The sequence below is a fragment of the Alligator mississippiensis genome, chromosome 8, assembly GCF_030867095.1.
Source record: "Alligator mississippiensis isolate rAllMis1 chromosome 8, rAllMis1, whole genome shotgun sequence".
NCBI lineage: Eukaryota > Metazoa > Chordata > Crocodylia > Alligatoridae > Alligator > Alligator mississippiensis.
In genome coordinates this window covers 81,240,903-81,345,667 of record NC_081831.1, presented here as the reverse complement: position 1 = coordinate 81,345,667, position 104,765 = coordinate 81,240,903, and the positions used below count along the sequence as shown (strand labels likewise).

The window sequence follows — 104,765 nt, the reverse complement described above, 5'->3', positions numbered from 1 at the left end:
GCAGCTGCCAGGCCTGCTCCGGCTCCTCTGTTTGTTGGGTAACCATGTCGGTGGCACTGTATTATTCACTTCCCCTTGGCAAAAGCTGCTGGGACAGCCTGGTCCTTCCCCATTTTCATCCCTGCTGTCTCCATTTGATTTTGGCTGCAACGAGGCGCAGGGCTGCTCATCGTCCTGGCATCGCACAGGGCATGAATTCACCTCTGCGGGTGCTGGCGGGGAGGGAGACGCCCGGAGACCTCGGGGCAGGGCTGTGCCACGGAGGCAGTCCCTGCACACTCCAGCCATCAGGCTCTGCAGGCTCCGGAGAAGCAACCATCGCGGCCCATCTGCCGAAGCCACCTTGGCCACACGGTCCCTTCTCTGTGTCCCCAGAGCTAGGCTGCAAACTAGCTCTTCAGGGCAAATGGTCAACACCCGAGCCGCCCCTCTTGGCACTGGATTTACGACCCAGTCCTCATACCCTGTCCCAGGCTCTTTGCAGGCACCTCTGTTAAAAAGAGGGGCAGTTTTTAGGCAGGGGGAACGACTCCCTGCGCTGGGATCCAACCAGGACATGGGTGCTCATGTCCCACCTTGGTGCCAGGAGCCCCAACTCCTGCACTACCCATCACAGGGGCTCGGCTTGCTGGGCCCTGGCACCGTGAGCCAGAAGGGAGAGCGGCACCGCTCCCTGCAGCTCTGGTGCAATGCTCCACGGTCTCCCATAGCTCATTGCAGATCTACGCAGGCTCAGCTGATGAGCGCCACAGGGATAGCAGCACGCAGGTGGGCACCTGCCTGCCAGCAGCGTGCATTGCCAATGCCCGTCGTTCCCACTTTGACCAGCGAAGCCTTCTCCTTGTGCACATCCTCGGCTGCCTTTCCGGTCCCTCCTTGCCCCGTCCCTCTGCAGCCCCCCCATCACGTCTGCAACAAAACGGGGCCTCTGCTCCGGTAGCGCTCCCATGTCCGTCCTGACACGCCCATGCTTGCCAGAGGATGCTGGGGTGAGCTGCTCCGAGCAAAGCACGCCTGGTTTGTGAGGCTGCAAAGATTGGGACACTGGGGCTGGCCGAAAGCTCCCTGAGTGCCCAGTGCACAGCCAGGGGGATGAGCAGCCCGTGGGCTGCTCTAAGTTAGACCTGCTTAGTGCGGCCGCTGGCCACAGGTGAGCTTCCCCCAGACCAGGCCCTGTCTTGGCTGTCGTGCCCTCCCTTTGCATCACAGCGTGGATTGAAGGGAGTGCGTGCGCCCCTAGAGCAGTGCTTCTCAACCTTATCAGACCAGGGTTTCATGCTCGTTTTACCGACCGATTAAAAAAAAAAAAAAGTTTTTCCATTGCAAAGAAAGACCACGGCTACTGATCCCTATGGAAAACCTCTGGGTTTCTCTTGTGAATCATGTTTGCAGACCTGACAGGGCTAACACAGCGCGGCACCCCTGAAAGGGTCTCAAGGCCCCCCAGGGTGCTGTGCCCCCCAGTCTCCACCCTCGAGTCTGCAGAAGGGAGCCTTCCTGACTACTGAGGGCATCTCTGAGCCCAGGACACGCTGCTCAGTGCCGCGGGCCAGTCACTTGGGTAGCACAGTGCAAAGCAAAGCAGGTCGGGCCCCGGGGGCACATCCGGACCCTGGGCCTCCTGCAGCTCTGGCTGCCTTGTGCCTCCCTCCTGGCCCCGCTTGGACCACAGCAGCTGTCTGTGCTTTCACGCTGTGCAGCGGCCCTGATTTACCCCCCTGTCTCCCAGGCATGAGTGCATGCCCAAAGCATCGCGAGCCCTGGCTCTGGGTCTTGCTCTCCCTAGCCCTGGTGCATGAGACTCTGCCACCAGCCCGTGGACCGGGGAACTGCACTGCGCCCACATTTTGCAAAGTGGACGCCAGCAGGAGGTCATTTCAGCCCAGGTCCCCCAAGACATCTCAGAGGAGGCACAAGCTAAATGAATCCTGCACTTAAAAAGGAAACTTGATGATGCACCGTGGCCTCTCTGGGCTGATCCCTGCAGGCTGCTAGAGCCAGCGTTTGATGGGGCTGAGGGAGGTGGGTGGTAGCTCACGGCCCGGCTCTTGCGGTCCTTTCCATTAACCAGCTCCAGTGCTTGCAGAGCTCCTGCAGACTCCCAAGAAAAGGAAACTCTGTGTAGGAAAGAGGACAGCAAGGGGGTTGGTACTGAGGGTACATTTATACGGCGCTTTCCCCCTTCCAATAACAGCTGTGCTGACAGATCCCTTCAGCAAGAGCAGAGAGGAGCTGGACACTGGCCACAGCAAACAGCAGAGGAAGTCTCAGGCTGCTGCAAGGGAAGCTGAGGTTCGAGATTAGGCAAAACTTTCTCCCTAGGAGGGTAGTAAAACACTGGAGCAGGTGACCCAGAGAGGTGGTGGACTCTCCACCCTTGGAGGTTGTTAAGACCCGGGTAGACAAAGCTTCGTCTGGGATGATGCAGTTGGGGCTGGTCCTGCTTTGAGCAAGGGTTGGACTAGATGTGACCTCCTGAGCTCCCTTCCAACCCAGATTTTCTATGATTGACGTCCCCTTCCCAAGGTCCCAGTGCTTGGCCCCAGACAGATTGACCCAGAGGCAGCAGCAGGGATGAGGCCAGGAGGGCGTGCGTGCACGGTGAGCTCCGGGGTCACTGCTTGCTGGGCTCCACATGAGCTGTTGGGAAGAGGGGACTGAATGCAAGAGGCTCCGTCCAGACCCTGCAAGGCCTAACTAAAGCGGGGTGCAAATGCACTGCTACAACCCCTCTGCATGTGCCCTGCTCAGAGGGGTCCAGGCCCCCTGAGAGCTGTAGGCCATCTCTGCATTGCCCCCCAGCAGCCTTGGGGTCCCCCCTATCCTCTCTGCAAAAGGGGAGCCCCCACGGCTGCTCTCCCGTGCACCCCAGAGCAGTGGCTGGGGCATCCCTAGGACGGCTTCATCCCCCGCTGACAGTAGCATGCAGAGCGGGGGCAGGAAGGCAGGGCAGGCATTGATACGGGGCGCAGGGTGGGCTGGCCATGCAACCCCCAGGCTCCCTGGAGAAGAAAGCAGACTGGGTTCGCCCTCAGCATCCCATGGGAAGAGCAAAAAGGCAGGAGCAAAACTCCCCCCGCGTCCTGCAGCTTGGGAGAGGGAGCGAGGTGCTGCTGGGGACGTGCCCAGCCCAGGTCCCGCGGCACACATGGCAGCAGCTGGACGAGGGAGGGGAGAGGGTGCTGGTAGGAGCGACCCAAGGACTGGGCTGCGATGCAGTGGCTCACCTCTCCAGGGCCAGAGCTCTGGACCAGACCCACCTTGGCAGCTTCAAGGGGGCAGAGGAACAGGTTTCAGCAGGGCTGTCGCTGTCCAAACAACGCTTCCTTGGTCAGGAGGGTCCCAGGAGGCCTGGAAAACAGAGATCCCAGGCCAGGTGCCAGGAAAAATGATCAGGAAACAAAGCTTTAGGAGACAGCTTGTGGCCAGCCAGCCTAGAGCGGGACATCCCAGGGCATTCTTAGGGGTTGTGGGGCAGGTAAGGACTCCCGTCCGAGGCTTTAAACATCCTCCCAGGAGCCTGCAATTGGACACAGCCCACCCCGCAGCATGGCTGGGGAGCAAACGGCATCCTCGAGCCAATCTCTGCTCCAAGCCAGGGCTCTGCCCTTGATACTCAGCCCGAGCCTGGCATCATGCCTCCGTGCTGGTGCCGAACCCTGCTAAGCGAGAGCAAGGTGGATGATGAAGCCGGGCTCTGGGGATGGCACCGGCTATGGGAAAGGCAGCAGATAATATTGAGGAGCTGATGATTTACATGCTCAGTGGAGCAAGGCAGAGACACCTCTGCAGAGCCTCGAGACCGCTGCATGCAGCACGGAGCCCAGCAGCCAAGGCAATGGTCTCCTCAGCCCCCAGCTACCACGGGCATTACTGGCAAGGCAGGATGTTGGGCTAGATGTGTGGGAAGAGAAAAAGTGGCCTATTTACCCAGCACGCAGGCTGCAGCAAATGGGCTCCTGGACTGCAGAGGCCTGTTCACACGTGGAGCAAGCCTTGGAAAATAGAGCTCTCTTGGACTTCCCAGCAAAGCTTCACCTGGCCTGATGGATGCTAAGATGTCTGAACCACGGGTGTGGGAGACCCAGGGCGGTGTCTTTGCTCCTGCTCTTTTCCTTTGGAGTCCAGGGCAGATGTGCATCAGCTAGGACCTTTCCAGCCAGGTTCGTTTGCAATTGCCCTCCTGCTTCCAAAAAATGCTTCTTCCAGCTCCACCTCACCGACAAGCGTGGCCTCTGTATCAGGTGCATTAAGAAAGGCGCGGCAGGCTAGCTTTTCTCCCCACGCCCAGCAAACAGGCTGGCCTCGCTCCCCGCCTCCGAGCCATGGGCCTGCCCTGCTGTCCACGTGGGGTCAAAACCTTTGCGTCGGGGCAGAGATCCGTGGGAGGATTTTGCCAATTAAAACACGGGCCCTGCGTTCACTCCCGCGGCGCTACCTGCCCTCTCAGAGAGGCTGTGGCTGCGGCTGTTCCAGCTAGCACATACCAGGTCCCTTGACTTCTGGCTTGGGAAACGCGAGAGATTTTTAGTTCTGTCACCAGATTAGTCGAGAGTCATTTATAGCCCAACTCATAAGTGGCCTGACACACAAAGGGAGCCAATTAACCTCCAGGAGTCAGCTGGTAAGAGGCCGAGGTAGAGAGAAAGTTATGCGATTTCTCTTGTGCCTAGCTGCCGCTGTTTGTGCAGGCGGTGGCTCATTAGCTGAGAGATGAAAGAGGAATGGGAACATGTTTCCCTTGGCATGGGGGTAGCGCTCCCTTTGCTGCTGGTGTGCTTGAGCAGCTGCCCTCGTGGCTAACTGCAAGCCGGCCGGCGCCAGGGGCTCATCTACGTGGGCTCTGAGCAGCCATTGCTCCTGCATCCAGTGCAGCAAAGCAACAAGGAGGCAGGGGAGCTGCACATGCATTTTGGGGCATCTCTTACCACGTGTCTGCCACCCATTACCCAACAGGACTCTCGACACCAGCCAGATGCGTCCCCCGTGCCCCCGCCACTGAGGGCATCTCTCTCGTCCCCTATCCTATATATGCCAAGGGGCATTTTCCTCCGTGCCCCTTCTCCAGGGGCTGAGCTGGGATGCGGGCCAGCCTGCTGCATCCTGCATGGGTGCCTATGCAGTGCAGATGCACCATATCCCAGCAATCGGCCTGGCTGGCAACACGCTCAGCTGCATAAGCATCAAGTGCAGGAGTGCTGGCTATCTCCTGCCGCCTGCGGCATTGCAGGACTCGTGAAACCCACTGGTGACAGCCCCTCAGCTGGGTTGAATGGGCATGAAGTCAACCGTCCAGTGGTGGATCCGGCCCTGGGAGAGCAGAGCAAATCCCTGTGGGCGTTTCACCCAAGCAGTGCTACTCACTTATTGAGGTGACACGACTCCCCGGCTGCGGCTCCCTTCCCTCGGTGCTAAGATGCCCCTTGCTGGGAGGTCAACAGGAAATGGGATGTATTGTTCCCAGCGGCAGGTTTAAGGATACTCCTTGCCCCTCTCCCTTCTGGCTGATATCGAGTCTCATCCCACTTGAAGCCTGTGGCTCGTTGGTGGAGGGTTATCAAGCTGACCAAAGCCGATCACTGCTCATGGCAAGACGATTTCTGCAGGGTCCAGCTCATGGGTGTGAAGCTGCTGAGATGCTTTTCATCCCAGCAAGATCTAAAGGGATGTGGGGGAAGCTCGAGGTTGGCAGGATCCGTCCTCATCCAGGTCCCCAGCTGGGCTGGGCTTGGTTTGCATAGCAGCATTGATTATCATCGGCAGTCCCTCACAGTCCAGGATGATTGTCTCCCGTGATTGTCTTATCTGGAGATGGCTGATGAGGCTGATCCGGGATCGACAGACTGCTGCAGCTCGGGCACGTGTTTCCACGCGGGGTGCGCAGCTCTGGGTTTTTGACCTGGTCTGTGGCTCCTGCTTTTCTGTTGTCATAGTGAGGTTTCAAAGCACTTTCACTCCATTTGAGGCAGTCCCAGATGACAGTCACATTGCATTTTTTTCCAGTTGGCCTTGAGGACATCCTGGAAGTGCTTTCTCTGCCCTCTTGTGCGTGCGCCTTGACTGAGCTGGGAGACTAAAACATGCTTTGGGAGTCCGGAGCCAGACATCTGCATGATGTGGCCGGCCCAGCGAAGTTGATGGTGGATGATCATCGCCTTGCTGCTTGTGGCGTTTGCTTGCAAGAGGACGCTACCCTCGGTGCAGCATTGACATCGGCTGTTCCAACAGTGCAGGCAATAGGGGAAACGGGATGCTGAGGTTTCCGCCAGGGAGGGGAAAGCCATTTGCACAGTCACATTTGTCACACTTCCCGACTGTGCCAAGCTAAGACTTTCCTGAGCTGACAGCAGTGTTGCTGCTCAGCTCCCATTTCAGCCCCGATGCTAGCAGCAGGGAAGAGCCCCAGGGCTTGTCTGCTGTTAAAACTACCTAACACATGTGCACAAGGGGTTGCAGTAAGGCAGGGGGAAGGAGCTAAAAGTTCACAAGTTTCTGTGGCTCCCTTGCTACCAGTCCAGATCCACATCAGTCTGGATAAAAGGTGTGGGAAACATCTCGGAGCAGCTGAAAAATCTCCCTCCCTCCTGAAGACAGGGGCAGGACAAGTGCTAACCCTCAGCCTGCCTTGTCCAAAATGTGCCTGGGGCTCATTCCAGCCCCCCCAGTTGATGTGCAACTTAGACATGTACAGCTTGGTACTCCGTCTCCCTTAAACCAGGAGCTTCGACGGAGGGTTCAGGTGCATGGAGTGAGATCTGATTTGCACTTTTTTCCCGACCTCCGGGGCTGAATCCATCTCAGCACCTCTCCCTGGAGTCCAAGGGTCTTCCTAGGACGGAAGCGGTGGTCTCCATCCAGCTGTGGACAGGTGTTCAGATCACGACAGCCACCCCAACCGTTACACCCCCCGCCACCCCTCCATTTTCACTTTGCATCCAAGCAGCCAACAAGGGTTGAATGAGCATTGGCGCTGAGCAACTTTCTCACTCTTTAAGATTAGCAGCAGCGACTTCAGGGGCACTGGCAAGAAATCCCCAGATGGAGATGGCTGGGCAAGGCCGGAGGTTAAGGGAGTGGGTCGCTGCCCGAGCGTCACCTGTGTTTTGGAGAGCAAGAGAAGTTCAGCAGCATCCATCCAGACCATGCGCTAGTTCAAGGACAATTCTGGACGACACAGAAAAGGCCTGTGTTACTACCCCGCGCCATTCACGGGCTAAGGGATAAATTAATACACACATTCTTGTGCTACAAAAGGTGCAGTCATTTGAATCAAAATCAATTTATTCTTCATGGTTATCTTCCAATGCATAGTACTGATCGTCTCCCCAGTTACATCAGAAATTGGGTCAGAAAGAAACCAAGAAAAAAAAAATACAAAACCAAACATAATACACTATGTGTCTCAGAAGGTCTAAGGCACAAGAGAATCCAGCAGGCAGCGTCTGGAAAGCTTTAATTTTATTTGTCTAAAATACAAATGTCCTTCTCGTGTTAGTAACTTCAATATGATAGGCCTGATGCACCCAAGAAAAAGGATGCAATAGCTACAGAATTCAAAATACTGAAGGTATTTTTCTGGAAAGAAATTTATTCTCTTGTTCTACGCATTAGATATAACATTGAATCAAATTTCAGTTCATCGTAATTTCTTTACATCAGAGCCTTTAAAGATTGGGACTAATAAACTGGTACTTGAAAAGTCTTTAAAGGACACTCCTATTAATGTGTAGATAGGGTCCATAAAAAACATAACCAAGAATTTTATACACTTTATTAAAAGATCAAAAAATAAACAATAACAATATAGAAGTAACATACTAAAATGAGTAGCATTATGCACAGGTCTAAAGCACATACAAGCACTACAGCAATATAATGTGGCAAAAAGAAAAATAAATTCAAAGCGTACACCCTGTTGGTAGCAGTTGAGGGAATGAACTCTTGTGTTTTGGAGCTAAATTTTGCATTCGCCTAAGTCTGCCTGGATCTGTCGATGATATTGTAATTTGTTACAACTCCACAGGGTTAACGGTGTTGTTGGTTTTTGACATCTAAAACTACGTCATGAAATTAAGTTGATATCTGTCTAGTATTTCCCTTATTTTATGTTTTACCAGAAATGTCTATGAAAATAAGAATGTGCTTCCAATATCTACTTTACACAGTATAGTAATATTAATGTTTTATTTATTTAAATTAAAAATTGTCAATTGACGAGAACATTCTCTTCTCGATTTTAGTGATTGCCTAAAATACATTTCTCTATTTATTACAAAACTGGTGATCTATTGTCAGGCGGTATAAAGAATGGTTTGGGGGGGCGGGGGGGGGGGGAAGGTTGCTTGTTCTGTTTTCATGATTTAAAATGACGTTAAAAAAAAAAAAGCTAATTCAAAACAAAAAAAAATCCCATCATCCAATCAAAGAATGGTCTTGTCATCCCCTCATCTGCTAGGATACAAAAGCCATGGCAACAAAATCATTTGGCTTCCACCACTATCAAATAGCATCTGTGTACAGTAATAAAGAACTGGAACCTTGTAATTCTGTGTCAGGTAATTCTCTCTGTTGTGTGTTTGGAAAAAATAACTCAGTTTTATTTAATAGTTGCGTTATTTTTGCATGTTTAAGTATCTCATTGGAGAGGCGTATACAGTTTCTTTTTTGATGATGGAGAGTGTGACAGTAAAGATCACTAGCAAAGATTTCAGCGGTGTTGGTCGTGACGCCGGGGCCTGCTCTCATCCTAATGGAAAAGAGTTTCCCCGGCTGCGATTCACTTCAGATAGTGCAAAATATCTTCCTTTAACCATCCCACAAATGAGAAGGAGCTCAGTCGTACAAACACCAAGCAGAGCCCCCAGGGGCATGCACTTCTGCAATGGAGAGCATGTCCCAGGCGATGACCATGCCCACCAAAGAGCCAGTCTCTCCCAAATGTTTTATCCCGGTGGGATAAATTCAGCCCTTAGTTATATCCATGCCAGCCTAGCACGGCTCTGAGCCCCGAGCCCGCCAAACCACGGGGGCACCTCACCTGCTTAGGGCTGGGCAGGTGCACGAGTCGCTTGGTGCACGGGGGTTGCACGAGGGCACCAGCTGGCACGGTGACTCTCCGGCAGCAATGAGAGCCTTGAAGGCTGATGTGGCATTTCTTAGTCAGGTGAAGACCCCATCACTGCACCCCCAGGAGGGAAGGTGCTTGTGGGGCAGAGGTGGAGAGAGGCGGAGAGATATAAAAACTAATCAAGCATTGCCATGTGGCAGCACTGACCGGAGACGTTCGGGCTCAACGGGACCCAGCCATCTCATTTTGTGATTGGTGCTGCTCCTTGAAATGCTTTTTGGGGGGTTGATTTAGTCAGGTCTAATTAAAAACAGATGCTCTCCCACTGACACAATGGGCAGAGGTCTCTCAGCAAGGAGAGGCCGAAGCATGTGCATTCGGGTACTGTGCCCAGCCCCGAGAAGGGAACAAGCAGGACGATGCTAGGGAGAGGCACCAAGACATTCCCCTCTGCTGGGGCCAGCCACCGATGGCAGAAAAAAGACATGTCCAAGCAGAAGCCTTCTACTGACAACTGACTGCTGGACCTGGAAAACGATGCATTTGCCGTTTGCCCAGGTGGTGCGAGGCTTTGCTTTGAGCTCTTACCAGCCGGCTGAGCTGGGAGTGGGGTCCCGTTATGCTGACAGCCCGCTCCCCACCCCGGAGACATCAAGGGGAGCTTCGGTGCAGGGTCCCATTCAGCGATACCTGCCGAGCCATCAGATTTCTGCACGCTCGGCCTCGATTAATAGTAATAGGGATGGAAAATAGCAACCCAATCGGCAGGCAGTTGGCAACCTCTGCCCAGCCTCTTGGACACTGCCCCTTGCGGCTGCTGCCCTGCTGTTCTGCAAGCACAGGTGAAGAGAGGAGTGGGAGTGCACTCCTTCAAGGGACAAGACTCCCTGGCATGTAGCCATGCCCAGCTGTACTGGGTTTTGATGGTGGCAATGACCAAAAGAGATTGGGGAGGAGAGATGGGGCGGGTGGTTTGGCACACCAAAGAACCCGTGCGCATGCAAGTGCGAGTGGAGAAGAGTGGGATATAGAAAAGCCTCGTTCCCAGGACCCCCCTCGCCCGCCTCTATGAGAGTGCATCGCTCGTGCTCATCTGGACCCTGCACAGACGGAAACCCACACCGAGCCCCGAGGGGTCGGTCCCGCCGGGAGCCTGCTGCAGCGGCTGGGCTCTGAAGTGATTCGAGATTTCCTGTGCGCCCTCCAACTACCTTTCCCCCACGGAGGCAGCTGAGAAGATGATGCTGAGCTGCCGTCCATGAGGACAGCACAGGGCATCGGCTCAGCCAAGGACCAGGGGGACATTTTGCAGGAGCAGAGCTGCCCTGGGCTCAGGAGCACGTTTGGGGACTTCCCCAGCCTCTCCTTGAAGCCCTGTCAAAAGGCAATGGGCCAACAGCAGGGCAGCAGCCAGCATCCGTGGTCCTGCATTCAAACCCGGCAGGCAAACGGTGACCCGTCCACCCCCGAGCTGGCCTAGCCGGACTCCCGTCAGCACAACAGGACCCTTCCCGCGATCAGCGTCTCCTGCTCGTTAGCACAAACGCCAAGGCAGTTCCAGCAGCAGAAGGCGAATGACCCGGCGCCGTCTCACCGCTCGCCTTGCCGTGACCCACCGGCTCTCTCCCATTTCACACACCACGTGGATAAAAGCACAGCAACTGGCTGCCCTTCCGTTTCCCACTCATTAAAACACTCCCCGGGATCCTACCCGCCTACGGCAGCTAAAAACTGCATGGGCCAGAAACGGGACTAAGTGCTAGCAGCAACATACGGCCGCGGCCGCTTCGGAGAGGACGCGCGCGCTTATCAAAGGCATGATCTGGAGCGCGTTTGAGAACGTAAGCTGATACCAAAGCAATTAAAATCTTTGCTAGTGACCTTACTCATTAATTAAGTACTGTTTCCCATTTTCTGTGCTGCAGGTTGAAGCTGACCTGTTATCAGTCTGCTGTATAGTAAGCTATGGCAAACTACAAAGCTTTTACAACAGCAAAGCAACATCATGCTTTCAGATAAGTTTTATAGCAAAAAACTCCTCCTTTTTCAAAGCCTTAGTAATACCTATCTCTTTTACAAACTTTTCCTGTATTATTACAGACTTTTTATATTCAAAATAAGTTCCAAGGATTTCTTTCGTGGACTATGTACATAAGTGCAAAAAAGGTGTGTCTCACACATTCGTACACTAACTGAATCAGTTTAACTGCAGCATATTTGTATCTTCAACACTGTTACGGGGTCATTCCACAATATTTTTCTTATGTACAGTTTTTGCTAATATAAATTAGTATTAAAATATCCATACGTTATTATTTAGCCCTGATTTTAACATAATCATGTGAGCATTCGATTTCAGGAAAAAATAAAAAATTGCAGGCAGAGCTACAGTACTTAACCCGGTTAATTTTGAATATACACAATGCTAATAACCATGAAATGAAATAAAGACCAGTTAATATATTGTAAATGCAGGCTGTTTTGTTTCAAAAGCTAAAATACTGTGGAATAACCCTAGCCACACAACAATTTCTACAAGCTATAAAACCTGACTCTAAATCCATGTGTTGTAAACTTCTTGACTGAAAAAGTGACATAAAGACACAAATTCAGCTTTCACATGGGACTTTGGGATTTTAAAAATATTCAATCATATCTTTATCTGACAGTATCGAACTGTACCTTTAACAAGCTCATACTGTTACACATCACTTTTAATTTACATGTGAAAATTTCACAAATAATGTATACAAAGGTAGCCATGTTGTAGTTTTGTTGCCATAGCAACAACAACTTAATATAATTAGTTAACAATGAATCTATCATTGTAGGAGTTACATACAAAGTTAATTTTGTTCTTAAACTGTAAACTATACAAACTAGTTATGGACTGTATTCTATACCTTATCATGCTTCAGTGTTGGTTTAGAATATAACTAAATGGGTTGAATACATGTATTAAAAATCTTAATCTTTCTCTAACTCTCCTTCAAAATTAAATTCATTAGTTACTAAAGATATCAAAAAAAGCAATAATGAAAACCTTAAAAACTAATGGTAAAGAAATGAAAATCGATGACATGAATTAACGCGTTGATGCCTTTTGAACAATGTGTCGGAACTATATTTACATTTGCATCAGGCTATCAACTCGTTTGTTTTTTAAAGTTATTACAGTCTTTAACATACAGTATATACTCTAAGGCCTTCACCAGGCACGTGGTAAAATCAGGTCAATAGCAAACTAAATCCATTCAACAGGAATGGGAAATTAGATTTTCCTCATAAATTTCACCTCTTTTTTTTTTTTGTCTTTTTTTTTTCCTCAATTTTCGTGTGTGTGAAATGTACAAGGGATAAAAAAACATGAGGACTCCAGTTTCTCAATCATTCTGTGTACTCGCACGTCCTACAGCCTGCGCTACTGCGGCGCGGAGGAATACGGGAGGGGGGCACCGCGCTCGCCGCCTCCGTCTGACCGGGTGCAACCGGCAACAGTCACGTATTCCCGGGCGTTGCTCTGTTAACGTTTGTGCAGTGGAAGTCATTTTCACTGGACTCTACCTGGCGTCCTTGCAGCGGGCCGTCTGTCGAGAGCACCCCGCTACGGGAAGGGAGGGCGTCCCGCCAGCCACCGACGGAGCGCGAAGTTCCCGTTTCTGCGGAGCGCCGACTCGGCCAGGCCACGCCGTCCGTTCGTGAACACCCCGAGCGCAGCGCGACACGACACTTATGGCAAAGAGAAAAGTGCTTCAGAGCGTTCAGGAAGGGAGCGGAGCCGGCGGCTGGGAGGTAACGATTTCTATCGCGTCTATCGCCGATGCAAAAATACAAAGTCAAAAATCATCAGCTAGAAATCTCCAACTCAAAAACATGGTTGATTGTGAAATCATGTTTCCAATTACTAAAAACACTATACTTAACAAAAATAATCTTAATAGTTTTATGAATCCATTTTATTTTAAATCCCTCTTTTATTGTCTGCTTATGTTACAGTTTAGTAGTAGTATTTTTTTTTCTTCTTATTGAAACTACTAACAACCTTTTTTTTTTCTTTTTTTTTTGAAAATGATCCATCTCAGCTTTCATTTTCCCTCTGCATGACCCGTTTTATCCAAGTTTCAGCATTTCTTGCATATTGTTTGCATAAGGCTGAGAGAAATGGACAAAGAGAAATAACTTTGGATAAATAAAAAATATAGGTTCATGGAAAGTGGGAAGCTTATAAAAATGTCACTAAAATAATATTGATTTAAACAAACTTACATACATCTCTTGTCAAATAAAGGATGAAATCCATGCTTTCATGACATTTATTTAGAGTCACTAACGAGCTTGGTGACTTTGTAATAGAATGCATCTATTTAGGAAATTTATAGTCTGGCGACTGGTTTTCTTTCTTGAACAAAGAAAATTAGATCAAGTCATTGCACAACTAGTTTAAATAGTGCTACCTCAAAATGGCATTTTTGCCGAGATTGTTTTGAATTTGGTGAAGTTTTAGTGCTTCAAGCTTTTCTTTCCTTAAACTCATTTACAAATGAACTCTAAATTTGCCAGCAATATAAAAACTGTTGTGGCACCTAATATAACTACCCTGAACATCCCTCATTGGACCTCTTTACTAAAAAATAATCCTTAAATGTTTTTTTTTTTTCTTTTCAGTGCTTTAAATGTGACGTGAAAACAGCTGTATTCTAGGTTTACATTCTATGTACATCTATGCCAGATGTTTAAGTAGTTAAATAAAATAGGAGGTTACATCAAAGTGTCAAGATATACAAAAATCCATTTAGCACTGAAAAAGTTCCAACCTCCTTTAACTCATAAAGCCATTCAAGCTTGAACGCATCCTTCCTGGCTTCAGAAGATCAGGTCTGTTCTTTGTTGAGGCACTGGCACATGTTGTGCAAAACCCATTTTGATACACAAATAATTTCAAACAGGAAGTACTCAAATCCACTTTTTCCACTAACAATGTTATGATTCTGGGAAACAGAAACTCGGTGGTTAAAAAGAACAGGTACGCCGTGGCCAAAAGACACAGGAGTGCCTTATTTCAGGCAATATTGTGTATGCTTCGAATGCTTCAATACATACGGACACGAGCAAATGTCAACACATGAGGTTTAGCGGCTACCGTCCTCTGTCCCTCGAACCCCCCGATCCCGAACCCGGTGCTGCACGTGGGGAGCTGCCGTGGACTCGGGACCCGACCGCTGGGCTCTGCACAGCCCTGGGGTGATAAGGAGCCCGTCAGGCTCCCCATGTCCCAGCTGGAAGGCCACGCAGATGGTGGCCTGCACAGAGGCACGTCAGCTGTCCCTAACACGCACCTGCACCGGGCCTCCTTTCTCGTTCACATTTGCAAACGTCTACCAAGGGGACAGGGACGGGGCGGGGGAAAGTCCACGACACGGATGGCAGGTGTCAAGACGAGGATACAAGGCAGCTGTCAGCTCCTATAATGCTCTTGGACTGCCAGGGGAGCGCAGGGGGGACGGTCCGCAGGCTCAGGATGGTGAAAGCCCGATCCTGGGATCTCTCAGCTCTGCTCCCCTCGGTGGAGCATGCCGGGGTGACTTTCTGCCCAGCCGTTACCCTCCCAAAATAAGGGCAGGCTGCATCGTCCTCCAAGGGGAAGCCCGAGCTCTGGCCTGCAGCATCCAACATCTTAGAAAGCCAACTCACAACTCTCATCCTAAGCTCGGCATGGTCACAGCAAGGCTATCACTGTCCTGGGACCTCCCTCATCTCATCTCATCTCACTGTCAAGGATCACCCGTTCTTTCTACTCGCCTCTCCTGGCCTTCCCTTAACCATTCTCCTCTCTGTCCTTGCTGCTTCCATGTTTCAGCTGATTCAGGCCAAGTCCATCTCTGGTGTCCCTCCACCGAGGTTGGTGAAGCTGTGCTAGAGATGAATTCAGCTCTCGTCTCCCCCGTAGCCAAGCCACCACCTTTTCCTAGCAGTACGGGGAGTCGGCAACTCAGCAGCACGACGGCCCGTGCGGTGCAGAGGGTGGGGTAGGAAATCAGTAATTTTGCTCAGTTCAATGGGGAACGGAGGTATTGGCAATTAGCCCTTGCTGTGTGACCACTGTCGGTCTTGATCAAGCAGAGTGGTCATCTGCTGATCCAGGGAAGGATATATTTTGTGGGGGGAGGGAGGGGGTTGGAAAATCTGGGCATAGCGAGCTGATAGGTTTGCATTTTCCTTTTTTTTCTTCTTCGTTGAAGGTCTGTTTTAACGGTCCAGAGCTCTTGGGAAACATCCCTGCCTCAAGGACACGTTACCGGCACATGCCGATGGAAAGCTGTGGAAAAACTGCACAAAATTCAGGGTGGGGATTTTGCAGTGCAGTTTTGCACGTTGCCGTTTGTGGTCTCGCCTTCCATGGGCAGAGCTGGGGGCTTTTAATTTGCACATCAGAAAATGGACATTTGCCGTGGCCAGCCTAGGCTCGCTGCGACTGGGGGGGTCTGTGGGTGACTCAGGTGTTTGGTCCTTTTGGCTGGGAATGCAACTTCGCGTTTGTCCCGCCGTCTCCCACGTTTGCCCGGGTTTTTGACTGCACCACTGAAGTCGGGAGGAAGATTGTGCGGCACTTGCAGCTGCGGATGGCACTTGGCTGAGCAACAAAACTTCAGGCTTCCTTACTGTCCACAATCTGAGTCCACCTCCCCCCCCGTAGCTGATACCTAACCGCTATATTGAACGTGTTTTTCTTCCTTTTCTGACCATCAAAGTTTCCTCTTCAGGAAACCAGAATCAGCTCGCTTGACCGGACCCCTGACCTGAGCTAAACTGACAGCTGTCCCTCCATAGCGCTGGAACAGAAAATTTTGGGGACTCTTTCCAAAGGCAAATTTTCACTTGTAAAAGGAGCCGTTTAAAATGAGCCACTTCGGTTGATTTAAAAGCAGCCAAAATATGGAAAAGATCCGAACATTCGTGTGTTGTGTTTTTCAAGCACGTTATTCCTGTTTCCCACTATAACATTTTTAGTTTAAAAAAACCCCATAAAACCTACAGTATATGAAAACTTAAGACATAACAATAATGAAAAAAATGGTATTGAGTATACTTGATAATGATGTACACTTTAAAACAAATCAATAGACTATGATGTAAACAAAACAGTAAGATAACACTTTAAAAACGAGACAAACATTTATCCATCGATAGTATACAGTAAACCAACAGTCCACTGTGCAGATGCACTTATCATGATGGTAGTCATAAAATGATTAAATGTGTTAAAGTAATGTGTTATAAAAGTCTATTATAATTTTCTACTTGTATATCTCATATAACAGAGCGCTGTTTGTTAATTGTTTCTATAGTGCTTTTTTTTTCTTTTTTTTTTTTGACATTCCCATTGATCAGTTTTTGGTTAACATGTAGGCTGCAACAGGCTTACTGTAGAGGTGGTAGAGGACGAAAGGAGGGAAGAGGGGATATATACAGAAAGGCCATGTGCAGTTCCCCACTGAGAAGTCCTAGTACTCCGTAATTTTACTGTTCACAATTTCAACGTGGTCGGCTGGAGGAGGAACAAAAACAAGGAGTGAGAAACTGGAAATCAAAACACGTCATGCTTTTCTGTTCTCTTTATAACTTCCACTGAGCTACGAAGACACGGTGCACACGCGCTTTCTGCCAGCGTGGGGGGGAAGACGCAATGTTTTGTTCGCTCGATGCTCTGATTGCAAGTGAAACGGCTAATACTTTGGGCTTTGTGCTTTCAACGGGCTCCATAAACGCTGACAAAATGATCTGCAGCTGAAGCCTGTGAAAGAGCGAGGGGGCTGACACGAGTCTTGTTTCAGAGATGAGGCGGTCGTGGGCGGGGGCTCCATTGTGCAAGCCGTGCTAGTCTCCTACCGAATTTAATGAGTGCTGCGGATGCTTGGCAAATCTGGTTACAAGGGACATACCACAAGCCACGGAGGGAAGTGCGATGGGAGACAACATTAGTCAGGCCTGCTTTGAAAACCCCTCCTGGAAAGCTTTGGCCCTACAGCCTTGCAGTGCCTGCCTGACCCGGAGCGTGGGCATATGTCCACCTCGGGAGGAGAAGCCTGTTTAGGTGCATTGGGTGCTTGGGTGAACTATCCTTCACATCCACCTGCACTTCAGGGCAGTGTCACCTCCTTTGCAATGCTGGTGAATCCTACTTATCCAGCCATGCACAGAGCTGCAAGCATTTCAGTGATCCCCTGCACTGCTCTGCTTGTGCACGCTTGGGAGAGAGAGCCTTGCTTATTTGGTATCCAGGTGGTAGCTGCATTGGTCTAGAGGCAAAGGGAATCAAAATTTGTGGATGAGATGATCTCTTTTATTAGACCACTAGACATTTGCAAACAGATTCTTGTATTTCTTTACAAATATCTAGTTGGTCTAATAAAAGATATCGCCTCTTCCGCGAGTTTTGATGCCTTTTGTTTATGCTTTCCGAGCAGACCAGGAGGCCTTTTTGCTCCCCTCGAGCTGTGAGATGCGGGGAGAGCTTTCCTGAGCAAGGATGGATCAAGAACCTGCTTCAGCCCTTCCCTCAGTACTGCTCAGTACTGATGGCACAAGTCTGGGAACACTGAAAAATGAGCAAAAGGAAGCAAATTTAAAAAAAAAAAAAGGCATACTGAAAAAAAAAAGAAGAACATTCAAGTTAATGCTGAGGATTTTTGAGAAGGAAGTGCAGTTCTCGCACCAGGTGGGGCTTGCCATATTGCACAAGTGACTGTGTCAGGCATTTCAAAACTGCAACGTGCAACATCGTCACCAAGGCGGAGATCGTGGCCACGAGGCAGGCGCTAACAGGGACGTGCAGACCTGATTAGCGCGCCATCCACATCTAGAGCAGTTTACTTAAATGAGCAGAAATAAGGGGCATGAGTTCACGCCAGCTCTTTAAGAACGGCTTTCCAAATTCATTTCTAGCGCTTAGACAGAAGCATTTCCTTTCATATTTGACCTCAGCAAATAATAATAAAAAAAGAATCACATATCGGCACATGAAATAACTTCCATCAGCCCAGTCTGTTGACCCCTTTCCTTTTTAATTAACTGAGCTGTTCTTTAAGTCTCTCGGTGTTATAAGTACAGTGAGGAACTGAAAACCCATTGGGATTTTCACCCATAAATATCTGCCGGTACACACAAGTTGCAGAAAGTGAGAACAGGAGCTCTGGCTGTGAAGCTATATCACGCAAATCCAGACAAAGGCCAGCGTCCTTCGGTACTGCCCGCAGCTTTCAGGCCAAACTTTATAGCGAACAAGAAGATTTATATAACCCCAAGACGGGCCAAGTCCTGGGCTGGGGCAAATCTGCCCAGCTGCACTGAAACCAGGAGAGCAAGGCTGGCTGACAGCACCTGATGATGCACGGTCCTGCTTACCCAAGTAAAGGAATTACGCTCCTAGCAGCAACCCAACACTTACTTACACTTTTTATCTGGCTCCTGCTGGCAAAACACTCTCTCCTGAACAGCACAGACCCCAGAGCATAATTTTGGGGCCGTACTCTGGAATTTGCTAGGTTGTTGGGAACAGTCCAGTCCGAGAGCGGCAGCGGGGAGCGTGGGGGTTTCACACCGGAAAGCAGGTGTTTTACACGGTGCACAAACAGCCGTTTGCCATGAACCCTAGGCGCAGACCTTCCCCTTGCCCCTCGGCCGGCGAAGGAGCAGGTCGAAGCCGCCCATTGAGAAGACAAAGTGCCTTGCTACAAAGACATCAACAGCAGATATCAAAATGGAAAAAAAACTTACTGTTCTATTGGAAACTTCTACATCTGTGAGACAAACATGCTGCTGCTCAGTTCATCTACTGATAACTGGGATATCTATGGCAAAGAAAACAGATCCCATTAAAACGTTTCCCTGGGAACATTCCAGTCATTCTCTCCTCGGCGCTTGTTTAAGGTTAGTCAACGCACATAATCCCCGGGAAAGCAGGATTTTAGAGGGCGCGGACCATTCCCAGGATCTCTCTCTTTTTACAGGCATAAATAGCAATGCAGTCACATCGTTATTGATGCCCGGCGGCGTACATGGTGATTGTACTTGGGAGTCCAACTCCATAGACTGTAAGGCAGAGAAATGCCCTGTAAATTGCCAGTTGGGAAGAAGGGGTATCCCTTTTGCAAGCCACGCGTAGCCATACAGTAACGCAGCCCCGCAGTGAGTGCTTCATGGTGACCGGTCCATTATTAGCAGGCCCATTGCACCTGAAACTACAAAAAAGGCTGAGAAGAAGCACAGCAATACCAACTGCAGGTAGCAAAGCATTTGCAACAGGCCAATTTGATCCCAGTCCTCCTTTAGGCAAAATTCCCATTGCTTCCCTTAAAACCCGTCTCCGCCTGAAGGGTGAAGACTCCAGGACTCGCCCTCTGAAATGATCAGGGTACTGTATGGCCATCGGTGTGCTGTGGAGCAAAGTGATACCCGCTTTTCCTGGGGGTGGCTCTGAACTCGAGCCCAGTGAGGCACTACATAAAAATGCCGACATTATAATTGGAAAAAGACCCCAGAACATTGCCCAAATCTCTACTCTGGCCTAATACGGAGAAGTTTGTGGTTTGTGAAATATCAGGAAGCATTCCTAGAATCCAGATTGTGCGTATACAGTTCAGGACTGGTGTGGAAGCAGCAATCACGGTTTAATACCTTGCGAGCAATGTTTTGGATGGGATCGTACCTAGGCAAACATGCATGAAATCCTTTCAATTCATGGCACTGGCAAAACAGCATCGTCTATATGAACTACAGACACCGAGTACCGGAGGGATGGATGATGCGCTCCTGGTTCAAAGAGGCCTGAACTCTGCTCCCCTTTCCATTAGGATCCAGTCTTGGTTTTTCCCTTCCGCTTTCCAGGACGTGCCAAAATACCGTGGGAAAGCGCGGTATTTCTGGCCGGGACGGAAAGCAGAACGGCCACCAATCTGGTACATCTTTCTGCGCGAGTTTTGCAGCCCCATTTTGGACGTGAACTCGAACTCCGGATCACCCATCCCCGGGTGACTCGAGCGCCGCCCGGCGCGACGAGCCGATGCCCCCGCACCAATCCCAAAAGTATACATGCTGCCTTGCTGGCGGCCCGATCCCGGGCAGGGTGGAGCGCCTTGCGGGAGACGCCGAGCGCCCTCCGCCCCTCGAGAAGACGGAGGGAGGCGGAGGGGCTCGGGACCCGGCGCGAGGTGCTCCGCGCCCCGCAGGATCCGGCCGGCGTACCGTTTTTCTAGCTCTGCACACGTGAAAGAAAGCTATTGAAAGGGCAAACCTGATTGGCCGTAGCTGTTGCAGCGAAGGGGACGCTGGTGGCAGGTGTTGTTGCTGCAGACACAGTGGTGGGCGTAGCACCGTGCATCATGGGCACTTTCAGTAGGGAACCATGGAAGCGACATACGGGAGGGTGGAGCGTTTATGTAACCATGGCAACATGTGGTGGATTTTTGGGGGCGTGGCAGGTATCACAGCAACAAGCCATGTGACATCGTCATGAAGGAGACACCGGGGCACAGCATGCAATCACAGTGCAAAGCAAGACAGCGTTGGAAAAAAACAAAAAAAGAAAAAAAAGAAAAAAAAAAAAGAAAAGAAAAATAAAAAAAAAAAAAGAAAAACAAGAGAGAAGGGGAGAAGCCAATTACAATTGTAATTAAGGAAAAAACTAAAACATTCTCAACACTTAGTACATTTATAAGCAGAACAATGATGTATTAGACTCCGAGGGCCAAATTTCCAAAGGGGGGTGGGGTGGGGTGGGGAGAGGGCAGGGTTTGCTAGCAAAAGCCCACATCAGCGTGCCCCCGTGGGGAGTTAAGACACACAGCCAAGTGCACGGTCTTGGGTGGACCCACGTTGGCAAGCGCACCCGCCCCCCCGGCTTTGAAAGTTTGCCCCCCAACTCATGACTTCAAAGTACATGGTGCACGTCGGAGCAAATCGCCCGACAAGACATAGCCGTCATGGCATGGCATTACAGCTACGACCCCCACTGGGTAACGTGGCTAGCAGCGGCAACATCCCCCCCCGGGAAATGCCTTCTCTCGCCTCCTGACAACAAGGGCCTTCTCCTCAGTACAGTACAGAGTTGCTGGCACTGGGCATGCGTAACGGGTCGCCTGACGTACAAATTCACCATGTTTTCTTTTCTGTGCAATGCTAGAGGATTTTGCAAAAACTCCCTCTGGGGTCAGGGAGGCGGGGGGCGGGGGTGCTGGGAATAATAATAGTAATAATCAATTCCAAACGGTGACAACGCAACTAAACAGAACGAGTGCCAGAAACGATCTACGGACAACCGTGACACACAGCAGAGATCTGTCGTCTTCCCGGCAGACTAGAGACGCTTGGCTTGGATACAAGGCAGCGGTTAGAAAAGGAAGCACTACCAACACATGCACTTGCATGCCAGGGGACAGCGCTCTGGGAGGGGAAGGGAGGCGCCCTGCTCCTGGGGGCTTTACAAGGAGCATCCCTTGCAAGTGCCTGGGATGAGGAGAAGAGCGCGGGAGTCTTCTCCCCCCTCCAGATGCATTAGCATCAGCAGGAGTTCGAGGGGTTGCAGAACAGAGCCCTCTGCCCCAGCCCTAGCCTGGCCTGGGGATGCTCTGGGGGGCCCGAAGTCCACTCAGAGAAGCATGCAGGAATTAATCTCGAGAGCCACGAGGTCCTGATCCTGATCCTAGCTGTTGGCAGCCCCTCTATTCACAAGCAGCGAGCAGGCTCGTGTATAGGACTCGGTGTCATAACCTAGCAGCGTGCCAGTCTCCATCCATTTTAGGATTCCAGCTTTCCGCTTCCCAGTTGCAACTGGTACAGGAGAACTGGAATGCACTGGTCTAGCTTCCTCCCAGAAAGGAACCCGCCTTTAACCTGCCCCGCTCTGCCCACCTCCTGCAAATGGGGACAGTGGGAACTCGGTCAGGGGTTTCCAGAGCAGTGGCTGCCCCTGCCTAGGGCCTGGCACTCGGGATGTGTGCGGTTACCCACTGTTTTTGTACGCGTGTCCTGAGCCCCTCTTTTCTGCATGGGGTCCAGGCCGGCTGTGCTGCAACCACGGCACGGCTCTTGTTGCCTACATAGCAGGCAGCTCATTTCCTCCGCAGCAAAGCCAGGTTTTCAGCTGGTGCAACGCAGCCTGGCTCGGTGGCCTGCCGACTCACACCAGCTGAGGGGATGACCCTAAGGATCTCTCATGGTAGGAAAATATGCCTGAAAAGGAGATTAGCCTTTTAAAGGATAAATGATCCTCAGAAGCATGACTAACATCCAGCTTGCAACACGCTGCATGCCTGACATAAAAGAGCCAGGAAGCCTCCCACTGCTCTTCCCTTGTTCTGCGCGACTGAATTGGGTTGCAAAGATCCTCGCGTGCAAGATCTCTGCCTCTGCAACAGAACGGACGGGGTGGGCACTTCTGGCTGGGGCTTGCTCTTGTTAGTCACATAAATCACTGCACTGCACAGAAATTAAAAGGACACAACCATTTGAGCCTTCAAGACACAGCGGATCATCAGTCACACCACTCAGCCACCCGAGTTCTCACGGACGCGCAGCAACTCGCTGTCTCTTTCAAGTTAGGAAAAGTTGAGAAGTTTGTGTAGAAAAACCTACCAACGCTTGCAGTGGGTGTCATGCACAGTACTGACCCTGCACACCATGCAGTGAAGCGTGGAAAGATGAACAAAAGGGATATTTCATTAGTGAAGCTTTAGTGTTAGAAATAACTTTAACTCAAAGCAGGTACTTTCTTTGCAGCATTCATTACCTTGCACATGCAAAACAGATCCTGCATATTCATACATCATTATTTTTAAACTGAGATCTAAGGTCACAGCAAACCAAAATAATTCTTGGCTTCTTGGGCAGAGAATATATGTTTCCCTCTCTACCCCCCACCAGCAGCTAATGAGGGGCTCCACTATAAGGAACAGAGCCGGGTTGGATAATTTGGTATCAAGCAGGCCGATTTCTCTGCGTGGGAGGGGATCTCAGCTCGAGACACGCAAACCGATGGCGTCTGAGGCTGCGGTGTCACGACCGCAAGACCTGCGGGTCTGCTTGCCTTCGAACAAACTTTTCAAAAGGAATTTACTCAGGCAGCCGGTGTTGTGGTTTCCAAGTCTCTACTTGAAGCTGAAAGAGGCAGTTTGGTCTTGAAATAGTCCCAGTCGTGATACGACCTCAGACGGAAGCAGCGGCCTTCCCCAAAGGAGACAACCGTGCGACCGACCTGGGAAAAACTCCTTCTGAAGCAAACATTTCTCTGGCCTGCCCCTGTCCTGAAGGGTGGAGAAGGGTCTTTGCAGCCCCGAGGGAACCTGCATTTCCCAGCCTCACCTTTGGGGCAGAAGAAAACCGTCCCGTTTATTTGGGGGTGGGCGGTTAGGTCTGAAGCAAGTGAAGCAGTGCTACAAACACGGGATTTGAGGGTGTGGAGTGGACAAAAGCTGGATTGACAGCTAGTCTGCATCAGATTTTGGTTAGTGCGTCCTCTGCAGAACAGGCATAAGCAGCCAGGCACAGCAAATGGGTTTCGGGATCCTCGGTCCTGGCTGAGGAGAGACGTCTTTAGGGTCCGACCACGCTGACCCCCCAGGAGGGGAAGCGCGTCCTTTGGCATCTACCAGAGCCATGCACGCGCCTTCGCTCTGCCGGCGGGACACGAGCAGCGGCCGAATGGGAAGAACATGCCTCGGCGTGCACGGGATAGCTATGCCCTCCTTTGCCAACACCTGTGGGGATGCGCGAGGCAGGGGCTGGGCTCCTGAATGACGGGTTTTAGGCTCAACTGTCCTGCAGAAAAGATCTGGCTGCCAGGGTCTCTCTTGCCTCTGGCCACGGACATGATCGGGCCCGCTCTGCCTCAACTGAAAAGGTGCTGACTCAGGGCAGGATTTCTGCTTATATTCCCAGCAAATCTCATTTAACAAGCAAACGAGGCGTCCAACATTTAAAAAAAAAAAAAAAAAAAAAAAATTAGAAACCAGGCAGCGATTTCTAAGTGATGCTTCAGCAAGGGAATAATGACATCGCCGGGAGTCTGCAGACTCCAGAAAATTCCTCAATCAGCCATCGATAATACCTACGATGCCGAGCAGATTTCCGGTTTTCATTTGACTGCCCTGAATACATGTTAATTGGCTAGTTAGCAATCCTCCCCCCGAGTCAATAGTCCTATTTGTGTCTGAATTACTGAACTGCATCTTTCAATTTTGTTCTGAGACCTGAAAGGCACAAGAAAAGCCTGGGAGTGAAATTGCTTTTAAAAAGCTTGGGCTATCACACCGGCAAGAGAGAAGCATATGTCTTTAAGGATGGGTGCAATTTGTATTTTATTAAAAACCAGCCGTTTCGTCTCTCGACGTCGCGGTGGCTGGAGCGTCCGGGTCACAGAGACGCCGTCACGAGGACCGGGCACCTGCTGCTTTAAAGAGGACGGGCTCCTTTGCCGTGGCGGGGCGTTAAATATGTCAAAGCACGTGCACGACAGCGCTACCCAAGAGGCAAGGAATTAATTTGGGATTAACCAATTGAACCGTAACGAGGAGAAACAGGAAGCATGAATTTGAGAAACAGGTGGGCTATTTCCTAGTCTGATTACCCAAAGGGGGCGGGAAGCTCGAGAAGGTCTCTCTAAAAGCAAGCAGCTTTGAATAGTTGCTGGTGACAAACATTAAGCGGTGACGTGTCTACAGGAGCAGACCGCGCCGCTGCTTTGGACGTGTCCTGCGACCGGCTCTTACAGGTCTGCTCCGTAACTCTTATCTCCGTATCGGAAAAGACCCGAGAAGCAACAGGGAAACGCACCGAGAGACTTACCTGTCGGGATAAACGTAGGCTGTTGCAACTGCATGTTGGCTAGAGCCTGTTGGTAGTGGAAAACGCTCGGGTTAAAGACTGTGGTGGCACCATTGTTTTTTTCAAGTGCTGGCCTCTTTGGTAAAGGTTGAAGTGCACCAGGTGGCAGGGCCTGCGGACGAGGGAGTCGTTAAAGGCGAGTAGCAAAACCAAGGAAACCCAAGTTAGACAAAGCATGCAATAAATAATATGGAGTCAGGCCTGCCAATCACCTGCAACTGGGTCAACTTAGCAAGACAGGAAAGAGCAGCTAATCACAGTGAAAGAGTAGGTGAAGTCACAGGGTCACTAGATAAGCAGTTAGTAAAGACGGAAAGAGAGAGAGAAAGTCCAAAAAACAGGAGCGCTAGGAATGCTACGGAAGCTTTTCAATAGCACCGATTTATGCGTGTCGGAAAAGGAAGGGGTTTCACCTGGGCCGGGCCTGACAAAAAAAGCGGTGGCAGGCAACAAGCATTTTAAAAGCATCCGCTCGCAGCAGCAGAGTCGACTCTTTCAAATGAGAAGATCAGCAAAAGCAACGAATGCAACAGAAAAAAAAACCCCCACGAGGTGCTTGCTAACGTGGCTCGTTTAAAGACCTGCCTGCCTGCCTGGGCATCAGTGTGCTGGTACGTGCGGTGACTAAATGGGACCTGCTCTCAGCTACAGGCGTGAGATTACACACTTTTCTTCCTAGAGACACTGAGCCGTATAGCCAAGAACGGGCCCAACTCTCCTCTGGCCTACAACAGCGTTACACGGCGTAACCCCGGACTTCCTCCTGCTTTGCAAGAAGCCAGGAGTATTTCCCAATTGCTTGCTCTTCGCTTCCAGGAGCAAATCTGGTCTCTGCAGGGGTGGATCTTCCTACCCAGCAAACCTCCTCCTTTTGTTCGGTCACACTGCCGGCGCCCCTAGACAGTCAAACCTGTTTCTTGATCAGCGGTGGGAGCAAGCTTTAACTGGGCTCAGGAACTTTTCTCGGGACGTTACTCATCCTTTGTAAAGCATGTCTCAACAGCCAAGCAGTCCGTCGAGCTCGAGGAGCGCTGCGACTGATTTGCAGCTCTCTGCCGTACCCAGATGGAGATGGCATTCGCTCTTTTTTTTTTTTTTAATATGGTGAACAAGAAAAGATCCCTTTTAATTATGTTTTGCAATCCCCTCGCACGTAAGCGCCCCATGGACTGCAGTAGGATTTATACCCACGAAGGGCATGCAGGATCATGGCTGCCTCGCTGTATAGTGGGTCAGATAGCAAAGCAACGGCTGAGAAGTCGGGTTATCTGCTTCAACCACTCCTCTGCCTTCAAATGAATGCCAGCAAAAGTTAGGCCACACAAGGAGCTTTAACTAATGAAGGGTTCAGGCTACACACAGATTACCCTTAGGGAAGTACACACAGAAAGTAGCTTATAAAATGTCATGGATGGAAATGCACAATAGAGCGCCATTCAAAACTTGTAATAGTTGGTCACTGTCAAGAAACAGGTTTCACTTCAGTTTTAAGCTGCTCTAGGAGACTGCTCATCTCAGAAATGTTAAGCGAGTTTCCTCCGGGCTGAATGCTACTGTATTGCATTTTGGTTTTGATATCATCAATTGGAAAGAAGCACTTCCACGTGCAAAACCTGCCCGCCGATGCGCATGGCTCCCAGAGACGCTAGCACGTGCTGGGGTCAGACCTGCTCAGCTCCAGACGGCGCCTGCTCCGGTTGAGAGACCGGCAGCAATTGTGCTTCGACCGGACTTGTCAAACGTGGGTCCTGACACTTCGGTGCCTAAATCCAAATGCGGAGAACCTAATGCAGCAGCCCAATTTCCAGAGACGCTGCTGCCAATGGCTTCACGTTTTCACTAGTGGCTCTATCACAAGACAGCTTTCTCCCTGGAGCCTCACTGCAACGTCCAGCGTATCACGCAGCATCTCTCTCACCCTTTCTTTGTAGACAAGTCACTTTTTGTGTCTGTGCAAGGGGCCATGCACACCAGTGTGCTCGGCTGGTGTAGCTCTCCTCCTTTCAGAGGTGCTGCACCAGCGTGTGTTACTCATGCACATCCACACACAGATCTCACTACAATTTCACTGGTACTTCCAACCCCCAGAAGAGGAAATAACTAGAGTGAATCACAGCAAATGAGGGTTGGGAGGGGCCTCTGGAAGTCACATCTATCTAACCCCCTGCTCCAAGCAGGACCAGCCCCAGCTACATCATCCCAGCCGAGGCTTTGTCTACCTGGGTCTTCAACACCTCCAAGGATGGAGACTGCACCACCTCTCTGGGTAACCTGTTCCAGTGCTTCACCACCCTCCTAGTGAGAACGTTTTTCCAAATATCCAACCTCAACTTCCCTTGCTGCAGCTTGCGCCCATTGTTCCTTCTGTCATCTCCCTCCACCGAGACAAGCCCAGCTCCATCCTCTTTGCAGCCCCCCTGCAGGGAGGTGAAGGCTGCTAATCAATCCCCCTCGGTCTTCTCTTCTGCAGACTAAATCAGCCCCGTTCCCTCAGCCTCTCCTCATAAAGCAAAGCTTGCTGCGTGCAGGCACGGCACGTGGGGCACTATTGCTGTCCCGTTGGCAGCTGGTGGCTGTCAGGAGCAGGGAGGGCATCCCTGCTGCACTGCTTATAGCTAGGCTGGATCCAAGCAGCACAGCAGAGGCAAGCAGAGGGGGTGGGATAAGGGCTACGAGACCTCCTGTTGCAATGCCGGGCTCTTGACAAAGAGCAGGCCACATCCCAAGCAGCGCAGCGAGGAGCATTTCAGCATCCAGCGGCCACACCGGTGCAATGCGAGAGTGAGAGCCCTGCCAGCTGTGTGTGGTCGGTGTCTCCCCCCCGACCGTGGGACACTTGCACCTGCATTAGGTCTCCAGGGGAAGGGGAGCACGGGCAGGAGAAGCCCGGATCCCTGTCTCTTAGGTGCTAGGGGACCAGGAATCCCTGTCGCTAAAAGCTCTGAACTGGAGCAGGTAAAGGAAAACCCCAGACCACAAACACTGCAGGCTCATTTGGCTGACTCCCCTTGGGGAGCTGCTTGTTAACTCAAATCTCCAGGAGATGGAGGTGGGAGCTGCTGCTGTCCTGGCCCTCCCTGGCTTGCAGGTGGGAAAGAGAGCCTCCCTGCTGTCCCAGAGGTCCCTCTCCTGAGCACCCCGGAGGGCTGTCGGGCTGAGCAGGGACCGTGACTTTGCTCCGAGGACAGCTGAGAATTTGAGCGGACCCATCAGCACATCCTGGCATGCATGACACTGACCCCAGCCCCAGGATTCAACCCTCCACGGGGAATCTTTCACCCAGGCCTGAAATGCAGCCACTTCTGGGGTGAGACGTTGCTTTACCGGCACGTAGCAAGGCAGCAACAGCGCACAGGCGAGTTTAACAGGCCAGAGTTAAGAGACGCGCTGACCAAACTGGAGCTCAGATGGACAAGTCGCTCAGGACTGGGTCTCATGAGAAGTGGGACCAGGTCTTTAAAGTCTCAAGGGCTCCCGACCTGGGTTTCCAATGATCGCTGCGAGGGGTTGCTTCTACCAGAACCCCTTCTCCCGGCCTCCAGTGCCGATGCAGAGAGGACAGCATCGCCTCCGCGTCACGGCAGAGCTCGAGAGCCTCTGGGCACCTCCAGTGCCGATCCCGGCTGCAGGACATGCTGCTTTGCACAGGCACCGGTGCTGTCGTGCCGATAGGGAAAGTCAAGCCTGATGCTGCCTGTCCTGTACTGCTGCTCGGGGTCCATGCCATGGCCCCGATACCGCGCCTGTGTGCCCCTGACAGCTGCGCTAAGGGAGCTCCTTTAAACCCAAACTCCAAGTCTTTCAAAGCCCCTGAAAGGACTTTGCCCCCTAAAATTACACAACCGCTGCTGGAGGACTCACTGCAGAGAGGGTTTAAATAAACAGGCTCACATGCCAGCTACTAGAAAGGCTGAACAAACAGCTTTCGAGGGCAGTGACCTCAATACCTGCCCCCCACTGGGAAAGGGACTATGAGACTGGAGGTGATGAACAACACACAGGAGGAAGAGGAGGACCAGCGCATGCTGCGAAGGGCCAGGGAGGCGCCTCCTGCCAGGGGGACTGAGTGGAGTGGCCCCCGTTGCAACAGGTTGAATGCATGCCCCGCGTGTCGAGCCCTGGACTCTCTGTGCCCGTCCTGCCCTCTTTCCTTGCAGCAGCTGGGTTTCTGGGACGCTGCGGGTCTCGCCCATGGCCTGTTCTGGGAGATCTGGATGGAGCTTTTCTATTTGAGCCCCAAAAATGCAGAGGCTGGGTGAGTCTTTCTGCTGTCCTTGCAGCATTGTGGAAACACCATTAGGGAGACCTGAGCATGCAGCAGGCCTGGGGGTCTCCTGCTGCATCCTGAGCCTTGAGGTCACTGGAGATGGTGGGTCCCCTCTGCCCACCCCCAGGGTCGGTTTGAGGAGATTTGCTCCGAGTTGTGGCTCATACAGTGGGAGCCCCACATAAACCCCCAACACGTCCCGCTGCTTAAGTGCATCTCTGTGCCTATGCGCCGTCATCACGTGCGCGCGCAGTTTGAAATCTGAGCTCTGTTGATCTGGACGGGATCCCCTCTTCCCGAGGGAAAGAGCAGTGGTCTGTGGGTTTCCTGTTTGCTTTGCCGGCCAGCTAGCACGGTCCTAGCCCAGCTCCAAAGGAGCGGTGCCTTTTACACTTGCCGCAGCACTGGTGGCCATCACAGTGCCCCAGTGCGGGTGGCTGGCCGCTGCAAGTTTTTGGAAATTCAAAACATGGCTGAAGTGATTTAAAAAAAACAAACCCAACCAACCTACCCCTCTTCCTCACTGAATCATAGAAAATGAGGGTTGAAGGGACCTCAGGAGTCGCATCTAGTCCAACCCTGCTCCAAACAGGACCAGCCCCAACTGCATCATCCCAGCCAAGGCTTTGTCTACCTGGGTCTTCAACACCTGCAAGGATGGAGACTGCACCTCTCTGGGGAGCCTGTTCCAGTGCTTCACCACCATCCTAGTAAGAAAGTTTTTCCTAATGTCCAACCTCAACTTCCCTTGCTGCAGCCTGAGCCCATTGCTCCTTGTCCTGTATCTGCCCCCACTGAGACCAGCCCAGCTCCATCCTCTTTGCAACCCCACGCAGGGAGGTGAAGACTGCTATTCAATCCCCCTCGGTCTTCTCTTCTGCAGACTAAATAAGCCTCTCCTCATCAGTCATGTGCCCCAGCCCTCCCCACATTTATGCCAAAATTATCATCTTGCCGTACAACCTGTGCACAGAACAGAAGTGCCAAGGGGAAGCCATTGGCAATGCCCAGACAAGCCTCAGCTATTAGGGCTTCTAATGGAAAAGCAGCCGGACCCTGGACAACCGTGGTGCAAGCAGCGTCCCTGTCTTGTACTACGAGACTCCTCCGACACTTCGGGCGCGTTTCAGGCCTGAGGTGTGAAAGGCATCCAGCTAAGGCACCGCCGTCCACCGTGCCCCAGCTGCTGGTGTTTGAAAACAGGCTGATTAAAAACAGGGTGATAATTAAACAGCTCCCAACCGCATCTGGGCTTCCTGAAGAAAAGCTCAGCTCGTTAACAGTTTCCAAATGCCTGTGCAGGGAGATGTATCGCTTTGGCATGGAGCGGCACGTCGGAAAGCATGGCGTAACATTTCCGATCGTGATGGGCAGTCTCCTGATGCGTCAACACAAAACAACAAATGAGAAAAGCGTTCAGGCAGTCTAAGATGGTTACGTGCAAAGCAAGAAGGTGAAAGGTCCAAGTACCAGGTCAAAGGTTGCCTCGAGGGGTCGCTTCAGTGATCTGACAGCTGGCTGAGTCTTAATTAGCAGGCAGCGAGCACATGATGGCAATGGGCCAAAGGGGGATTTCAAGCATAACAACAAAAAACAGCAAGCAAAAGGTGCGTCAAAAGGAGAGCAACATTGTGGAGAGGTGAAGAGAAAAAAAAAAAATGAATGCATTATACAACATATTAAAAAGACCAGGCATGCACAACACGGGGCGGTCGCTAGCATGAATCGGACTAGCTCTATTAGTCAGCTGGTTTATCTCAGGAAGCTTCGAGGCAAAAGAAATACCCTTGTGGATGGTGGATTTAGCGTTTGATCTAAAATAATGGCACTGTGACTCACCACCCATCAGGCTATAAATACTTGAAGAACTAGCAGGTTTAGCAGGGGTTTTGCTATACAAAAAACATAGTACTGGAATGCATTATTCAAGTATAAGGACCGGCTGGCTGGACCTCAGGCTGATTTCTGCATCTGCTTAACACACACGAGTCCACAGCAAGGGAAGCATCCCTAATCCCACACCTGTCCCCGTCTGGAGACCAATAACCCGATTACACTCCCTTGATTTGAACGGGAAACTTTCTGTGCGGTCGGACCAGGCCCTGGGTGGGGTAAGCGTCTGCAAACTCAGGCCTGCCAGAGATCCCTCCCTGCCCTACTTAGTCTCGAGTGGATCCCAAATCTATGCGCCAAGGGATTATTCAGCTGACTTGTGTCGCGCACGATTCCTGATGGAAGCTCAGACCCCGTTCTTCCCTTCTCAAAGCGTTCGCCTCAACAGATACAATAAATGCATCAAACCTTGAGACGTTAATGAATAATATAAACTGTTTTGGTAGCCAGGGTGTTGCAACATGCAATCAATAAATATTTTAAAGGTTCCAGTTAGCGGCACACCAACAGGGTTAATTACGGTTTTGACAGAAGCCAGCAGCATGAATAAAACACGTGCTGGCTTCAGCTAAGTATCAGCATCCCAGGGAATTCGGGGAAAGTAAAACTTCATGTGTCATGAACATGGGGGCTCTCCTTTCAGGAGGGTTCCCAAGACTTAGACTGAAGTAAAGCTGTTTCTTCCAACAACAGAAATAACACGAAGGAGCTGCTACTCCCTTCTCTTGCTGCAGATAAACTGTGCAGGCCGGAGAAACCCCATAGCATCAATCAGTTCCTCATAAGCCTTTCCAGGTATGACTGATCCTACCAGAAGGATAGCTGTCTTATTTTTACAACTACGGGCACAGCGTGAACATTGCTTGATGCCTGAAAGATTACTGCGCCCAGTTTTTGTTTCATCTTGGATGGAAAACACCCGTCCTGCTTTCTGCAGGGAAAGTGATTCAGTAAAACCCCATCAGCCTTATATCCTGAGAATTTCTGAACTGGCACGAGTCCAGCGCCTTTTGAAATATTCATTTTCCACAGGGGAATTTACAACAGCAACAACTGTCCCAGCCCCCAGTCAGCTCCTCCCCGCAGCTAGGACTTGGCTGCCTTTTTAAATGCACTGAGGAAGGTGATGCCAACAGATGCAGCTCCACTAAGTCAATGGGGCTACGTGCATTTATTTGCACAAGCTGGCAATGATGGGAATCCCTTGACCTGCCTTCTGGCCTCTACCTGCCGCTGTGCTGGTTTGGGGAGCGGTAACTGAAGTTCAAATGCACCCAGCGCCTGGGAGGTGGCATGGTACAGCTATCACCTGGGCTGGAGGTGCTCCTCGCTTCACAGGTCCGACCCCCAGAAAAGGCATGGGCTGCTTGATTTTTCTAGGCTCAGCAGGAGACATCTCATCCCCACTGAAGTCGCTGGGCCATGATTTTACTCCTTGCATTAGACTGGGTTGATTGCTAGCTATTTGGGATGATTGTAATTCATTCTTCCTGACGCTGCGTTAATCTCCGCTGCGTTTCACCCCAGAACATCCTGGCGGAAGAGCACGTGCTTTGCCATCTCGCCCCTGAACAATGAGATGTGATGCATCATTCAGTGCATCATGCCACAATGATTACAATGAAGGGGTGGAGAGATGGTATTCATACCGCACACACTCTCAGCTCATCATTAAGCCTCTTCCAAATGCTTTGCACTGCTTTTCAACTTATTGCACAAATAAAACCTTTTAGCAATGGCTCTACGGTTCGATACGGTCAGTCATGCCCTTACCATTGCAGCTGCAGCTGTCTGGTTCACCTGGTGTTGAGCTGCTTTGATTTTGGCTTGCAGGTGTGCAGGGGGGTGAAAGTACTTGCATTTCTCCCTAGAGCATCGCCCTTTGATGTAATCCATGCAAACTGTAACAGTATTTTCATTTGTGTCTATCATTGCAATATCTATCGGGTGAGCGTAACGGCAATCGTTCTCACCACGTGTGCAATTTCCACGCTGAAACTCTCGGCAAACCTTAAAAGAAAGTCACATCATTGAGTACAACGGTTAGTTACCCTTCGCTCAGCATCTTTGTCGAAGGGCGTCAAGAAAGTGGGACACGTGACAGTCATCGGAGGCTGGGTCCTGATCCTACTCAACCTTGCTCACATTCAGGAGCACTGAGGGTGGGCGACTCGTGAGCAGGGGCTACTCCAAATCAGTCCCAACGCAAGGTAGCTAAGAGTGCTAATGAATGCAATGGGAAGTATGGAGCAGTGCATGTGCACAATATAAAGCTTCCTGGGTGACACCTTAGCCCAGCAAAGCCACTGGCTGCAAGCTGCCAGTACTTCATCCCTCCCTGTGTGCTATGCTTTATATTAAGCCTTTGCCATTTTAACCTATTGAGGTCACACGGTTTAAAACTCTGGGTTAAAAGAAGCACAGTCTCAAGCAACACGCTGAATGTGCCAAAAGCAAGCTTTTGCAGGAGGAAGGCACTCTTGAGGGCAGGGGGAAGGCTCTCTCCTGGGAACGGGCTGAACTCTGACCCGTGCGGTGCCTGATCCTAGCTCATCCTGACTGGACGACGCGCTCTTTAAGCTGTTGCCAGAATCACCGGCTCGGTGACCTACTGACAAGGCCTTAAGCTCAACAGCCGACAGCAACGTTTCCATCCGAAGGCCCTGGCAGGTGGCCTGAACTGAAAAGCATCGCGCGGGGATGCGCCAGGCAGAAATCCAGCTGCCCTGTGGGCGGGTGGGATAAATCAGACCGGCAGAGTGTGGTGCAGGTTACATGCTCAGCGAGCAGAAGGCATGTAGCAGGCTGGAAAAGCAACCAACGGGGCAGTATACAGGTCAAAGCGAGGGCTTTGAAGTTACAGCAGCTTACGCTGGCGTCCTGAGTGACGTCTCCCCATCCCTGACGGCGTGCCTGGATCAGCCCGGATCCACCCTGGTTTCCTATGCCCTATTTCAGTCTACTCTCTAGGTCTCAAACAGTCACAGTGCATCTGCTAGGACTGCAGATGAAAGCTCCCCAACATTGCTCGCCTAGATAAGGACCGTTTTTTTTTTTGCCTTTCTAATTAGGAAAAGATGCTTTTCCACTCAACGTGTTTACTTCATGTTATACATCCCCACCATTCCCATCACCAGCCGGCCACCCCTCGCCTCCTGCTTCCCACAACCCGGACCGAGACCTCCGGCAGTGTCTTTCCAGGGGTCTCCAGGGGGCCAGGACGGGGTCCTGCTCGAGTTCAGGATAGTGCCCTCACTTCCTCCCTGGCCACACTGTTACGGTGACACACGTCCAGCCTAACTCACTGCAAGGGAAGTTCTGCCTTGGGCTGCGTCACCCATTTGGGTTGCAGGCTGGCACGGCTAATGTCTGCTGGTGTCTGTCCCCCTCCCCGCCATCAAACAGCATTAGATCTGATAGTCCAAATACCTCCAGTTTATCCGTACGCATCAGTTTCTGACCAGCAGAGCCTCCTGGCACTGTAACAGTAGGATTTCCGGACACCAGGACAGGCGTATTTGGTAAAAGCTCTGCAGGGACCAAGCCCATCCCAGGAGAAACATGACTTAGGTAGGGACTAAAAGCCATGGTGGGACTTGTTGCAAGCGATGGAGTCACAGGAAACGTAGTCTGTAGGTAAGAAAAAAAAACACAAAAAAGGAGATGAGTGTTACCATGGTGCCCAGTGTTAGTTTTGGCCGGTGGAAGGCTAGTGCGTAACACCAAACGTGCCTTCAGACAGCGTGATGAGCAACACCGAGACGTTCTGCTCTGCACTTAATTCATTTATGGCCATTTTGCAGGGATCCATTCATTCCTACTGACTCACAGCCACGTGACTCACTCTGACCACAAGGCATCTTGACTCGTAAGAACGTGTACCCATGACCTTTCTAAGTTTAATGGCCTAATTAAGAACCCACACTGGCAAAGAAAGCAAGGCCACGTTAACCAGGCATCACACCCCAGTGAATTCATCCTCTTTGGTGCATCCATCCTACACACTCAGGGGAGGACATGAGGAAACGGGTTCGTTGCCATGACTAGACTGCTTCTGAACCCCAATCTAGCTCGTTTAAATCTAGCAAGGGCATCTCTACCCCATGCTGCATTGCCTCGCTGACCGCGGGTGGCACTTCTTCCCCCAAGCCGGGACGAAGGCAGTGCGTCAGAAGGCCGGCTGCAAGAGGCGATGGTTTTCTGCGTGAGATATGAAACAAAGGTCTTGGCTGCACTTGGCCATGAAACCCCCACAGCAGTTTCTAGTCAGGGAAACAGGGTTGTCATCAAAAGTACCCAGGCCAGTTTCCATCTTGGGTATTTCTATTCTGCCTACTTGGATGCCTGCAGCAATACCCGCGAGGATACCTCTCATTGCCTTCTTTATGCACACATCTAACGAGGGTGTAAAGCAGTGGCTTGCTGAATAGTTTGACCAAATTCAGTGGGATGATTTGCTTGCTTGCAGTTAAGCACTACCGTATTTTGCCCCAGAAACAGCTTCATTTCAGTAACAGGTGAGGCTATTTTTTGTCCGGTTCCTACACGGTGGTACCCCGCCCTCTAGGGCACACTGGGGCAATGTTTCTGGGCTGAACCGCGGCACTGCCATCCACCCTCCTGCTGCCTCAGCACTCAACACGGCTCCCGCAGCACGTGGAAATTTCCTGCCATTACGTGTGAATCATTTGGCCACAACCGCGGGTCGTTACTAGCATGGATGCACTATGCACTTGTGCAGCCTTAAAACTCTCCCAGGACCATGCCAGCCCTTTCCTCCATGCATAAAATAAAACAATCAATATCAAAAGAATCTGCACTCAAACTGGGCCCTCAGCTGGCCGCGGCCTTGGATTAGGGCCAGCGCGATGGCAGCGTGTAGCTTGTCATTGCCATCATTGGCATTATCCTTCTCCGTGTCCGTCTCCAGCGTAAAGTCGGGGTTGCAACAAAAGCCCTCTTTGCACAGTCGGAAATTTGCATTCCACTTCAGGCGGCTCGAATTCCCCGTTCAGCCGCAGAGAGCGAGCCCGCTTGCAAAAGGATGCCAGAAATCACAGGGGTGCCTCCATCAGCAGATGTCTCCAGATTTATTTTTACGCTCGCTCTCTCAGTCATGAAGGGGTCTGAAAAGAAGCCGCATGTGTACGTTGTGTGACTTGCCAGCTCCTCCTATCGCCACTCTCCCGGGCTAGGAAACACCTAGATGGTTTGAACTGGAATAAATTATCTCCTCTCCTGCGCCCAGCCACGCGGCGCCTATATTCTCAACCCAGCAGTCCCCGGAAAGATTGCAGCTCCCCATGGTGGGCGAGCATCTTCTCTGGGATGAAGAAGGGGTCGAGCGCTCATTCCCAAGCGTGCCCCCCGCTTCTCTCAAAAGCGACCAAGTGAGGGAAGCATCCCCCTTCGATCTGGCAGCACTGAATAATCCTCTCTCACCGAGAGGCGCTCCCAATTTTCTCCCTGCGGGCCTCAGCAGTGCTGGTGCCTGACCCAGGACCCGGTGCGTCGATGGAAGAGGGGAGTTGTTAAAAGCTCGAGCACGCAGCCCTTTATGAAATCACTCGCTTTCCCCGAGCACTTCCCTGGGGCTCCCAAGCACCATTACACCCTTTGTTGCTGGAAAAGCTCTTTAAAGTCTTAACATACTCAGCTTCCCCCACCCAAAGAGCTGTGCAGGTCAGCAGGAAGTCGGCAAGCATTGCAGCCTGCTCCTCGAGGCAAGCGCTAGCAATTAGACTGGCGTCTGCTGAACGGCTGTCATCATTTGCGTGGTCAAGGCTATTTTCAGAGGCTCAGAGCCCGGCCGGTTCTCACCACATCGGGCGGGCACCTGCCACGAGCTGTCCGAGCTCGCCCGATGCACCCACTCCTGCACGGTGGCCCAAACTTCCCCGTCTGCCTGTGCGGTAGGATTCGGCTGCGCTCCAGGAGGTCCAGGGCTGGCCGAGCCGGCTCTACATCGTGGCCATGTCTTCATCCCCTCCCAATCAGCCTGGGGCCGCTGCCAAGAAGCAAGCGCTGCCCACTTGTTCCTGCTCTGCTTGGCAGCTGGCATTTAGGCAGAGGAGCTTGCCTCGAGGGTCCTGAGCACCAGCTCTCCCAAGGCAGAGAGTGGCACTGGGGCATGATCCCCTCCAGTCACCTCCTTTGTCTACTTGCTGACCCTTAGCGGGGACATGATACCAGACATGCCCGCTGCCCTTCCCAGAGCCCCGGGGATTCCCAGCATCAGGGGAGTAGAGACGTGGTGTCACGCCACCATGCATACATCCAGGATTTTAATAAGGGGAGGTGCAGAGGGTGAGATGCATCATCGCGCATAAAACAACACCTATTTTTCTCTGGTTAAAAATAAACTAGAAGCTTTACTAATGTGCTAGCAGTCTAGGGCTGTATTAATCAGTTTGATTGAAGCAAAAACAAGCAGAGCTTCATAGGAATGAGTTCAAAACAGCCGGCAGGGCTGTGAAATAGGAGCTCCGCAACCAGGAGCAGCCAACAGACATCAGGCTGGCAGAACCAAGGTGAGCTTGATTGGTTGAGCATCAACACCAGTAAAACGATGAGAGGGTCGTTCAGATGAGCGGAACGAAGAGGTAGATGACAATGAGCCGTGATGTCAACGGTCATTGCTGCCTGAATACCAATGCCCCCGCTCCTGCCAGCTGGTGTTAAGCTTTGGGTGGAGTAGGAAGCGAAGGGAGGTACAACTGCACCCTCCTGGATCCTGCCCTGCCCAGCGGAGCTCATCTGCCCGGGAGCAACCCCCAAACACATGCACGTAGGAGGGAGGCTGCAGCATACGTGCCGGCTTGGCTCAGCCCTGCCGGTCTCAAGGTTTTGCAGCCGTCTCCTCTGCCTGTGCCAGTTTGACGCCCCGGTGCCACTTACTAAATGCGGCTGCTCTCCCCTGCCCTGCCCTGGGGCGCAGATTGAACCTTGGGAGCTCCACGCTTGCTTTTGCTCCTGCTGCTCGCCTGGTGCCAGCCCTCCTCCAGCTGCTGGGAGCGAGCCACAGCCTCGGCTTCCAGCACAAATCCCAGCCACAGCCTCTCCTTCTCTGCAGCCCTCTGTGAGGCCTCTCTGTGGGCTGGCGACCAGAGCAGCTGCTGACACTGCCAAGCCCACAGGGTTTGCAATGCAAATAAGAAGGGGGGGCCTCAAAAATCAGCGGGAGATCAATGCAGGAACACGCCATCAGGGCCGACGGTGGTTTTTCTGGTTGCCGAGCCCGTCTCCCTGCCTTGCACTGGGAACCCCCACCGGGTTTGCTCTGTGCCGGGGGCTGCTCCTTGCTGCGACACTTGGGCCCACTTTGGGATCCAGCCCCAGAGGCATGCCGGCGACTTCCCTGTATGCTGGCGACGCCTGATGGGAACTGCTACTTCGGTGGTACTAAACCCCAGATCCGTACTCTCCTCCCTGACCCCATCATCCAGGCACTGTCTTCATCCTCTACAAAGCAGGGCAGGCCATGAGGCTGTGTCCACGGTCCATTTTACCTACGTGCTATATCCTCTTATGTTCCTTCGTCATGCAGGCAGCTAGCCCCCAGTAAAACCTGCTGCCCTCAGACCTAGGAGAGGGCAATTTCAGTGCAGGACATGGGGACAAAGCTCAGACTTTCCCAGTAACACTAGTGGCAGCAGCATTGAATGCACTCCCCTATAGGTCTGGTCCAAACCCTTAAGCTTGGTTTAAAGCACAGGAAAAATCCTAACTTGCTCCTCAACTGGGTCCACTGATCAAGGTGGCTTATAAAAAGGCTTGTGAGCACTCTGAGTGTGCAAGACAATACAATTTGTTTGCAAGGGCTTTTGAGTTGAGGCTAAATGGGCTTCAGATCAAGTATATCCCCATAACAGCTCTGATACATCACTGATGTTTCCAACAGCCTGCCGGGGTATGGGACACGCAGGGCTCTGGGCCTGGGAGATTCAGGACCTGAAGGACTCCAAAATGCAAAGGAAACCTGGGGAGTTCTTCAGATGACAGCAACCCAAACCAAAGGATGCCGAGACGATGCTGGAAGTAGACACGTGTCTTTCAAGGGAGCTCATTCCCTGCAGAGCCCCTGGCACGTTCTGCAGCAACGCAGCTCGAGCCACAGCCCCGGCCTCCACAGATCTCTTTCTTTCTGCACACTGGGTCTGCGATCATTCAAGTTTGGGGCTGTCTGTAACAAAAGCAGCAGGTGCAGCCAGTAAGAGAAAGGCTAAAAATCTAAGGGAAACAGGTTACAGGCTGGTGGCAGGGCATTAGTGGCTGGCCGCAGTCAGCAAGATCAGGTCATTGATAATAAAAGCAATTACAGGAAAGGGATGGAGGAAAAAAAAAAAAAAGAGGATCTGAAACAGCTGAAGAGGATGCAGCTAGGACAAGGTAGAGGCAGCACCCAGCTTCTTCACAACTGCTCAGCAAGGCAGAGAAAGGGGAGAGTGGCTGGGATTAGCAGCTAAGCGAACACGGCAATGGAGGGGACCACCTAAACTTCCTCAGTCTCTGGGCGAACACAAAATCCAGGCAGCACAAGAGCAGGGCAAAATGAAAGAGGCATTGGGCCATGCGTGACGGCAGGGTGGGCAAGGTGGCTGGAAAGACCGGCAGCCCTGGAGCACTGGATGAACCGAGGAGCTGTGTTTTACCCAGAAGGATTGAGAAGGGAAGCGGGGGGTACGACTGGGACCAGAACAGCAGGACACAGATGCGGGGGATCGAGTGTAGCAGGTAGCGGGGTGCCTGGATGGAAAAGCAGCAGAAATGCACCTCCACCGAGATGCAAGTCCAGCTTGCAGGGCACCGCGGGCTCCGTCCTCAGCAGCGGGGATCGGGCCCATTCGAGATCAGGCGCTCCTTGCACGTCTCTCCGCTTCGTGGAGCAAGTGGCCTGCTGCTACGGGACCCTCCCACGGCTACGCGTGGGCACGGAAGCGTGGCAAACAGACGGCAAAGCCGATCGTCCCGGGGCTGAGCGTCTCTGCTCTGCCGGCTGCGCTTGGCCGGGGACTTTGATCTGTGCCGCGGCAAGGGCTGATTTTCTTAACAAATTGGGAGCTGTTTTGAATTTGCCTAATTAAAAACGTGCTCAGGCTGGCAAATCAATGCTGAACGGGGGGGGGGAGGGGAGGGATGGGGAGGGGAAGGCAGGAGGTCATGATGAATGCAGCCCCAACGCCAGCTCCACCCGGGCCAAAAATGCTTGTTACTGCATTGCCTCTGGTCCTTATAAGGGAAGACCTTGAAAATAAATGGGAACCCCAGTATGAAATGCAGACACACCTTTTGGTAGTGCTCAGACATGATGGTGCCAGGGCCTCTGCAAGACAGAGGACCTGAAGGCAAATGGGTTGGGCTAGAAGGGGAACAGAGGCACCAAGAGGTGAGCTGCCTCACCCAAGGCCATGCAGCACATCAGTGGCAGGGCATGGACAGGCACTGAAGCCAAGCGCCTGGACAGATCCCATGCTCTATCTCCTGGCCTCTCCCTTTACCAAAGCTAGCGGGGCCAGAGCTCAGAGAAGCACAGCTCTGCTTCTCCAGCCGATCCGGAGAGCCCCAGACACCCACAATGTATTGCCAGGATGGTGCAAGCCAGGCTACGCAGGCTTTGACAACACGCGAAGGCAAGCAGAAAGGATGGGACTGATAAGAAACAGGTGACAGTGTTAATTGGACCTGTCTGTCATATTGATCAGAGGCTTGCCCCCATCTCCGCCAGACACACACCTCCATTTATAACAGAGATATCAATGTAGCCCCCACGCCGCCGCCAAATGAAAACATATTGCAGCTACACGCCTTCCTTCTCGGCCTCCCTCAAAGCCAGCAATTAAGGCTTGGTTCCAGTTTCCCAAACTTGCCTTTGGTATCACGCACCACGTAAAACAGCCGAGCGGTAAGACTTTTTAAATACTGTGGGATCTGCTTAATTGGCACCTGCCTGATCTCTTTGGGGCGAGATAGCCAGCGGCTGAGATACGTACGCTGTGCTGGGTAAACTCACCGCTTCGTGTCAGGACTCGAAGGGCTGGAAAAGCAAGTTCGGTAGAAGGCCCAGCTTGAAACGAGATTAAATGAACCAAAAGCATTCACGTGCCTCAGCCTTGCTGCAGAGCGACCAAGGGACTTCAATGCAGGGAGTTTCAATAAGCAAGAGCCCATCCACACCCGCTCACTGTTGTGTCCAGGTTTGCAGGCTGCGCTCAGAGATGGCAACACAGGGCTTCCTCTCTATTGATGCTGCAGGAAAATGACCTCTGAGATGTCCGAAATGGGTGCAGACTGGTGTAGGTGCCAGTCCACAGTCAGGACGCATTCAGCGCTGGTCCAGGTACCATGGTTCAAGCCCGAGGTCTCTGGCGCCCCGTCTACGTGGCTGCCTCAGAGTGGAACCACACTTCAAAATGTCGAGGCGTGCAGTTCACATGGACCTCTCTTTCTAAACCATCCCAAGCCTGCCCTGAAGCTGGTGCTAAGAAAACTTCTCCGCGGTGAGACCAGTGAAGCAGTGCAAGAGATGCCTAGAGAAGCTGTGGGCTCTCCATCACTGGAGGGGGCAAGACGAGGCTGGTCGGCCACGGGGTGGGGAGGATCTAGACGTAGCGATGCCCGTGTTCGTTCTTCCATGGGTATTTCCCCTGCTTCTGGGCTTTGCTGGTCGCTCCCACCCATCTTCCCCCATCCCTTTTTCTGCTATGGGCCACTTCTTTAGGACTTCAATGATTTCTAGGATCATGGATTTGTCTGGGATGGTTTGGAGGGGGTTGATCGTGGCCTGTGCAGATCCCTGCCAGCCCTGCTTGTCGATGACCACGTGGGGCAGCAGGAATTCGAACCAGCTCCAATAGCCCTTTGGTGGACGTGGCAGGGAAAAGGGAAGTCGGGAGGTTTCACTTCAGGCCTTTCCTTGGAAGCCACAAGTGAACAAACCACAACCTCTTTTCACTTCTACATTCAAGGTGCTTTTCTCTCCCACGGCATCACCGAGGATGCTCCGCACTGGCTACGGTTACTTCTGCAATGAAGCCATGGAGGAACCCAGGCAGCTTCAGAGACCCCAGAGAGTTTGCACTAGGTATGAATTGGGCCCCTGGGTTTTAAGCAGGGCAAGATGTGACCTTTCCAGAAGGGAAAATTGAAAGGTGTTTTCACAAGCTGAGCCATAAAATACAATACAAAATCCCCGTCGAGGAAAACCCAGCTGGGGACACGCCAGCCTCCGAGAGGCTCCAGGAAACCATCCCTATTGCTCTCTGGGAATTCAGGCCTTTCTTCTCTAGCACCTTTATTGAGCTGCTAGCTCTTCCCTTCTCTTCGGAGGTGCCTCTGAACAAACTTCTCCCCCCTGCACCCTGGGGAAAGGGTCTTCACCTCAGGAACAGCAGCCTGTTTGGTACCCGGCCTTCTCTGAGGATATAATACCAGGGTTAGCCAAACAACCCTCATGGACCTTATGGGGCCAACACTCAGGACATCGGGGTTCAGTTCCCCAGCTCTGCCATAGCTCGGGGCATCTCTCTCTGCATCCCTCAATCCCCTGCTCAAGGGGGGAACAAGGAGCAGGGCGCTGGGAGGAGACGTCTGTTCAGAGGCAGCTCGGTTCTGCATTTTTACTTGGTGACTTTAGCCCAGTTGTACGGCATCACCACCACACCGGTCGGTCATGCCGGGGGAACAGCCTTCTTATTCCAGATAACGTGTTCAGCCACCGTTATCCTTCTGAGCAGGGAGCACGTGCCACCCGCGATCAGCGCTTACACGGATTCTCAACGCCCGTCACAATCAAATCACAGCTCAACGGGACAGACCGGGGATATTTCGAAGGGCGGCTATTTCACAGATGTCATCCCTGCCAAAGAACGACACCCAGCCCACAACGGCTGTCTGGGCTTGGAGCGCATTTTTATGGCAATAACCGGTCCTGACGTCAAGCCTGGGAATGACGGAGGATTCCCCACTTCCCCGAGCCAGTGCTTAATCACCCTCTCTCTATAAAACCCAGGTCTGATCTTCATTTCTAAAAGTCGCTCGGGTACTTCTTGCTTTCTTTTGAAATGCATGCATAATAATAGGTATAAACCATCCACCCAACCCCACCGTACTCCAGAGATAACCACAGGCCCCCCAGCCACAGAGCCAGCTTGCCACAGGGCAGTCCTGTGCCATCCTGAGCGAGTGGAGGGAACGCATGGGCATGAAGCAAGAGTTTCTCTGAAACCAGATCCCAAACACACACGTCCTGGTTTTCCCTCCCCTACGTGCAGAGAGGCTAATCTCTTGCCATTGCACCTGCTAGCAGTGGCAATACTTGGGAGGAGGATTTAATTAGTGCAGGCCAGCTGGGCCTCTACAGGGAGGCACCTAAAGAAAATATACTGATCCGTGCACCTAAAGTCAAATCTCTCTCTTCCTCCAGCTGCGGGCCACATGAGGAAGGGCTGCCTTTGGGTGGCAAGCAGGACCAGCACCCAGGAGAATGGGCTCTGGCTCTTCTAGGCACTACCACAACATCAGCAAGGAGCACACAGTCATACAGAAGCCAGCGTGGAGACACGTACAGACCCCACATGCATGTGTGCGGGTCAGAGACTCGGGGAGTCATGGCTTTCGAGTGCATGCTGTTGCAGCAAGGAGATCTTTTTAGATACCGTATTTGCAACAACCAAAGGTAGCCACAGCCTGCATCCATCAGGGACCAGGACCTTCCTTCTCTTAGCTTGCTGGACCGCACGCTCCTAAATAACACCAGCCGCTGCAACAGCAGGAGCAGGGGAGTGCCGGCCGCGAGGAACACGCGAGCTCGCAGACTGCTGCAGGTGGGGTCTGCATTGCATTCATCTTGTCTGGTCTCAGCCCACACCTTGGGAAGCAAGGGGTTCACAAGCCAAGGGATGGCAGGACGGAGACTAAACAGCTTCAGAAAGCTGCACGGGGACGTCGGGAGAGCCCAATTTCCAACTCGGTTTTCACACAGACCTTTCTCCATGCTACACCCAAGGGGCACCGTGTCAACCAAGATGGTTTAAGGACATCCACGTGTACTGTGGACTCTGCAAGGTCTCCCAGGGGACTTGGGGCTGGTGATAATCTGTTCTCAACGCTTCCAGCCTACAGCAGGAGCCGTGCAGCTGGTGCCCGATGCCCGGCAGGGATGCCAACGAGGCATCGTGCGGGCACAGGGGCTCTCTCGCCCGAGCCTGAGCGCGGGATAAATGGGGAGGGAACCTGCAGAGAGAGGACCGGGCCGTCGCACGACTTACAATTGGCTGTAGCTGGGCACCCGGGAGCATGAACTGCATTTGCTGTGCAAACATGGCTGCCGCGGTCTTCTGCTGGATCAGGTTGTTGCGTCCATTGATTTCGAGCTGTGTTTTTAAGTGTGGGGGAGGGTGGAGATATTTGCAGTTCTCTCGAGTACACCGGCCCTGGAAGGGAAAGGAGACAGCATGTCAGCGAAGGCAGCGCTCGGGGGCCAGGGAGACGACGCGCTCGCTAAGCCTCTAACGAACGCCAGCACCTACATGGAAGCGTTCACCTGCCTCCTCTCCCCTCCCTTTGCTTTTTTAAAAGCACCTGTGCAATTTTTATGGCAGCATCTTGCTCACGTGAAAAAGCCTCCAACAAAGCCCCCGGAGGTTTTGTTCAAGGGAGCTGATCAGATGAAAGGTAGACTTGGAAAATAAGCAAAAGACTACTGCAAATAGAAATGCTGTTGCGGTGGCTGTTGTGAATGAACAGCACCGCCACACCAGCGAGAGACACCCATTTCCTTGATTAGTTTTAACCACTGCTCTGCGGGTCCGTGGACCCAACGAGCCCAGTGCCAGACTGCTGGAGAGCAGCTGGAAAGCGAAGTGAACTAAAAACAAAGCACTGAGGCTGGCTGCCCCCCTTCCTTCACCCCCACTTCCCTTTCAGACCCGAACCCATTATAGGAGGTAATGTGACAGCAACAGAAATGCATCTGATTTGCAAAAGTCATGCATCCTGCTTTGCTGAAGGTAGCATGAGAACTGCAGGGGTGGGTTTAAAACAACCATGCTTTCTCCATCACAGTATTACCTTACGTGAAACAATACAGCTTCCCTGCCACTACAGCCACTAGGTCCCTTGCATCCTTTGCAGTGACCATGCCCATTTCCCACCTGCCTGGATGAACACTGAAGAGGAGGAGGAAGGAGGGTGTTGCCCTAGCTCCTGTTACTCTGGACGGCAGAGAAAAGCATCACTAATATCCCCGATCTGGGGAAAAAAGCATTGCTCCAAATATCTAAACAGCACTGTTGAAAGCACAGGGCCTCCCCGCCAGGCCACTTCATGCTCCGTGCTTAGAGACATCACGATCCCAATAGATGGTGAGCTTTTTGGGGCAAAGACCACCTCCTTGGCTATGAGCAGACATGGCCTGGCTTCACATGCAATCACCCTGCCACTGGGGCTGCTAGTTGCACAGCATTCCCTTCATTATGCTGCTCAGCAATACTATTGATAACGAGGACAACATTTCCAGGGCGGGCGTCCTCCTCTTCGAGAACCTGGCTTTGGAAACCGAGTTCCCAGCTGCATCTTAAATACTGGCTTTAAGGAAGGGAAAACATGACCACGTGATTCAAGGCCCTGCCAAACTGGACACGGGACTCCAGACGTGTCCTCCCCAGTGCAGACTAAAGGGGAAGAATCACTGCCCTGCATCTGCTGGCACCACTTCTACTGATGCAGCCCAGGATGCCCTTAACAAGGGCACACTGCCGGCTCCATGCCACGCAGGCAAAGGAAGCTCAGAGCCACCTCTGTCCTCGCTGCGGAGGTTGGCCCAGCCCGTGGTGCAAGCTAGGGCTGCTCTCACTTATGCCGGCAATCAGTCACAGCTTCCCCGCAGGTGAGGACTGCTCTGATCCCTCCTAGCCCTTGCATCTCCAGGCCCGGTGAGGCTGGAAGACAGAGGAGCCGGCTCTGTACCTGCCGCACACCCTTGGGGACCACGCTCGGCAAGTCTCAAGCCTCACGGCCCTGCAAGGCATCGGGCTGGCCCTGCGATGCAGAGGTGTGAGGCTGCTGCAGCCTGCTCTGCTCAGAGGGTGGGGAAGGAGGAGCTGGGGATTTGTTTTCTAACCACTCGCTCTCCTTGCTCCCACCCCAACTCAATTCGAGCTGCAGCGACACCTCCCGCCCTCTGCATTAAATATGCACGCCGATAAATATTTAATCACTGGATGAAGAACGAGGCAAGGCGTTTGGTAGCTGACTGCTACAAAACCTGCATTTAAAAGCCTGCTCCTGCAGGGAGATTGGCCTGGCTCATCTCTCTCCAGGAGGGGCACGGGGCTTGGCACCACCAGAGCCAGCCCTTGGCCGGGGCAGGACCGCGGCGGTGCCACCAGGTTGTTTTTCCTTCTGCAGCTGCCTGGCAAGGCCCTGGCCCAGGAGAGGAGCAATGCCCGGGCCATGCCTCGGACACTGCTTGCAGGACAGGGTAGCAGGAGAAGCCAGCACTCTCCTCCCTGCTCCGAGAGGCAGACAGGGATAAAGCTAACTCCCCAGGTCCCTGCGTTACTAAACCCATGTCATCCACAGCCCCCAAAGTCTCCCCTGGCAGGTGAGAGCGGGGTGTGGGGCTGCCTTTAACCACAGGAAACCTTTTGAAACAACTGGCTCAGCTCCTGCGCCAACCAGGTGGCCAGGGAGATGCATCCCCAGCCAGAAGCGGCTTGCATCAGTGCAAAGCAAGGGGCCGAGGGCACCCTTTGGATGGGGAGAGCCTTTGCCCCATGCTGCGATGGGCCAAAGGGTTGCAACGGAGAGCTCACCCCGGCACCCACAATCACCCGTCTTGACACTTCCCAAGGGCAGCTGTTCATCTCGCCCGTCAGACGACTGCCACGCAGGACTGGGACCTGCACTGGCACGAGGGCAGGCAGCTGGGAAGCCAGGCAGCTGCTCTTTGACAAGCTAATATTTACAAAGGTGCCCTATCAGCCCTAAAAATTCCTCTCGGCCAAAAGCTGGCAGGCAGGCCTTGGACTGGGGAGACGTTCATTCCTACCAAATTTGGAATACATTTGCGTAGATGTTTTTTTTTAATATATTACAGGAATGGAGGAGGGGGGGGGTGTGCTACTGGGTTTGTAAACAACATTCAGTGCCCTATTTTAACTTGAAAATGGGCTTCTTGTTCCAACAGAGACGTCTCGGATCATTGATCTGTCATGTAGAGCACCCTGGCTAGGGCTGGAGCGCTTTATTTTAAGGGTGGGAGCTACTTTAATTACAAATGGGGGGTTGTGCTCTTTGGTGCCAATAAATTAGCATCAAGCCTTAGGCCCTGATGCTGAGATTGGACCTGGGTGGGCAGGAACTGGCACCCACGCAGAGCCTTGGGGGTCTCCGTGGACTCCACACCTGTGCTGGGGGCTGTCCACGCTGATCTGAGGGCCACAGCATCGATGACCGGTGCCCTGACCATTCCCACTCCCTCGGGGCATACCTGCAAAGCCTAATTTGGAAGCATCACAGCACAAACATCCAAAACCAGACCCCTCCTGAGGCTCGTATTTGGATCAGAGGTACCGCTGAGTCTCCCTGCCATGGATGCATGTGAAGAGCTCACCAAAGTCAGGGTGGGTTTTTGCATCTCCTCTATCAAATGCTGGGGACTGACAAGAACGGGACCTGGATTACAGGGACTGAACGTCACAAAGCACATGCCCATGATTGTTTAAAATATCCCTAATAAGGATATTTGAAAACATCCCTTAGGCTCTATAGCAACATATCCGGGGCATTCAGAACAGAATCTGAAATCCCACATTTCCACAACGGTTCTGTCCTTTTAAAGCTTTCAGCAAGGTACGAAATATCACGACCATTCGCAAGGGAACAGCTCAGCCTATTGTGATCAATTTTGAAGGCTGATTTCAGCCTTAGTGGAAAGGGTTGGGACATTATTTGGCCTTTAATTATTAACCTGTTCCATCAGCAAATTATCCATAGGCACAGGAGGTGTTGAGGGACCAGGCGTGAGGCAGGGCCACCTTTGCCAGATGTGGGGGCAGATGCAGCTTACAGAGCAGCTGGCGGGACTGGGCTGGCCCGGGAAGGCGGGGGGCTACAAGGTGCCATGCAGGACTCGGAGGGCATGGGGGGCAGCGCAGGGCTGGGCCGAGCCTCCTGCCCACGACCTACAGGAGTCTGCAGGCTTGCAATGTGTTTTTAATGAAATCCACTCGTTTCTCACCTTCCCAGACACCTTGCAAATATTGACTCCGAGGCAACACGTGCACTCGCTCCCTGGCCCGGGGCCGGACACGAGCAGGACGAGAGGAAACCCTTGGCTTGCAGCAGATGCTGCTGCTGGCCTCAGAAACGAGCTCCCTGCAACGATCGCTTCCAGCTCCTCACAAAATGGAAGCAGCTTGTGATGGCTGGCAGCGAACGCTTCCAAGGGCCGGAGGGCACGTGGGCAGCGCAGGCCTTTAAAAATATACCACTGACAAGCCATATATATATGTATGTATATATATACATACATATATATATGGCTTGTCAGTGGTATATATATGTGCACACATATAAAGACTCTCCTCACCCCTCTTCCCACATGCTCCCCACCCCGGAGGCTGCTGGCTTGTGATGCGCGGTGTGCTGCCAGCTCCAGTCACGCTGCTCTGCTCTGTACTGTAAGCAGTTGGCATCGGAGGCTGGCGACAGGGTGCGGAGGTGGCTGGACAAGCTGCCTCGCGCTCCCTGAATCAGGCCAGATGCTTCTGCAGCAGCCGCGGCAGGCAATTCCTAGCTCCCACGGCACACGGGCTGACCCCTGTCCTTCCCACCCAAGGAACAATGTGCATCCAGTGGGTTTGCAAAGGAGGTCCTTCTCTTTTGGCTATGCCCCCAGGCCGGACTGGGTCATAACAGCACCCTGAGGACCCCCCTGCCTGGGCAGCTGGAGGAGTGGCTGCAAGAGGCGGTGCAGCCTGTCTCCGGGCTGCTGGCCATCAGCACACGGGAGCTGTCGGCATCACTGCTGTGCATGGTTCAGTGATCCCTGCCGCCTCCGAGGAGGCTCTACACGCTGGCCCTGATCCTTGCCTGGGTTGTGCCTCCTTCCCTGAAGGCCTCTTGGTCTCCACTAGTGACCCGATACAACAGGCGGGTGAGACGCGAGCAAGTCGAGAAGGGGAAACGCTCAGGTTTGTATGAGCACAGCTTCTCCCTGCAGATTTGCTGGGCTCCTAGACAAGCTACAGAGCTGCGGGCCCCTTCTCTTGAAGCTGACACTTGCTGGAAACCTGAGCAGAGAGAAGGGACCTGTCCCCTTTCCAGGACAGCCAGCACATGCGCAAAGAGGGCTTCATGCTACAGCACTGGTGAACTCCACGCCGAGCCTGAAGCTCTGAATTGCATGGACAGGCCAAAAGCAACCCAAGGCAAGGACTGGAACAGTGCCCGGCACGCAGGGGCCGGACCCATGACCACAGTCCCATGGCACAGTGGCAGGGCGAAGCACCCGCAGCAGCCTGCTTGGTTTGAGAGGCGCCGGGGCAGGGCAGCGAAGACATATTGGTGTGGTTCGACAAGCCGGAGGTCAAGCTGGCCCTGGTGACTATGGAGGCAAAATGACGGCCACATCCCTTCCTTGCACCCCAAACTGGCCTGCCTTAGCTACGCTTGCTGCCGGACATGGAAAGACTCTAACCTGCATGTTTTCACAGGCACCGTGCTGCTGTTTCCTCCAAAACGCCCCAAAATAAAACTGCAAGCATGGAGAGACACCGTGCCACCTGGGAACCAAACTGCCTCCAGCTGGGGCCACGGACCCCACGTGCCACCATGCTGACAAACGACGTGTGTGACCCGGGAGGACCCCACCTGATTTCTTTTGGGGGTCATGCTCCAATGTTCATCTAACCAAACTTCCAGGCTTTGCAGTTGAAGCCCAGGCACCGCATTGCTCCAACCTGCCATCCTGTCCTGCAGCCGGATGCAATCCCAGAGCTACGCTCTGCCCGCACCTTGGGGAGCAGCAAAACCTTGTGATTGCATGCTCTGCTACCAGCACAGCAAGACTGGCTCTCCTACCTCTCCTAGGGGCTTCAAGGGCCTCTGTCACCGCACTCTGGGGACCTTGCAACCTGCCCTCTCCCACCCAGCCAATGCATTTCTTCTCATAGCGTCTCAGCAAGGCAGGGCAGTGTCATTACTTCCAACCCACAGACAGGGAACTTGGGCGCTGAAAGATTAAGTGACATGCTTAAGGTGACTCAGGAAGGCTGTAGCAGAGGAGGGTTTTGAACCTAGATCTCCAAAACCCTGCCTCTCCTCGAATGAATTGGTCTCAACCCCTTTCTAGTCTCACGCCTGCTTGCTCCTTTTTCCAGGCCCTTGCTACAGGACCCTATTTACCATAGCCAAGTGGCTCAACCCATACGACTGCTTTCCCATCTGGCATGCACTCGCACGTGGGGCTGGAACAAAGTTGCTGGTGGGAACAATCAAAACACAGCTCCATAATGCAAGCAGAGCTATCTCCCAGCTTTTTCAGCAGAGGATAAAACACCTCCCCTTATCCCATCCTGAATGCCATCACGATTTGGATTCTGCCAGGCGACAGACAGCGTCAGAAAAGGAAAAGCATTTGGTCTTTTCTCTTCAGCACGGCCAGATGGTGATTGGAGCTGCAGGGAGGAGAATCAGCATGGATTACCAAACACGCTGAGGTTTGGATCCACGGAGAGCGAGATGCAGCAGAGTTCAGGTTTGTTTATCAAATAACGGGACGAGGACGAGTCCCGCGCGGCCTGGCCGGGACGCAGGTAGTGGTGCCGTGCACAAGACAACCCCTGAAAAATGCCCTTTTGAGCAAATATGAAGTGGAATGTAATGGAAAGCACATGCCGTGTGGATTTTGCAATATCTGGGTGGAAGGCTGCTGCAAGCCTTCACTTCTGAAAAACTTCCCACCCTCTCGGCTCCGAAAATATGTCCCTCTGAGGCTGACAGGGCAGGCTAGAGAAGCTGACTACCTCTGCAATGGGGACTTCCAACAGCCACTCAGTGCTAGCTCCTGCGGTGACATGGGTGGGGGAGCCAGACACATCCCTGCATACTTCCTTGCCCTATTTTTGGGTTTGGCTCTATTATAGGGAAGTCCTGCTTTGCAACCATGGCTGGGCTTTGCAAACTGAAGTTTTAATTGTGCTCAATTAGTGGCAGAAGCGGCTTGCTGATTCAAGCGTGCTGGTGTTTCGATGCAGTGTGCCGATTCATTCCCTGGCAGCGACATTTTCACCTGGCCCCATCTTGCAGAAGAAGAAGAAATGCACGGTCACACCTTGCCTGTGATTTGGAAAGCGAGGAGCTGCGACTACCCAGCGGCTCCCGGCGGCCGTGCACGATTTCAGTGGCAAAACCTGCCTGCCTCGCACACCCCTGCAGGGTGACACGCTCTGCCTCCGCGTGCCTCAAACAGGCTTCGCACCAAGGGATTGAATTTCCACTGGCTTCAAGGGGTTTGGGGTCAGGGCCTCCCTGAGCAAGCCTGGGGTCGATTTGCAGAGAGAATGACTGAACTCTGCCATGAGCTCACGTGAAAGCGGATGAGACCGAGCAGTGGGAATGGAGATTTGGGCTCCTTTGAACGGGGGCGGCTCAGAGAGCCGCTCGGGGAGGTGTGCGCGTGCATTGACGGGAACCGGGAAACTCCCCTGAAACAAGACTAAGGGGGATCTGGGCATGAGCCTCTCCCAGCTGAATCTGCAGCACTCAAGCAGGCAGCCTGTTCTTCCTTCTAGGCACTGCGAGCTGAACGCTAGGAGCCTGCCAAGGAGACAAATGATGAATTGGAAGGGTTTGATTAAAACTTATCCTGCCTTTAATTTCCACCTAGCTCTGGGGAAGTCAGGGAAATAAGATCTTTGCAGCCCAGGGAGGTGTTCTACCACGTTCAGTAAGTCAGGAAAATGCAAAAAGCCAGGAAGGAGCAGACAACACACAGGTCCCTGCACACTCATTAGCTCCTGCACGCTCGTTAGCCTTCCTTTCTCACCCAGCACCATCTGACTTGGGTATCTGTGCCTCAAAGGGACACGAGACACTCAGAGGAAGAATAATACCAATATCATCTTTGCAAACGTATCCGAATGAAATCTGAAAGCTGCCAATAACCGACTGGAAGCCGCTCAGTAAAACACCACCACAAAAATACCAGTAACCCTCTACTTGTTCTGTCTTTCTACTGCTTATGCCTACAGATAACACTACAGATAACACAGCAAATCAGCACCGCTTACATGCACCAAGCACCTAGGAGTAATGAGATCGTACAGCGCCTCTGCAGCGCGCTCGCATCTTTAGCTCAGTGCACGTCCTTATGGAAATCCAAGGCCTAGACCTCAGTAGAGATGGGTGCCTGCCACCAGTTTGATGAGAAAAACCAAACACAAGTAGGAGGAAGCTGAAGCCTGGCTCTTAGTAGCTGCATTTTCTAGCCCACAGTGAGCTCAGCACTGTATAAAGTGATGCTCTGTTTGGAGAGGTGCATCCTGCCACCATTTGCTCATCTAACCGAACCCAATGACCGCAGCAGAACTGCTGCAATCTTACAGCGGTGTGCGAGAGAGGAAAGCAGCCCCTGAATTAAATGGGGCCGAGAGACCGGGAGTCCCATTCAACAGAAATAAAACTAAGAAACCAAGGGGAAACCCCCATGTGACTTGTTCAACAGTGAAGCCATTTCCTTACTGACAGCGTAAGGGCACTTCTTGAGGCGGGACGTGTGTCAAGTGTTGACACTTGGCCATACAGTGCCCAGAGCAAGGGCACCCCAGACTGGGGCACCAGGTTTTTTGCAAACTCCATCTCTTTTGGACAGTGCAGGCAAAAACATTAAGCACCAAGTTAGAGGGTTTGGTAGGAAATGGACTCGTGCTGTGAGGATGTCAACACACTTATCTACCACTATATAAGGTCTTTATCCCTGAAATATCTGCCTTGCTCACATGCGTTGCATAGCATCCTGCATCTCACTGCAGAGAGGCAGCGGCAGCACAATGCAACCTGCTTTTCATGCACTTCGAGCGTTTATGGTGCCACCTTTTCTTCCCCAGACCCTCCTTTTTACAGCAGAGAGCCGCTTCAAGCCGTTAAGCTACGGCGTCGAAGCAGCAAACTCTTCCGATCAGACTTGTTCGGCGCAGCCCAGACTGCTCATCACCATCAGGCGTAAGTATATACACCGCTAACACCTGCCCGAGCCAATGTTTTCTACAAGCAAGGGCGGCAGGGGTTTTCTGCATTCCCGCAGTGGTTCAGGCTCTCAACGAACGCAAGGGATGGGACAACTTAACACCCCAAGTCCGAATTCACCTTGCAATTTGGAAAGCTGAGCGCTCCTTCCAGGGCATTTACTTCTGCCAAATACAACGGTGCTCTGCTGCAAATCTCCAGGGCTCGGCAAATGGGCAACAGCTGCCCTGCTGCACTCAGATGCACCATTTTCATCCAAGCTGCTGGTTATACTTGCAGATCCTTACAAATTCATAGTGCTTATTCTGCAGGGGAAAGGCCGGTAGTCCCAACACGACATGTATACAACCGGCAACTCTTTCCAGCCCTGCTTCCTTGCCAACCTCTCTTCATATGCACCCTTGATAAAACCTGTCTACAGTCAATTAAAAAACACGCACTGAATTTAACCTATCGAGTCTGTGCAATGTGCGTTCTTGCTTTGAGCAACGGGCAGTGTTCACCAGATCCAGGGAATATCCTTCGACAGAAGTGGATTTTTCTTTTTTGGGAGGGGGGGGCAAGGAGGAGATGAATTTGAGAGTCCAAGATCTGGAAAACATGCAGCCGGATTACCACTTGGAACAAGTTGAGCTCCATGAAAGGAGGTGAATGAAACGTTTGTCCAAGTCTTCTTTTTAATTCAGCACTATTACACGCTGATCGTGTGGGATTTTGTGACACAAGTCAACAGAATAAAAATATCTTTGAACTGAGGACACAACAAGCGCACGGGGATTTTTGTGAACAGAACATGCAAAAGGCTTGGAACTATTTTAGTCAACGTTTCTTCCTTTCAAGTACTACTCCACTACGCGCCTAGCATCTGGGAAGCTGAAAACACAACTAAAATAGCTTTTGTGAATACGACACCAAACACGACTCGCCTCCAAGCAGATCCTTCCATCAAACCCTCCTTGTCACAATATTGCTGGAGTGCCTGGTCAGTAATCATTAGGAACGGCTGCAAGGGCATCACGCAAAGGCCCGGTCCCCGCTCTGTGACCACAAAATGCATTTGGGGCAGATAGGAAGCATGTCCTTTTGCAGCATTAATATTCCCAAAGGGTGTGCACGTCCCTGGATGGCTACTGCCAGCCCTAAAAGTACGGAAGGCAGTTTTAGGAGGAAATCCTGGAATTTCACCGTCATCGAGTCTGATAACTGTGCCAATCCCCAGAGCGGCATCGCGCTGGCTTATGTATACAAAACTTGTAATTTCTTTCAGTCCCCTTTGTCTCCTGCCGTATTGTTCCTCCAGACTGCTATTATTCAGGCTGGCTTTTCAAATACCAAACACAGTTTTCTCTTGTCCCTTGAACCACTTTTTCATTGCAAAGCCCATAATCCAATTCTACAACTTTCACTGGCTGATTGAATCTCCCCCCAAGGTCATACGGGAAGTTGATGCTTCTGACCTTCCTCTATCTACAGTGTCTGCTGAATATTACAATTGAAGCCGGCAACTCCACGTAGACAGAAGCAAGCAAAGTACATTAAAGCCCAGGAGAATAAATGTTACGGCATTATGTTCATGAATACAAATGCAGGACGTGTGGCAGCGAAGGCTGCCTCGCTCCTTGGGGGCGCGCGGAGGAAAAGATAAATGGAGAAGAGCGCGGCTGGGAACGGCCCGGACCCCAGGACTCAGCTCCTGCATGAAGCGGGTCCCAACGGCGAGGGGATTCCCGCTATGGCGCCACGTTGGGGGAGGTTAAAAAGAAAGAGGAGTTGCGTTTTATTTAGAGCTTGGCAACCCACCGCCGCCCGCCATCTGAGAACCAGCCCCATTTCTCTCTGTGTTGCTGCTCAGCTCAGAAAACAGCAGCTTAATGGGTATAAACAATGCCTCGGTTTTTTTTAATTAATTTTTTTTACAAAAAAAACCACAATCCCATCTGGGCTGACAGCTCACGAGGAGCCTGGGAAAGTCCCTCGCGGCTTGTGACTGGGTGCACCGGGCACATCACCCACTGATACCCAGGTGCTCTCGCCAGGTGGGCGAGTGCGGCCCAAAGGCACCAAGGGAGGAAGGAGCCTCTCCCAGGCCACACACACTATTTGGAGCAGCACCTAGAAGGCCAAGTCCGAGGCCCATGCACCGTGGGATGTGCCAATGCCGTGGCAGAGCTCCACCACTTTGGCCGTCCACCCAGCCCTGCCGCGGTTTGCACTTTGCAGAAACCCACTCGCGCTGCAGCGCTGTGCATGGGTGAATGCAGAGACCTAGCTGGGTGCATCTACCGAGGACTTTCTAGTTCTCCTCGCCCAGCCCGGTAACCCTCGGACCCCCCTTGCAGAGAGCCAGGAGGGCACTGGGAAGCATCTCTCCTCTCCCCTCTCAGGACTTCTGACACCAGTGGTGAGCAACAGCCTCCAACAAAGCAAGAGCCAAAAAATACCCCAACCCAAACTCGCGCGGAGCAAAATCCCACCTGGGTTTGCTTCTAAAACCTGTGCTATTTGCTGGCCTGCCTTATCGCCAGCCACCTAAGCAGTCTAACGCATAATTAGTGGAGTTGCATAGGGCTCGCGGCTGCCTTTTCTTCCCCCCTTCTCCCCGGTCCCTCTTCCACGTGCTCTTTAAATAGAGCTTGGCAGCGGAAAGCAGCGGGGCGGCCAATCTTTGTTATAATCTGCAAGGAAAGGCAGGAGCGGGCCGTGTAAATATTTGCCATAGTTCCTTCCATGGAACAGGACATGCTGTAGCGTCCGGGGCAGAGGGCTAGCGGAGCGCACGGGCGCCAGCAAGAGGGCGACGGCTCCGAGAAACACGGTGCTGCGGCAGAGGGCGAGGGAAGGCAACCCTGCGCGCCGGCGGCACGTCGAAGCCCCGTGCACGAGTAGATCCGGGCCCTAAGTGAGGTCAACGGGGCACATCCATGTTTTTAACCAGACCCCGTAAGTGCCATCCCATCCGGCACATGACGCGCTGAATTCTGCCGTGCATGGATTTCAAGCCCTGCTGCTCTTCTGTGTTGCACCCCCCCACACGTGCAGCGCGAGCACAACCTCTAACGATCTGGCCTCGTTACAGAATTCCTGACATTCCCCAAATTCTCCAAGCTCTCACTGGAGAAGCCCTGCTCTCCCTATTCAACCGAGCAAACCCGTCCTGTTGGTCTCAAAGGAACACAGTGCAATACAAATCCTTCCCGCTGCCCAAGCTGGCACGAAGGCTTCAAGGCATGTAATGAGGAAGCCTCATGTCTGCTTGACCCATGGCTCAGGCTGACCCACAGGCCTAGAAAGAGAAAGGAGCTGCACTCGCAGGGCCCCCGTCTAAAAAACCATGTTTGAGTTGCTCTGCGTGGTGCCAGGAACGAGGATTAGCGGCTAATGCCGTTCGTAGAAACCGGCACTTCAGATGCTGAGAGGTTAATTCCATGCACCCGCTGCCTAAAATCTGTTCCCAAGACTCTCCCATAAAGAAAGAGGCAGGATGCAATCCCGCAGAGTTTGCCGGGTGTTGTTTTGGAAGGATGCTGGCTTTCTTGCCCATGGCACGGTGCCCTCTGTGCCCTGCTCTCTGATGCAGATCACAGGAGCAATGCTGGAGGGTTGGACTGATCCTGAATTTGCAGCTGAGAGATGAGCCCCAAGTTCACTGGCAGCAAGCGGGCACTTTGCTAAGGCTCTTGGCACCCTCCGGAGTTGCATGATTGTTTACAGGAGGAAGAAAAGAGGAGGCCCCAAAGGCCCAGGCAGAGGGAAGCCCTCAAGCCTACAAACCCGCCAGCTCCTTAGCTAAGGGTTGATCAGCCGTGCACAGCACAGCTGCTACAGCCCTATGCAGCATCCTGGATCCCTTCCCCTTGTTTGGGATTGCATCGTGTGTGCCAAGGCCCGAGGGCAACCGAACAGGCTAGCTGGAGCCCTATATTGCACAAAGCACGAGGATAAACGCACAGGTTGGAAACCACCGCTGCGGTCAGCTCAGAAATTCTCCTTCCTTGGACGAGCCTGCGGGCATCGGACCCCTCGCGGGGTCGCTTTTGGCTGCGGGCATCTCTGGGGCTGTACTTACACATGCAGCAAAACCCCTACGGTCCCTTCCTCCTTTCAGCCGGCGGAGATGGATCTGCCTACGCCTGGATCAGGTGCGCGCAGCCTGGAGGCTACCAGCAATTTGCATATGTGCCAAGAGCAGCTGCTCTGGTGAGGATGGCTTTTTCTGCTGGGCTGCGCTGGCCTTTCCTGAGGACATCTGCGGCATCAGCAGAGGAGCTTCCACGTTGCTCGCCCAGCTGGGATGCAGGATGCCTGGTGCTGGTGCCTGCGTGGGGAGCACGCACCTGCCTGCTGGAGCAGATGGACCAGTTCTTGCTAGAAAGCCCCATCGTGTGCCTCTGCCTCTGATATCTCTTTTCCTCCTGGGACTGGCCCCACAAAAGGTAGCTTCAATTATGCATTCCTCCTGGCACCCACCTGCTTTCAGGGGCTTTCCTGCACTGACCAATATGCAACCTCCCCGTGGACAAAGCCCTTCCAGGGCAACACACAACACAAGAGAGCGAGGAAAAGGAAGCAGAGGTGAAGGGAGTTGACTAAAGCCACACAGCACATCAGTGTCAGAGATGAGAACAGAGCCCAGGTCCCAGCTGGGACCCGCCTGCTCCTATGCTGCTCTCCTTCCAAGAGACCGGCTCCCCAGTGCCAAACTCCTAGCAAACGTGTCATGACAAGGAGACACGTGGCACGAGAGACCCCGCTGCGATCTGCAGTGCCAGCTGTGAATGACATCCCTCGGGCCTCACGTGCTGCAAGGCCCGAGTTTTAATCCCTCGGTTCGATGCAGGGATAAGGCAGGGGATGGTTTCTCTCCCTCTCCCCTGCAACTCCCGGTGCCAGCTGGTATCGCGGCAAGCCGCAGCGTGAAGAGGAAGCACGTGACAGGCTCACGATGTCTGGCCTCTTTTTTAAACCGCTCGTGTGCAGCTGTGATTCTGCAAAGGGCTCATCTCTGTGCACCTGCTCCAGGGTAGTATGTGCTCAGCAAACCATAGTCCACGATGAGCGATGCTCTCAGGTAGGCTGCCCACAGCGCCAAGCTGTCCATGCTGCTGCCAGAGCCCCAGTCCCTGAGACCGGGCTCGCAATACAGCATCATGCTAGGAAGAAGTCCATCCATTCTGCTCGCAGCATCCTACGGCAGAGGAGACAGGGAGCTAGGCAGTGTGAAGGGGTTTCCAAGCATGAAGCTGCAGTGTTTAGGCCACGTGAAAGCCCCTCAAGTGTGCAAAGTGGCCAAGGGACAGCTGGTACCCGCCGCTGCCCGCCCGGGGCTCTGGATGCACTGGGTATTTCTGACAACGTGGAAGCCGTTCTCCAGGGGTTGCCCTTGAAGTTAGCAAATGAAAAAGGCTTCGTGTCATATGAGAAACAGAAAGGCCAGGGCAAGGCACGGTCGCTCTCTCCCTGCTCCACGGCCACGATCCCAGGCTGGGCACCGTCATTGAGACGGGGGCCCCATCCTGGTCCCTCGCTGTCTGCAACAGAGTTCCCCTCCTGGAGGGTCTCTCCCTCTGGGCCTACGTCAGGGCTGTGGAGCTGCAGCAGCAACGTGGCTTTCCCGGGAGGACAGCTTGGGAATTTGGCATGTGCCCCAGGCCGGCAGAACCACGCACCGACGGTGCCCAGACAGCAAAGAGGATGCAGGCATGAAGCCTGGGCACTCTCAGCAGCCTGCCGCTGCTCCTGCCCTGGTTCTGGAGACCAGCTTTGGCTTTGATCTCCCTCCGGCTTTGCAGTAGGCAATGCTTTAGGGCTCCGGATACACGGTCTGCTGTCCCCGGGTCATGCCTCTCCGCCGCACTGGAGCAGGGCGCGGGGAAGACGTGGCGTCACAGAGCGAGGGGCACACAAATCGCTGTGCTGGATCACCAGCCACGCGTCCGGGACTCGCATCAAGGCTGCGTGGCTGACGTCAGGGGATTGATGCCGGCTCAGGCCCTGACCCCTCTCTCTTCTCGGTGATGCTGCAGTCCTCAGCGGGGCTGGCTGGCCCCCGCAAAAGGTCCCAGTGCCATCCCAGCTACAGACACGCAAGGCCAGGCTGCCTCTGGTGGAAAATGTGCAGCCGCGTGATGATGGGGAACGAGGTCGCGGCGTCAACTTGGATGCCGGGCGGTTGCAAAGCAAAATCCCTCTCCCTTGGCGCACAGGCTGTCACCTTTCAAACCGGGTTCAGCCACTGACCTTCTCTTCCACTGTCAGTGACCTTATTAGCACTAATCGTGTTTCTAATAATAGCGTGCGTTGCCAGCAGACCATCTGCTGCACCGTTTGCCTGCGAATCGTTAGAAAAGGCAAATGGGTTCATTTTGAATTTTTTCTTTTTTTTTTTGGTTCCCAGCAAACAACGTTTCCTTTCAGGAATAATAAACATCTCAGGGCCCAGCTCCCAGCTGAAGCCACGTGTGCGGAGTGACAGCACGACCACGCTCCGGCTCTGCGTCGGAGCTCCACCTCCAGCCCCCTCCAAACCCGGGACCTCACGGAGTAAGCAGATACCGGGGGCAGGACTGGGAGATGTCAGAGGTGATCGACAGCCGGAGATTTCACTGCGCACGGAGACCCAAAGTCCCGAGATGCCCTGGTGGCAGCATATCACAGACTCATGGAAAATTAGGGTTGAAAGGGAGCTCAGGAGGTCACATCTAGTCCATCCTCCTGCTCAAAGCAGGACCAGCCCCTAACTACATCATCCCAGACAAGGCTTGGTCTAGCCGGGTCAAAGATGGAGAGTCCACAACCTCTCTGGGGAGCCTGTTCCAGTTTTTAACTATATCAACCTCTTCTCACATTATATATTTCCTGCTTTATGGCTGAAAGTATCCTGCTATGCCATAGCATGAAATAACCATTCTTTAATAGCATTGCAATTGAACCCAGGGAGATTTTGCCTACGTGCTCCATACCGTCTTTCAAACACGACTTTTAAAGGACCAAAGCCCATGCACGCAGAAGCAGCTCTCCAGATGTGAATATGCTGACCCGCAGTGACTTCCAGGGCACTGCCACCCACTGCACTTTACACAGTGCCCATTACTGTAGCGTCGGGGCACTTGACAACCTTTATTGCACCGGTCTTGGCAATACCTCTGCGAGGCGGAGAACGGTACCACAGGGCTGTCTTTATATGAGGTAAGAGGTGCCAGCAGCTGTTTTATGTGCAACAGCAAAACAATACTAATACACAGCAGTAAAACTCTGCCTGGATGGGGCAAGACTCTCCAAGCACGAATTTAATAGCGAGGCAGGTTTTTAACCAGGCTTGGCTCCTCCGCAGAGTCCTCTCAAAGCTCTGGCCAATAAAAGCTAGATGCTGACACGGGCGAGGTCAGGAAACAGGCTCTTTTGCGAACGTGGCCTGTTCTCCTTGCAGGTACTTATAAGCATCCAAGCAGGCTGATGGCACAGGCACACATGATTAAATACGTGCACCCTTTCAGAGGGGCAGGCTACGCACCAGGACATTACAGCCCGCAGGGACCAGGTCGCATGGGCAGAGATCGCTGTGCCCATGGAGTTGCCTCAGCTCGTGTTGCTGACCCACTGCCATTACTCTTGCTCGCATGGCACTATCCCTGGACCAGTGGAGGATGCCTTCATCCGCGCAGATGCAGGAGGCACTCGCACAGGATCTAGCGACCTGCTCTTAGGTGCAATTTATGCACCTACCTTTTACAGGAGCTGGGGAGGGAACAGGACCCTGAGCAACTGTGCGTGCAAAGAAGACCGAGCCTGTAATGCAGGGAGCACAGGTGAGGGAAAACCATGCCACCAAATACACCTGGTGCTTGGGAGGAGGCAAAGGGCAAGGCTTTACTCATGCACCCGCGACACTGAACCCCGACTCAACAACGAGGTATCCATCTAAGCGCTTGGCTCGTGTCGACGGGGAGCTTCAGCTTGCCGGGCAGGGGCCACGGCATGCTACCTGCAACATTACAATATGCCCATAAAAGGTCTCAAAATGCATCAGTTCAAAAGCAGATGCAAGAACCCAGGAGGGTTCAGACTCGCATCCCAAAAGAATTTTCTCTGCTGCTTTTTTAGGCAACTACGAACAGCCGTTAGCACTTCGCCATCCTCCAGCCAACCAGAAAACCGAGGTTACTCTTGGCTTTCGTGAATAAGGGAAATGCTGCTGGCTCCGTCCCCTTGGGACATGGCTGGCTCATGGCTCAGCAGCCAGAGCTGGGCACCTCTAAGCACATGCCAGGGCTCGCTGGCTAGGGGAGGAGATGCCGGCAGGGTGGAAAACCCCGCTCCTGGACGGTCCTGCTGAGAGGCCATCCTCAGAAAGACAAGTTTGTGGCGAGCCAGCCAAATTCCAGGGGGTTTAGGTGGAAATGTGCACACAGACCCGAAGGCTGAACTAGGTGTGGTGGCTGGAAGGGAAACGCCACTTGAAAAACCACGGGTTGGCCGAGAGGACGGCAGCGCCACGAACCTCCTGCCCACGCTACATGCAAACCGGGCGAATGAAACGACTGCTCTGCTGATTGCTGCTTTTCACCCCAACCCGGCAGCATCACCGGCTCCGTGCGGCGCCTACACCTCCCCGCAGCAACGCACCCAGCCAGGCTCCAACCAGAGCAGACTGGGCCCAGCACAGTTACAAGGAGGTCCCCGGTGAGGACAGACATAACCAAGGGTACGCCTGGTTGGAAGAGCTACATGACACTGCCCAGCACGGACACTCGGGAAGTCCAGGCTCGAACCCACCGGGGCTGTTAAAAACCCATTTCCACCCCAAGACAAACTCCTTTTCTCTGGCAGTACGAGAACTAGGGGTCACAACATGAAACTAGTAGTCAGTCAGTTTAACACCAGCCCAAGGAAAGTCTTTTTTATGCCGTGCATCACGAAAGCGTGGCACTCATGGCCACCAAGTGCGATGGAGGCTGAGCGCTTAGCTCGATTTGCAAAAGGACTGGACCTGTGCTGGGAGGAAAGGGGCATCCATTGCTAATAAGCACAGGAGTGAGGGGCACAGACTCTGCATCACAACTTCCTAGCCCTTAAATCCTGGAGGTTGCAAGCAATATGCCATGTCACAGGCCCGGGGTTTATGGAGGTCACCAGAGTCTGCTCCTCTTCTCTTCACCAGTGGAGGGGTCGCAAAAGGCTGTGGCCGCTGGGTTATTTCCCATGGGCCAAAAGGGGATGAAAACATCAAGCCTCAGGAAGGAGATCGGCAACCCCTGAAGCAGCCAGGCAAGAAGCACATCGGAGAGGGACACGCCCAAGAGATGGCCTGGACTTTGACCAATACAAGCAGCAAAATGCAAAGTGCTTCACCCACCCCAAGCAGCTGGGAGGGGAGCCCAGGACCTCAGGAAGAAGCAAAGGCCTGAACTATGCTATTTTGGCATGGTCCCACCCTGGCAGCAATGTTGCAGGGGGTCAGGGAGGGATGGCGACTCCGGGGATTGCAGCTGTGCCCCCATCCGTGCCAGCTGTGGATGCAGTCTCTCGCTGCCTCGGCTCCAGGCTGCCTTCTCCCTCCGACCACATCACAAATCCTGAGGTCCTTCCTCCGGCCAGAGGCCCCTCTGCTGCCCCACGGTGAGTCCTGGGAGCAGATAGGGCCAAACTGCCCTGCTGCATCCCAAGGAGGAAGCTGGAGCCCAAGGAGAGCCGGCAGCTGCCTCGGGCTGTCCCCGAGGTCCGCGCGCCCACTGTTCTGTGCCTGCCAGGCCCAGCCAGCTCTCTGCCATCAGGATTAGATGGGCTAACAGGCACTGAGCACCTCACTTGATTCTGGCAAGATGGTCAGTCCCGTAGTGCAACCCTCGAGCCAGATCCTAGTGTATCCGTGAGAGCCTTTTCCACCCGGCGCAGCAAAACAGGGCATCCACAACCTTTCTCTCTGCAAACAGTCACGGCCCGGAGAAGCGCACAACACCCCTGGGAAGTGGGTCTCCTCGCAGGTCCCTTCTGCTCACATCATTGCACCGGGCCGTTCCTTGCTGCTTAGACAATGCCTGGTCCCACCACCCCATGTCCTTGGGAAATGTTAATAGGAAACCTTAGGGACAGAAGATGCCCAGCTATGGAGAGAGCTTGGGACAAAGCCTGCCCCTCTCCCAAATGCTCTGCTAAAGGCAACAAAGACCAGGCATTTCCAAAACACTTGCATTTATATACAGGGAGATACCCAGCAGTAGCAAAGGGCAGAATGGCTTGATCCATGCTAAATAAACCCAAGTCACTGCATACAGTGCTTTGATGGGACAAAAATGGGCATATGAAGCTGTTTAAAACAACCATATGGTTTTTTTTTCTTGGCACAATGTTCAACATACCTATATAGCGTCTATTCTGTGTTCCAACATCTTGCACCATTATAGAAATAACTTGCATGGCTACAGGCAAGCGTATGGGTGCAACGTGTTAGGTATTCATTCACAGGACTGTCGGAGCAAGCCAGTGCCGAAACACTGGAGCCAATAATAGGGGCTTCTTCACAAGCAGTTTCATTCCCTTAATTGCAAAAGAATAGCCCTGGGGATGTCACCCTGGAGACACGGCATCCCAAAAGGAGCCTGAGCCCTGAGGTCCATCAGGCCCTTTGCAGGAGCGCTTGGTTTGATGGATGGCAGCTGCTGGGTCAGAGCTATCCTGAAGCCTGGCCTACCTCACACTGCAAAGACCAGGCACGGTACATGTGTGCTGGCACGATTATTAAGTTACCAAGCACATTATTGAGGAGTGCATGTGCACAGAATCAGACCCTCTTATTATTTTAAGTCTCTTTAGTTCCTTTATTCAAACTACCACCCTGGTTTTACTGGCACTGCAAAAATACCCAATGACGAGTTTTCATACATGTTCCTCTTGCAAGCTGCACTGAAGTATATGCTGGAAGCAGCACACAACACCCCGAACACCTGTCAAACTTTAAGTAGTAAACTGCTTGGTTCTGGGTCAAAAATGGTCTCTACAAAGCTAAAGAATATGAGCGCACCCATGTCAGCCAACAGAAAAGAAAGAGTGCAAACGTCGCTCACCATTATGCATGAGACTGCCTTGATGTGTGCAAAGTGCAATGCCCCAAAACAGGCTCTAAGGCTCAATCACTCCTCCAGATGAGTTTCCAGAAAACATTCATTTTTAAAGAAGAACCCAGCCAAACTGAGCTCAGTGACATGTGTGATACTTCTGATAAGTTCTGCAATCTTTAAATGGGAAGCCCATCTCAAACAGGAGGAACCCACTGCAGGCAAGATAATGTGGTACAAGATCAGTACCCAAGCTGCGAGGGACGGCCTGGCGTGTCCGAATCCCACGATCAGCGAGATTTGGGAGGTCAGAAGGAATTTTCTACACTAACAGCAGGTGCCAGGCGCTGCCGGTCTGTTATGGGAAACAGAAAATGTGGATAACCGGTTCTGGATAACCTCGCCTTGTTTCTAAACTGCAGCCATTATCAACATCCCGCTGCAAACGTGGAAGCTTGTAGTTCAGCCTTGGCTACTTTAAAAATAGGAACAACTCAACGTTGTGCTTTGTGCAACTCTGTGCTTTCGTCAAAAGTTTGGACAAAACATTAATTCCATGTTATATGTATTTATACATTTCAAGGCTGTCAAAGAGCTGACCATAGCAGTTCGAGAGAGTCAGGTTTTCAAACTTGATCCCTGTAAATCCAAGTCTGCCCACCTGAGATCTTCAGCACGCTGCTTTTTGGCTTCTGATCCTCTTGAACACACATAGGCACAGAGTGCCCCAAGAAAACCAACCAAGCTTGGGCATTTTTCAAGCATTAATCACATTCTGGGCACCCAAAACCTTAGTTGCACAAAGCAAAGCCTCTCTGAGAAGCCCCACTGTCTGCAGGTTTTTAATAAAATCCACTACCACGGTTCCCTGCCTGAGTGACATCACTTATCGATGCATGTTTCTAGTAATCCAGTAATGACTTTTTTAAGCTTGTTTAAAGATGTAAAGCAGCAGCAAAGCGCTCGCACTGACAATTTCCTGGCAAGGCAATTAAAAGCAGAAAGGTTTGCAGCAGCCAGTTAGCAAAGGAAAGGTTTAGTTACTAACTTTCATAGATTCATAGAAGTTAGGGTCGGAAGGGACCTCAATAGATCATCGAGTCCGACCCCCTGCATAAGCAGGAAAGAGTGCTGGGTCTAGACGACCCCAGCTAGATACTCATCTAACCTCCTCTTGAAGACCCCCAGGGTAGGGGAGAGCGCCACCTCCCTTGGGAGCCCGTTCCAGACCTTGGCCACTCGAACTGTGAAGAAGTTCTTCCTAATGTCCAGTTCTTCCTAATGTCCTAACTTAGTGGCAGACTCCTAGAGCCCCGTGGTACACCTCTGCAAAAACCCAAGTTCGGCCCCCAGAACAAGTCCCAAGGGTTTGCGTACGACAAGCCTACCGTCATGTCTGATAACTTCTAATTAAAATGCAAAATTAAACTATTTTCCTTCATCTTACTGTTGTTTACCCCAGAATTAGAGTGACCGGTGTTGTAAAGGATGGATGGAAGGATAGGTGGATAGGCCAGCTAATTTTTATAACACCATAAGTACCTTTCTCCCCTTTGCTGAAGTTTTATTTTCTATTTCATAGCTTCTTAAACTAATACCCCTCAGTGAAACATAACAGATATCACTACGCCTCATAAACCAGCAATATGCTGGGAGAGCATTTTTTTTCCTCCAGCGCAAGCTGAGCAGCGTTATCCTCAAATGACACAAAACCCCACCGACTATTTCTGCACTGATACCCACCAGTCCGGCCCATCAAGGGCAGAGATAACAAAAGGGAAGCCCGGACAAGGACGAGAAAATACTTCAAAGATAGCAGTAACCAAATTCAAACAGTCCTGCTCATCTTACAGAATAACGAAGAAGGAAGGCAAGGGGTTGGGGGGAAATGTGCAGTCCTGGCATCCAAACCTATGAAGAGCTTTTAGAAACCCCTTTTTTTTTTTAAATCTGCCAAGGAAAAATGTCCTTCATTGCCCTCGCTTGGGAAAGACTCTTCCTCAAACAGCCAGGCTTGCAGGACCTTCATACCACACTGTGATGTCTTCTGTATGTCCTACTGACACGACACACAGAGGAAGACACGCTCACGCCCAAGGGATGCACAGAGCGTTTTGCAAGTCCTGGCCGCTGAGTGCCTTTCCCGTGGCTGGGACTGCTCAGTCCTAATGGAAGCACAAGCATTGCACAGACGCTGCATGCCACCCGCTCGCCGCTGTGAAGCTATTACGTGCCGAGTTATAAAGACGAGCGTATTCTTCTAGCTTAATTGGGGGCTGCGACTTGGAAAAAGAAAAAGCCAAGTGGAGAAGTAACACCACCAGTCCAGATAAGCAAGCACTGAGCGAATACTTGGGGCATTACAAGACAACAGGGGACACCAATCAGCTTCCAGCATCCCAGATTCGGTCTCCAATAAAGAGAAACAGCTGTTTGGCCAAAGCTGGAAATGGTCAAAAGGACACAAAACCGCTTCTCGGAGCAGGAAAGCAGGCAAAATTCAGGAGAAGCCAGGGGGGGCAGGCGGCTTCAAATGGCTTCCTCCCCACGCGCCTGGGCTGCAAGTACGAATAACGAGTTGGGGAAACCGCAGAAGTTAAATTAAGAGGCCCCTGCCTTGAGGCTCTTTGCAGTGAGTGCAAAACAACAAGGTCCATGGATGCCTCCCAGGCATGGCCCTTTGACGGCAGGGTTGGCTGAACTGGAGACGAGTAACCTGGGCACCGAGAGCTGTAATAATAAAGAGCTCCAAGAGAGGAGGTGGCTTTGGCCTTGCAACTTGGATGGGAAACATCTCTTGCCTGGAGCTATGGAGTGCCAGCGTGAGCTGAGACGTCTCACAAATCGCTTCTTGCCATTGCCCATAGGAGCCTGGCAAGCTCCCCCATCGCTCAAGAGCACAGCGATGATTTTTTCAGGTGCAACATGATGATTTCAAAATCAAATGCGTGCTAGGGAGAGAGCTGGGAGTTGTAGACACATTCCTGAACACCTCCAACAGCAGTTCTGCAGACCAAAGCCCTGACCTGACACTTTTCACCCGTCAGTTTGATAAAAAAAACCCATCCCGGTCTCAAATGAAACGTGGACTGTGATTGCCAGAGCAACAGCTCAGGATAATTAAGGTTATTAGGACAGAGTAGCTGAGCCAATACGTTTCTCGGCTCTGTCATCAGTTCAAGGGGGACTTTAATTCTAGATTTTTTGATAGCATTATGACTGCGATCCCTAAAGTGCTGCATAAAAATGATAAAAAACAAAACATAAAACCCATTTAGGGATTGAAATCCAATTTTTATAGGACTCAGCTGAAGAGTGATGCTGAGGAAGTTATCAAAGATGTTGCAAACGCTAACATTCAGGCCAAGTTAATAAAGCAGACTGCATTTGTGGCACAGGAAAACACTGGATCTGAGGAAGAAAGCAAGCATAGATTTAATGCTGAATGGAAAATACTCCACATTCATTCTAGACCTGGGGGGTGCGTCTACATGTGCACTGGGGTGTTTTTTCTAATGCGCATTAAATTTAGTACCTCCAACGTGAGGTACTAAAGAAATGTGCACTGGGCTGCCTCAATGCACAGTAACAAATGTGCACAGTTTTTACCTGATGCTTAAGGTGCAGTAGCCTATTTTACTGCACATTAGCCTAACAGAACTTTTTTATGTGGTGCTTTAATGCGCAGTAAAATAGGCTATTGTGCATTAAAGCGCATGTGTAGACGCACCCATGGATCTAAACCAGGATGCTGTGAGACCCGGTCAGGGGGTGCACACAAGGAGCCCTGCTGCAGGGGACTCTCTGATAACCCTAAAGCAGATGGCTTGAGCTGTCGTCCTTCCTAGTCCACCTCTCCCTCTCAACTCCTCCTGGAAACGGAGGCACACGGGACCATTTCAACAGCAGTTCTCAACTGGGGATGCTGCCACACTCCAGAAAGCGGTGGAGCGGTGGCCTGGCACTGAGAAGGTAGAAAACCACTGCCCTAGACCCTTTTTCTCATTTCCCAGAGACGGCTTTACCAGGAGATACTACAGCCAGCGGGGTGGTTGTACATGCAAAGTCCATTTTCACCAGACATGGTGCATCTGACCTGGGCATGTCTGACAGCAATGCACAGCTTAATGAGCACTATTAGGGTCCAGACATGCACCTAAAATGAGGTTAGGGTCTAAACATGCCCATTATCCTCAGACTCCAAAAAGACTGGTGGAAAATGGAGTTGCAACACTCAAAGTGGATGCTGAAAAAGACTGTAGAGTCAGACCCCGATCCGTACGACACCAGCGAGCCGCGGCTTGTCATCCACAGATGGCTTCGCTGGGATGCTTTCACCAAAGAAGTCGAGGTGGGGGGAACGGTGTGCTTGCAGAAACACTGAGACAGAGCTTTAAAAAGCACCTGGACATTTTGGGGTGCCGGGAGCTGCCCCCACAGCATGACGAAGATGCCGGGTCCCTCTGTGAATGAGCAGAAAAGGGACAAGCAGCAAGGGTGTCACTGGCAGCCACCTCTCTGGCGTCTGAGGTCGGCCTCGCTCCAGCTGGCAGTTTCCAGAGAAGGGGCACAAAGCCCATTGTTTTGCCTGAGAAAGTCTCAAAGAGGCAACAACCACAGTGGGTTAAGGACCAGTAAGACCCAGGACCAAGCACTGCCAAAACAGCCCCTGACAACACTCATGCTGGTGTTTCAAACCCACATGACAGCTCTGTGCTTCCCAAACTGCAACTGCACTGTTTTAGTACATCCACTGAACAGGCTAGGTTTGACCATTTGGCATCCAACAGTACAGACCTGCCCTGGCCAATGGCTGGTTTTATGCTTAATATTACTTATGGATATTCCTTTCCCCGGTTTACTTATCGCTATCCCTTCCCCTGGCGAGGAAAGGAAGAAGCGGTGTTGGGAACTGCACCTTTCAGCGGCTTGGGAAGAAGGATGGCTGCAGAAGCTGCTCTGCAAGGCAGAGGCAGGTGGGATGGCATGATTCGTAGGCGGGGAAGAGGTCCTCTTTTCAAGCCACTTAAGGCTAGAGTGATCCCTGAACACCCTGGCAGGTAGAAAGCTGCAGAAATGCCCCGACCATCTCATACGGATGGGCCCGGCCTTCCTCATGTAATGCCCAGCGTGGAGCTTTGCAGGGGTGTAACCGGGGTGGGGCGACTAGGACAATCGATCGAGGGCGGCATGAAAAAGCTCCCACCGGCAACCACAAAATTGCTGGCAGAGCAGCAGCAACCTCAAGTCACTGCTGTCCCGGGCATATCACTAGGCGGTTGGGTCTTTGGGCTCTTCTCAGGTGTTGGCTTGGTCGGAGAGTCTCCGAGTTGGCTACGGGAAGCTGGTGGAGGGAGGGAGGGAGGGAGGAGAACGTGGGATGGTCCCTGTAGACCATCCCTCCTGGTGCATCCCTCATCCTTCACCAGTGGGAAAATGTGCATTACTGCCATTAAGGGGGCCCAGCTCGACCCGCAGAGAAGGATGGACGCCTGCGGGACAGATAAAACCAGGCCACGTGCACGAGGCATTTGGTGGGGAGCCCTGGACCGAACTCTCCTTCTGTAGCTCTCAGACGTGGTCCAGTACGAGAAATACTGGCCCCTGCACACACCACCCATCGCTGCGCTCCTTCTAGCTCGCAAGTGAATGTTAGAAAGTTTAAAGTAAACACATTAATCTCTTTACCCAAAATATTTGTGCTGCTGCTGGCTGCGGTTCAAAAGTTTCAAGGGCACAAGAAACATTCACTTTTTTTTTTTTCTTTTTTCTTTTTTTTTTTTGCTGATAAAAATATTTCGGTCTCTTGCTGTCAGCAGGCCAGTAATGTCAATGCACATTTGAAAGTCACTACAGAATGAAGGGAGCACCGAACGAGCAGGAGCAAAGCTAAATGCAAACGAGGTGTCTGAACTTCCGGGACTCTCCCTCTGCCTGAAGAAGGGCGTTTGCACCCAAAAGCTTGCAAAGAACAATTTTTCCAACTATTTAGCTGGTCTAATACAAGATATCACTGATACCCAAAGAACCCTGTCTGCCTACGAACTTCCTGGAGAAAGGGAACAAAAGCAAACAGACAAGAGGTAAAATGATGACAAAGTAGGCCTCAACTTGGGTGCAAGCAGTCCTCTTAACTCTCAGGCCACCAATTAAAATGAACCCACGGCATACCTAGCAAAAGTCAAAATTCAAGGAAAACCTTTTAAAGCTTACAAAAGCACCAGCTCCACTCAAACAGGACAGTCCTTCTAATCCAACAACACATGCAGAAGGCAAGGTTTTTCAAAGGTGCCTCACGGTCTTGGTCGCTGCATATGTTTTTCGTGCCCAACCTAAGACGCTTTCGTAGATTCCTAGGAAGTGCGGTTGGAAGGGACCTCGGGAGCTCATCTAGTCCAACCCCTGCTCAAAGCTAGTCGGCAGAAATCAAAAGCAGTCGAGTTCTCAGCAAGTGCACAAAAGAGTGTAAGAAAACATTTTTTTCCAACTGTTTAGTTGGTCTAATAAAAGATATACCGCCTTTACGTAATCTGGCTCTGAAATCCAGGCACCCTTAACACATCGCACCGTGGGCAACTCGAAACCAAGACACTGAAAGCCTGGTAATTCAGTCAGTATCAAAGTTTCCTCTCAAACTTTGCGACTGGGGATAAAGCAGCGTTTGCTTCCTGCAAAGTCAACCACACGCGAGAGATGATCGGCAAAAGCCTTAGCTCTGACTCAGCTGCAATTTGCATAGCATGTGCCTTCATCCCTTCTCCCCCCGCCTCCCCCCGCACGGCCGTCCCCCGTCCCCCGCTCTCTCAAAGCACCAGGCCTCAACGTTGCAGCCGTCTGGCCGGTCCCGCACGGCGCTGCAGCGTGCTGGGGTGATGCCGGGAAGCCTGGTTAATTATCTAAAACGCTGGTTTTATTTCTATCGACTGCAACCGCATTCCAGAGACCTGGCCTGCCTTGGCAGCCAACGGGCTCCGGACATGCGCCGAGCTTCGGCCGTTGTTTTCAGCTCTCCACTTCCCTCATTTCACTTTCATTTCCCGGCCGCAACCTGAATTCTCCCATGTCGGAGACAGTTGCGCCAGACAGTCGTAAAGGACTCTCCCCTCCCTGCAGTCACATCTGCACCTGGGTCCGGCCCAAATACACGAAGTACGGCCCAGTTTAGGGGTTTCCTATCCTCTGCAAGGACACGGGCTGCTTGCATGACACTGCAGGAAGCGGGTGGTCGCCGGTCCAGACCTTAGGGGCTATAGTCCACCCAGACAGCATCCTCCCGGCAGACACGCGCTTGCTACCGCTTGCTATATGCACCTTTCCCATCCCAGCAACCAGAACGATTCGGGAAGAGGAGGAGAGCAAAGGAGGCTTAAGGCAATGCACATGTTAGACAGTCCTCACCTTGAGAGAGTCAAAGCAGGCAATAACTCGACCGTTTTCCACATGGCAACTCCGTGACGGGTGGGCAAACTTGCACTCTGCATCAGATCGAGAACAAGTCCCCCTCTGAAATTCTCGACATACTTCCAAAGTCAGCCATTTTGTATCACGGACCAGGGAAACGTTTACAGCCATATTAAAAACAAAAAAAAATTAAAACGCAAGCAATCACACCCTTCTTTAGGACGATATCACGGCTGATTTTTCTTGTCTTTTTTGTTTTCTTTTGTTTTGTTTTTTTAAAAAGGGTAAAAAAGTGAATTCAAGTTAAACGCGAAGAAAAAACTAACTTGTTGCTTTGGTAAAATTTCTATTCATCAGCACTTAGGTTTTCATTTAAGTCAAATTGCGTTTGATTAAACAAGGATTAAACATAAAGCCAATCATAAAATAGAAATCTTATCAGAAGAACTGAAAATTCAAATTAGAGACCAGCTCCTAAAAGTGCAATCGTAGAAGTTAAAATATAAGTGTTATATTTTGTGCCACTGCCGAAGTTACTTGGAAATAACTGGCAGACTTTCAAAAGAATTCTGTGCTCTCCAGTTAATGGTTTCAATTATTCTTGCAAAAAAAAAAACACAGGCCGTTGGCAGCACTTCACTTTGTGGAATGGTCTCGGTCCTCGGGGGGAAACTTGGGTCGGTTGGTTGGGTTTTTTTTTCCCTTCTATTTCTTGCTTCTAAAAATGACAATTCGCGAGCATCAAAAATTGCAAAAGGATGGTACAATGTTGCAAAAAAAAGGAAAAAGTATTTGCTACATACTCAGGGAAAGGAAAAAAATGGCCGAGCAAACTGAGTGTAAAAGGTGAGGGGGGGGCCGGGGGGGAGGATGGGCGAGTTGCCGTCAGGGGATGAACTGCAAGCGAACGCCAAATTAAAAAAAAGGGGGGGTGCGGGGAAGAGAGAGGCAGCCCCAGACAGAAATCCAAGCAGCCGTGGCTTCAGGAAAGGCACTTTTCAGCAACCTGCGGGGAAAAGAGAAATAGAATCAGCTAAAACAATACCATCTCCCCCTTGGCAAAGTCTAGCGTTCAGAAACAAACTGCATTCATCTCAACAGGAAACCTCCAGACACTGACAGTGCGGCATAGTGCAGTCAGCCATTGTAGATAAAAAAGGGCATTTCCCACATGAAGCTGCGCATGGGAAGAGGAAACCACCAATTAGATCGACTCTTGCAGCTGAACGTCTGGGCAGCCGCCCAATGCAAGGGAGCGTCTCACATGGCTCTCTGCTGGCAGGCGTTCGTTTTTGTGCCCAATGCACAGAAAATGCCTTCGCCTGACGCCGCGGCCTCCGGCGCGTTCGGGAGCGCTCTCGGCACAGCCCGGCCCCGGCGCCGCTCCCCCGCGGGAGCCCGGGCGCGGCCTACCTGCTCCTGCATCCGCGCGGCGCGAATCCCCGGGCAAGCTAGCCTACCGCGAGCAGCGACGGCATCGCTCCCCCCTCGTGCACGCCACGGCCACAACGCAGCCAGACAGAGATAGGGGAGCCCCGAGAGCAGGGTGGAGCGCGGCGGACGGCATGGCGGCGGGGTGCAGACAAAGAAGAAATAGATTCTTCTTCTGCCCTCTTTAAACAGGACGACGAGAAGAAGATTTAATTAATTAAAAAGAAAAAACAAACCAAACCAAACAAACACACACATGCATTCCCGCTCCCTCTGTAGGAAGCTCTCGGCCCGCAGAGTGTGCACAGCGTTCGCAGCGTGCACGGCAGAGGGAACGGCCTCGCTTCGGCTCCCCTACACTAACGGCTACGCATCCTTACGGTGATTTGCTTAACCCGTTCTTCCCTGGGACACGGCCGCAGCCGCGTGCAAAGGCGAGGGCCCGAGTCACCGTCGCATGCCTATAAATCTGGACTCCGCGAAATCAAAAGCAAAACCGCCATGGAAACTCGAGACACACGCACCGAGCAGGGGGAGGAATTAACTCCTTGTGACCGGCTGCCTTTTACAGCCAGGCAGAAGGCGACTTAAATGGCTGGATGGGTTCGGAGAACTGGCAGCCCCGGGGTGCTGGGCGATCAATGACTTCCAGCTGCTTTTTAGCCTTTGTGTGAGGCAGCACTGAAGTCTTCCCTGGCATTTCCCAGACTTGTATTAGATGCAATTAATAAAGCCTGATGGGATTAAGCTCTTTCAGAGTTTCTGAAAGCAGCTTTTTCTTTTTTTTGGGGGGGGGGTAATATATTGCATAACAATATATTTATTAAACAATATATTTATTGAACAATATATTTATTGACGTCTAGATTACATATTAGGAAAAGCTCTCTGGCGAGGAGGGTGGTGAAGCACGGGAACAGGTTACCCTGAAAGGTGGTGGCATCTCCATCCTCGGAGGTTTTTAAGACCCGGCTGGACAAAGCCTCGACTGGCCCTGCTTGGAGCAGGAGGTCGGACTAGATGCAGCCTCCCGAGCTCCCTTCCACTCTCATTTTGTATGAACTTCTAATTCACACAGGCAAGCTACATGCCGGCTGAGATCAAACTTTAAAATAACAAGGAATAGAAACCTGCTTTCCCCCGAATTTTGATCTGCGCACCGTCACGACTTGTTAGCACACTGCAAGCGTGCTGCCGGGCCAAACACGCACGCAGAGAAAGAAGGGCAGGAAAATACCCTGGTGACACTTCTGTCATTTGCTCTACATTAAAAACACATGCACACAAACACATTCAGAAGCAAAGTCCAAGTCTGATCTGAAGCAAGTGAAGCCAGGGGCAAAAGTACTGGAAACCAAACCAAACCAAACAAAACCCTGCTCTTTGCAGCCTGAGGTCTGGGGAATCAATAGGCCAGCGGGGCCTCTGCATTTCTGCACATCAGGTGGAGAACAGAGGCAGTGAGAGTCGAGATTTACTGACATCTTTTAAACTTCAAAGGGAAAGGAGACAGAAGGTCTGGCCGCACTAATCTGGTCCGGGATGGAGAGGCTCTCTCCCTGCCAACTGTGACGTTGCACTTCTGTATTTGCATGGGGCTTGCTGACGGCCGCGCTCCCGATCCTGCTCAGCTCAGCACGTAGGGACAGGCGCGCAGACACCTCTTCCCAGACAGCTCCGAACAAGCTGGGTGCAGCGCCCAAAAACAAGCCGGCACAGGTCGGCCGCGGGCGGGGTCGGGGAGGAATGCTCTTAGGAATGATCCTCCGAGCGCAGCTGCCGCCGGCGCATATGAGCCGTCTCCAACTCCTTTACGGACCGGAGCATCGCGGGCCCAAACCGGCCACTTGCAATTACCCAGCTAATGAATACCGTCTGTTTGCACGGCTCCTTTCAGCCTGCAGATCCCCTAGCATGCGACCGTGCCCTTACAGACACGCACGTAGTGCCCGAAAGCTTGCAAAGAACAATTTTTCCAACTATCTATTTGGTCGAATAAAAGAGATCACACCTGGTCTGCCTATGTCTACACACGCGCACGACAAGACATTTGTCTCGTGCTCCTCCTAATGAAGGAGCAATGTAAAGGGAAGGATACGACACGTTCACGTGGGCATGTACAAGATTAGGGAGGGCGGCACCATTCTGCTGCTGCCTGCCGAAGACGCGCTAGGTGCTGTAGCCAGCAGTTTTCTGAGAAATTCATGTCGCCAGCATTGTGTCTGCCTGCCGCTGACTCCCTGGCTTGATCGACCCAGTTGCAGCTAGGTCAGCCGGGGACAGCCTTTGATGCAGGCCCAGAGCTAGGCTTGAACTCACCCCTCCAGAGCTGCAGCAAGATGCTGGGACGGCTCTGCCACCACACCCTGAAGCAAGTGCAGCAGGAGCCACTCCAGATGCCTGCAGATACAGCAGGCAGCTCTTTCAACCATGCAAACAGCACCAGCCACTTCCCAAATGTCATTGATCTTGACAGCAAAGGCACGGCTGAAGCCAATGTAAACCAGCATGCTCGCTCCTGCCTACCAGCCCCCTCTCCGCTGTTTCCACTGCTAGTTACACGCTTACTCGCCTCGGGCTCTGCTCAGCTGTTCACACCTTATTAAGGCTTGTTACCTTGGTGCTTATACCACTGGGTCTACAGCGGCCCCCTTGGCCTTGATAAGACCAGCTTCAGGCCTGCGAATAGCATGGCATGAATGCCGGTCAAGGTGGACTAGCACAGCACCTCTCAACCTTTCTGGACTGGAGGCACCCACCCCTCCCTTGCTTGTGTGATTTGAGTGGCACCCAGTTGCAAAACCTGATTTATATATTACCACGCTCACCGCCTTGCAGAGGGGCTGGGCACTGGGGGTAAGAGATGTGCCAGGCAGGGACAAGCCCGAGCCTGCGTTTACCTACCTAGCCTCTTCACACCCTGCTCATCTCAGCACCCTTCAAAGCATCATTTTTTCCTCCTCTCTGCAATGTGAGGAGTAAAGCGCTGCCCCCCACAAAGGTTCACAGACTGAGAAAACCAGGACAAGTCATAAAGCGCCGTTTTTGGTAGCTCTCGCTTTGCCGGGGTTAGGGAGCTGCTGCTAACTATGCCAGGCCGGGCAGAGCTCTCCTCCCAGGTTACCCAAAGGACCGATTTGGCTGCAATTGCTGGAGAAGAGGACGAGGACCCCAGCGAGGAGGTGAGCTGGCAGGTTTATTCCAACAAATAAAGGCCCTCTGGGCTTTGCAAGAGACCGCGACCGGCCGAACGCGGCGGGGGGCTGCACGAGGGAAGTCAAAGGCCCCAGTCTGGCTGTTACTGGAGCATGGCTCAGGTCAGGGATGCCCTCGGCAGGACGAGCACGCGACAGCCGCTCGAGGTGGCACGAGGACACACGGTCAAATCCCGCCCATCCTCCATGTAACTGATCCCTTTCCAGGGCTTCGCGCACCCCTGCCCCCCTTGACGGATGCCGGCTCGCGTGCACGCTTCCCGACAGCGGCGTTTGCGGAGACCGCGATTCATGCGACGGACGGGGCTGATTCAGGCAGCTCCCCTGCGGACGCGACGCTGTTTAACGTGCCGCTCCGTCCTGAACAAACACCGCGGTGCAAACTGCCTGGTGGGGTTCCCTATTTACCATTCCTCCACCATTTCCAGGTCACATTTGCACTGTTTAGAAGAGACGAGACCTTTTATCCTAATTGCTAACCCTAGCAGGCAGAGCTGTTAAGATTTTTTTGTGTGTCAGGCGGAGGAGAGAAGCCACTGGGGGAAACAAAATGGGGAATGAAACGCAAAAGGCATACTGTGTGAGCCACTTCATTAGCATCTTTAATCCTCGAGTTGACACATCTTGTCAAAAGGAATGAATGACTTCAAGCAAAACACAGGAACACAACGGCTGAGAGAGCCCATCCTACCAGCTCGGCAAGATCGGCTTTTAGACCTGCCTCGAGACAGACGCGCGGTTTTGATCAACTTCGGAGTTTCTCTTCGGTTAAGAGCGTGGACCGAGCCAGCAGTAATGGGTTAAACGCCCATTGACACCGAAACAAAAGACATTCCCTGCTTTTCTGTTGACTCCACTAACTGGTCGGGTCACTACCTTAATTACTAGCCCACGTCGAGCATCACAGCTTGGGTTGCGCTGTTCTGTATAAAGCATTACAAGTAGCTCAACCAACACGGGCTCTGCCCGTTCCCCAGGGCTGCTAGACAGCTCCACAACTCTAGTTCATCGCTTTCTGCTGGGCACAACCCCCCCGAAACCTTGATGCTCCCGTCACTTCTCCCTTAACATCCCCGAACAGTGAAACGTTTCATTCGCCAACTGCAATAATGAGACTTTAATGTTTCCAGTATCGGAAAAGCTTCCAAATAAATGCGAGGTTCTTGCAAATACTTCCCAAGGCCACAAATGCTTTAGAGAGAGGAAAGATCAAATAGAAAAAAAATGGTTTCTTCTTTCTTTTTTGGTAGGGGGGAACTGAATCTAAAAAGTCTCAACTCAGCCAAACAAAACTTCAATGAGGTTTGCACGCCTCCCACACCTCCTCCCCCTGGTTGCTGGCTTTGCTGCAAAAGCCTCCTCCGTGCCAAAATACCGGAGATAAAACTGTAGCCTCCTTTTCCAAGTTGTACCTCCTTGTGAGCCCTCGACGGGATGGCCGAGGTGTGACGGGTGGCATTTTACTTGGGGAAGCTGGCTCGGAGGCCAGAGAGCGAGGGACTCCAGATGCAAAGGGAGATTCCAGGTCAAGTTCGCGGGAAGGGAAAAAGCACCTTTCTTCCCCGCCACCTCGGCTCCCTGGGACCCGGCGGGCACGCAACACCCCAGCACCGCTTGCTGGACCTGTTTCTCACTAAAACACAGGGCAAAGCAGCCTGGATCTCAACAGTTTCGGGGACACCAACTGGTCAGGCCCAATTTTGCAAAACACTGAAGCCGACACTGAAGTTATCCTGCACCTGGGGGAGGCTTAGCCCATGCTAAAGCTTTTTAGACTTCGGCTCCCTACAGCCCCCTTGCAAACAGACCTCCTATTGACTCAACGAGGGTTGCAACGCCAGTGCACACAGTAGCACCGCCGGAGATTTAACACCAGCTCCCCTATATTTAGAAGATATTTGTGGTTAACGGTTGGCCTGTGTACATATACAGGGCAGAACCAGCTGCCCCTGCCTTTGAGAGGGTTTTTTTGTTGTTGCTGCTGCTATTAAGAGGGGAAATCATATTCTGTCTTAACCCTGCCTTTAACTTGCTTTTTTTTTTTTGTTGTTTAAGCCAACACTTTAGGCACTGGAGAGACACTTTGAATATTTCCTTTGTGAACATTTTGTACCTGGACATTTTCCCCCTCGGGGAACAGTTTACTTAATTTAAGGTAGACCTGAGCAGCGAACAAGACATAAAACCTCTTTTGTTCGCCAAGCAGCTCCCTGTGAAAAGGAACAGATTTGCAACTTTCTCCTCTGCGGCTCTGCCCCAAAAGTTTTTGTTCAAGGTCTAGCTGCAGCAGCTGGGGGCTTTGAACGGTCCAGTCCAGCCCAGAGCTTTCTGCACGCCCGGCCACAGAAGAAGTACAGTCTTGCCATGGGAAAGCCATGTGAGCAGGGCAGGGGCTGCAGAAACCAAAGGGGCAAACGTGGCCTCCAGATGCACCAAGCTCAGAATTGCCTCCTCTTGCACCCGCTTGTGACTCCACATTCAAGGAGCTGCTTTTCCAACATGCGGCACCTCGTGAAGAAAAACCTCCTCCGTCCCCAGGGGAGGAGACTGGAGCTCTGCACGGCACCACATTTCAGAAGGTCCCACAGAAATGCCTCATGAAAGCATGCACAGCCCTCTTGAAGATCAAGGCTTGGTGCTCTCCAGGGTTGCATACTGAAACCCAGGAGAAGACAGGGGAGCAAAATCTGCCACCCCTAAGGCTTCCTGCTGATTGGGGCAATGCCAAATGATCCAAGGGAAGCCGGACACCCACCTCACCGTGAAGGACGGGAGCTGGAGCCGCAGAGACGCACGCCATCAAGCGTGCACGTGTGGAGGAGGAGCAGATTTCCAACGCAGATGCAAAAAAGCACCCTGGGGAATTGAATTTCCCACCTCGCAGGAGCACACAGGCACCGTATTCACGGACAAGCCAGAGCAAACAGTCACCGCAGCAAACACCCAGGAAGGGAAACAGGGCATTTGCTTCTGGGACCCATGAATCCACTGGACAGGCCGGGCCGCTTGCGACCCACGGGGCTGCTCGCCCTGCCCCTTCCCGAGCACAGTAAAGCTCAGGATCCGGCGGCGGAAAGCTCTCCTCCCTCCCCAATCAGCCTGTGCAAACGAATCTTCTCCTGAATATTTCCACAGGCACAACGTCAGCAACTGTCTGGCATGATCTGCTTTCACGAAGCCAAATATTTTGCAAAAACATTGCTATTTAAGAAATGACTTAGTCTCGTTCTAAACAAGACCGCAGGCCCCGCCGGAGCCCTGGATCCGCTCGGGGCGTCCCCGCAACTCGACGCCCTCGCGGGGCTGGGGGGTGGCTGGTTCGACCCAATTTCCACGTCTTTTGCTAAACTGGGTTTCTTACCAGAAAGAAAAAGAAAAAAAACACACACACAAAAGAGCAGGGTTCGTGCTCCTTCCGGTTTAGGATTTCCTGCCGCAAATTTATTTTACAGACTCGCGGAGGGCTTGATCCTGCGGGGAGCTGAGCACCTCCCTGACACGGCGACGCCGGAAAGGGATGACGAAGACTTTCCTCACATCCACCCTTGATCTTTTTTTTTTTTGCTGCAAATTGAGCCTGTTTCTTCGGGCCCTCCCCTCTGGGGCAAGGGAGAGCAGCTTTTCACTGTCCCCTTTAAAGCCACCTCTCACCCGCTGCAGCTGGGCCTCCCCCGTCACCCACATCCGAAGTGAGCCTGGCGGTCCCCAGCAGCTGTCACCCCCCCTCCCCGTGCTGCCTGGGACAGGATTGGGCCCGTGCGGACCAGCCACGTGTCATCCCATCCTGCACACAACGCCCGCCACGCACGGCTCAGACATCGCTTGCACACAAGCGTGCGCAGAAGAGGAGAAAGACCAGGGCCCACCCAACGCCTGCCTGGTAATCACAGGAAATAGGATCAAGAGGCTGTATCCCACATAATCCACCTGATTATCCCTACTCAGTGCTAGAGGATAGCTCCCAGAAACTCTCCTGGCCCCTGAAGCCACCTGGGCTTTGACCTGGTACTTCCCCGTGCCCAGCCAGGAGCTCCAGCAGCCCAGCTCTGCTGGGCCCTGGGTACGAATGGGAGACCGGAGCAAACATCAGGGAGCCGCACGTGCTGCCGCATCACCCCTCTGCCCCAGAAAGAAAGCAGGGGCTGGGGGAATCCCCCTGGGATGGAAACCCCAGGCAGCCTACCTCAATGCAAGGCTGGCTGCACCCTGATACTGGCTTTCTCCAGCACAGACACGATGGGGTGGGGTTCAAGTCCGTAACAACAGTCGAGACAGACGGATCCGCGCTGCAAGTCACTGCCTACGGTGCTTTTGCATCGACCCGGTTGCATCGAATATTGCGTGCACCGCCTTCCCGGGCACCTTTGGCCTGCGTGCTCATCCACGCACGTTGGTGTTCACTCACCAGGCAAGCCAGCTAATAATATGGGCTGGTAAACATGCCTGCAGAGAAAGGAGATGGTGACTTGGGCTTTGTTTTGGATTACTCCTTGGCTGGACAGATTCACAGCAAAATAAAAATAGTTTGTCTTTTTAGCATTCTTTCTTGGGTGCATTTGGGTAAGGAAGACGCGACTTGGCAGCAAACCCGTTGGTACAAGCAAACCACACCAGACTACAATGCAGTCATCGCAAAGCCATTTCTCTGGGCCAGACCGTAATTTTCCCCTTGGCGAGGGGCACGTGGCTTCTGCCTCGTTCGAGTCCATCTGCAACACGGGAAGGTTGGAGAAGGGAAGAGTCCTGAAGAAGAGCTGGAGGCGTCTGCCTGAAATGCTCCACCGGCGGGTGGGAGAATTCAGGACCTGGGGAAGGGAAGCTGCCAGCTCGCCGGTGCCCCTCACCCCAAACCGGCTGCCGAGCCTGCAGCTGCAAAGGAAACTCTGCGCAGGTTTGGCAAGAGGGAAAACACAGGCCAGACAATGAAAAACTCCAGCTATCGAGGGGAGGGGAAGGTGGTTAGTAACCTCAGACGGCTCGTGGCCGGTGGGACAGCCAGGGGATCGATCAGGGACCCGGAGCAGCAAAGCATGCCAGCCAGCTCCCCCCTGCTCCGGAGGGCAGGAAGGATCGCACCTCACAACTGCCAGGCTGCAAAAAAGACGGATGTGTCAAGACACAAGAGCCAGACTTCATAGTGCCTCATCCTACCTCTTGCCAGCATCATTTGGTAGATGGGAGCATGGCCAAATCTGCCAGTACCCGGGTACTGCCATCCTCGAATACTCCAATTTCCTTGGGCTCAAGAAGGACCCAAGTGCTGCATAACGCGACTCACAGGAGCTGTCGCACGGGGTCTCGGGACACAATTTTACTGAATAGACACTAGGATAGAAACTCTGGGGGCCCAAGCTCAGTCTCTACCTCAGTTGTGGCCCTCCCCATCTGTAAAATGGGCGCAATACACCTAGAGACATGTTCCAAAGTCACTAGTTTTACGGGCGAGAAAGAAAAGCACAATGAACTAGGACTTCAGCAGTCCAACAAGAGGAAAGCCAGGCCCACTCGCTGCAGTCTCCCTCCCATGGTCACAGAGGCAAGACACGCGGCTCAGGTTCAAGACCCCGATGCCAGAACGACCGGGGTTGCTCTGCAAGACATCCCTCGGGCCGCAGGGCGAGAGGGGCCAGAAGCCGTCTGCCCCAGCTTCGCAGCAGCCCATTATTCATCCTTCTCCCTCTGCCTGCCAGGCAGGTACACGGTGCTCGCAGAGGTTGAAAAGTCCTTTGGCTTTCGCGGCAAGGACTGAGTCACGGACATCAATTAAAATCTCCAGATCTTCAATTTTCTTCTTAGCTTCCTGCCGCTGTAATGCGATGGCTCCCAGCTTCCTCTCCGTGGAAGCCATAGTGACTTGAATCCTTTCCAATTTCCCGTTTGTGCCTGCAGCGTGTTTTCTTGCTACAGCAGAAAATGTCCGACTTGCCGAGCGGGAATGGCGAATTCAGTCCAAGGTGAAGGTGGAGACGTTTGGCTGGCTGGAGTCCAAACGCAAGTCAGCACGGCCCCTCCCCGCAGCCGACCCCCAAATGCCGCTTTGGAGACGAGGGTAGGGCAAATCCACGCTTGACTAGCTGCAATCCCACAGGGACTCAACCGAGTCTGCTGAATTCGCACCCGGGAGCATGCACGAGAGATGGTGAGAGCGTCAGCAGGGGAAAAACAGTCCTCACCAGGGATGGAGAGGTTGTAGGTGTCCACAGGCCCCACTAAAGGAGCCTGGACACGTGCTTGCAGGTGCTGGCCAGAAGTGCAGTGCTTCAGAGCACCTCCCTGGGCCCCTCTTCTCCTCCCCCATGCCTACAGGTTGGGAGGTCAAATGATACCGGACCTTGAACGCCACCCAGTCCGCACCTCAGGCCAGGGGCAGCAATCCAATGTGATGCACGGTGAACATTAAACTCACTAAGCAGCGTGCAAACTTATCACTGGCATGTGACAGCCACGTACAAGGGGTCTACAAATACATGCACGCATAGACGACTCTGAAAACCAACACACACACACAGACTAACTCTGAAAACCATCCCTGTTCAGATGACCCAAAGTAACCGGCATTTTGCTCTCGTCTAGTGTTGCAAAAGATTTTTGCTTCTATCAAGGGGTGAGAATCAATGACACAATATTTGCTGCTACACAGTGTGTGCATATGTGTGGGGGGGATCAATTCTGATAGAAAGTAAACTGCAATTCTTCTGAGCATTAAAGGCAAAGAGGTATATGCAAAGCAGCCTTGGTGCGGACTCGGTCGGGAAAAACTGGCCTCTTGCAGCGACCGATAACATGGACGTGTTTGTTCCAGAGGAAGTCCAACGACCTTGTTTTGATTGCACGGCTAAGAGAGGTGTTCCATGGAAACGTGGCAGGGGAAACTCCAACAGCAACAAGGGAAAACTTTGCTGCATTTTATTTTTAGCATGAGAATACTGGGCAAGTTCTGCAGGAGCAAAACTGCACCTGTACGACAACGTGCGCACCGCTCCTGTATGATAACATTGGGTCCTGCATGTCCATGTGCAGCAACCGAGCCCTTCTGGGTGGTCAGCACAAAGGTCCCAGGCAGGGAGGAGGGATGTGGTACCTGGACTCCACAGCTGATGTAACAAGGGACTGTATATAAAGTAGGGATGGCTACTGGCTGCTAGAGCTCAAAAAATGGGAGGAAGACATAAGCCACCAAAATGCAAGCATCTTCTGTTGACACACAAAATAGCGACTCTTACATTACCTCACCGTGGGTTCAAACGTGGCAGATTCGAGCATCAAGTGTGCTTCATGGCTAGAAGTAATCCCTGAGGAGTGATGTGAGCATCACAGGAGCGGTGACCTCCCATTTCTTTGTGCCAGGCAACATGGGGCTTGCAGGGTGAAGAGAGCACACGGCACCAATACCCGCCACGGGCAATGCTGAGCTGCGCTTCTCATGGGGAAGGGCTTCTTGCAGCAGAGGCCTTGCCAAGAGCAAAAGCTACATTTGGGATTAGGGACTCAGCTGTGATTCCCCGGGACCGGGGCATGATGTCCAGGCGTGGCAGGCAACGCAGGTGGGATGTAGCCCACCACAATCAAGACTCTATGGCAAATGCAGCAAGATGTAATCAAAGGGAGAGAAGGAAAGGAAAGGAAAGGAAAGGAAAGGAAAGGAAAGGAAAGGAAAGGAAAGGAAAGGAAAGGAAAGGAAAGGAAAGGAAAGGAAAGGAACTGCAGAAAGATGGAGGGGGTTTCAGCTCTAGTAGAAATCAAGGAGGGGAGCGCTCACCCCATCCCACCAAACAGGATGAAGAGCCGAAGGGACCATGGCTGGAGATGTTTTAAGGGCAAACACATCACTGAGTGTTCACTGTCTTGTGTGCTGCATTCGGGGAGGAACAGGACTGGGACTGGGTCTGTTTTTACCTAGCTGGGGCACACTGCCATTCCCAGCCTAAAATACTGTATTTTCTTGCATCCAGCAAACCCTGGAATATAACACGCATCTTATTTTTGGAAGGCCCCAAGAAAGGATAAAAAAACCCACCTCCAACCTTGGAGTATGAGATCTGGGATCGCTGGTCCAGGGTTGTGCACTCACAGACCAGTCCAAAGCACGGGGCTGCATCACCTGGCCAGGAGGCTCCCTAAGGGCCCAAAAATTTGGCAGCAGCAGAGTGGTAAGAGCATTAATTGCCATGGTTCCCAGAGTCGTGGCAATGAATGCTGCCATCAATCCCCCACCAGATTTCTGGACCCTTAGGGATCTGTATTTCTTGCATCTAAGTGTACACCCCAATTCCCCCCAGCAGGTTTTGGGGGAAAACATGTGATTTGCATGAGAAAATATGGTACTGCTTGAGGCCCCAGCAGAGCGATAAGGCTGTCGTGAGAAGAGACGGTCAAGAGGGGAAGATGAGCGAGTGCTGCTACAGCTGGGCTCACGAGTACCTTCATCTGTCCAGCAGCTAATTGCTGCCCGGCGCTGAACTAGCTCCTGCCTGCGCGCGAAGGAATTTAGGAGGTGCCAAACACACAGCATCCCTGAGAAGGTCTCTGGATCAGTTCATTGGGCTGCGGATCTGCACATTGGGGGGAAGGAGGACATCTCCATTGCAGTGACACATGCACAAGCGGCAGAAAAGGGTCCCTTTGGAAGCAGCCTCATTTACTGTCTGCAGTTCACAGTCCCCCACGGAGCACAGCCCTGCCGTGGAAAGGACCCTGGGCTGCTTGAGCAAGGAACGAGCCCTGGAGAAGAGGAGCAGGCCAGGATACAGGTTATGAACTGAGTCAAAAGTCCCTTGAAAGGATTGTCAACAGGTTCTGAGGATAAATAAAAGGGGTGATCCCAGGCCGGCTCCGAGGATGCTCCCAGAGCCCAGCACCACCCTGAGACACTCTTAGAAAATGCTACAGACAAAGCATGGGCTCGAGTGTTATCTGCCAAGGGACTGTCCTTTTGGGGTGCTTATGCATGTAGCATCACGGAAAAGTCAGGCTGGAAGGGACCTTAGGAGGTCACATCGAGCCCAACTGCCTGCTCAAGGCAGGATCGTCTCTCACTAAACCATCCCAGCCAAATGTATGTCCAGGCAGACGTCCAATATCTGGGCAGAGATGCAATAAGGAAAAGTTTTTAGCAAGTTGAGTAACTTTGTCTTGAGAGAGATGAGTGTGTGGTCTACCCTGGTCAGTAAAGGCCAATCTTGGACGATGGACCTCAGCCCATTTCCAATCCTTTCCGTTCATCCAAAAAATCAGCAAATTTCCTGTTTCAGTCTCAGGCCTGGGAGGAAGTCCCATGGCTAGAAAACGAACAGCGACCTTGCATGCAAGAGCTGCAAATCCAACTTGCCGGTGACGGAGGAGGCTCTTCTGTGGGCTCTGGGCACAAAGGCACTTTCACAAAGATCAGATTACCTCTGCCCAGCGCCACCGCGGTGGAAACTTTAGAGACTGCATTCGGCGGTGGCAAGAGAGTACTGCCCTGCCCACGCTGCAGAAACTCCCGGCCCAGCCGGCTCCCGTTTCCAGGGGCAGTATGGATTTCAGGCTCACAGAAACATGATTTACAATTAAGCAGTAATGATCCAAAACCGCACAGGGTGTTTCATAGGGATTAACGACAGACTGGGAGGAGTTACGGTAAGGACCATTAACCTAACCCGCTTTTAATCATCTGGAAATGCCCCGCTGCCATTACAAAATGAACAGAGATCTTTTTTAACTTTTTTTCTCCCAGGGTTCAAAGAAGCCAGGCAGTCGCACCGACATCACAGCCGAGCACGTTGCAGGCCTGGGCCACGTGTCAGAAATGAATACCTAGCACCTCAGCTAATGGGCAGCCTCGTTATCTGATGCAGCAGGGCTTTATCTTTTGGCTCCTTGCCCTTCAAAGGGGCAGCGCCCAGAGCAAAGGTGATGCTTACCCCACGATCTGAGTCAAACCCCACCGGGCGATAGAGCAAACGTGATGCACCTTAAACTTGCACCAGAAGCACGGAAAGGGAGGACCTTCTTGTGCTTCTGCCTTTTTTCAGCCCTCCATCTTCCCTGAAGCTCATCCCGTACCACTCTGCCTGCCCTAGTGAAACAATAACACTGCCAGGCCACTCCCTACTCAGCGTCCTGTGCCTTTGGACAGCTCTGCATTGCACCGATTTGGGCCAAGACCCAAAAAACTCAGCATTGCTGGATGTCCAGCTGGGCCCTTATCCCGGGAGCTCCCAGGGACAAGGTCTCCTGTGCCCGCAGTCACATTAGGCTCCTATTCTGACTACGTCCGGGTGAAGCCCTGACCCCTTTGGGAGTTTTGCTGAGGATGTGATGGGGGCTGTTTTTTCACCCACCGTCCTAGGCATGGAAGTAAAGTGCAGATCACTTCTCCATTCTTCTGGCAACGTACATGACCAGCTGGGCAGAAGTGGCGGGCAAGGAAGAACATCCAGCAAGCGAGGAGACGCACAAAGCAAAAGCCTCCAAGTGCTCGGGGGCTTGGAATAGGATTCATGATACTGGCTGGAGTTTGCAGTGTCGCATTCACCTGGCTCCATACCCGCTGCTCCACCCACAAGGGCAAGGAAGTTTTTACAGGTCCACTTTTAACCCTCTCGGCAAGCATTTTGCAAGCATGCCACCTTCAGTTCAGGAAAGCAGGGTCAATTTTTAAGCCTGGCTCTCTCCTGGCCCAAAGAGATGGGGGAGCTGGGATACTGTAGGCATCTTTGCTACACAGATGCCCTGCGGTGGATCCTAGCGCCAGGAGCCTCCAAGTGCCATCCTGTCACGTGCTAAAGCATCCATGCAGCAAAACAACCGTGCTAGATGCATCTTGCTACCAGAGGTGACCACAGCAGCTGCACGAGCCTAAGCAACCCAACTCCAAACCCTCCAGGGCTCCTGAGGATGCATTGCTGGTGCCCAGAGCAAGACAAAGGGTGCGTTGGCATGACATGGGCAGGCTAGCAGGTGCTTCCTTCCTTTTGGCTCCTGGAGGAGGATGCAGTGGTCAAGGTGCACAATATGCAGAGGTGCCCCAGGATGGGCAGCTGGCTTGGCCCTTCCTGTTTCTCACTCCTAACACAGGACTCTTGTGGTCACGGGTTCATTTGTGCAAACCAGGGGGAGCGTCTGTGCTTTTCCAACTTCATCTGCCTCGTATTCTCCTCCCTACCTGGTGTCTCCACACATGGGCCATTCAAGGAAAGCTGATTATTGTTCAGGAGTCTGCCGACTCCAGAACCGAGCTCATCCACTGCTTTCCAATTCCCCACTTTAATAACACTCAACGCTTTGGGCTCGTTAGCAGTGTTTGCAACGGGCCCGTCTCCGGGCAGCAGCAAAGCCAAGCCCCGTAGCCCTTATTCAGGCCAGACCTACAAGCACAGTTTGTCCTTAAACAAAAAGTTTTGGGTCTGCACGCTGCCACCAGGATGGTAAAGCACTGGCACTCAGCTTTTACCAGCTCCAGTGTGCACGGGTCCCTGCACAGCCCAGAGACACATGGCTGGTGCCTGCTCGTGGAAGGAAGCTGCCATCTCACGCTTGCAAGCAGATGGGCACGGGGGAGCTGACCAGAAGCATGGGGATGGGGCAGAGTTTGGGGCATGGACCTGCACGTGCAGGAGATTCACAGAAGACGACATGCACCGCACTGCCCTGATGCACAACACAAACCCCCCATGGGGACTCTCCTGGCACACCGGAAAGGCAGCGCAGAGAGGCGGCCTCCCCACAGCTGGAGGCGAGCAGCCCGTCTTCCCCGGACACATTTCTCCGGTATATTAAGCACGAGTCATTCTTATGCGAGATCTGCCCTGTACGGCTGCCAAGGTCAGGCAGTCCTTGCTGCCTCTGCTGCAGAAAGGACGGTTGCGCAAGTTTTCGCTGGCGCATGTGGCTTTTTTCCCATGCGTCCTCCCCACTTCATTTTCCCCGCCGCCAAAGCCCGTGCATCATGCCCATCGCCAGATGACGCTTCTCTCCCCAGGCTGCTGATAGCATCTCACCCAGAGCCCAAAACCCCAGCCTCCCTTTTCCTGCCAGGATGGTCAGCATAACCTCCCGAGCACCCTATCAACCCAGCCACAGTCAGAGGACCTCCGGGGCAGAGGACCTCAGCCCACACCCATGGAAGTTTGCTCTCAGGCTTGCACTGGGAGTGGTAGATAAAACGCCCGTGTATGCGGCTGATACATCGTGCACGCAGCTGTATGCACCCCCTGGCAGCCACCACCCAGGCAGGGGTGGGGTTATGCCACTGAATGGGCAGAGTATGTGCACTTGCAACGCTGCACAGACGCCAAGGGGATGGGAGGGAGGGAGGGGGGCCCAAGGACCGAAAGCCACGTGCGCCGTATTTCAAACACAGCTGCGCATTTCTCGACGCAGGCCAGGGCCAGGGCACAAGGCTGAACTCAGGGACGGAGCGACTGCGGGGGCAGCAGTCACATTCAGACCTTTAACCAAGGCCAGGACATTAATACTTTGTGTACCACGATGCCCTTCCCCAAGGCATTTTGCGACCACTAAGTAAATCAGTGTGCTTCACGCAACGGTGTGACGTCTATCTCTTTGCACGCGGAGGAGCTGAGGGACAGGCAGGAAAAGGGTCTTGCCTGGGGTCACACAAGTGAGGCAGTGGCAGGTCCGGGACCCGAACCTTGGGAACGTGCCCTGCTGTGCTCGATAAACTCACTGCCTCCCTCCTCGGTGGTGGGCTGGGAGGGGACGGGAGCGCAGTATCGGTGTCAGGCAGAGGGGAATAATGTCGTTGAGATGTAGTTTAACCACAGGCAGAACATGAGGTTAATTCTTCCTGGTTGCTGGGGGACTTCCCTTTATGTTCAACGCAGTGAGCTCTCTCCACGGCACTCAGCACTGCATCTCTGCTCACCGGTGTCGACCTCAACCAGAGAGGACTGGTCTTTTGGGTACAGCAATGAGCCCAGATACCAGTGCCCAGCCCCACCGCAGACGCCCAGGTGCCCGTGGGGAAATCACTGCAGTTTCTGCACCTCCATTCTCCACTCCAGACCGGGGATAATTCTCCCTGCCCTCTCTTCGAGGCAAGGCCTCTATACAGGGCCAGCAGCAGGGAGCCCATCAGTACAACTGGATTATGCATCCTCATCAAAGCAGCAAACAAATTATTCTCACTTCCCTTTTCCTCCCAGCACGGCAGAGACTTCCAGGGATATTCAGACATGCAGCTGATAAAGGATCCAGCCACCAACGGAGCTGGACCCTGGGCAAGCACACTGCACTACACGCGAAAGGGCCAGCATCATTGATGGGTGCAGCCTGCCGGATTGAGCACGCCGCTTTTGTGCCAATGAAAACAGCTACACAATACAGCAGGGTCTCCATCATGTATCATGTGTGCATGCACATGTATGCATACATACATATACACACACATGCATGCGCACACACACACACACACACACACACACACACACAAGATATATATTATCTGTATATAAAAGATATATAGATTATATAAGATACAGCTGTGTCTTACATTCAGGGGCCCAGGTGGAAATCACAACCGAAAATGAGCTCAGGGACTCAAAGGAGAGAGCCGCAATCATTCTGCTCAATCACCCCGCGATTGCCTGCCTCCTAGATGGAGAGGCCCACAACCCCAGGCGGCGGGTTGAGTATTTATGCTGTTGTTATTTCCTCTCGTATCAAAATTATTAATGGCCTGATGTGAACAGTCATCACAACTATCAGTGCTATTTAACCGGAGTGAATGCTTGAACTCGGAGAACCTTCTGGCACGGCCTTCTCAATCAAAGAGATCTCATCGCGTCAATGCCTTTAATCAGACCCATTCTCCGGCGAGGACTTAGTGGTGTGTACTTGATGACACAGGGTTGCACAGATTAGACACCCTTACATAAATGGAAGCAGCCAGTGACAAGATTTAAAATGAGATTTTCATACTTGAAAGATAGGATAGGCCCATTTCAGCCCTGCTGAACTCTAATTATGATCCTGGAGAAACAGCCAAGTATGAATTTGGCCCAGCAAAGGCTATTCTACCTCCACCAATAAACCCATAAAGTCAGAGAGAAGTGGGGCTGGAAGGGGCGTCCAGAAGTCCAACCCCTTGTCTGAGGCAGGACCGTCCCGATCCAAACCATCCTGGACTCTGAAAAGGTTTTTTTGTTCTCACAGAAATGTTTTCCATTGAAAAACCAAAAATCCTCAGGTTTCACAGAAGGAGTGGTTGGGCTGGGGGCGGGGGAGTTGGCTTTTTGACTCCCAAATTCTGAAGAAAACAAAAAAATTACATTTTCTACCCCCCACCCCCCAAAAAAAATTCCTGTTGTCAAAGACGCTGTTTTCTGCCCACAAGTATTTCAGTGGAACATTTTCTGTCTGTTCTGCTGCCCTAAAAGGCTCAAAATAAAACCTGCAGCAATCAGCACTCCCATCACACCCCCTTTACCCCTCCCAAAGATGGGTATGAATTTACGGAGGTGGGGCCCATGCTGAGTCTGTCCCTCCTTCCAGACACCACATCTTGGCATCCTCTCTCCCTCTCCCTCAGTCTGCCCAACCTGAGAAATGGGAATAATGGTATCTCCTTCCACAGCAAAGGTCTTGGAGGTCTGCAGGCTGGAGGGAGGCTGCAAGGGCAACGACGCTGACTTTTCATAGTTTTGCTTTCTGTCCCGAAGCTTAAACTGCAAGAGGAAAAGGAACTTCCCCCACCCTCGAGTGCCACTTTCATTCCCTTATTCTTCCCGTATCAGTGAAATGCAGGCATAAGCAGCAGCCAGGAGGACGCAAGATGGGGGTAAGGTAACGAGCAGGCTTGGAGAGGTCCACGGGAGCAGAAAAAGGTTTTGCAAAGAGGTTCTCTCACAAGTTGCCCTTAGTGATTCGGGGCTTAAGCCAGCACTGAGCAAGAGGCCTGCATGTCTAACCCTTCAGCAGGCCAGAGGACGCTGCTGTCTTTCCAGCTAAGGATCTGCAGAAGTCAGAGCTGCCTGGAGGAAGTTGAAGGCCAAGGCTTCAGGCAAAGACATTTGACTGAAGCCACAGACCAGCGGTGCGGGAGGAGAAGGCCGAGCAGCTGCACCCAAGGAACTCGAATCGCAGAGAAGTCAGCGGTGGCTGCAAGTACTTCAGAGGCAGCAAAGGATGCAGGACACAGCAAGGGAGGGAGGCGGCGAGGGCCAGAGTCCAACTCCAAAGGGAAAGGGCAAGTGCAGCCCCCTGCCAGCCATCATCTCTAAATCCTCTTTGCTCCGCGGAGCTCTTCTTCACCCTTGTTCCCTTTTAATCAGGCCTGACCTGCAGACGTCAGCCTGCTTTCAGCCAAGTCAACGCAACTGCCATGTCCAGGAGGCTGTTACAGAAAAATCTGACTGACACTGTTGGCAGGAGTCCACAGCCTCCCTCTTGGTCTAGCCCCGACCCTGCTCCTTTGCTTGCAAGCTTAATCCTTTACCTTAAGGGCATGGAGAACGCGCCGGGTCTCCAGCGCGGGCTTGTCTATACGCCCTCACTCCCGAGGCTGCCACAGCTCTGAGATGCTCTTTTGATCACATCGTGCAAACACCACTGTTTATTGACTAAGGGCTCTCCACAACCCAGAGCTCTTTAAAAATATATTATACTATATACACACACTTCCATGTGTATGTGTGTGCATACATGCGTGTACGAGCATGCATGTGTGTGCGTGCATATGTATACGCATACATTTCAGTGCAATAGAATGCACTACTCCACTTGTGTGTGTGTATGTATGTGTGTATATATGTAGGTAGACAAGGTTCTTTGGGTAAATGGGATATCTTTTATTAGACCAACTAAATAGCTGGAAAAATTGTTTTTTGCAAGCTTTCAGGCACACCCTTCTTCAGGCCTAGGGAGAGTCTGCTGGTGTTTGTGTGCTCTCCTGGGTGGAACAAAAGCTTAAGCCAATATGCATAATGCAGGTCTGTGAAAATGCAAATGCTGGCAGCGAGCATCAGAGACAACAGGTGCAAGACAGGTGGTGGGGGGCGGTAAATGTTGACCTGGTGAAAGAATGTAGCTGACAAAATGTAGAGAAGTTACCTGGTGTTATTGGCTGTCAGGCAGGTTATAATGTGCCATCAATCCAATGTCTAGATTTAGTCCATGATTTTTTGTATCCAGTAGATTTATGAAGTGAAGTTCGTAGGCTTGTCTATGAAAGGTGTTTTGTAAATATATGTATGTGTGTGTATGTATGCATTATGTGTGTGTGCATATAAATAAATCTACACACACACACACACACACACACACACACACACACACACACACAGTACACTCTATTGCATCTGGGAGAAAAGCCAACCAAGACATTCACTCAGGACTTAGGGAGGTAAATCCAAACTCCAAGCACAAGCTGCAGGGCACAAAGATGCGAACAGATGAGGCCGTTCCCCAGCTACTGTGCCAGCACCGTGCTGAAATCATACCCCAGCTCTTCCCTGAACGGAGGAGCCAGGTTATTGGCACCACACCTGATTCACGTACAAAAGGACCCTCGTGGGCCCACCTATGCCAATCCCTGGCTACGGCTCCTGAACAAGGAGAGCTCTGCTTGCAATGAGAGGACTTAAAAAGGCAGTGCTGGACTGTGGCTCACCCTGCGTGCCCCTGCCCCACCTCGGAGCCAGAAATGGGGAAGCCATCTCTAGAGAACTGCTATTTGCTTTCTCGCGCCGCTAGGAAAGGAGCAAAAGGAGGAAAATGCCGCTATTCCAACACATCAAAGGACATGTGCTTCTGGTGTTCCCTGGGCTGGAAGCCAGAGCAGCACAATGCACCCCACAAGGCCTGGGGTGCTTTCCAATAACCGCAGCGCTGGACAGTGTGACGAACTTCCCTAATAACTCTTGCAAAGTTACATTTCCCAGCTCATCCTCTGCTTAAAATATGCATGGCCCTAAAACCTCAGTCCCCCCACTCCAAGCCATGGCACCCAAGAGGGGTCCTCTGCACCTTCCCTGAGCTTTGGATGAGAGGCTAAATGTCCACAGGCAGTAAACTGGTGTTGGAGGGATAGAGATGGGAAGTCAGAGAGAAAGTAAATGTCAGCTCCTCAGCTGGTGTTTAGCAACCGAGTACCAGGAAAGTCCACGGGGCTCCTGCAGCTCATACAACCGGGCGTCTGACCCAAATAGGCTGCAGAAGTAGCGTGCAGAACATGTTATCTGCAAAATAACGGGAGCTTATAACATGCAAGGCCTGCTACGATTACAGCCGGGCAACATTTTGGAAAGCAATTTATTCATCTCCAAAAAGATACAATTTGGGTGGGACAAACTGAATTCAAATTGTGAGAGGTTTCCACTGCGAAAACCAAGCAATTCAGGAAAGACAAAATGTTTTGTTTCAGCGTGTTTGAAAAGGGGCGAATGAACCTCCTGTTTTGAAACAATGCCTCAAACACCAAACTTAGCTATGCCTAAAAGAGAAAGGGAAAAATAAACCCTAAAACTATGAAACAAATATTTGGCAGATGCTTGTTTTGGTGGGGAAAAAAAGAAATCAAACCATTTTCATTTGGGGGTTGCTCCGAACTGAAAGTTCAGGGTTTTTCCCCGCCCCCGATTTCTCAGTTCAGCCACCAACCTGCTAAATCAATCATATGCAAAGCTCCAATCGCGATGTTACACTGAGGAATTAATCAGGGCATATAGCTGAAGATGCCAGATTACCACTGGCATGGCATTAGCAAGGGATCCTATTAAGATACAATTTATATGGAAACACTGACACAGTAAAAACTAAATTAAACAGATCCAATGAAAACCTACTGTATTAGTCTAAGAACCACTTTTCAAGTTAATTCCTTGTGTTAAAAAAGAACAAAAAGGAACTGAATCCAACCTAAAATTAAATTAAAGGCCTAATCTAAATCCAGGAAAATACCATTCCAGTTAAGACCCCGATTCAGAAAAGCACGTAAGCATGTGACTAATTCCCTGGCCTTCAATTGGATTTAAGCCTGGGCTCAGGTGCTTTCATGAATGACCGAGGCAGGCTGCCACGTGTTCCTGCACTAGGGGTTCCCACAACCGTGAGCTAGCCGGGCGTGCCTTATAGCCCACGCGTGCAGCTGTGTTGCATGCAGCAGGGCTAAAATTGAGCCAAGGCACTGTTGCCAGCCAGGTCCCTAGCTAGGGTGCAACACTGCAGGCGAGAAAGGCAAAGACTCATTTTCTTGCAAGAAGATGTCCCATGCAAGCTCCCAGATCCCACCCCCTGCTCCACCCTGCCTGAATCGGGGATTCTCATACTCATGCCCCTCACTCTCTGGGTGCCTGCATCTTCTGGACCAGCAACGTTGCCTTCTTGCAGGCATTTAAACTAAAACCCAGCAAACAGGTGCTGCTGATACTGCAGGGTGCTTTGCTGCAGGGTGAGACACAGCGACGGCGTCCCAGCTGAAGGCAGGTGTCGGCACCAAGCCCCCTCGCCCCCAACACACACGTTAATGATCCATATCCCTGCCCCAAGAGTCCCCAGGTCAGTCTCTCTGAAGGCCCTGAAGAAAGGCCCTAACATCTCTCCAAACTACTCAGTATTGCCAAAAACCCCCCCCTGCTTCTCCCATATTCCCTGGACCATCACGGGGACACCACTCCAACCCCATCTCAGCGGGTTGCCAACACCTTCCCAAAAACCACTTGGGCTGCTGGATTCAGGTGTTCCCAACAGGTGCTTCTGCCAACACATGGGGCACCTGCAAGCTCTGCACCAGATCTTGCTCGCGGAAGTCAAGAGACTCGCTTTCGGAAACCGCTCGGCTGAGGTTCAGTTGAGAGAAATGCAAGGAAAGCCGCACTTCTCAATGCCCTTAAAATGCCAACACATCCTGATGTCAAATAGAGGCCCATTGCAGTGCTTCGGAGAGCACCCTGCAGGCTCAGCCCCTCCCTAAGCAAACGAGGGGTGCTAATATATAGATATATGTCATATATTAAGTATTAATAAATATATTCATCTAGTGTTATCATACAGAGGTCTGGGGAAGGAGAATCACCAGCTATTCTTCCCGACAGTCCCATTTTTTTTTAAAGGGAAACTCAAGTGAAACAGCTAAAAATCCACGCCCTTCTCAACAGCATGCGATGGCCAACGGCGCTCAGCTGCCAACGTGAAACGCACACAAAACGCACGCCGTTCCGATGCACAATCAGCTGCTGCAATTCATTCCACTTCCATTTTTGTTTGTAGCCTGTTTCAATGTTCCGAGTCTCGTACAAATGGGCGCATCCTTGCGGCTGCGTATGACACGCTCGTGGGGCAGGGGGAGGAAGGGAGCATTTTTGTTCCTGGTGCTTTGTTTCTTTTATTTACAAACCTTCTCAGTGGTGGTTTTAAAGCACATCCTCTTTCTTCCTTTTCTCAAAGCTGCCCGTGTGACTTGCAATCTTTGTTCTCACAATGGCAGCGATGAAGATATCCATCAACTGGAAGCAAACAAAGTCACCAGCATCGTTTCCCTCGTTGCAAGAGGAACCAAATGTCCTTGCCTTTCAACCCTGGATTAGGAGAGACAATCCAGAGCACCCAGGAAGTACGGTCCTATTGTGGTCCAAACTAGGGGTTAGACAGAGAGCAACAAACTCATTTCACTTGGAAATGAAACCAGACGGTCCAGTCCAGCCCAGGAGCCGTGAAAGGCCAGATCCCAGTCACCTACCTGCCCCACTGCACCCATCAGGGATTATTTTACAGCCACCACCAGTGAACGTCAAACTGGACCTGGAGCACAGCGACAGCAGCCAAGGCACCTGAAGATTTTCTTTTTAAAAGAAAATACGGTTTCCCCATTTCATCATGGAAAGGTGATGGATCAGTGATAGAAACTCCCCCCTCCAACATACAAACCCCCCCAGCTTCTCACAGCAGAATGACAACCCCAGTGTCTTAAACCAGAGAATCAGCCCCATGGGTTTGCAGCTGAAAATCAGAAAGATCCATGCAAAGAGCTTCCCAGGCTTGTTTCCATCCATGCTTTCCTACAAGAACCTGGCAGGGGGCAGCTGAATAACTACGCTGCCCATGAACGTGAACTTGCAAATCTTTGCCTTCCAAGCAAGGACCCCGATCGTGGACGTCAGAGGGACGGGGCAGCAGGGACCATCCTGCGTCGAGCGGCAAGCTTCTCCGCCCAAAGCGCCGGACTCTGCAGCCCATGCCGTGGATGTCCTGATTTCACCCATGTCCGTAATGCACAATCAGTCCCACAGCAACGGGGTTGGCTGTTCTGTCCCGTCCAAATTTATAGCTATTGCTGATTAAAATGTATCTGCCCTTGGCTTCAGCTTCATCTTCCGGATACATTAAGCATTACTCTCATTAAATCAATATGTTACTCTCCGAGTTACACTGTTGCATGGAGGAAAAAGGGGGGGGGGCAAATAAAGACACAAATAGCAAAAGCCAGCAGCTTGCCAAGAGATGTCAATAATTGCTCGATACTGCCCGGCGCTGAGCATCCAGCTGTGGTCCTGAGCGCTCTTATGTAGGGAATAGTTCAGGGCACATCACAGGAGCTCCTCGGACTGGCCATGCCCTCTCAAATGCCCCTTCTTGCAAGGGTGCAAGGTTTCACAGTGAACCGGGGTTGTCGCATCACCCGAGGGAGGAAAACTGGACAGAGCTGATGACAAAGCCCCTGGGAGCAAACCCCAGCTGGTTTTAAATCTAAAGCCGACTCTTTGGCACCTGGCAGCAAACAGTTCAGAAGTTGGACATACAGAAGACCACCTAAGCTGGACATACAGAAGACCACCTAAGCAAACCCCAGAACCGAGGACCACCTAAGCATACTCCAGCTCCTTTTCCAGGTGTCTCTTTCTACTAAGACATAGAACAATTTTAATTTGCAGCCATGGAGAAGAAATCAGTACTAGGCACCGCTCCGCACACCACTTAGTTGGCTTAACCCTCCAGAGAAAGGGCATTGCCTTGGGAGGTGCCCACCAGCCGGGCACGAGGGCTGCAGGACCAGCACGAGTGGCGACTACATCCTGGCAGCTCTTCTGGCCAAGTGAAAGCCTTGGAGTGAGAAAACTCAGGGGGATGTAACGCTGCACCATCTACAGGGTAAATTAAACACATTTGCATAAATCAAAGCGCTGCCCCCCACCCCCCTTTCATCCGGGGCTGGTCTGTGCTCTCACCATAACAGATTGCAACAGAGCCTGGGCTCCGGAAAGGGTGCAGGGACGGTGCTACAGGATGCTCTGAGGCAGGACAACTCGAATGGGGGACAGGTACGAGGAAGACCGTGCGGAGGCCTCCGTCCGACAGACCAGGAGAAAGGGGCTCACTCCAAGCATCCCCCCGTTGCTCAAGACTCCCCACCTGGAGCAACTGGCCCCTGCAAAGAGCAGCTCCAGGACCAGACAGCGGTGCTCCTCATCGGGACCGGACTGGACCAGCGGTGCCAAAGCCGATGTCACGGAAATGACCCGATGCCAGAGACGACCTGGGAACGCCGGCTTTTCTGGACTGGATCAACAGGCGGAGGCACCTCCCCGATTGCCACCGAAGCTACTCAGCCTTGTAACAAAGATGAGGAGTAGGGCGGGGATCGTTGCAGGACTGAATATCAACCTCAGCCAGCCAGACAGCTAACACACGCCTAACACGGCCTGGGTTTTGCATGTTGGGGGCGAGGGAAGGCATATGTGGGCCTATCGATGTGATCTGTGTGTTCCTTGTTTTTTGGTCTTCCTCTTTCCAGTTAGCTGAGCTGCAACTTCTTCCCCTACCCCCACCCCCCTGACACATAAAAACTTAACTAAAACAAGTCTGATCTTGCTTATCTGGATGCTGACACCGTCTGACGTCCTGCCCCTTGGGCAGGGGTTGGACCTGATCATCTCTCTCCCTTCTAGCTCCAATATCTATGAACCTATGATCTTCAGGTTATCAGGTGAAGAGCTATGTCACCTGGACTACTCATTGCTCCAATTCATAGAGCCATCACGAATCAAGACGGGTCCGTTAAATTCATACTGCCATCTCTAATCAAGACAGGTCCGTTAATTAAATACAAGCGAGGAGATGCTTGAAGAGCAACACGTTACCTAAAAGAAGGTCTTGGCCCTCTCCGTTCGGTTTGCTGCTGTGCACGAAGACAGCCCAGAACTGAGGAGTTGGTTTAAAAAGGGGGGCAAATTTTGCTCCTCCCCCCGCATTTTTTAAAGAAACATTAATCCATTTTAGTCAAAAAAGTAATGATTTTTTTTGTAAAAATGTCAAGATTTTGACAAGCTCTATTATCAAGAGAAACCCAGTGCTCTCAAGGATGTCACCTCATTCATAAATGTGAATTTGAATAAGGGCATGACGTTTTATTTTGAAATCGGGTGGTTTCACGAGCAGCCTAATGAGGGAGAAAGTATTCGAGTGGGATTAAAACCCGGGGCTGATCGCTCCTGATGGATCAGTCCTCTGGGCAAGTCCTATTCTGTTGGGTGCTAAGCAGAGAAACACACGGCTCCTTGCTCTCGCTCTGCCGGGTGAGGTCACCCTATCCACCAATCTTGCCATTTTTGTTTTGCAGCATTCACATCTCCATTAATTGCTTTAATGACCAATCCATCAAGCAACTGGGAGCCCTGGCAACGGGCCGATAGTGCTGCTTTGTTAAGGACTGAAGAATGTGGCCCGACAGCAGACATAATCTCCTGCACTTCTATAGCACCTTCCATCTCCAGGGACCACAAAACAGCTCACAAATATTAGTGAATATAGGTCCAGCACCCTGCAATGGAAGGAGGCATTATCCCCAACCAGCACAGACTAACAAAGGGACTTGCCTACCATCTCGCCAAGTCCAAAAGCCAGATTTCCCCCTTTCTCCCCCATCCCGACTCCTTTCCAGTGCCGGAGCTCCAGACCAGCCTTCCCTCCCAATGCAATTTCAAAGGGCCTCTGCCAAAAAGTGAGTTTTCTGCAGTCCCAAAACAGCTCCTTTAGCCCTGCCCCTCCAAAAAGCAGGTCAAAGCAAAGAGCGAGGCACAAACAATAGCATCGCCATCCAAAACTTAAGTCAGGAGCTGCAATACAGAGCCTCCAAAATGCAAGAAACACGCTGTTCCCAGTGTCAGATTTATTGCTGCCTTGCAGAAGGAAGCCAAACATCTTAATATGGAAAAAACACGGCTGCTTCTGACCCAAACAGATTGGGAACAGGAAGTAAAAGCCGATTACCCAGCTGCGGCCTCCTCAATGTATGAGCAGGAGCAGAGACCCAGGGTTTCCTGCCGGTGCCTCTCCCGATTCACGACTGCCCCGGGTGCTTCCCTCCAGGCCCGAGCCCGGTCCCACCACGGGCAGGAGGAACGGGATGTGAACGCCCCTGAGAAACAGGGCATCCTTTTACGAGCCCAAGGCAGCAAGGGGAAGGAAGGAGAACATCCCCGAAAAGCCATGCTCTGCCCGCCAAATGGCGCGGCTCTCGGGAGGATGGATTCTCGGCTGGAGTAAACCAACGGAGCAATGGATCTTGCCCGCTGACTCTACATAGGCGCATCTGGGAGCAGACCCGAGCACCAGGAAACTGGGCCAAGATTGAAAAATGACAAAAGCCAGGCCTTAAATGGTTAAAAAAAATAAATCATGGGCTCTTAAACCAAAACGATGAGCTCTGGATTCTGTTTTTCTTTGTTGTTTGATATCTAAGACAAAGCTTTCAAGTTTTACTCTGCTGTTAAAAGGACTAGAAACCTGAGGTTTTTCTTCTAAATGAAAGCTAGGAACTTTGTGCAGTCACTTGACTCCCGGAGCTGAGGCTTGAAGAAAACACAATCCACTATTTCCCAAAGTTTGCAGTACCCATCGTCAGAGCCGGCCACACCGAAAGGGCCCTCGTCGCAAACGACCCGACTGCGAGTGCCAAACGCGCTGGCGTTAAAAGCTCGGCAGAACAAAACGTGATACACCAGCCACACAATGCAACAAAAATGGTACTTTACAATGAGCACGTGCTAAACGAAGCCTTTCCATCCAACCCCCAAATTCAAATCCGGCTTTTGTGAAGGTCTGCAACTATTATTTTTATTACCTCAAGCAGCTATCGCTACAAGACCTTAAAGGATCAAGCATCAGGTAGTAAAATATTTAATAACAGAGAACCTGAGTTTTTGAGGGGTTTTTTTGCTCCCAGCAGGAATGGGCCAGGTTCTGGTCTGGCGTCCTAAGCAAGATCCACCAGGTTGAGACTGGCATCAGGGCGGGCAGAATCCCACCTCAAAATGCACACAGCTTTTCTGGGGGAAAAGCTAAAAAGAACAAGCACGAGGGAGTAGCCATATATCTCTATAGCTACCTATACATCTCTCTCTCTATATCTATATATAGATATATCTATATAGATAGATATCTAGATAGATAGCTAGACATACAGACAGATATAGCTATATAGGTATCTAGCTATAGCTAGATAGCTAGACATATAGATAGATATAGCTATATAGGTATCTAGCTATATCTAGACATATAGCTAGATAGCTAGACATACAGATAGATATAGCTATATAGGCATCTAGCAATATCTAGACATATCTATCTATATGTCTAGCTATCTATCTATATCTACATAGGTATCTAGTTATATCTAGACATATAAATAGATAGATCTATATAGATATCTACCTATATATCTCTATATAGATAGATATCTATATAGATCTATCTATATCCTTCTATATATCTAGAGATAGTTATAGATATCGCTAGCTAGATAGATAGCTTGATCTACTGGGTACAGCACAGGCTACGGCTTTTCTGAGGACATTTTGTACAGCACATTTGCGATCCTGCCCCCGAGCGCGCGCACGAAGACGCTCTCCCACACACGGCAGTGTCGAGCTCCTACCTCATATTCTTCTAAATCTGTCACCTTCTCATTCCCAAGAGCTGCTTGGGCCGAGGGGCTGCGCGGCGAGGCAGGAAACCCTCTTTGCACTCATGTTATCGCCGCCCAAAATCCTCGCTGCGCCCAGGAAGCCTCCGGAGCAAATCCGAGTTGAGAAAGAACAATAAGCGGGCGTCAGGAAAGGCAGCCGAGTCGGTCAGAAGTGCCGCCAAAATCTCGCCTCTTTCTCCGAAAAGGCCCTCCCTTCGGCCGGCTGCCAATCAAGCCGTGATCACGAGGCCGTTCCCAGAGCCTGAACAGAGTTCTTATTGACACAGCTTATGTCTGCGGCACGCAGCCCTCTGCCAGGCTTTCAAGAGCAGATCGGATTACACAGACATATTCTCCCCGATTTTCTGCATCCACAAGCCTTTCGACACAAAACGCCGGCCTCCAAAGACCGGGGGTTTTTCAGCTCAGTACCCCTGCATGTCCTTGCTCGGAAAGAAGCCCCTTCTGCCACTGGACTCGGGCTAAGGAGACCTTTGCTCCTGCAGAAATCCCAATTAAAGGAGGGTGGGGGGTGGAAATCAATCCAAAGGGCTATCCACAGGGCAGGGATATGAGGCCTGTCGTGGGTCTTGAGCAGCAAGCAAAATATCTGCAGACCCAAGTTCAAACTGGGGAATCATCCAGCCCCCAATTCTGGCCATCCCACGTTAACCGTGGAGCGAGCAGACTCAAAGCACAGACCTCTCATCCATTTATTCACCAGGCACACCGGGAAGGGCGGTCCCCCAAGCCGCCGACACACGAAGAGGCCTCTCCCGATAGGCCGACATTACAATCAGAGCGTAAAAAGAATTGGCAAAATGCTTTACACCGACAAAAGCGCTCTTTGCCGAAGATGTTCAGGTCCTACTAGCGCAGGGGGACCTTGGCCTTCATATTCCAGCTATGCAGAGGGAGCTGCCAGAGGAAGACGCACATCTTTGCTCAGAGAGCTAAGACGTGTCAATTTTTTAAAAAACTAAATAAAAAAATCTAGGAGGAAACGTGGAACCTGTAGCAAACAAGCCAATGCGTTACGCACAAGACATTAGTTTCCCTGTCGAGAGAGAGTCATCCCCCAAGTCGCTTCACCCGGAGCATAATTGAACATCCCTGCTGAAGTTTGACTTCTGGAAAGCAGGCACGCAAATCAAGGGAGATTTGGACTCGGGGCTTTTTATATGATTTTAAGGATGAAGACACGTTTTCTGGTAAATAAGGTGCCTCTCCCAACCTCTCCTTCCTCGGCTTGGCATCATGCTCAGTCCCAGGTTGGTGCTGGAGGGTGCACCGCGGGTGCTGGTCACCCCCAAACCTCGGGGCGGTCCGAGCCGTGCAAACCCACACGTTGCTTGGCACTCCTCGCATGAATAAAGCGCCCCAGCACCCGGCATGTCTGCGTCACGCAACCCAGGCCTCTCAGACAAGCCAAGCTTTAACTGCACAGCTGAGAAACCCATGGGAGAGGGATGCATTGCTGCAGCACCCTGCCTCCCAGCCCCTACGTGCAAGGCCCCATAGGGGCTCGAGGGAAACCCACCGCGCAGAGGGCAGGCGCATAACTACCCAGTACCATCCCCCTGGCCCATCAGAAAAACAGCCACGTAAAGACGTGAGGGGTGCCCTACCATTACTAACACCGGGGAACAACCCCAACGCCTGCGAGGGTCCTTCTGCTCATCCATCCCCCGCTCCTACAACCGATCGCAGCCCAGGAACACCCGGCGGGTGAAGCAGCTCCGAAACTTCCCCGACGCCACGAGTCTAACGCGGCTTAATGTCACGTGTGCACGCGTGGGGAAGAAATCCTGTCTGCAAAACAGCCGCCGTGCACCCCTATGGGCTCCCGACCCCCGGTCTCGCAGAACAACCCCACCCGCAGCCTTCGGCTCCCAGTTTCCCCGCTGAGCACCCCGCCCCGCTAACTGGACGCCACCCACGACCGTCCGGCTGGACCCTCGAGACGGACGAGCCCGCGAAGGGGGTGGGGGTTTGCCCCTGTGGAAACGCAGCAGGGTTTGGGGTCTCAGCTTCCCCGCGCCACACGCGTCCGCGCCCTAATGCGGCGCACCGACACACGGGGAGATGCCACCCCAGGGTGCAGAAAGCGGCAGGGAGCCGAGTGGGCGCTGTCTGCCCCCCCAGCCCCCGACACCGCGAGGGGCGAGCCTTTTCCCACGGTCGGGGGGCGCCCCGGGACCCCCCCCAGCCCGGGCCGCCTTTGTTCCCACGGCCGCGCACTCACCTCCCGGGGCCGGGCCGGGCCGGGGCCGCTCAGCGGCGGCAGGCGCCGGCCATGGGGCGCGGCCGGAGCGGAGACGAGCGCGGAGCTCAGCACGGCCCGGTGCGGGGGAGCGCCGCCATCTTCCGCGCCGCCGTGCCCCGCCCGCAGCGCCGAGCACCGCCCCGTGCACGCGCCGCCCCGCGGCCACATGCCTGGGGCACCCCCTCCCCAGGGCAGCGGGCGGCACCCCCTTCTTCACAGCCCCCTGCAGAGAGAGTCTGGGGCACCCCTCCTTGCAGCCCTGCACCCCTTCCTCCACAGCCCCCTGCAGAGGGAGTCTGGGGCACCCCTTCTTGCACCCCTGCACCGCTTCCTCCACAGCCCCCTGCAGAGGGAGTCTGGGGCACCCCCTCCCCAGGGCAGCGTGCAGCACCCCCTTCTTCACAGCCCCCTGCAGAGAGAGTCTGGGGCACCCCTCCTTGCAGCCCTGCACCCCTTCCTCCACAGCCCCCTGCAGAGGGAGTCTGGGGCACCCCCTCCCCAGGGCAGCGGGCGGCACCCCCTTCTTCACAGCTCCCAGCAGAGGAGAACCTGGGGCACTCTGGGCGGCACCCCTTTCTCCACAGCCCCTGCAGAGGGAGTCTGGGGCACCCCTCCTTGCAGCCCTGCACCCCTTCTTCACAGCCCCCTGCAGAGAGAGTCTGGGGCACCCCTCCTTGCAGCCCTGCACCGCTTCCTCCACAGCCCCCTGCAGACAGTGAGTCTGGGGCACCCCTCCTTGCAGCCCTGCACCGCTTCCTCCACAGCCCCCTGCAGACAGTGAGTCTGGGGTACCCCTCCTTGCAGCCCTGCACCGCTTCCTCCACAGCCCCATGCAGACAGTGAGTCTGGGGCACCCCTCCTTGCAGCCCTGCACCGCTTCCTCCACAGCCCCATGCAGACAGTGAGTCTGGGGCACCCCTCCTTGCAGCCCTGCACCTCCTCTTTTGCAATCCCATGCAGAGAGAGAGTCTGGGGCACCCTTTGCTGCACCCCTGCACCTCCTCCTCCACAGCCCTATGCAGAGGAGAGCCTGGGACACCCTTCGGTGGACCCCTGCACCCCCTTCTTCACAGTCCTCTACCCAGGGAGAGTCTGGAGTACCCCTCCTTGCACCTCCTCCTCCAACCCCCTGCAGAAGAGAGCCTGGGG

At 52.4% G+C, this 104,765-nt stretch overlaps 1 protein-coding gene across 11 annotated transcripts; it reads right to left on the bottom strand.

The window, feature by feature from the left end:
- Positions 1-7,756: 7,756 nt before the first annotated feature.
- On the bottom strand, positions 7,757-103,711 carry MBNL3 (muscleblind like splicing regulator 3). Of its 11 annotated transcripts, none has more exons than XM_059732906.1 (11): positions 103,596-103,711; positions 71,801-72,809; positions 44,369-44,533; positions 34,533-34,733; positions 32,877-33,113; positions 30,681-30,734; positions 24,905-25,055; positions 22,697-22,732; positions 20,358-20,452; positions 18,842-18,915; positions 7,757-16,613 (listed from the first exon to the last, which is right to left on the bottom strand). In XM_059732906.1, the coding sequence occupies exons 2-10, from the start codon at positions 71,972-71,974 to the stop codon at positions 18,859-18,861; spliced, it is 1,170 nt and encodes a 389-aa protein (XP_059588889.1). In that variant the 5' UTR covers positions 71,975-72,809; positions 103,596-103,711; the 3' UTR covers positions 7,757-16,613; positions 18,842-18,858. The 11 variants fall into 11 exon arrangements, 9 of the variants coding, with proteins under 9 accessions (XP_059588889.1, XP_019348329.1, XP_019348332.1 ...); XM_019492784.2 differs by lacking the exon at positions 103,596-103,711 and adding an exon at positions 101,321-101,526; XM_019492787.2 differs by lacking the exon at positions 103,596-103,711 and adding an exon at positions 73,491-73,842.
- Positions 103,712-104,765: the final 1,054 nt, after the last annotated feature.

Bases quoted from the DNA above. Each gene is read 5' to 3' on its own strand.
- MBNL3 (XM_059732906.1), bottom strand. From the start codon at position 71,974: ATGGCTGTAAACGTTTCCCTGGTCCGTGATACAAAATGGCTGACTTTG. The intron at 34,734-44,368 runs GTAAGTCGTGCG...TCTTACCTACAG, and splicing joins GTGCCCAGCTACAGCCAATT to ACTACGTTTCCTGTGACTCC. The intron at 33,114-34,532 runs GTATTTGGACTA...CTTTCTTTTAAG, and splicing joins TGCGTACGGATAAACTGGAG to GTTTGCCGAGAGTTTCAGCG.